This window comes from Lacerta agilis, chromosome Z (assembly GCF_009819535.1).
Source record: "Lacerta agilis isolate rLacAgi1 chromosome Z, rLacAgi1.pri, whole genome shotgun sequence".
Lineage (NCBI taxonomy): Eukaryota > Metazoa > Chordata > Lepidosauria > Squamata > Lacertidae > Lacerta > Lacerta agilis.
This window is the reverse complement of record NC_046331.1, coordinates 35546477-35690655: the sequence shown is the minus strand read 5'-3', so window position 1 is coordinate 35690655 and position 144179 is coordinate 35546477. Positions and strand designations below refer to the sequence as shown.

General features: G+C 42.6%; 1 non-coding gene across 1 annotated transcript; it reads left to right on the top strand.

Moving 5' to 3' along the window:
• Window positions 1-90914: 90914 nt before the first annotated feature.
• Window positions 90915-90988, top strand: TRNAN-GUU. The gene has a single exon. It is a non-coding gene; the product is annotated as a tRNA-Asn (tRNA).
• The last annotated feature ends 53191 nt before the right edge of the window (window positions 90989-144179 follow it).

Here is a 144179-nt window from a genome sequence, read left to right as displayed (position 1 = left end):
ATTAGAGGCTCTTCTCCATGTACCTCACCCAAGGGAGAGACAGAGTGTTGTCACATGAAAATGGGCCTTTTCAGTGGTGGCCCCTGATCAGTGAATGTTCATTTCAGTTTGCACATGGTTTCCAAAAGTACAGATTTAGTAAATGTGAAGTGAATAAAACTTAGTAAGAGCTGTTTGATAGTGGAACGGTCTCCCTCAGGAGGCTGTGGACTCTTCTTCCTTGGAAGCTTTTAAGCAGAGGTTGGATTGCCACCTGTCATGGATGCTTTAGCTGAGATTCCTGCATTGCAGGGGGTTGAATTTGAGGTCTCTTCCAACTCTACAGTTCTGTGATTCTCCCCATGGCAAATATCACTGATACAGACAGTACTGTGTTAAATAGACCAATAGTCAGACTATGGACAAGACAGCTCTGTGTTGTTGTTTTTTACAGTTCACCAATGAGGCTCCAAAACACATGAAGGGCTAGAAGCACAGGTAAACAGAAGTAAATTAAAACAAAACAAAAAATAAAAAAATCCTTCCAGTAGCACCTTAGAGACCAACTAAGTTTGTTCTTGGTACGAGCTTTCGTGTGCATGCACACTTCTTCAGTAAATTAAATTATGCTGTACTGACAAACTGCCAGTCAAATGACACAACCAGTTTCAGTTTTAAATAGATTTTAAATTAATGTCTACAGTATGCAGCAGGGGTAGTCAACAACTCTCATCCTGCTTGGCCATTGGCCATGCAGGCTAGGGCCAATAGGAGGTTTAATCCATAACATCTGGAGGGCATCACACTGGCTACCCCTGATATATGAAATAACCCCATAACCCCATAGCTTCCCTATATAGGAAGGTTTATTTCAAGGGATAAAGTGATAACTCTCTGGAATAAACCTTTCTTATGTGGAAATCTTTTTATGTCCTGCTGTTTTCTTTCAGAGGCCTCCGTCCTCTCTGTAACTTTCTGAGAGAGAAAGGAAAACACACACACACACACACACACACACAATGGCTTGGGTGTCTTTCCAAGTAGTTTGGTGATAATATACACTAGCAAGTGGACTTTATTTTATGCTCAATTAAAATTTAATTGCTCACTGACACTGCTCATATTCCTCAAACTAAATCACTATTTCTAAATGAGGAGAGCGGCTCTGCTGTTTATGAGAACTTACCAAGGCAATCACCAGTTTGACAAAAATTGCCTGCCCTGCTGTTCTGAAGAGCTTCAGGTGGAATTAATGTGCATCAGAGTTGACAGCTAGTTTGACGTCTTTAAGATGATGTTGATCTATTTATTATATATCAAGCCAGTCCTTCCTGTATAGAAAATATGGAGCTCTCAGAGGTCTCCTATGCAGGCAACTGATTAGGTCTGGACCTGCTTACTTCTCCAGCAGTGCTATGAACTGGATGCTCCCAGCCTTTTGCTATTTTTTTACTCCACTTTTGCACAGAATAATGGCCAAATCTAAAAGGAGCCATGAAAGGCAGAAAGTATAATGAAGCTATTATAAAGTACAGTGAAATAGTTAATGTAGCTACATGTATTTTATTTCTAAAGAGACAACTATGTTAGGATTGAGGTGGTTCCATGGTATGCATACATACTTAAAGCTCACTAGAGCCATATTCTCTTAAAATAACTGTACCCTCATTCTCATACTCCGAGAGGAATTCAAGCTAGCAGACTTTTACTTTTCCTGGACTGTGGAGGGAAATGATATGACCTAGCTTCCAAAACAGATCTGCCCTACTGCTCAGTAGTGATGAGTGTGGTGGTGGGAAGACAAGAGGCCACCCTTATAAGACTAGATCTCTGCTTGCCTGGACCAGGCTGGGGAAGTGAGGTGAGGAGGTCAGGGCCATTTGGGTGCACCAGCTGGAGCACAAGATTGGTAGTTGGGGTCCCACTGGTATGCCCATGCAACCTCAATCTCGCCTCCACCTCAGTCCAGGCCCATCCAAGCAAGGAACAATGATGTCGGTGTTTGGAGGGTGCGTCGACACCACCATGTGATATAACACATATCAGTTCCCTAACTGTACTTTATCACCACAACACTACTTTCAGCAGTCATGGTTTTCCTCAAAGAACCATGAGAGTTGTTGTTTGTTAAGGGTGCTGAGAGCTGTTAGGAAGTGCCCCCCTCCATTTCTCTCACAGAGCTCTCTGGGAAGAGGAATTAATTGTTAAACCACTTTGAGAACTGTAACTCTAACAATTCTCAGCATCCTTAGCAAACTACAACTCTCGGTATTCTCTGGCGGGACCACAATTTTTTTTAAGTGCCACGATACTGCTTTAAATATATAGTGCAGATGGGCCCTAAGTTGCAAACTAGAGTTTCCATCAAGTATTCTGGTAATGACAGAAGGGAACTTGGTATATTGTGCATCCCACCTGTTTAAACTCCTGAGTGTGTTTGCACAGGAGTAAAAACACCTCTGCCCAAACCAATTCCATCATTTAGAGCACACTCCTAGGCATGTCTGCCCAGAAGTAAGTTCCACTGAGTTCAAAGGGATTACTTCTAGGTATGTGTGCACAGGATTGCAACCACAAACTCTTAGGATTCTCTGCTAACAACCTTCAAAACCAAAGGCTTACTGGCATTCCGGGTGGCCCCAAATAAGCAAAGGTTTAGCAAAATGCCTACTTGTGAGACCAGATAATTTTGTCTCTGTCCCAGCCAAAGGCCTGAACACCTAAAGGCTAGCCATGCTGTTTGCTCTGAAGTTAACTCAGCAGTGACTCTCTTGTTTGCTTACCTTTCTAAAGTCGACACTGATGTAGTTCTCTTTTTGTTATTTGAATCCATTTGCCTGACATCAATCTGTTATTGTTTCTTCTCCTTTTTTGTCTTTTTTTAAATCCAGTATGGAAACAATAATAAAAAAAAAATCAATAGGAGATAATGTTAAAAAGCGTGGATGAAAACTGATATGCTTTAGAGCGCACTCTTACCAGATGGAAATATTTTATTATAGAGTAAAGAACCACATCAAAAATAACATCAAAAGTTGCAAAACAAGGATCATTTCATATGACGAATTCCTTCACTTCTTGGCTTGGGTGAAATTAACAAGCAGGGCTAAAAAAACAACAACACAACAACCTTGCAATCTCCAATAATTCTTTGGTCCCAGGCACCTTGAAGAATAAAAAATGATGAATGCTGCATCTTCTTTTGAATTGCCAATAAATCCTGCAGTAGGCCATCTCTCTCCTAAGCAACCCTCAAAGGTCAGAAAGGGAAGGATACCACATTTAAAAACCTAAAACATCCCACCCTGGTAATTAGATCAGACTTGCAGGACCTTTGGCCAGTTAGATGTGGATAAATGGTGAATGGCTGAATGGCATCATGTGCTAGAGATGATGATGCACATCTCTGCCAATTGGAAAACTCATTAGAACTGAGGACCCCAGCAGAGACAGGCTTGGAAACCTCCTTAGGAGAGAATACACAACTCACTTGGGGGAGGGAGTGTAACTCCGTGGTAGAGCATGTGCTTAGCATGTGAAAGTTTCCATGTTCAATCCTTGGCATCGCCAAGTAAGGTTGGACAAGATCCCTTTCAGAAACCTTAAAGACCCACTACAAGTAGACCAGGGATGAAAATCAGAACTGGGAAGTGGTGACCCTACAGGTCTTGTTGGCCAGTGTCCAGGCTTCATGGGAGTTGTCCAACAAGTGGAAGGTCATTGCTTACTCATTCCTGCTGTACATAATATGGAGCTAGTTTGGTTAGACTGGTATGGGGCAGCTTTCTATGCTAGTTTTGTCAGGGAAAAGTATGACAAGCCATTCACTACAATGATAGACTGTATGTACATGACTACCGTGGTGCACTGAGTACTGTGCTGGTGCCCAGTGACAAATTCATAGAGAACAAGGCTATCAGTGGCTACTAGCAATGAAGACTATGTTCTGTCTGCACTATCAGAGGCATTATGCATCAGAATACCAGTTGTTGGAAATTGCAGGTGAGCAGAGTGCTGTTGTGCTTGTGACCTGCTTGCAGGTTACCTACAGTACACACATCAAATTGGCCAGTGTGAGAAAAGGAAGCTGGATGTGATGGGCCATCATCCTGATTCAGTAGGCTCTTATGTACTGTTTTACACACTTTTAAGACAAACATGAGCAATGCCAAGCAAACTCAGGTAAGCAAGTGCATGTTCTTGTATATCAAGTACACCAGGAGTCAGTGTAGCAAGCATGTTGGGAAAAATACATATCATGTTGGTTACAGGAAGCTTTCGTGCAGTACTAGGGAATTCAATAAATTGCTCTCTGGTGAGGCAAGACATATCTGGGGACGGGTGGCAACTATTTAAAATTCCCTACAGATTCCTCATGGCATTGTCGGAAACTTAAAATGGAGGTTCATACTCTCAACTGCTCCAAGGGTCCATGGGCAAGTATCTGTGCTGTGCTGGGGAACTGGCAATAGTTTAAAGATAGTGAGTGTTGATGCCAAGGCCCAAACAGAGCAGCTGAGCTGGCCTTTACTTTGCTTATGCAAGAATAAATCTCTGAAAGCTCAGCACCTAAGGACCTTACTTCAGAAGTGTGATAAATAAGTGCAATTGCTTCCAAAATTCCCAGCTTATTAATTTCTCCTTGAGCTTTTGAGGTCAAAATTATAAGTATTCATTATATGTCTTTTCATGAGTGTGCGGCTTGTGTGCTTTACTCGTGAAAAGACATATAATGAATCCTAATGCACAGCACCTAAGGTTCCACGATGGAAGAAGGGCTTGAGATAAATGCTACAAAATAAGTAAGATAAATACAACGATTTCTGAATTTTGTACAGAGTGCAATGCATACCCAGTTTACCGAAGCCTTTGCTTCAGCTGATATATGTCTTCCCACCGTGCCTTACTGACACACATATGCAGATTGATAAAACACAGCTCATCCACAATTACAATGGAATGTATGCATGGCTCTGCTTCATCCATGGAAGGTGTTTTATGCATGAACAGGAGCGCACATCAATACTGAAACTGCAGCGAAAGCCTCTGGCAAAATTAATGACAACAAGACAGACAAATAGGTCAGATAGCAACATTTGCATATGCTATGCAAATGGTAGGTCAACACTTTGCATACAGGTCTGGAGATGTTCTGGGAAATGTCACTGTGCAAATTTTTAAAGTTTGAAATAAACATGCCCCAAATATGACTATGTATTAGTGCACGTCCATGGTCCCCTTAGTTGTTGCTGGATTCCAGGTGCCATCAACCCCAGGCATCTATGCTCAATGGTCAGGGATGATGAAAGTTGTAGTCCAAACCCACTTAGGGTCACAGGTTTCCCATTCCTGTCATAGTGGCAAACATATTTTCTTGCAATTGTGTTCATGTAGGTAAGAGTACTTCTCAAGAACAGTGAACCAATACAGACACAACTGCCTAGCTCAGAACTTGACAAACAACTTTCCCCCCTTTTCCCTTTAGCAGCATGTAGAATGATAACCCTTAGGTGGCGCTGCTGTTCTTCCAAAAACACTCTGCAAATTCTAGAAGCCCAAGTGAAAAACAAGACTCCTTGCAAAATATATCCAGGAGACATTGTGGGTATTTCATAGAATGCATTAGAACCTGAACTTTTTATTGCTATTTTGCTTAATTAGAAAGAAATACATTTGGAATAAACTTTTTTTTAAAGCATTGGGTATGTCTATGCCCATCCAACAACATGCAGCTTTAAAAAGCTAATCAATATAAGCTACACAGTATATCGCTTGCACATGTCCAGACACAAAATGATCGCTGGCCATCTGAATGTCAAGGGCAATATTATTTACTCTTTCCAATGGATTTAGATGCTGCAAAAGGCCACACTCTTGTTCAATGTGTTGCTAAATCTAAGTACTTTAATTAAGCTGCATTGGTTTTCATTATACAGGTTTGGTGATGCCAAAGCATAGCAACAGACATTCACTACAGTTTCACGTTAATGTCTTTCTAAGCACTTCTGTGGATGGAGCAAGGAAAAGCCATGTCCTACATTCACTTTGATCACCTCTTGGGCTCTGCCGAGGTTGTTTCATAGAATGGAGCCAGAAGCTGCTTGTTTCCTTTCAGCACATTTGGGGCCATCATTAGATCCATAATTTAACTCAATGCTAGTGATCTTTTCCAAAGGCACAAGAGTAAGGGAGGGGGGGAGAACCTTTTGCAGCCCGAATGCCACACTCCTTTCTTCAAAACCTTTGGGGGGGCATGTTGGAACCAGAGGAAAGCATGGGCAGAGCAATGAATGCAAAGTGTGTGTGTGTGTGTGTGTGCGTGTGCGCGCACACACACACACAATAGGCTAGTTTCCAAACACCCACACCCACACCCACACCCACACCCACACCTCTGTTTCTGCCCTCTGTAGAGACAAAAGGCAATATCCAAGTTCAAGGACACATTCCATTCAGTCAAAAATGCTCATGGAGGGTGCAAGGCAGGGCCAGTAGGGGACACAGCTGGTGAAGCTGTGAAGCCCAGGTCCGAGTTCCCCCCACCCTGCTCAATAGCTTCAAAGCACAAGCCCACTGACAACCCTTGGGATCTCCCTTTTTTAAAAAAAACAACAACAACATAACACAACGTACAAACAAAACACACAAAAAAAATTCATAATCCACATCATTGCTATTTTCCATTGTATGGGGACTTCCCTCAGTCCCCCTCTCTGAGCTGCATTGTCCAATTATCTCCTATAGCGGGTTCCTCTTCTCTAATCTTAAATTTTAATAAAAAGAAAAATCCATCAATTCTGTCCAAAAATTAATTCATATATGTTACCGGAAACCCATCTGCACTTCCATAAGCATACATTATATATTACAATACTTCTTCAAATACTCTCTATATTTCTTCCAGTCTTCTTTCACCTTCTCCTCTTTCTGGTCGCAGATCCTTCCAGTCATCTCAGCAAGTTCCATGTATTCAAACATCTTTATCCGCCAGTCATTTACCGTAGGCATCTCTTGCGTTTTCCAGTGTTTGGCTATTAATAACCTAGCTGCTGTTGTGGCAAGGGGTCTCCTGGTCCTCCTTCCCCTTCTTGCTTTTCTCCTCCTCCTCCCCTCCTCCTTTCATTTCACTCGCCCCTTCTAAGCAAGCAACAGGAGTGAAGATGAGGAGCAGCAGTTCCTGTTTACCTTTCACTCTCCATATGGGTAGTCTTGCAGTTTGGGACCAAATGAAAGGGCAGTGAATAGGTAGTGGTGACAGCAGCAAGAGAGAGCTAGATCCACTAGAGGAGGGGTTCACTAAGGGCTTTTAGCTCAAGACCCATTCTGGGCTGTTTTAAGCATATGTGGCACTGGGGTGCAAAGATCCGCCCAGCCCCCCTCCCCCCAGGTTGTCCAGTCCCAGGCACACAGGAGGGCTGGCTGGCTGGCTGGCTGCCTCAGTGTCTCACTGGCTCAGTTGCCCCCGAACTTGCAGCGCAGAGCCACCCACAGCAGAAGAGCCTGCGGCGGTACTCTGACCAACGGACGACCTCTTCCTCAGACTCAAATCTCAGGCCCCGGATTCTCAGCCTAGTGCCCCTGAGAGCCCAGAGCCTGGGTGCCCCGCACCCCTAGTGCCTATCTTTTAAAAATATATCTTTAATTCATATTTTGAAATACAATCAATCAAACACAATCAATCCAAACACAAACATACAAAAAAGGAAAAATACAAATACAATCGTATCTCCCCAATAAAGAAAAAAAAAACTTAAAAATGACTTCCCATCATTTATATATCGTTTCCCTATCCTTATAAACAAACCTTACTCCTCCTCACAAAGAATACGACCAACATAAAAAGTAGATCACTCTATAATATACCTCTATGTATTCCCTTGTATATCTCAATCCAAACATATCACCAACACAGTTTTCATACCTTCTTTAATCAAATAATCTTCCACATATTTCCACTCCATTTTGGTTTTTTGTTTTGGGGTATTTCTATTAGAAATACCCCTCGTGCCTATCTTTGGGTAAGACAGCCCTGGCCCCATTCCCCTCTCCCCTAATGAAGCTTGGAGCTGATACTGTCAGTGTTCCTGTGTATGCATGGAGGGAGTGGAGCTACACGTGCATTCCCTTGCATGGATCAGGTCCCTCCGTTGAACTCAATGGGGCCACTCACATGCATAAGTGCACATGAAACCCCAGATCCAAGCAAACAAGGGCAGCCCTCAGATGTTTTGCCACTCTGGGCAAAACTGAAAATGCCACCCCCTCCTGCCAGTTCCTTCTCCTTTTCCATCACTTGGAGGCAGCCCTGGGAGCAAAAGGAGGCCAGAAAGGAGTGGGTGGCAGTGCATGCATGCAAGCATATGGAGGTGGGAAGTGAGTGGCAAGCATGTGGTGGCAGCGGGCGGGCATGCAGTGGAGGCACATGGCAGTCATGTAGCAGTGGTGCCCCTCCCAGCTGTCTGGAGTCTGCTGTCCTGAAGTGACTGTCTCATCGGACCTCATGCCTTCAGGCAAGGGACTTATTTTACCAGATAGAACTGAATGGCTCGTCCCTAAAAAGATAAGCCATCATTTATGATTTATATCTGAACAAGTACAAAATATCCTTTTAGCAGAAAAGTTTTACCACATGCCTGGGAGCTGATGGCACCAAGGGAGGGAGGGACATCCAGTTTCTCCAAGACAGACAGAGTCTGGATACTGTCAATTGCTATGTTGGAGACCATGTCCTCCCACGAGTTTGGTTCTTGATAGTGTTCTGCCCATCACTTCATCTGCTTGCTGTGGTCTGTGATGATCTCTCCAGATAATGTTTTCAGTGGTGTAGTCTTCCTGACTGTTAGTTGAATGTCTTTCTTCATGCAAGTGTTGCCACTGTCAGCAGCAAGTTGGATACTCTGGCACAACTTTAGCCAGTAGTCATTGGTGCATTGTCTGGCAATCTGCTGGGCACCATTCCTTGCCTTTCTCAATGTAGCAAATGTCTTTTTGCAGGGCACACACTTGTAGTTCACGGGAGCCTCACACTTTGCAATAATAACAGGACCCATGTCCTTAATGCCAACCTCAAACCAGTTTGGTATCTGCTGCTCTCTTTTGCCAAAAGAGGACATAGCTGTGTTGTAGGTTGCCTCTATGATGTAGTTCCACCTTGCTTTGCTGCTGTCTCAATAGTTCAATAGTGCTTGCTTGATGGAATCGGAGAAGCATTCACAAAATTCAGGTATGGCTATTGTTCTGATAGTGTTGATTTGAGGTTGCACTTTCTGCTTTGTGCTACGGGCCCTCTTTGGCTGGAGAAGGATATTGCTTACCATCAGGGAGTGTCACAGTTAGCACTGTGGTAGTTCCATGTGACATGAACACAGTTGAGTACTCATCCCATGGTGACAATAAAGTTCCAGCTGGTGCCAGTGACCTGACTATGGATGTCTCCAGAACACTCGCTCTTTTGCCTTGGCAGAGAAGAATGCATGTTCTCGTTCATGCTGCCAATACCATAGTGGTGTATGCAGTTGCCCCATGTGTGATGATCGTCCCCGACTCTGGCATTGACATCTCCCAGCAGTATTAGGGACCCTCATGGCAGCCTGGTCTAGTGCCTTACACTGAATAGGTCCTTCTGTATGTCAGTGGGAGTTTAAACACTCAAGATGTTAACTGGTCTGGAGATGGCAGAGGAAAAGCAAGAAGAGAGTTCCTCACTGCCAAGTCTATACTGTGAATACAAATGGTGACCATTTTGTGTGAGGGTTCCTTTCCTGCCCCCCCACATGTTGGCAGTGTGCGCATAAACCTTCACCCCATTACATCCCTGTTCTGCTCCAACCTTCCCCCGTGCCACCCTGTTCCACCACTGTTCTGCCCTCTTCTGGGTACAAAAGGACTCGCACATCTGTGGTCCTGTGACAATTGGAAGCACACAAAATTGTTTCCACGTGTATGTGGTTCTTCTGGACCACTTCTTTACCAGAAAAAGGTGTAGTTCTTCCCTTGGAGGCTGCCATTTGAAGTAAGTCCCATCTCCCGTAGAGCAGCAATGTGAACATTACCATACTGTACAAAGGGATATTCTGCATTCTTTGACTCAGATACTCTTGTCTCTGGCCCCACCCACTACCGATATCTGAAAATTTGCATTCAAAGAACTAAATTTGCACAATAATAAAAACTGAAACTAAGAAAAGGAAAGGCAAGATAGAAATGTGATCACTATTTCCTACCTTTCTCCATTTAGCTCAAGGTGGCAGACACAGCCCTTTCCCTCAATTTATCCCCACCCCTGTGAAGTAGGCTATGCTGCAAGAGAACGACTGGCCCATGATCACCCAGTGAGCTTTGTTCCCTGGGTTGACACCATCATGAAGCTGAATGAAGCAGATGCTGGGTGGTGCAGAGGGGGAAAACTGGGTGGGTGGGTGTCATGCATTAAAGCATAAGAAGAGCCCTGCCCATCTAGTCCAGCATACTGTTCTCACAGTGGCCAACCAGATGTTCATGGGGAGCCCAGAAACAGGTTCTGAGGGCAATGGCACTCTCCCCACTTGTGATTCCCAGCAAACAGTGCCTCCACTAGTAGAGCATGTCTCATAGCTACTGATAGACTTGTCCTCCATTAATTTGTCTAGCCCTCACTTAAAGCCATCCAAACTGGTGCCCAACTTCCCCTCCTATGGGAGTGAATTCCATTGTTTAGCTACCCACTGTATGAAGAAGCAATTCCTTTTGTTGTTCCTGAACCTTCCATAATTCAGCTTCATTGGATGTCAATTCTCTACATTCTGTCACAGTGCAATGTGTCCAGCAAACAGGGCTAAATGCAGGCACTGGCTAACCCTGCTTCTAAGGAAGCTGAGTTTGATGGGACAAAGGATCCATGTGAGAGATGGATGGGAAATCATTGGGACTGCTTTGTTTTTAATTTTTGAAGGATTCTGCTACTATGAGAGGGAAGGAAATGTTTCCCTATCCACTATCTCCACACTAGGCGTCATTTATACTCTACTATCATGGCAACTTTTATTGCCCTTACTCACCTGTCCTGTACCAAGTTAGCCTGCTGGCCTCAGCTTAAGTGGAAGACGTTGAAGAAAAATTCAGCTGCCAGTCTGGTCAATTTTGTACATGAAATGGCCTCAGGCAGCAAGCCAGTCGTTTACGGCTGAATGAGCATTTGAAACTGCCTGTCCCCAGTACCTTTCTGACACTCTTAACTATTCACACCACACTACTTAGAAAAGCGAGGTAAGATTTTTTTTTTAAAAAGAATCCTGAGCTTCTTCATGCAAAGTAAACGTGCTTGTAAAGTCAAGAAGAAAAAAGTTTACACAGCTTGCTTGTGGTCCCAAGTGTGGTATGGTCGTGGCCAGGCAAGGTCAACACCAGGAAATAAAGACACAGGTTGCTGGTGTTAGGTGAAAATAGGCCACAACTTTTATTGATTACAGATGTAAGTAGGCTTTGGTGAGGGCACTGGGTGTAATCTGGGATCAACCAGCCTGCCTGCTGATTGATATGCTGGCTGAGTCAGTTCTGTGTTGACAGTTCCCCTATGACATACATCAAATCAAGCAAAGGACCAGAACTGCTGTGTGGAGGGGTTCTATGACCCATCAGTTCCTGTGTGGGCTCTCTCTCTTGGTACCCTTTAGCAGGGTACCAAATAGTCTAAGGAGAACCCAACCCAATGCCTAATCTGCCCAAAGCTGTGATGATTGCTATGAGGTATGTGAGAACCCACAGATCAGCCAATTTTCGGCAGGAAAAATAATTCCTGGCCCTGAATATGGTGGCCATGTATTCCATAGCAAGGTTCACAGGGTCCCATCTGCTCACTTCCAGGCAAGACCAGACAGCATAGGGCAGGTGGGAAGGGAAATCCCATATTGGTCTGAGCTGGAAGGCCCTGATATAGCTTCTCTATATTGCTAATTGACAAACCCAAGTGGAAACTGTGTCCATCTGCCAGGGCTGTGCCTCCCAGCCCATCCTCCATTGGTCTGTTTTGAATGAACAGTTCCTGATGCTCTGCATGGCTGCAGGGAAGGCATTAGTGTTCTCACCTGGCTGTGCAGGACACCTGAGAAGTCCACAGCTGTGCCTCAAACTGCTGTTCCCCAGCCTAAAACTGGTAAGCAGCCATTGCAGTCCTAAGCACAGTTAAAGACACAGGTTGCTGGTGTTGGGTGAAGAGAGGCCACAACTTTTATTGATTACAGATTTAAGTAGGCTTTGGAGAGAGTGCTGGGTGTAATCTAGGATCAACCAGCCTGCCCACAGATTGATACTCTGGCTGGGTCGGTGCTGGGTTGAGGGTTCCCCTATGCCATTCATCCAATTAGGGTAACCCACCAGAACAGCTGTTTGGAGGGGTGCTATGGCCCATTGGCCCCTGCATGAGCATCCAAACAGAGATACACCTTCCTGGAGCCATTTAACAGGGTACCAAATAGTCTAAGGTTCCAAACCAATGCCTAATCCACTACCGGAGCCGGCCTCCTGCATGGCCAACTCGTGAAGCAAAGTAAAAGTGCTTGTAAAGTCAAGAAGAAAAAAGTTTACACAGCTGTTCAGGACAGGGGGCTTGCTTATCAAATTAAATAAGTGTTTCTGTAGTCCAAGCTCATTGTTCGGACTTGTTTTCAAGCTTCAAATGAAGATTAATTTGTCTATCTGCTGATCATGAATCAACCCTTTTTTATATATAGCTCAATTAACTAAATAGCTTTAGAGGCAATCTTGGTGCATTTATATGGATGAAAATCTTCATTGCTAATTGTCCCTAATATCTTTCCCCACTCATCCCTCCCAAATGAAATTAATAACCTACGTGCTTCTTGGAGTTTGTTGCTTCCCAGTGGCTCATAGGACTCTCTGCCCCCACAGTTTGTTAACAGAAGAAAAGATGAGTTTAAGATCAACACTGATAGACCTTGGCTGCCTGCCTCACCTCTCTTCAGTTCAATTTTATTGAACTTATACAAATTATTTTGAATGAAATTATCAGAAAACTGTGAAATCACCGAAACCTGACAAGTGATATTTATACATAGACATGGGTTACTGCAGAGGTGGGGAACACTCCCACCACCACCACTCTGAGGGTTACTGCCTAAGGTGGCAGATGCTGGGGACAGCAACAACATTACCCAGATATTGCTCACCATCTATCCACCCATTCCCTTCTGGCACTCCTGACTCTTCTAATCTGGTTTGCTGCCTCAGGAGCAGTGGACGCTATCCCATCACCAGTGTTGAAGTAAGATTCATTTCCTAGTTCAGTTGACATGAAATAGAGAAGGGGCACCATCTTGTCTTTCACCTCAGGCAGCCAAATGCCTTGTGCCAAACCTAAAGCAAAGGATAGATGATAGCAGTGTGGATTTGAGAAAGACTGAGAAAAGCTCAGCAACAAATTAAAAATAAACTGGACTTCTAAGTTTGAGTGCCTTTCACTTTACAAATTTTAAGGAATATGCTTAGTCCTGTCTCAGCATAAGAAGCTGGTTTAGTCAGATGACTTGTCCATTCAGTTCTGTATCATTTACACAAGTGTGAATGTGTGTGTGCATGGTGTGTGTGTGTTTTGTTTTCATCCAGAAGTTTTTGGACACCCATCAGCCCTATGCAGGGATTGAGGGAGCTGCACTCAACAACATCTGGAGGGCTACTCCCACACTTGTTTCGACAGTGTAGAATGGGATGGACAAACAGTTTGACACAAACCCTGGTCTGCACTGACAGCCAGCTACTCTCCAGGGTTTTAGACATGGACCTTTATCACCCTTAGCTAAAGATGGCAGGAATTAAACCTGGAGCTTTCTATATGGAACTTATGTGCTCTGCCACAGAGTTAAAGGTAAAGGGACCCCTGACCATTAGGTCCAGTCGTGTCCGACTCTGGGGTTGCGGCGCTCATCTCGCGTTACTGGCCGAGGGAGCCAGCGTACAGCTTCCAGGTCATGTGGCCAGCATGACAAAGCTGCTTCTGGCGAAACAGAGCAGCGCATGGAAACGCCATTTACCTTCCTGCTGGAGCGGTACCTATTTATCTACTTGCACTTTGACGTGCTTTTGAACTGCTAGGTGGGCAGGAGCAGGGACTGAGCAACGGGAGCTCACCCCATCGCGGGGATTTGAACCGCCGACCTTCTGATCTGCAAGCCCTAGGCTCTGTGGTTTAACCCACAGCGCCACCCGCGTCCCTGCCACAGAGTTATGGCCTCTCTATTTACCAGAGCCTATGTAGCCTATAAAGCCTTAGCTTCAGAGCTTTGTCTGAACACCTTATACCTTCCAGATACCTGAAGAAGTGTGCATGCACACGAAAGCTCATACCAAGAACAAACTCAGTTGGTCTCTAAGGTGCTACTGGAAAGAATTTTCTATTTTGTTTCGACTATGGCAGACCAACACGGCTACCCGCCTGTAACTGAACCTTATACCTTGTGTAAGGAGGATGCCTAAATGTCACCACCCATTAATTGTTCATCTGGAACTTATCCTCTGTTTTCATGAGAGGGGGGTGGATCTTCCACATGCAACCCTTGTGTGCTACCACTGAGTGATGGTCCACACCAGAATTAAACTGAATTAACACTCATTTCCTCTGGGAACTACAGGAATGTAGAGAGAGACAGTGGTCTCCAGCACAGCACACACATCAACTCAAAATCCCTATGTTCCTGCAGCAGATCAAAATAGGTTATTTGAAAGAAGCCACGATGCTGGAAGTGTTATCATACCAATGAATGTTTGTAGTGTAGATATGTTGTGAGACTCTGAGACAGACTTCCTAATTTCTCAAAGCTGTTCTTTATTTCAGCATCCTTGAAGTGTGGCTCAAAAACAAACCAAATCAGAAAAATAGAGGGGCTAGATTGCCATCACTATTTTATCTTCACAGTAGTGCAGCCCAGCATACAACATCCATCAATCTTAATATACTAGTCAAGGTCAGTTATTATTACTGCAGTAATATATACTGATAAGACGGGTTGCATTTTAAAACAGTCCATCATTTCTGCTTCTTATTCCAAACATAGAAGAACAATGGTTGGCCAGGGAGGGGGAGGGGGTGATATTGGCAAAGGGATTATTCACGGTCTGATTAAAGAATAAATACAGTAAGAAATATCAAATGCAGGCATGATGGCCTTCAAAAGGATTAACACAGATTGGAAAGTTCAACAGCATTCTGTAAACTTTTAAAAGATGGCTCTGGGGCAAAACTGTCAAAAGGAAGATAAAAGAATAGCTATGGCTATAGTCTCCTCAGAAGGATACAGGACCTGCAAGATGTCAGACAGCTTATGTCCATGCTTAGGATCTTGCAGCTTAGACGCTTACCAGTATTGGTTAAAGAATACTTATCAGTTTGTTTTAGATATTGCCTTTTGCCTTATCTGTGGTGCACTGACACCTGAACCCATTTTGATCTTCAGCTTTGATATGGCTTCATTTTATCACAGCTCCCTCAGGGAGGGCTTCATTGGAAGCCAGCTATACAGTAAGATTGTGCCCAATGGACATGCTGGGGCCTAGTGAGCACCATGGAGTTCTGTGGGATGTGGAACTTTCCCTATGACCAAAATGATCAGATGGCCCAAGCAGCAGGTGCTTTAAAAGACTTTGGCCTTCAGGTTTCACTTCTAGGATGCGGGTGGTGTTGTGGTTTAAACCACTGAGCCTCTTGGGCTTGCCGATCAGAAGGTTGGTGGTTCGAATCCAATCAACAGTGGTGAGCTCCTGTTGCTGTGTCTCAACTCCTGCTAACCTAACAGTTTGAAAGTACGCCAGTGCAAGTAGATAAATAGGTACCACTGCGGCGGGAAGGTAAACGGCGTTTCCGTGCGCTCTGGTTTCCGTCATGGTGTTCCATTGTGCCAGAAGTGGTTTAGTCATGCTGGCCACATGACCCGGAAAGCTGTCTGTGGAAGGCTCCCTTGGCCTGAAAGCCAGATAAGCACCACAACCCCATAGTCGCCTTTGACTGGACTTAATCATCCAGGGGTCCTTTACCTTTTTCTTACCTTCTGCACACTCACACATCTTTGATAGTTCTGATTCTCTTTTCTCTGTCTTTTCACTATCCTTATCCCCCCCCCCCCCGGAGGGGTGGAATGCTACAGATTATTCAGGGTTCAGTTCCTTCCACCAAGAGTTTGTAGAACAAGAATGTGAAAGCAGCAATTCCCCCATGAGGAAAGGTTGATGCATTTGGAACATTTTATCTGTGTCTTATTGACAGTTACCTTATGTACAAATGTATTTTAATCTTATGTATAATTGTTTATTAGCTGTGTTCTATCACTAATTTTGTTATGTGCGCTTCTTAGAGCAAGGGCAGGGAACCTTAAAAGGAGGGTCAAATCCTTTTAACTGGCCCTTGGGACTCTTCCCTAGGCCATACCCCTTCCTCAGACCACACCCAAGTACTTTTTACTGGCTGGAATGTGTCTTTGAGCCATGAAAATGCATCATGTTTGCATGATGGAGGATGAGCTGGGTGAGGGTAGGGCACCATTGTGCTCAGATCCTACTTGCAGGTTTCCCATCAGCATCTGGCTTTCTCCTGTGAGAACAGGATGTTCTTCTTCTGAGTGCACTTGCCACTACATCACTGTCCTGGTCATCCTTTCCAAACTGAAGGGAAACCATCTGTGGCAGTGAAGCCTGCTCTACTTAAGAACTTAACAAGGTCAATGGCCCATCTAGTCAAAGGCCTATATCAGGGGTTGTCAACCTGGTCCCTACTGCCCACTAGTGGGTGTTTCAGGATTCTAGGTGGGCGGTAGGGGGTTCTATGGCACAATCTGAATCCTCCTTCCATCGAGCACTGGTGGGCAGTAAGGAAATTTTACCATCAAGAAAGATGCATTAGTGGGTGGTAGGTATAAAAAGGTTGACTACCCCTGGTTAAACCACAGAGCCTAGGGCTTGCTGATCAGAAGGTTGGTGGTTCAAATCACCACGACGGGGTGAGCTCCCGCTGCTTGGTCCCAGCTCCTGCCCACCTAGCAGTTCGAAAGCACGTCAAAGTGCAAATAGATAAATAGGTACCGCTCCGGCAGGAAGGTAAACGGTGTTTCCATGCGCTGCTCTGTTTTGCCAGAAGCGGCTTTGTCGTGCTGGCCACATGACCCGGAAGCTGTACCCCAGCTCCCTCGGCCATTAACACGAGATGAGCACCGCAACCCAAGAGTCGGACACAACTGGACCTAATGGTCAGGGGTCCCTTTACCTTTTACCCCTGGCCTATATAGAGAAGCTTCCAGCACCCTCACAGTGGCCAACTAGATGCCTATGGAAAGCCCACATGCAAGACTTGAGTGCAAAAGCACTCTCCCCACTTCTGAATCCCAGTAGGTGGTATTTAGAGATGAATTTCTTCTGACAGTGGAGGTGGAACCTAGTTATCATGACCTTATCCTCCATGAATTTGTATAATGCTCTTTTAAACCCATCCAACTTGGTGGCCATTACTACCTCTTGTGGGAGCAAATCCCATATTTTAACTATGTGCTGTGTGAACAAATGCTTGTGTAGGACCACACGTGCACCATGCATTTATGCAGTTATGGCTTTTGACAAAGAATCATGGGAACTGTAGTTTGTTATGGATGATGAGAGTTGTTTTGTTGTTGTTGTTCAGTCATGTCTGACTCTTCGTGACCCCATGGACCACAGCACGCCAGGCACCCCTATCTTTCACTGCCTCCCGCAGTTTGGCCAAACTCATGTTAGTAGCTTCGAGAACACTGTCCAACCATTTCATCCTCTGTCGTCCCCTTCTCCTTGTGCCATCCATCTTTCCCAACATCAGGGTCTTTTCCAGGGAGTCTTCTCTTCTCGTGAGGTGGCCAAAGTCTCAACTTCAGGATCTGCCCTTCCAGTGAGCACTCGGGGCTGATTTCTTTAAGGATGGATAAGTTTGATCTTTTTGCAGTCCATGGGATGACATGAGAGTTGTTAGGAGACCCCAATTTTGCTTGCAGAGTTACAATTCCCAGAGTGGTTTAAAAATCAATCTTTCTTGACATGGAACTCTGGGAATTTTCATCTCTGTTAAGGGAATAGGGGTCTTCTAGCAACTCTCAGCACCCTTAACAAACTACAGTTCCCAGGATTATTTTGGGGGAAGTAATGACTGTTAAAGTTGTATAATAATGCATTAAATGTACAGGTCATATGGGGCTGTGTGAATGAGAGGCTACGGATGGAATTTTCTGAAAATCTGGATGTTCAGCATCTCCACACAAGTTCAAGAGCATACAGCTCAAGTGATGCTTCCAAGCATTTATATTTTAATGTCCCATTAGGGAACAAAGAGCAGGAACATTAGGTAGGCATATGCATCCTCCCTCCCCTCCCTGCCAGAATTAAACAGCTTGTTCAACCACATCAGCAATTACACGATATCAGATAACCTGCAGTTTTATTGTCAGTTACCCACTGTTTTTCCTGCTCTTGGAAGTCTCTCGGCTCTGACACTGATAAATACCACAGAATAAACTGTTTCTATATTTAAATCTATAAACACTACATAGCTAGCAATAACTGTTACAAGTATTGATTTTATCTTCCTTAGTTCAAGACTGTAATTCCAATCATGGAGAGCAACTTTGCCCAAATATTAAATCAGATGCTGCAAAGGTTTGGGGAGCAGTGGCAAGGCAGTCTAGTGTTCAAAAAGTCAACTTGGATAAATATAGAAGTCAGGTGGAAGGCATTTTAAGACAGGGCTCTTGTTCATGGTTTTTCATGGAACCAAATATGCATCACTCTTCCAAACACACTATTGCATATGCTCCCCTTGCCCATCCTCATAATTCCCATGGACCTTTTGAGGTTCAGGAAAGAGTGAGCAAAATGATTGAGGGGGTGGAGCAACTCCCCAATGGGAGTTTTAAGTTTAGATAAAGCGGGTTCTCCTTCATGGAGAGCACGTGTTGCGGTGGGGGCCAGCAAGTCACCCCTCTGTTGCTGGGCGGGTTAGGATAGATGACCACTCCTGTAATTGGGTCCTGGGTGTTATTGGGGAGATTTGTATGTGGCAATTGTTGATGGACAGCCCAGGGACTATATATTGCTTGGCTTGCAGCAACTTTCCTCTTTGCTGCGTGCATCAGATCACCCGCCCTCCCTCCCTATTTTTAGGCCTCTGCGTATGACCTTGCTTTGCCTGTCATGGGGTCATCTGCTTTTGGGGCAGGGGCCTGGTAGGAATTTTCCATTTGGCTGATTGGCAGATGCCATCTGGTTTTCGCCTACTGCGTAGCAATTAGTCACTACTTGTAAGGTTGGCGGTTAGGCATTGGTTATTATTGGTTGGTGGAGGGGTCAGAATTGACGGTGGCTGCCCCTCCAATGCTGCTGCTGCGCGGGGAATTCCGTTAAAGGAATCCTGGGGCTCGCCATGCTTTTGTCCGTATCCCCCAGTCGGGGGCCAGGGCCACACAAGAGCCCCTGGGAACATTTGGGGAGAGGCGAGGGTCAGACCCCCGGCTCCCATTCTCTCCCCAAAGTGTTTTCCCCTTACTGACAAATGTCAGTTCTGTCCCCAGCGGGACAGATAGTCTGAACCAATGCCTAAGCAACCACTCACATAATTTGTATTTCAATAAAGTTGTGGCCAAAATAATGCCAAAAACCTTAAACTTAAATTTATGTCTGGAGTGTGATTTATTTGAGGGGTGGTTTGGGGACCTCGACGCGCAAAAAGTGAGTAAGAAGCAATATGATAGAAGCATGTAAAATTATGCACGACAGGGAGAGAGTGGATTGAGAAATGTTTCCACACACACACACACACATACACAAACACCCCCATCTAGAACTCATGGACATCAAATGAAGCCGAACACTTGAAAACCCAGGACAGATAAAAGGTAAACAAGGGAACTCGCTCCCCAAAGAAGCAGTGAGGGCCACTTACTTGGGTGGATTTAAAAGAGAATCAGACAAGTACACGGAGGAAAGGGCTTTTTGAAGGCTACGACTGATGAAAGCTGTGTTCTGCCTCCATGGTTGGGTCCTGCTTGTGAGTTTCCCATAGGTATCACAGCTCCTTTGGATCTAGCCTATAGTTTGCCACTTTTGGAAATCAATAGGGCAATATCTACTTTCATATCTACTTACTGGTATTCTAAGTCAGACTGGCGGTCCATCTAGTTCAGTGTTGTCTACAGCGAGGGTTCATCCACAGGTCCAGGTTTGCCACTGAATCAGAGCAAGCTGCAACCCACGGAAAACCTGCATTTCCTTTTGCTCCAATTCAGCGACAATGAGTGCATTTTCTTGGGGAAAGTGGCAGGGCAAAAAAACCAAAGAGCGAAAACAAAGCACTTGGACATGGATGAGGAAAATGCAGACCTATGCCCAGAAACCCCTTCATGGATCACTGCCTTGTCGTGGCGAAGGGGCTTGAATTACTCAGGGAAGCTATGGACAGGTCAAGATGGACAGGTCATAGTGGAGAGTTTGGACCAAACGTGATCCACCTGGAGGAGCAACTGGCAAGCCACTCCAGTATCCCTGCCAAGAAAACTCCATGGACAAAGACAACAGGCATATAAAAGATATGACGCTGGAAGATGAGCCCCTCAGGTCGGAAGGCGTCCAACATGCTACTGGGGAAGAGCGGAGGACAAGTACAAGTAGATTCAGAGCTGATGAAGCGGCTGGGCCAAAGCCGAAAGGACGCTCAGTTGTGGATATGCCTGGAAGCAAAAGGAAAGTCAAATGCTGTAAAGAAAAGTAAGCCACTAACATGAGTTTGGCCAAACTGCGAGAGGCAGTGAAGGATAGGCGTGCCTGGCGTGCTCTGGTCCATGGGGTCACGAAGAGACGGACACGACTGAACGACTAAACAACAAGAACATGCCCAGAAAATGCAAGGCAAAATGTATGTATGTGTGGATAATTATTTCAAGCATAGCTCTTTCCCAACCTTACCTGGAATTGCAAAAAAGACACAAATTTTAAGATAAAATGCATACAAAAATGCATATTTGGTGAAAAAAGTTCAAAAGCAATGCAAAAGTTTTTTATTTTATTTTAATGAATGAATGAATCAGAGATGGATGCAGAAACAGTTCTATGAATGAACACATGCAAATCTGCCAGATCAGGAAACACTAAGCCACCCATTCCTGGTCCATATCTTGCTTTATCTATATATATGAGCCCCATTTTATTGTCTGTGCTGTATAGTTGTTTTTTTTTGTACATATACTCTAATTCTGTTAATCTGTCACTGTGTGACCATGTTTTTTGTTTGTTTTTGAAAAAACCCCAAAACCAAAACAAATCCTTTACAGATCTATATCTTTCTGTGGTAATCAGGCACACCCTTGCTAAAGGAGAAGTAATTAGGGAAAGGTATATGGCGTAGCGCCGGTCTTATATGTAAAGTCATATTCAAATCATCCTCTGGCAGCAACTCTGCCTCAGGTTTGCCTAGAGCACAACTACAGTGAGGCCTTTTAAACCTCAATTTCATTTTGACACGGCTGACCTTATAAATAATATTGATGTTGGTGTGATTTTCAATATTATTGAATGTCACACTGCTAATGGGAAGCTAATAGGAAGTCCTGCAGAATTTATATGCGAAAATAGCTCTGCTTTATTGCAAGCTCCCCCTTCCCATTTCTTTCTCTCTCTCTCTCTCTCTCTCTCTCTCTCTCTCTCTCTCTTTTTTAAAAAAAGAACAACCAAGTGATCAGAGCAGAAGGCTGAGGACCTGGCTTTCATGATGGAAACCAAAACAATCCATCACATCTTTATTGTTGAAACTATAGCTCATAAGAAAGAAAAAAAAGACACCCAGACACCATCCATTCAGAAAGGTTGCAGAAATATCTGGGAAAGCACCAGTAAAAACAGCTCCAACTTCACACCAAACCCATTGAACTGGTCTGGAGATTGACAGAAATTTCAAACCATTATCATGCATATTCACTCAGAAATAGATCTGGTTGTGTTTCACAGAGCCAGTGTGAGAGCCAGTGTGGTGTAGTGGTTAAGAGTGGTAGACTCGTAATCTGGGGAACCGGGTTCGTGTCTCCGCTCCTCCACATGCAGCTGCTGGGTGACCTTGGGCTAGTCACACTTCTCTGAAGTCTCTCAGCCCCACTCACCTCACAGTGTGTTGTGGGGGAGGAAGGGAAAGGAGAATGTTAGCCGCTTTGAGACTCCTTCGGGTAGTGAAAAGCGGGATATCAAATCCAAACTCTTCTTCTTCATCATCATACCTGCAGGACTCTCAGTTGAGGCAAAAGCATTCGCTTATGACTAGAGATGGGGAAAATAGTGTTGTGAGTTTGGGAGTCAGTCCGTTGTAATTCCTGGGGTCCTGGATCCAGTGAGGGCTAAAATTTAAAGGAGGATTCAATTGTTGAACTGGCTAGGCTAACTTCTTGATGAGCTAACGGGCCTAAGCATGGTCCTTAGTATAACAAAGGAAGTGGCTTTGTGCCAGAGAGCAATTGGATGGGTCCCACTCTCTCACCTGGCTGGAATGTGCATAGAGGGTGACAAATATGATCAACGATCTGGAAACCAAGCCTTATGAGGAACAGTTGGGTATGTTTAACCTAGGAAAGAGGAGACTGAGAGGAGATATGATAGGCATCTTCAAATATCTCAAGGGCTGTCTACATGGAAGTTGGAGCAAGCTTGTTTTCTCTTGCTCTGGAGTATAGGAGCCAAACCAATGGCTTCAAGTTACAAGAAAGGAGATTTTAACTAAACACCAGGAAGAACTTTCTGATTGTAAGAGTTGTTCAACAGAAGGTGGTGGACTCTCTTTCCTTGGAGGTTTTTAAGCAGAGGTTGGATGGCCATCTGTCATGGATGCTTTAGCTGAGATTCCTGCATTGCAAAGTGTTGGACTAGATGACCCTCTGGACCCCTTCCAACTTTACAATTCTATGATTCTACAATTCTATGGAAAACCTGAACACTTGTTTTCTTTCAGTTTTGCTTCTCCCAATATTGCCCTGATGTGATCTGTCTCCCCCAGAATTGGGTATCACGACTGCTCTTCTTTTTTTATATATAACCTCAGAACGTCCCTGTTTTCATTTGTGAAACATTAAAGGAAGTTGTGTCCATATACGTCACGGAACACAGCCGATGCAAAGACTGTCCCATTTTCAGAAGTTTTGCCTTTGAAACTCGAAACAGGTGGATCTGAATATTAAAAACCATGCCGTAAGATTTCCACTTCCCCCACGAGCATTTGACTAACTCCAGGGGATTCCTTGGTGAAGTCATGCGGATTTTATGGAGAGACTTTGAAAGACTCAGCTGTGGGCTGAAAACACAAGCTCCCTGATCTAAATGCAGCACTTTCCAAAGACTTAGACGGAAGAGAAGGCCTGGATTTATTCTCTTTCTGATAGAAGATTCTCACTGTGTTCAGGCTAACTGGGGGAAAAAGCCCTTTACAGCCCCGTGATAACCATAGTAAGTGGGGAGGGGGAGGGAAATGAAAGAACTCCTTCCTTTGATCTTGTTAACAATCACACAGTCACATAGAATAAGAAACAGGCACAGTCTAAATGGTTTAAAGTATTTATCTGATTTTTTAAAAAAAGTCTTCACAGTGATACAAAAAAATGAAGAAATTTTATGCATCCCTCAAGCAACGACAAGCTGCTTTACATTCACTTGCTTGTAGCAACAAACAATAATCTAACAATCAGTGTGCATTTGTCTATTTTATAACCCTATTAGGGAGGCTACAATGCTGTTTGGCTTGCTTTACGAATTAAGACTGCCATGCTATACACATAGGGGTTAACTTGCATTGAAGTCAAAGGAGCTTGCTTCTGAGTAGACATGTATATCATTGATATAGAAATGTCAGAATTTCCTAGTTCAACCCAAATCTCCCTACATATGACGGGGAAATGGTTACCCCCAACAGGGCAAAGTGCACTTGCGTTAGGAAACCAAAAATAAAGAGGCAAGACACTTCATAAACCAGTTTATTAATCAATCAACGCAATTATTTGGCTCCCACCACTATCTGGCACTGTAGTATGGTGTGGGTGGAAAAAAATCCACATTATCAGCCAATCACAAAGAGAGGACAAAATATTCCTACATAACCCCAGGTGTGCTGACCAGTTTAGTCACACTCAGCCATTGGTTGCAGCACTATGACAACCTTTGGGGCCACACCAGCAAGGAGTCCTGGCATGGCTTCAACCATGTATCATGCTATTGCACATTATGTCAGCACCTGGAGCACAGAGCTAAGCAAGGGGACATTTAAGCCCTCTCTGCCCCACTGCTGGCCTTCAGTTCTTCACAGCATCTGTGGGGGGACACTTCAGAGAAGAGCCCATAGATGCAACAATGGTGATAATAGAGGCAGGGCAGGAGGAGGGCAGTTAATGGCAGAGGAGTAGGAACTCCAGTAGTGGTAGCAGCCTAGCTCCTCTTCAGGGCCTTTGAGGGTTTGGACTCAATTGCACGATGTGTTGCTGGCAAGCATTTTCCTCACAAGAGCATGTGCACATGGGGCTTAACAGTGGCTGGACAGCCTTCCTGTTGACCTGCCAACCATATTTTCACATAATTTTTTTCTTCTCACTTCTTCCATCCTTGGTATCTGTTGCTTTATCATGCCCTGTGAGAGCAGCCAAGCCTATTTTCCTTCCCACAACGAGCAATGCCTCAATGCTTTCCACATGTGCTGCATCAGGAAGATTTTGGGCACCACATGGCAGGACAGAGTCTCAAACAGGCCCACACTCCCGGCATGTTCGCACTCCCCTCTCAGCGACATCTACACTGGCTTGGTCATGTCTACAGAATGGAAGATGGCAGGATCCCCAAGGATGTGCTCTATAGGGAGCTGCCTTCAAATTGGCGATTTGCGGTTCAATACCTTACTCACCTGATCTAAGGTTAAACACTAACGTGTTAGAGTAGAGAACAGTAACAGTTAATTATCAATGCATCTAGGTGCTTAGAGAGCTCTTATTGCTGTTCTTTATCTTCAGTGGAATCTTCCATTTAAACCCTTTCAGCAATACAAAACAGGCATTCTCCATTTCAGTGTGAATTTAAACCATTATGCTTAGCTGGCTACACTCCTCACCATGCTGCTTCAGATATTCCATGAGTATTTCAGCCTGGTTGCAAAGTGTCCTTGTACTGTTACTGCTTCTTGCTTGCCTCGATGGACGGTAGAGAGCAGTGCGTGTAGAAACTAACCTACAATACAACATGAAAAATTATATTGAACATTCCATCCACTTTTGCCTCTGGCCGCACCCACCACTGGCATATGGTGCTTCAGAAGGCTGCCCAGAAGGGATCATGGCCCCTGAGATGAAGAACTTTCCCCATTTCTGGGATATAGGTTTTCAGTCTTAAGAATATCTGAAGACAACCAATTTACAACTGCTATAAAATTGATTGTGAAAAAAAAATCCCTTCAAAGAGCAGTGTTCCAAATAAATTTCCAGGAGATGTTGGGGGCAATGGCATCCATTCTACACATTGGATGTGTGGGAGAAATCCTTCTATTTCAGTTGTATTGGGCACATTTTGAGTTATTATGCAGACAGACATTTTGTTTTCACAACGCCCCAGGATGTTCCAGTTGGAAATTATTAGCACTGACACCATTGTCATGTTAATTGAAAAGTCACATTTTCAGCCTGACTTGCTTAGGGGAACCTTTGGCACAATTTTGATGTAATTATTTGCACGGCGCTTTCCTTCAGAAAGCTTGCAAAGTTTTAGGGCTGTCTCTCCACTATCTTGATTATATTGACTGGAATGAGTCCTCACATGCTAAGTAAAGTAGAAGGCATTCCCTCCGGGAATGGGGCCGTGGCATTTCTGTCACTGACATACCACCTAAAACAGTACCTTTTATAAAACAGTTTATAAAAAGTGGGAATGGAAATGGGCAGGAAGAGATAATTGGAGGTTGCTACCTTCTTCCCTGGAAGGGCTCTTCTGCTATCACCTTTTTTCCTTTTTTATTTTAAAAAAGGTATTTTATTGATTTTTAAATTAACAATAAAAGGGGAAAACAATACAACACTTTGAGCACAGATTACCTTTTCTCAAAGTGTCTTTTACCTTGACCTAGACCCATTAATTAATTACACAAATAGATTTCGCAGGTGTTTTTCTACCCTGAGCTGCATCCCAGTGTATCTCAGACTAGTTAGACCACCTAAAACAAATGGTGTGGAGTTAGAAGAAATCTGCTTCTGTGGATCAGTTTTGTTTGAAAAATGTAACAGTACAGGTTTTATCCCAATATGCTAACTTTGGCTGGGTATTTTTTATTTTTAAGAAGCATTCCCATGGCCAAAATCAATATATTTCTTGGAATACTTTTTGTTGCAGACACTTCTTGGTTTTTAAAGAGAAAACTCCATGTGGACATTTAAATCTGTATCATTGGAAAAGTTGTATTTGGATTTTTTAAAATCCAAAAAGTTACATTGGCTGGGACAAAAGAAATGAACAAACCAATGACAAAAATAAATATAGTGGGTTTTTTCATTCATTTTTTTCAAAAACAGGAAGAGGGAGCATGCTTAACCCCCTCCCCTCCCCCTGTCCCACTTACAACTTCGTACCAAATACAGCATGTATACGTATACCATATGACTTCCCTTCCACACTTTTCCTGGTTCCTTTGCTTTTCTACTACTCCGCGTAATCCACATCTTTTTAATCATCCAATTTGTTATCTATTAAAAACTCTATTTCAACTCTACTGGATTTACTCAAGACCTGCTAAGCTATGTATTTGTTTATACTAGTTCTTAATATATTCAATAAACACTATCCATTCCTCCTTGTATTCCTTATCTTCATTTTCTCTTATCCGGTTTGTCAGACCAACCAGTTCAGCATATTCGAACATTTTATATTGCCATTCTTCTTTAATAATAAATAATACATTTTTATTTATACTCCACCCTTCCCAGTTCAGAAACCCGGGCTCAGGGTGGCTAGCAACAAATTGAAAACAATTGTAATACAACATAAAAGCAGCATAAAACACAGTATAAAAGCATGAATAACAATAAAATTCAAAAATCAAAAATCAATTTGGGGAAAATCCATCCAATAAACATTATATAGTCACCAGGGCTAGCTGGCTAAATTAGTCCTACTTGGGCCAGTGAGGAGGCCAGGGGAGAATTTGCTGTGGGGTCCCAGAGTGGGTAATCCTGTGAGGAGCCTCGCTGCAGCATTCTGCACCCACTGGAGTTTCTGGGACAGTTTCAAGGGCCTCCCCGCGTAGAGCGAATTACAGTAGTCAAGCCTGGAGGTGACCGTCGCATGGATCACTGTGGCCAGATCGGGGCAGGAGAGGTAAGGGACCAACTGCTTAATGTGGCAAAGATGGAAAATTGTTGCTTTAGCTGTTGCTGTAACCTGCGCCTCCATGTAAAGGGAACTGTCAAGGATTACATCAAAACTCTTAATGGAAGGCACTAGAACTAATTGGGCCCCCGCAAGAGAAGGGAGTTGGTTCCTCATCCCCATGCCATCCCGACCCAGGCAGAGGACCTATGTCTTCGAAGCATTTAGTTTCAATCGGCTCTCATGAAACCATCCAGCCACAGCATCCAAGCATCTGGTCAGTGTGTCCAGGGCCGAGTTGGTGTGGCCGTCCATCAGCAGATAGAGCTAAGTGTCACCAGCATATTGGTGACAACCCAGCCCAAAACTCTGGACAATCTGGGCAAGGAAGCGCATAAAGATGTTAAAAAGCATCGGGGAGAGGATTGCGCCCTGCAGCACTCCACACACCAAGGAGTAGCATGACGACATCTCCTTCTCTAGCGCCACCCTCTGTCCCCGACCAGAGATAAAAGAGCACAGCCATTGTCGAGCTGTGCCCTGTATCTCCACGTCAGAGAAGCGGTGGTCCAGAAGATAATGATCAACCATATCAAAAGCTGCTGACAAATCTAAGAGAATCAGTAGTCCCGACCCGCTTCGATCCAGTTGTCCACGGAGATAATCCGTTAGAGTGACCAGAGCTGTCTCGGTCCTAAAACCAGGGCAGAAACCGGACTGAAATGGATCTAAAGCTGATGTTTCCTCCAGAAACCTGCCAAGCTGTTCAGCAACCGCTCTCTCAATAACCTTACTCAGATATGGAAGATTCAAAACTGGGTGGTAATTGGATAGATCTAAAGGATCTAATGAAGTTTTCTTTAAGAACGGATGCATCACTGCTTCCTTCAGCTCCCCTGGGAATGTACCCCGTGGGTACTAGACTTGTTCTCCACCTTTGTGCCAATAAGATTCTAGCTGTGGGGGTGGTGTATAGTAATGAACTCTTTTGGGTTTTTTTTTTAACCTCTGTTGTACCACCCCCAAGAGGAAAATCTCAGGTGTTTTTTTTTTTGGGGGGGGGAAGCTTTTTAAGGTATCTTGTTTAATTCATTACACATAGTTTCCCAATATTCTTTAATTATTTTATAGGACCACCACATGTGAATTCCCCCCCCCCCCATTTTCATTTCTCTCTTTTAGACATTTTTGCCAATCTGGTGGGTGTTAAATACCAAAAATAAATATAGTTTTGTGATACGTATCTATCTATCTACACCTGCTTTTCATATGCGGGAAAAATACTGTAAATACAGAGTAGCTGAAATTTGGGGAAATTGTTAACTTCTGTGCAGATGATTCCTAATTTATGTTGTGCACACTCTTTCTCTCTCCTCTCAGATGCAAAAGAACGTACAGCATCTATGGAGAAAGGCTATAGCTCAGTGACAGAGCATCTGCCCTGTGCTTGGAAGGTCCTAGGTTCAATCCCTGAAATCTCCAGGTAGGGAGATTTTCAGACTCCTGTCTGAAAACCTGAACAGCCACTGCCAATCAATGTACACAATAATGAGCTATATGAACCAACAGCCTGTCTAACAATGACAATCTTTCTTTGTATAATGGAAGAATGACCTGAAAAAGCTTTTGTTTCTTTCCCTTCTTCTTTTACATGATGATTTATTCAAGAAGTAAATATTCAGTGGCATTTACAAATGACATGCTTGACTTGAATTCATAATATTGGCTTCCTAGCTTGACTTAAGATATTTGGACCTTATATAAACTTTAATTCAATGATCAATAGTTTCATTTCCGGTCACAAATGTCAACCTGCCTTGGGGGTGTACCAGTGAAATTCATTCACCCATGAAACGAAAGCACAGGAAGGGGGGGGGAATCTATTTTTTGCCTTCCATATTTTCCCTGCGACTCTTCCAGTGGTGCTAATTAGGTTAACAGTTCCATTGTCAGGTCAGCTCATTGCAAAGCCAATGTGCTAATGGCACATGCAATGCTGAAGATGAACTTATTCCTATTAAAACATTCTTACTTTATGTCATTCAGCTATTCAGTCAGTGCTTACATGGTAAACATCATATGGATTGTTTCACCTGAGTTCTTAGGGCACAATCCTATGGTCCTGGAATGAGTGTTTTGGGGATCACAGTATATTGTGGACTCCCACTCTACACATGTGCATTGGAAAGATTTCCAAGGCACCATAGGGCATATAAATCTTCCTCTCTGCATATGGACTTGGAAAGGTGTCCCAAGGATCATTGGATATTGCAGACTCCCATTCCATAGCCCACACATGGGCCAAATGTGATCCACATGTAGACCACAAAGATTTTTCCTGTGACATCAGCAAAAGCAGGTTTCCCAGCCATGCAGAGAAAGCAATAGACCCCTTCAGGCATTTGGCCTAAGCATATGGGCAAAACATGAGAAGGGAGCTGCAAGTGAACCCTGCCCAAATGTGCTTGTGCAAGCTGCCTTACCCTATCCATTTCTGAACTTCATATCTTTACCATGAGGGTCTGTATGAGCTTAGAAGTCTCCCCACACTCGGGAATGGGGAGCCTTGCATGTGTATTCATCTGAATGCACTTAGAAGTCCCCTTTCAGATTTCCTCACTCAATGTAAAGGTAAAGGTAAAGGTAAAGGACCCCTGGACGGTTAAGTTCAATCAAAGGTGATTATAGGGTGTGGCGCTCATCTCATTTCAGACCAAAGGAGCCAGTGTTTGTCCACAGGAGTGCCCAATGTCCATCAGCTGGTACACACACATTCTGCCCTCTACATACTGTGGCACACAAGCAGAAAGCCTGAAGAGTGCTAATATGTAAGGGTTTCTCCACACAGGGGTAGCCAACCTGGTGTACTCCACATGGAATGGTATGCCAACTTCCATCATTCCTGGCCAATGTCTGTTTCTATGCCCCTCCTTTTTTACTTTAAATTTCCAGTTCACACCATCTCAAACCTGCGTGCCTTACAACTGCTGTTGGACTCTAACTCCCATGAACCCCAGTCAGTGTCGTCAAATGTTAGTGATCATGGAAGTTGGAGAACAACATTATTTATAGGGCACCATGTTGGTTACCCTTGCTCACAAACTGTCAAATGAGCTTACGGAGCCACTCCTTCCTGCTATATTTGTTTGACATATCCAGTTAAAAGTTTTTGAGGGGATGGCCTGCTAAGAAAAAAGACACAGCTAACGAAAACAGTTTGCTTGCACAACCTGGGGTGGGGGAGGAGAAAGAAAGAAGATATATCTATAGATGGATATATTTGCTACTGTAGACCATCAAGGTTAGGCGATCTGAATTTAAAATCCTTTCCATTCAGGTCTGAAATCTATGAGGCTGGAGGTGTCATAACATACCTGAATTACAAGTCACATCTTGCTGTTCCAAGGCTTTCCAAAAGTAATGTGCCTTTTTTGTTTCATTTTGTTAACTTAATGGCATTTTTACGACTGAATGCAGAAAACAGTAGCTCTTCCTCCCTTGAAATTGGTACTGTACCCCCAACAGTGATATCATGTCCTCACAGTATGCTTGCTTCTTTGCTCTTTCCAAACAAAAACAACCTGAAGGCTTTGGGGAAACTCCCTCTTCAATAAGCAGTACAGTCAACTAGGTCTACTTCATTTAAAAGGGAAAGGGGAAATGATCTCATTTAATTATTCTCAGCTCCCTACAGGTGTCTGATAAAGAGATGGAGTTCATTGAGAGTGCTATGAGGGGAGCTTTCATACTCCAAAAGGACATCTGCAAAATTGTCTTTCCTGAATCTGGAGTTTAAAGTCAGGAAGGCTGTAGCTGGCTGCATTTAGGATACTGTGCTCACCATGTTGGTTGCTCCATTCATAAACACATTAAATAGAGTGGAAACAAAATTCTGGAAGAAAACTTAAATTTTGCATCACTTGCTTTTTAAATTAAAAAAACAAGGTAGCAAAAAGAACAATTTAAAATTCAGGATGTGAATTTTGTGGATGGCATTTTAATTCCAATGCTTTACACTTGTTGGTTATTTTGATTTTTCTAGGTAACAAATATGAAACTCTGTAAGCTGTTTACTGAAACTGTTATGAAGAAATGCCATCACTGTGCCTTTATAAAATGGAAAGAGGACAGGTCTCTGTTTCAAGGACCTTGCAGTCTAAAATACCATGATGTGTCATGATTGAATGCAACCAAATACGAATGCCATTGAATGCCACTTACCGGTAATACAATATACTACTGCATGCCAGTCCTTGTATCGCCACACTAAATGCTGCTGTACAACTAACTCTAAAAAATGGCCAGTTGTCAAAACAACAACACAAAAAACGGAAACAATTACCACTGGCTGTCAAATACTGATTTCTTGGGAAATATTCAGAGAGTATCTGGGTGTCTATTTGACATCGATATTTGTGGATGAGATGTTTTGTAGGTAAGGGATTTTTGTTTCCATTATTGCCAGAGCGTACTTCAGCCTTCTCATCCCCAGTAGTTTCCTACCTCACGACCCTTGACGCCACATTGACACATTCACACTGGACTCTTCAAGCCTTATACCCTAAACTGTAAGATGGAACTGTACATATTTATCTAACTCCAAAGCAGTTTCCTCACAGTTATGCTCTTCTCTATGAATTTTTCATAGCTACCCTGCTCTGCTGAAAAATCAAACCCCCACCCCTATGCACACAGCAGCTCAAACACAGAGATAGTTCAATATTTCAGAAACATATTGTGCTATTTGGGCATTCAAGGGGAAATTCCAAACAGCAATCCACACTATTCCCTACTGCATTGCTGAACCCATATGCAAGACTTTACATGAAGCTGAATGGAGTTGTTGTTGGTGTGTTATTATTATTTTGTATCCCTGTATGGAAAGTCTGGTACTATATATGTATATGCCTCTTCCTTTTAACACCTTCCAAACTCTACAAATTTGATGAGGGCAGTCAGTTCTGTGGGCCTTATGGGCAGCTAACAATGGCAGCCAGCGGCAATGAGGTAGTAGGGGAGCACCAATGAGCTTTGCCCACTCTCCAAACTGCCCAATATAGTGAAGCAAACTTCCCTTCATCACCCATTGTAGGACTAAGGATTTGAGAAGAGTAAGGGAGACAGGTGAAGAGGGGAACAGAATATATGGCAAGGCCAGCCTCTTCACCATAGGGCCTCAACATGCCCCAGTGGAAAGGTTTATGTTTTGTTTATTTATCATATTATTTTATTTACTACATTTCAATCCTACCTTTCCTACATGGAATACCAGGTGGCACACACAGCTGCCCCTTTCCTCATTTTATTTCCAAAGCAACCCTGCAAGGTACATTATACTGATCATAGCTGGACCATGGCCATCCTGAGGAAGGATTTAAATCCTGCTCTCCCAGGCTCAAGTCTTACACTCTAACCTCTAAGCCATACTGGCTGATGAATTGCCATGTTTGCATTACTTAGCGTGGTTTTCAAGAGTACATTTTAGTGTTACATGTACATGTCATTTGATGAGCTGGTCTTTTACATAGCAGGATATGAAAAAAGAAATGGAAGGGGAGATGTCAGTTCAACATGCAGCTTAACATGAAGCTCTGTTTCCTTTCTCTGACATAGGGGTTTCCCCCTCCATATTTCTTTTGCTGTACAGCACGCTTGGTGACAAATGTAACCTGTCACTTTTAGGAATGATAGCCGTACCCTTAAGCCAATGGCAACCTGACGAGTTGTGGGTCACTGTGGTTTGCTGTGACCATGCAATGAATCCATGATGTTTGTCAAGTTGTACGTCTAGGAATGTGTATTACTTGTCAAAAGGGTAGTAGTAGTAGCAGCAGCAGCAGTAGCAGTAATAATAATAATAACAACAACAATAATAAAAAAGACAACAACAACAATAATAAAGACCTTTCGGTCTGATCTAGTTCTCCCAAGCTAAGGGAGCTTCTCATTCACTTCAGAAATGGAGCAGGAGCAGGAACTTTGTGAGAGCACTGAAGCTAACAGGAAGTTCTCTGTTCTGGAGTGTGAACTTTTTCAAAGTACTTTAAAAACAGAACTAACAGTGCAAATCCAAGATCTGTCAGGATGAGTAAGTTTGGAATATGTGGGTCTTGGGCCATCCTGGCTCAGCTGGCGCTATGCCAGGACTACACTGGTGTAACTCTCTCAACCTGGCTGAGCTAGAGATATGCAGGCACAAGTCCGTTACCCCATCTCAGCCAGGTTCAGCTGGTAGAACTTAAGATGACTTAATTTATGGGGTGTTCAGGGCATGTGGTGTGGTCAGGATGGAGACTTACACTTATTCCAAACGTCTTTCTGCTCAGTCATGTGACCTGGTAACCTGGGAAAATGTATGCTGGTCTTAAATCAAACTCTATTTTAAAGCTTTGTCTTCATTCAAGCCGGGCTCAGGCCAGCTCAGCTGGCAGTAGCTCCATTCCTGAACAGAGTTTGGAATAAGGGTAATTTAACCATTTTAATTTAAGATGATGTAATTTCCACTGGATTCCTATTCTGAAGCTTGCTCTGAAAATAAATAAAAACATACAGCCAATTCATAGGTTGCGTCAACCATGCAATCAGACGGTTGTGCCAAACATTTGTGGGTGAATGTTTAAAGGGGCAGGGTAGTTTTACATTATTATATGACAATTCAAAAGTCTGATATACAAACAATTCCAGCAGTCAACCAGAAGGTAGTAATGTACACTTAATTTTTCTTTTCCCAATGTAAACATGGTGCAGCCATTTTGTTTCATTTTTTTTTAAAGAAGGTGTTCTTCATGTTTCTGTCATCAAATTTCTACCCCAGTGCCTTTCAGCATCATAGAACAATCTTGTCATAATTCTGATTACTACATCTGTTCACAGTGGCTATAATCCAGGGCAGCAATGCTGCCAAGTCTTATTGGTTTCAATGGCCCTCAAACAGGCTTACCTGTACATTGGACAGCAGCCAGGGTTGATACAACTGGGGATATTGTTAACAATGCATTCAAGGGATTTTCAAAAATGCAACAGTATCAACAGTAAACCTTATATAATCACCAGGAAGGCTGATCAAACAGCTACCCTGAACATTGCCTATTATGTACTCCTGTCACTATTTGAGAATGTGGCAATGCACAAGACATATCTTCGCCTTACACAAACACACAAACTCAAACATAGATGCACCTTTCTCTTACCTGGAACAAATGAGATACTTTTGACTCTTACTAGAAGAGTTCTAGCATTTTATCCGCCCCCTCTTGACTTTGGAATATTCCCTTAAATACCTATTATTTTCTTCAGTCTCCAGACATACATGACAGCTAACGATGCAAAGTATCCACTATTCTAAACTATAGGGTTATAAGAATGGCTTTGTTAAATGATTAGTTTAAAGTTGTTTCTTTTAATATATATATATATATATATATATATATATATATATATATATATGTGTGTGTGTGTGTGTGTGTATATATATATATATATATATATATATATATATATATATGCACTTTAATGCCCTTTAAGAACAATTAGAATCAGTATTAACATTAGCCCTGGCAGAAGGAATTTCAGAATTATTTCTCATCCACATTAATGAGGCTTATTATAGAAAACCCTGAGGTATTTTATATCTCACACGGAAGAATATAATTAGACTCAAATTGATGGGCTCGTGCCTGATGCAAAATTAGGAGTTTATGGTGGATGATTCAGAACCCAGAGTATATTGTCCCGAGAAAAGCATCTCCAGAAGGTGTAACTAATCCTGCGAAATAATCTGTAACCAATCTGCCTAACACTTCCCATTTTCTGATACACAAACCATTATGGAAGCAGCCAGGTGCATTCTTTCTTTCTTTCTTTCTTCTTATTTTTACAGCTTTTTACTCAACATGACTGAACATGTAATGATGACCTTGAGAAAAAAGTTATCTCAATTAGAGCTTTGAGTGCTAATGGCTTGGTGGGTGGCGGAGGTGTAGCCGTGAGAGGTTAGGAAGAAGATCTGCCACACTGGCACCTCCTCTGTGCATTGGAGGACACAGAAAAGAAGGAAAAGAAGGAACATGGAACATGTTCATGAGAGTGTTTTCGATGCTGCTGGGCCAAGGACCTCACAATTGGGAGATAATCCAATTAAAGTGAGAGTAGAGATCTGTGGATAGCTACTACAGCCTCTGAAAACAATGCTGAGGGAGAGTGGGGCATATGTTGTTGTTTTTTCCTCCAGGCAGAAATCATAGATAGATTGGGAAAGGGGAACGAGAGTACAGGCAAATCAACATGGCCAGGGAAAGCTCCAAGTGAAACTGAGCAGGAGTCAGACTTGATTCATGTATCTGAGAGCTGGAGGCATGGGAACCTGCAATTGGACCTAATGGAGGACTTAAACAGGGTTTCTTGCTATAATTTAACTCAGGAGGTTATTGGTCATTCCTGCAGATGTTGGAATAATGTTTTACACATAAGACTACCTTATCGTTGACTCATAATTATACCTGGACTCATTGGATTCAAATTTGATTTTATTCTTCAGCAAGAAATTGCTGAAAGATTTTTCATTTCTTGCTCCCATAGAAAGAGTGTGAACTGAATTTCTCTTTCTTTCTTTCTTTCTTTCTTTCTTTCTTTCTTTCTTTCTTTCTTTCAGTTCAGACAGGCAATGTTTATCCATGCACTGTTTAGGACAAGAGCTGACAATCTGGTCGCAGATCTGATATACAGAATTCATGACCTGAAGCCAGAACAAAGAATTAAAATGGAAACTTTAGATTCAGATCATGAATTTGGTGTATCAAAACTGATTGCTAAATTGTCAGCCCCTAATGCGGCTCTAGTATTTAATCTTCCCTGAAGCTTAATTGTGAAATTACCTTTTGGACAGTTTTGGATTCTAGTCAGGACCCAATATGTGTGTGAGAGGGAAAAAATGGAATAGTTTTTAAAGTGAGAAGAAAAATGGAAGGGGGGGATGGTTAGACTTGAGTAAATAATGTCCCCCTGAAAAGAAGTGGGACAACAACTCATATTGAAAGCTGCCTTATACAAAATCAGACCATTGGTCCATCAAGCTCAGCAATGTCTACACTGATTGGCAGTGGCTCTCCAAGGTTTTCAGGAAAAGGACATTCCTAGCCCTTCCTGGAGATGCCAGGGATTGCACCTGAGACCTGTATACAATGCAGATGCTCAACCTCTAACCTACAGCCCTTTTATCTGCTAATAAACATGCAGTTTCACTGCAATCTTCAGGCCTATTATTTACTTCTAATGTTATGACTTGTTGCTGACCTTATTGACATCAATCATAGGAACTCAGGAAGCTGCCTTATACTATTGGTCCATCCTGCTCTGTACTGTCTATAATAACTAGAAGCAGAAATCCAGGGTTTGAGACAGGGGACATTTCCAGCTAGACTGGGAGATGCTGGGAATCGAACCTGGGAAAACACATGCTCGACCAGTGAGTGCACCACCCTTCCCAACCCCACTTTGAGCACAAATTCTAGATTTATTGCCTCCCTATTAAGAAAAACGTGTCCTGTTCTTACACATTCTAATCATGACAATAGAAATGCTTCCTCTGATTTCACTGAGTTCTAACCAAGAGGGGAAAGGTGCAGAAACTAAGCAATGTGTAGCTAAGCAACATATCCTAACTTATTTATTATTCCAGACAGAATCACGAAATGCAAAATGTGCTGCTGAGTGAATCTGTAGTGAGGATCAGGACTGCATAATTTGTTACTCCTATGTCTTTGAATGTCACCTGATAGGTACTTGATAACCTTTAGGACAGGGGTGAAAAATGCCTAAAAGCACAGAGTGTTGGAGCCTCTCTAAGGATAGCATTCAAGATGGTTGGTGCCAGTACTGAGAAGACCCTGCTTCTTGTACTCATCTGCCACACATAAGTTGGCAGGGGCACACAGAGCATGGCCTCTGATACTGAATGGAATGCACGGGAGGACACATATGGCTGGGTACCAAAATGCCACATTTCTTTGTTCTTATCTGCATTCCTAAATCTCTTATTTAGTTCCGCCTGCACGGTGGTATGGACCACAGTTTTGCCTAGCAACTTGGTTAAATGCCTAAGCTCACCTTTGTGGAGGGCTTGCCTGTCTCCCCAGGACATTAGGCTACATCACTTAGGTCCTTGAGTATAAATGCCCTATTAGATTTATCACAGGCAACTTTTGACCTTGAAGCCAGGTGAATTGGCTACTCCCTCCAAGGTGTTTGTATGTCTCTGTGGGTTTCTTCAGTGACATAATACATTGGTTATATCCCTGTTATGACTTTCTTGCTTTTTAGATCCAAGAATTCTGAAGAGCACCAAAACTTTTTATCCCCTGCCCCCAGATTGTCAAAAAGGACAGAGGAAATGCTACAAGCTTAATAATTATAATTTGGATGTCTGATTGCCATAGATTTTTGCTGTTCTCTTTGGTTGTTATTTTTGTTGTTGCAACATAGACAAATTGTAATTTTACACAGCAAGCCAAACTGGGAGCAACAGCTGAGAATGGGAGGAAAGCCTCAAATTAACCAGGAAGGGTGCCTGGCAACACGTAGAGATACTGAGATAGCTGGTGTGACAAGACCTGTCTATCAGCTGCATGTGGAAATGTCATATGGAGATCTTTGCTGGGGCTTTGCTTAAAATGGATACAATCTCCATCCTTCCCCAGCATGCAACTGTCTATCTTTTTTTACACATGGAAAAATTCAAATGACTGTTCTTGGCAAAACACACACGTGGGTGGCTACTGCCCCATGCTCTCAGATAAGGAAGGCTTTAAAGGGAGGAGCTAAACACAGAATTGTTTTAGCTTTGTTTGTCCACTATTGCATTATGGAAGCAAAACTAGCATTGATTAGCCAAAAAAAAAAAGGGGGGGGAGCTGAACAACACAAAGAGAAACACACTCATCTGTTACAAGACCAGCATTTTCCAACATGGCTTTTCTTTTCCATCCTGCCCTTTACCCATCAGCTCATACACAGATCCATCATGGTGTGGTTGGCTTTCCTTCCACAGTATTGTCTCAGAATTCCTGAAAACATGGTGAGCTTCCCCATTCATTTGGAGGAAATGGAAGGAGAAGCTGGTCACACTCATGCAAATACTCAATGGACGCTTTCGGCCCATTAGGGGGAATGGGGCACTGCCCTACCAACCTCAATAGACCATAAGTCAGCTCCCATCTGCCTGCCTGTCTTCTCAATTCAATTGAGCGTGGCTCTACCTGCCTCTGGTGCCTCCTAATATTGCCCTTTCCCTGCTTTCTACCCTACCATTACCAATGGGCCACCAGCCACCACAGGCACTGGCCGTTTTCCGATCTACCATCATTTGTCATTGTTTTTCCTTGGTGCTCTCCTTATCTCTCCGGGATGTGGCGAGATATTAGCTAAGGCCATCACATGACAGCCAGCAGACAAGGGAAGGCAGATTGTGTCCTTTTCAGGAGATTGAAAAGGATTTACTCAGTTGTACATCAATGACAACAACAAAGGTATTTGCCCACCCCCTGCAAAGTCAGGCTGATAAAATGGTGAAAGCTTGTAAGGGTGTGGTGGGGGGGAAGGAGTAGATTTTTGTGGGAAATAACTGTGAAGCAGGGAAGAGCAATCTTGGGTTTCTCATTTTTCTAGCCTTTAAGTTCTGTTCTCCACATTTCTACATCACTTCTTTAAAAAGTCCTCATGAAAATTCAACAGCTGTTTAGCGTGAATTTCTCTCAAGATACACATTCAGTATGCAATTTCATGTAGCGCACATGTCTGCAAACACCTTTTCCCTAACATAATGCATTTTTGTATGTTATTTTCACTAGCACATGTTATTTTTATGCACATTTTAGCTGAGTATATGTACATTGCTTGACTAAAGAATTGCACTGCAAAAGTGGATGGCTGTGTTTTTGAGTTGTGCATTGTTTCAGAGACTGCAGATTAGGTAGATGGACCATGATGAATCAACTCGAAACACCCCCCCCCTTCAGTTTTGTTCCTGAAAACATTAGAAACCCTGATCATTATTAAATCAGATGTTGATTGGTTTATCTCAGGTTATCCAGACTCATGGAGTATAGTTAGTAATTGGCCCCACCCCCTGACATACCATTTTGCATCTGGCTTTACTCCTAAGACACTTTATTGCTCCTGGCTCCAGCTGGTGAAGTCAGGGGATCTATTAAGAAACAAACAAACAAACAAACAAACAAACAAACAAATAAGATCTCAGTAGCTGGAAATCTGCCCACAGTTGCAGGAAAGGCACCTAAGTGTGCTGTCTGGACTAAATGCAGGCTATAGAGCAATTGCAGATGTCACAACACTTTCCTCTCTTTGCTACTACATACTAACTTACCCACCCTGCTGGAATTAAATTGTGCAATCAATGAAGTAACATTTGCTATTGTGAGTCTAATCACACAGCCACTTAAGTCTGTGTTCTGCAGACAGAACACACACTCGCTGTATCTGATTTGCAGCTCATGTTTAAGCTTAACAAAGATTGTGGTCTCATTCATTCACTTCCTCCTTATACCATCCAACCGTGGTTTTGCTCCTTGACCCTGAAACATCTCCCCTCTCTCAGCTAATCTGGCTGCCTTCATCTCCTCTTTTAGTACAGTACTTCTTTTTTAGTCTGTTGTTTTCTGAACCACCTAAGGATGCTTCTCTGGTTCTCCTCATTCCTCCTTAGTGATATCTTGTCTCAACATTCTCCCACTTTGTTTTTCCCCAGTTCCTTCAAACAATAGTTCCCATCAGTCCAAGGCAGCATGACCAGTAGTCAGGGATGATAAGAGTTGTAATCCAACAACATCTGGTGACAGCAAGATGACACAAGTACTCACTGTCCTTGGTACTCATAGCCAGTCCTTGTCCCATCTCCTAATATTGGTTGTTGTTGTTCAGTCGTGTCCGACTCTTCATGACCCCATGGACCAGAGCACGCCAGGCACACCTATCCTTCACTGCCTCCCGCAGTTTGGCCAAACTCATGCTGGTTGCTTCAAGAGATGGTCCAACCATCTCATCCTGTGTTGTCCCCTTCTCCTTGTGCCCTCCATCTTTCCCAACATCTAGGGAGTCTTCTCTTCTCATGAGGTGGCCAGAGTACTGGAGCCTCAACTTCAGGATCTGTCCTTCCAGTGAACACTCAGGGCTGATTTCCTTCAGAATGGATCTTCTTGCAGTCCATGGGATTCTCAAGAGTCTCCTCCAGCACCATAATTCAAAAGCATCAATTATTTGGTGATCAACCTTCTCTTCTCATGAGGGACCAGCAGCAAATAAGGGCTGCTTTCGAGCTGCTCATCCCTCCGCTGCTGCCGCCCTCTGCCGCTCGCAAGCACAGGCATGAGTTGAGGTTGGCAGAGCCGAGGGTAGCACCTCTCCGAAGCCAGCCACCCCTTTCTCACTGCTGGTCCCACTGCCGCCTCTGCTGCTTGCACCATAGGTAGGCTGGGGGGGAGGGGGAGAGAGAAGCCTCCTCCGGTGCATGTGTGTGTGCACACACATGGTCCGGCCCACCACATGGTCTGGGATATGGTCAACTGGCCCCCTCCCCCAAAAATTTGCTGACCCCTGTACCAGCAGGTCAGATTGCATGCCAATCCAGACTGACAGCCTTGTTAGAAGTCTTCCCCATCACATGTGACCTGTTCATTTTAACATACAATGTTGTGGATTGATTGCAAAGGATGGAAAACCTTTGTTGTTGTTTAGTCATTTAGTCGTGTCCGACTCTTCGTGACCCCATGAACCAGAGCACGCCAGGCACTCCTGTCTTCCACTGCCTCCCACAGTTTGGTCAAACTCATGTTGGTAGCTTTGAGAACACTGTCCAGCCATCTCGTCCTCTGTCGTCCCCTTCTCCTTGTGCCCTCCATCTTTCCCAACATCAGGGTCTTTTCCAGGGAGTCTTCTCTTCTCATGAGGTGGCCAAAGTACTGGAGCCTCAACTTCAGGATCTGTCCTTCCAGTGAACACTCAGGGCTGATTTCCTTCAGAATGGATAGGTTTGATCTTCTTGCAGTCCATGGGACTCTCACAAGTCTCCTCCAGCACCATAATTCAAAAGCATCAATTATTTGGCGATCAACCTTCTTTATGGTCCAGCTCTCACTTCCATACATCATTACTGGTGAAACCATAGCTTTAACTATACGAACCTTTGTTGGCGAGGTGATGTCTCTGCTTTTTAAGATGCTGTCTAGGTTTGTCATTGCTTTTCTCCCAAGAAGCAGGCGTTTTTTAATTTTGTGACTGCAGTCACCATCTGCAGTGATCATGGAACCCAAGAAAGTAAAATCTCTCACTGCCTCCATTTCTTCCCCTTCTATTTGCCAGGAGGGGAAAACCTTTAGGAGTTTGTAAATATTGTGAGGCCAGCCTGAGCATGAAACCCATAGACTTGGTGGTGAAAATAGCATCACATTCTGACCAGAAGAGCTAGCCTGACAGTGCCAACTAGGGAGAAGGATTATAGCTCAGTTGACAACACTGAGCTATAGATAAATAATCTAATGGAGTAAAAGGCATCTTCAAAAGGATCTTCAGAAATGCTGTGGGAACAATTACTAGGATTTTTATTTTTCAGGACACACATTTACACACAAACATTTTGTACAAGAGCGATCATGAATTTAGTGTCTTTCTCATGCATATAGATTCTTATTTTGATTCCAGTTCCCACCATATAGAAACCATTGCAAGACAGATATGCAAAGGAAAGGGATTAGATTGGGGTATCAGAAACATGTAAGTGCCAGTGATAGGATGTTGCTTTTTAACATGCATGGGCTTGCTCAAAAATAAACTCAGAGACAGGAAGTTAAACAAAAAAGTCATTGTATGCATACACCCCAGTCTTGAACTCTGTATGTACTAAGTTTAGCACATGCATCCATGCATGTGTTGTTTTTCCTGTTCATTTCAGTGGAGAACGCAGCTATGTGCAATTGTGCATACATCCCTAGGCACACAGAGAGCTGCCCCTTTCATTATTAAAAAACCCACAATACCAGGATTACACTGGGAATTCTGCATAGAAGCAAACACACGAAGATATGCATTGCCATTGAGCAAACAGATGTTTCTGCTTTCTGCCTGCTTCCTTAAGTGAGTTGTCTGATTGGCAAGAATGATATATGCCTTGAAATCTTCCAAAGAGTGGAAACAAATTAATCACATTTATGCCTTGAAGTTGTTCTAACAATGATGAATGACAAGATTACTTGAGGAGTGTTGCTGAATCATACAATAAAATGTTTACTATTAACTCCCAGTCTTAGCCACAGATCTGCTGACCTTCAGTATGTTCCTGACAGGCTCAGTTATCAAACTCCAGCATTCTGGCACATAGTGTACAACTCAGATACCACACAACTCTTAATCTGCAATGCTGATAATTGTGGCTATCAATGATGGTGTCTTTATTTATTTATTTATTTATTTCAATTGCCCATCACAGGAAGAAAGAGGGGTGTTGGATATCCTGAAGATCATTAGCCCATTTTTCCGTGATAGAAATGCATCAGTTTCTATTTAAAAACAACAACTTCTGGCTCCATAAAAGTCATTCACATGTTATACAATGCTGTTTTGCATCTACATATACCTATAAGAGGCAAAGAAGCTGTCTGTCACTTGACCCCTGTGCCACCTTTCTCACTAAGTTGCCCTCTGAGCTGCAGTGATGGCATAGAATGTCCACAGGCATTTTCACTGCTAACTGCAGAAAGTGTGAGCACTAGAATATTGACACAGTGTAGTTTCCACTGCCATTGCAGGAATCCTGAGATTGGAGAGGGAGAGCACTGTTTAAACAGTGCTGCCATTCTAATTTTGCGTACAAGAAGGACAGAGGGGGTGAAATTTCTGCCTTTTATGGGCGCTCACAGAGACATCTTCACTGAGAAATGATGCATTGTTGGCACAAAGGGAATGAGTAAGAAAATGAACATTGAGAGCTAGAAATTGGAGGACTGCAATGTGAGTTGTTGTTGTTTTTAATGCAATCAGCTGATTTTTACATGAATGTCAGGAGCCACTGCAAAAATGAATGGGCCTCTTCCATCCCAGGGATGGGGAAACCTGTGGCCTTCTAGACATTGTTGGACTATAACTCTGACCATTGGCTCTGCTGGCTGAGGCTGATGGGAGTAGAACTTCAACAATGCCTGGAGAGTCACAAGTTCCTCACCACCTGCCATGGACTGTCACAATCACATGGCACATCGTGAATGTTTTATCCACAATATCTCATGTTATGGTTGGATGGCATGTGGGAGGTGAATATTGTCTTAAAACAAACACATTGAAAATTGCTTTGTTTTTACATTTCTGCTTCTGGTCGAGAGATAATTTGACCTCCTTTGGTACCACTTTGCATTTCTATAAAACAGAGACGGGGAACCTGTCCCAGCCCCAGCCAGGATAACCAATGGTCAGGAATTATGGAATCTGGAATCCAACAACCTCTGAAAAGCTCAAAGGTTCCCCATCCATACTCTACTCTACCCTCCTACATGTTTCCAGACAGAGAAGTCTATCTTGGCTGCAAAGGCAACCATTTAAACTGACCATAATTACAGGAATCATAGGCATGCAGGCACAGGACACCAGTTCAATCAGTCTAGTTTTCACAAGGTCACTGTACCAAAGTATGAATAGGAGGGTTTGCACATAGATGTCTGGATTATGTGAACCATCTCTGAATTTATATTAATTTCCAAGTTAAAGATAAACTAGGTAAAAATGACTATGCTAAAATTACAGTCTTTTGAGTACAACTGTGGTAAATACTACTTTGGTAAGAATACTAAAATTACTGTATTTATCTTAGAAGTCATCCATTACAGTAATTTACAGTGGTGTAACAATAAACTTTCTTATTACTTAATACCAGAGTGGTAACAACTAAATTTACAGCTGCATATAAAAATCACACCGTTTCAAAGATCATGCTGTAGACAACATTTGACTCAGAGTAATGCATTATGTAGCTCATGCTTTTCAGTCACTGGAATATTTGCTAAGAAAAAGAGAAACATGCTCCACTCCTGCATTTTCCCACGATAAAGTCTTTAAGCTTATTTATAAATGACAGGGTCAATAAAATCCTGAGTGCTGTAGATATACGTAGCAGCCATGTAAACATTCTTTATTGTAGGGGTGAAGCTGTTGGACTCCATCTCCCATCAGTCACATCTGGCATGACCAATGGTTAGAGATAATGGACACTGAAGTCCTGCAACATCTGGAGAAGACTCCCCATCTCTGTTCTGTTGCTTCTGGGTTAGGCAGGTATCATAGGATGAGTTTGTATGGTTGCTTGAAGTCTTTATTTTCCATTTGGATGGATTTTTCACATGATCCTCCCACAAAACCATCAGGTTTATGGTCTGCCAACCACACAAATAAGACCTAATGAGTCTTGTTTCCCTGAGTGGCTGTTGGAGAAAGGCCCATTTCCACGGTGAAATTCCAGGTTTGAGATATGTGATCCAAGAGATGTTGCATTGTTGCCAACTAAGATTTCCAGTGATCTAGGAGAAAGCCCCATTGAAATCAATAGGACTTAGTTCTAAGTAACCATGGTTAGGTTTTCACAGACTAATTTAAATCAGTGGACCTCAGTAAGTAATGATTAAGTCAATTAATGTTAATGGGACCAGTCTGAGTATGACCTGGTAGTAGTTCCATTTTCATTTAGGGTCCAGGCTAAGTGTGACTTTTGCATGAGCTTTTAATTAACGACAATGGCTTTTATGTACTTTTATGGTTTATTATGTGCTGCTTCTTTGTTATTGTTTCAGTCTGTCCTCTTGCTGCTTATTGGCAATTATTTTTCTCAACTTATTGTAAGCCACCTTGCATCCATGTTTATATAAATGTAGAGGAAGGATAGAAACACTCCCCATTCACCTATCACTTTAAGCTAACTAAATAGAAATTATTGTTGCCTCTACTTGCATTCTCTTCACATTTTGCACCAGTGAACCATCAACATTCATTTACAATGTATTTTGCTTTGGTTGATATTTGGTGGTGACTCAAGCCATTCACATACACTGTATATATATATATTTCTACTGCTTTAATAGATCTGATACCTGAAACATTATCTAGTTCTCCCTATCAAGTGTAGCACAAATTCATGCTATGCTACAGTTTTGGTGAACTATGATTTTCAATGCAAATAATTTCTTCTTTTGTGTGTGTGGGGGGGGGTGTAAGAAAGGATCTGTCAAAAATCCTTATTTGCACTCTTTTCTGCAGTTAGTTCACCCACCATTAGATTCCATAATCTAATGCTGCTTCAGTGAGGTTTTCCCCCTTCAAAAGACTCATTAGGCATTCACTTTATAAACTTGATGACGTCACAGGCACTGTCACGGAGCCAATCATATTTGGCTCCATGACAACATGGCTGAAATCAAACACAGCTCTCCCATTGCTCTCACCAAGGCAGAGAGGGAAGAGAAACTGCATCCCAATCACTCAAGCAACTGTGTCACTGCTTCTTGTTTTGCCAGGCTCATTGTCAGCTTCATTGCCCACTACGATTGCGCAGCAAGACTTTCACCTCAATCTAGCTGTGACTAGTTGGGATGCGCATCATTAAGGACCATTGATCTCTTTTTCTTAGGCTATTAGTGGCTAGGTGGGCAAGACCACAGTAATAGAGCCCTTTCGCTGGTGCTCATCTTTAGTGAGGCGAGGAAAGATTTGTCATTTTTATTCTCGTTGTTAGATGAACACCTTAGAGAATATTTGTTGTGTTTCATGTTTCTTTCCTATGCCTTTGGTTTTAAATGGTTTAAATGAATGACAAGCTGTTTGGTACTTTATATATTTGTAAGTCACTTTGAGACATTTTTATGTAGGAAGCAATGAAGAAATATCAATATTATTTATGAACAATAATTTATTAATCACTTCTTACATGAGACCCAAGGTGATTCACAAACATACCATAAAAATAGTTTCAGGGATAGCATAACCACTGCCCTACCATCAACTAAGAACTTTTGGCCCTTCGGATGTTATTGAATTACAATACATGACCATGCTTGCTGGGGTTGATGGGAGTTGTAGTTCACCAGCATCTGAAGGACCAAACATTCTCCACCCTTGTGATATAGTAACTCATATGTGTAGCTTATAGAAGTGCCTCCCAAATCATTACATGTCCTAGATCTCACACCTCAGAGGAAACAAGCCTCTCCAAAACCTGGGTTGACAAAATAAGGCACTGAGCTTTCTAAAAGACTTGCGTGTCTGCATCTGCCAACATTGCATCATCTTGTTCACTTCAAAGGTGACAAAAACAGTAAATGTGATAATGGTATTTTACAACTGAAAGATTTATGATAAAGCTAACAGAGCACACTGGGTAAAAAAAAATTCCTCAGGAGACTGTCTGATGAACACACATTTTATCTGCATTGAATGAAAAATGGAACACATCCTTTAGGAGTGAGCATTGATTTCTGAAACAGCTGTCATTAACGGATTCATTAAGAATGCATGCTTCTTAATTACAGCTGACTCAAATGCATAGTGGCTTTTCTTGATGGCAAAAATCAATCAATCAAAACAAATGAACAATGATCAGGCTTGGAAATCAGATAGACAGCTTTCCCTCATTGATGCTGCTTTGGTTCCTTAGATAATCTACAGATGGGACAAAGAGGAACTGATTTAGCAGCGATGCCACATGCTTGTAACCCTTACAGTTGACACAAGAAAGGGTCTCCCCCCCTTCCGTACAGGGGGTTTTCTCCCAATGCAAACAGCGGCTTCAGAAGAGGCATTTTCATCAGAACTCAAGCAGAAGAGAAAGGGGTTAAGGCTCCCCTCCCCATTAACTGCAGTCCTGTTAATTATAACACAATCTGAATGCCGAAGAGCCCGATAGGTATTAATCACCATCACTATCAATGGAACCCACCATGAGCACCAATCCCACCGTACCTCTGTCATTTTCTGTCTTACTCCAGTCTTTCAGATCATTGTACTATCTCAGCCTTAGGTCCAGAGCAGCAGGGGTAAATTCTCAAAGCAACATTGCATGTAATGTTTAAGCAGGGAAACACTAGCATTTGTGCATCATTGTAGCTTTAGAAGAGAATAGATTATCAAAATCAATTGTCAGCTGGCATATTGCAAAATCTTGCAGCAAGTCAAGATGAATCATAAGAACCAGCTGGGTTCACAGATTCACTTCTTTCAGAAACAAATGAAAAAATGTGCTTGCAGCTTCCGATTTATTTATTTTTAAGCAACATATCTTGTCAGGGTCTAAAAATCCCACAGTGTACTCCAGGCCTGAACACATTAAAACACCCCTAGAAATGTTAAAAGATAATTCAGGAGATTTAATATGTTGATCTTATTCTTTGGGAGGGAGGCACTATATATGCTCTCATGAAACCCAATGATAAATTTAACAGAGGAGAAAAGGCTCACAAATGGGGGGAAATGTGACCATCATGGACAAAGTAAGAAATGGGATAAATTAGCATTAGCAACCATACGCACAATAAAGAAGACAAAGAACTACAATAAACAGGAACTGTTGGTATTCATATTCTAGATATGTGTTGTCCAGTGGCTTTTACTGTATAGCATTTTTCTTGGATAACATACTTTGTGATACTTCCCCTTCCATTATCAGGGGTCTGTTGAATTTGAAATCAGTGGTGCCACTATGCAAGGACTTTGGGGCAGATGACCAGGACCCTAATCAGTGGAACTAGCAGGTTGACCCCTGAACAGAGCAGGGCTGACTCGCCACATTTTGAAATCTGTATACATTTCCTAAAGAACATGAGAAGAGCCTGCTGGATCAGGCCAATGATTCCTCTAGTCCAGCATCCTGTTCTCACAGAGGCTGGCCAGATGTGTGCAGGAAACCTTGAAGCAGGACCCAAGCACAAGAGCATCCTCCCCACTCCATGGTTTCCAGCAACTATTATTCAGAAGCATTACTGCCTCTGACTATGGAGTCAGAGCACAGCCATCATGGCTAGAAGACCAGGGGCCAGCAAGCTTTTTCTGTGGGGGGCTGGTTCACTGTCCCACAGAACATGTGGTGGGCTGGACCGCACGTGTGCATACGCCTTCCCTCCCTCCTTCCCTTGGAGACAGAGCGGCTGAGATACCTGCACTCACTGTGTTCAGATGGAGGGGGCTGGGCTGGGGAGGGGGGTGGCGTGGAGGGGCCACAGCCACCCCACCGGAAAGGGCCCCTACCCCAGGGTGCCCATGACCATGCTGCTAATGTGCCACTGCCAAGCAGCACAGAAGAGTCCTCCTCTTCCTCTTCCTCCTCTTACCTCCTCGCAGGCTCTCTGCTCCCGCTTCTTCCCACCCCTTCGCTTCTCCTCTTCCCTTCTCGGAGCTAGATGTCAACAAGGCACCCTTCCCTGCGCCTTGCCCCAATTGGAGCAGCAAGTCTCGGGAAGGGTTGCCATTGGCTGCCAGCTCGCGTTAAACTAGCCAATGGAGGGGAGGCCTGAGGTTGCCAAGGCTTCGGATTGGCCAGCATTGCAGAAGTCTGAGCAACATCAGAGCATGCTGGGAAATGTAATCCGGGGGGGGGGGGGGAATCGCAAAAAATGGCACCCAAAAAACACTTAAAAAAACACACGGTGATCATGCCGATTGCAGAACCGTTCGCAGGCCGGATCCAGAGGGCAATGGGGCCGGATCCAGCCCATGGGCCGTAGTTTCCCAACCCCTGTAGTAGACACTGATAGTTCTCTCCTCCGTCCAATCCTCTTTTAAGCCACCAGCTTGTTGTCCATCACTGCCTCATGGAGAGTGAGTCCCATAGTTTGTGTTCAACATCAATTATTTATTTAGAATATTTATATCCTGCTTTGTAACCCTAAGAGGTGCTCAAAGCAATGGACAAAAAATTTCTTGCAATAAATACAAGAGCAAAGAAATGCCTCTATAGGGACAGGGTTATTCGTGCTGCATGCTCGGCCGTCCCACTTGGTCTTCCATTTTGTTCTTATTTAGGTATTGAAGGAGGACTCATTCCACCCATAATGGAGATCAGTCTTTCCGCCAGGACAAAGCTTCCACTATAGTCCTCTGAAGCAAAGCAGAAGGGCTGCTCAGCATGTAAGTCGCTCAACCCATAATACTAAACTTCTTGTATTTAGAAAAGCAACCAGTTGTTCACTTACCACAAACCAGTTGTGAGTCGCCACAGCATTTCTGCAGCTACAAAAAATAGTATCCCTTGTCTCCCAGTATGAAATTAAAATGATATAGAATCCCAGAGACACTAAAACAAAATCTACCCATAGATGGCGGTGTTGCCACAGGAAAGGCACCCTCAAGTGAGATTAAGTGCCATCGCTTAAAAACATTTATGATTAACAATGAATTAATAAAGCCAATTATTACAATGGAAATTTTTAAAATGGCATACAGTGCTCAGATTAGATCAGATGCCAGCACTTTTTAAAAATGTGTTTCAGTCAATTTAATCATCTCAATGGCCACCCTTATGATGCTAATATCATATGGGATGTAAGATTTCAGGCGAATAAACTTCTTTCCCCTCCAAAAAGAGAGACCTTCTTAGTCTCAGAAGCACTTCTTGAAAAATAAAAATAAAATCTTATATTTCTGCAGCAAGCAGATTTTTCCACTGAGGTAAATCTGATCTTACTTCAGCAAATGCAGAAGAGATCGATAGCTAGAGCAGCAGCAACAGAAGTTCTAAATAATGGGAAGGTTTGTAGCTGAGGAGATTGAGTGGACTGAATTCTAAACTACCTGCTTTTTTGACACTGTCTGTCCCTGTGTGGAAGCTTCTAGAATATTCACTGCTATCTTGTTAGCTGGCGCTGTGCGGCAATTACTTAAGATATTGAAAGTTGAAGGCCCTTACGATAGTTTAGTTAGATTCTAATATTCTGTTTCCAGAGACACAAGCCACGACACAATGTTTGCATTGCTGTTGTTTTCGTTTATAAAGAAATTTAAAACATCTGGGAGATTTGATTTGATTTAAAAAAAAAACACAAAAAAACCCAACCCATATGGACAACCCAAACTGTTTTTACTGCCAAAGGGAGAAGACAAGATGGTACCCACAGATTCAAACTGGTGAAGGGGCAGCATCCTTCATCATGCCCAAGTACAGCAGGACAGCATGGTTGCTTAGGAGAATCAAGGAGAACAGTGGTGACTGGAGCCCATTGGGACTAGCAGAATAGAAGACAGGGGGCCCAACGGTAGGAGACAGTCTCAGGGGCACCAGGCCCTACAACCTGGAAGTAGGGTTGTCCCAAGTCATGTTGCTGTTTGACTGTCATGTTGCAAGTGTGTTATGTATTGGGTTTAACACATTTTATGTTGCCAGGTGCATTCTAACCAATCGTACAAGCGTTGGTAGACGAATGTTCTAATGGCAAGTAAGCGCAGGCACTGTCAACTGTCAGTTCTTGCTGGGGTTTTTAGTGTGTGCGTCCTGTGAGTTCTGTTCTTGTTTTTCTAAGAGTGAGCTGTTGTCACTGGACAAATGCTGAATAAACGTAGTTGAGGAACTTATGCTGCCTTGGGCTTCTGACTTTTCTGAACATTTAACATTGGTGACGAAGGTGTGATACATGAGCTCCCACTGGCTACCAGAGGCCCGAGACCACACCACAGCACTGCCGCCTGCTGCCTCGCAGTAAATGCGACCTCACCACCACGCTGGATCCAGCAAGAAGCCCCGGAAATGAAACTGCGCCTGCCACGTCTTCGCAACCACCCATAATCGCACAAGCGACTTTCTCAGGTCAGAGGATGGCCACCAGTCATAGTCGGCCGCCACCGGACTTCGATATGAGCCACCCTGCAGAATGGCCACAGTGGCTCCACCGAATAAGGAGCTATGTCCAACTACAAGGCTTCACTAGGGAGGCAGACAAGGTGGATGTGCTACTGGTGGTGCTGGGAAGTTCCGCCATCATCCTACTGGAATGTCTGATGGCACCCAGGGATGTAGAAGCCTGCACTTTCAATGAGCTGACGCAGGCTATGACAAGACAACTCACGCTTCAGCCATCTAAAAACCACCACCACTACGACTTTCCTCACAGAGAGCAACAAGCGCAAGAGTCAGTGAGTGAATACGTCACAGCGCTCCGGGCAATTGCGATGTATTGCCAATTCGCTGACATTGAGGAACGATTTCTCGAAAGGTTCATCATTGGCATGCAAGACAGCCATCTCCACCACAAGCTGCTGGCAAAAGTTGACATCACAATGATGGAAGCAATGAATATGGCCCCAGCCTTTGAGAAGGATAAGGCCCACGAGGCGGCCCACAGACCACATACCGAAAGAACTCACCGCATCCAGTGAGACTGGTTGTCTTCTGTAGATTCCCACAATGAGGATGTCCACCGAGCTTCAGACTGTTCCAACTGACACCACCACTCCCAAACTACAAGCGCATTGTCGAACCAGAGATCGTCTGACACACCTTGAAGGACCTGCACCATCTGCGGAGAAAACCACAAGCGTCAGCCATGCAGGTTTCGGGACGCCACATGTCGTCGCTGTGGGAAGATTGGACACATTGGGTGAGTCTGCCGCTCCAAGACCTCCGGAGTACGACCCAAGCAACATGTCCACGAGGCCTACGAAGAGGAGGAGTTACAGTCTACCTCTTCAGCCAGGGTACTTTAACATCCACCCCCCAGGGTCCAATAAGCTTATGGTGCAACTCAGGATAGAGGAAACCCCATGTACTATGGAGTTGGATACCGGCTCATCCTACTCCATAATATCTGCTAAGACTCTGAAAGAGCTTTGTCCTGAAGGCGGTCCTCCTCTCTGCCCAGCCCCCATAGTGTTGCAGGACTTCCAGAGAAAGAGAATCCAGCTAAAGGGTATGGGCACCTTCAAGGTCCAGTTTAAGAAGTACACCAAGAATTTGAACCTCATCATAACTGAAGGCCCATTCACTAGCCATCTAGGCAGAGGCGTAGGAAGGTCAGTTGGTACCCGGTGCGGAAAATTTCTTGTCACCCCCCCATTGATCCCCCCCCCTGCAAAAATGGTTTTACGTTATTTCATAATTTCTTACAAAGGAATAATAACTAATAATAATAATAATAATAATAATAATAATAATAATAATAAACTTTTATTTATATTCCGCCCTCCCCGGCCGATGTCATCAGATACATAACATTTGGTATAAAATCAAACAATAGTTAAATTACCTCCTAAAAAACATCTCAAAATCAAATTAAAGTCTAATTAGATGGCTTTCTACAGGGTTAGGATTGGGAACAGTAAGTGCTCAAATGAACTGAAATTTCAGCCTTCATGACATAGGAAAACAGCCAAGTAAACAGCTATTTTGGTGGAGGAGGGTCAAGATATTAACCAATACGCATGAAATTTCATATATAGCTATATAATCTCTAGTATAGTAAGATAAGACCTTTGGAGCAGGCATTTTTTTTAAAAAAACCAAAACAAACTTTTTTAATGAACCGCACTAGTAGGGCAGTAATTGTTCCTTGATAATTTGTCACCCCTCCATTATGGAATGTGGGGCTTGATCGCTTAGTCGCCTAAGGGGTCTTAGAGCTGGTATCTTCGGGGACCTGGGAAACCCCAATCGTCACACCGGTTAAGCTGAACGGCTCAGTCCGTACCTGTGGCGATTACAAATGCACCCTAAACTGGGCCTTACAGGACCACATATACCCGGTTCCTGTAGTGAGCCACGTGTTAGTGACCCTGGCTTGGGCTAAGATCTTCAGAAAGCTGGATTTAGCACAAGCTTATCAGCAGCTAACTGTTGACGAAGCCACCACAGATGCCCAGACAATAATGACTCATAGGGGTGCTTCCAGGGTCAAACACCTACAGTTTAGAGTTAGCATGGCCCCAGGGTTATTTCAGAGCCTAATGGACCATCTCCTTAAAGGCATCCCCAGAGTCATGCCATTCTTCGACGATGTGCTGATTGTCATATCATCGAGAGAGGACTTTGCTACCAGATTATGAACAGTGCTCCAACGCTTCCAGATGGCAGGACTTAAGGTAAAACAGAAAAAGTACCTGTTGGGAGTGAGCAGTGTGGATTTCCTGGGGTTCCGGGTTGATGCGGATGGCATCCATCCAGCAGAGGACAAAGTGTGCGCCATTTGCGATGCCCCAGACCCAAAAAGCAAGGCAGAGTTACAAGCCTTCTTGGGACTTCTTAATTTTTACCATGTGTTCCTGCCACACAAGGCAGCCATAGCCGAGCCTTTGCACAGGCTCCTGGAAAAAAAGTGCCATGTGTCTGGGGCCCTCGACAGGCCAAGGCTTTCTGAGGGGTCAAAGACTTGCTTGTGTCCAACTCAGTGTTGGCACACTTCGATGAAAAGCTCCCGGTGGTGCTGGCTTACAACGCTTCCCCTTATGGAGTGCGTGCAGTACTGGGCCACCAGCTCCAGGATGGGAGGGAAGTCCCAGTGGATTACTTCTCCCAAACTCTCACATCGGCGGAGCGCAACTACTCCCAGATCGACAAGGAGGGTTTGGCAATAGTTAAGGGAGTCAAAAAGTTTCATGACTTCCTTTATGGTTGGCCTTTCACTATCGTTACTGACCACAAACCACTTCTGGGACTCCTTGTACCCAACTGCCAGAGACCCCAGATGTTTTCGCCATGAGTATTGCGCTGGTCCATTTTCCTGGCCGGTTACAATACTCGCTACAGCACTGACCTGGGAAAGCCATGGGTCACACAGATGCGCTCCGCTGCTTGCCACTGTTGGAGAGCGGCCCTGTGGTGGCCAGGCATAGATGCAGAGATAGATGGCTGGGTGAAACGTTGCAACCCCTGCCAGGTCTCCTGGTTGGATCCACCCAAGGCACCAGTACAGTTCTCTGGGAGTTCACACAGTCCCCATGGTCCTAGGTGCACATGGACTTTGCTGGGCCTTTTCAGGGCCAACACTTCTTAATAGTGGTCGACTCTCAGTCCAAGTGGCTCGAAGTGGTGCTGACCTCAACCGTGTCCACTAGAATGACTATAAACACACTCAGGAAGCTATTCGTGACACACGGCTTGCCAGACACACTGGTGAGTGATAATGGTACCACTTTTACTTCAGTGGAATTCAAAGAATTTGTAAGCAAGAATGGAATCCACCACATTCATTCCGCTCCTTTTTACCCAGCCACTAATGGCCAAGCTGAAAGCATGGTCCGCACTACCAAAGATGCTCTTCGGCGCACAGTGCATGGAGACTGGACTCTCTGGTTAGCGGAGTTCTTATTGGCCCAACAAATCACCCCAAGCGCAGTGACCAGCAGCAGCCCAGCACAGTTGCTTATGGGAAGGAGGCTCACTACCCTCCCTGATCGTATGCACCCCGACCGGGCTCTTGAGCAACAGCCATCCACTGTGGTGCAGGGGGCTCCAAGAGGGTTCTCCCCGGGAGACCCTATGTATGTCCGGAAATATGGGACTAGACAGGGTTGGGTCCCAGGTACCATTGCCCGCTGTACAGGTCCGGTTTCCTACGAGGTAGGGTTGGAGGGGGGACTGGTTTGGAAGAGACACTTTGACCAGATCAGAACCAGGACACCTCCGAACACGGAACTTCCAGCAGAACCATGGGAACTTTGGGAGATTCTGTGCCCAGGCCAGGGTGGGAACCAGATGGGTTGCCGGTGACCGAATTACCCCAGCAGGGCGACCTCAGGCTGGAGTCCTCAGTGGCTCCATCGGCCGTGACCCCTTTGGAGCCGGCCTCGCTGGCCTCCCCACTCAGACCGCGGGTACTGGAGGAACTTCCTGGGTCACCCACTCGGGCACAGGAACCGCGGCGGTCCTAGCGGGAGTGAAAAAGGCCGGCACACCTTGATGACTATGTTTGTTCCTTTTGTTAGGAAGTTGGGGGGAGGAGTGCTATGTATTGGGTTTAACACATTTTATGTTGCCAGGCACATTCTAGCCATTCGTACAAGTGTTGGTAGACGAACGTTCTAATGGCAAGTAAGCGCAGGCACTGTCAACTGTCAACTAGCATTTCTTGCTGGGGTTTTTAGTGTGTGCGTCCTGCGAGTTCTGTTCTTGTTTTTCTAAGAGTGAGCTGTTGTCACTGGACAAATGTTGAATAAACGTAGTTGAGGAACTTATACAGCCTTGGGCTTCTGACTTTTTCTGAACATTTAACAAAGTGGTTCCTCCACCTCTCTGAGTTAAGGTTCAAACATTTGTTGACCACCATGTCCAATCCTACAAGCACCTTGCCCTCCCACAGGCAATAACACCCCCCCAATACATTAGATGAATTTGTTGCCTTATCATGCTGGTCATATTCATCTGATAGAGGCAGCCTTACTCTTCCTAATGATGGAGATAGGAGAGGAATTCAATTACCGGTAACTTTGCTTTTAAAGGTGATTTTACCTAATCCACACTTTCCAGAATAATGCACAATCTGAAAAACAGGTATCCTTCACTGCATGTTTTTCCCTATCCTTAACCAGCAAGGTTATTTATTTATTTATTTACAGACAAAACCAGCTCTCCTTTGCTTTCCCTTCAAGGTTAGAGTGGGCTGGGCTGGGGAGAAGGCAACCCCCTTCCCCCCCTTACTTCCCCTTAGTGCCAGACATAATCTGATTTTTGTCTTGGAATTGGGAGAAAATGATGAAAACTTCTTAAAATGGTAATAGCAGCTTAAAGGAGAAAATAATATGTAATAATAGGGTTGAGAAAAGAAGAACACAGCTGGAGCGTAAGCGCTTTAGAAATATAATCTATAGACTCACAAAGCATAAGCAGATCTTAATTAAAATAGTGGCCATTGTAAAGGCTTTCCTCCACCACACACACACACAAACAAACACACAATACAACACCTGCTGAAGAATGCAAATATGCTGCTTCTGAGTTTTTATGCAATGATGCAAGTCGCTTCTTAAGGACAGGCCTTTTTTAAAATTCTCAGTCTAGTAAGTTTTAGTAATGGGGTTCTCAAAGCTTATCTTAACTAAACCTGCTACAGTTCATACTGGGCAGAGCTTTTCCAATGGATACTGAGAATAGATTTGCATGTGCTTCAGATATAAATTACCTCCCCAGCTACCTGAATTTAAAAAAATAAAAGGAAGAAATCTGAACGTTGAAGTTTCCCATTTCACAAAACACAAGTTTCCTCTCTCCAGAGAATAATGGATGAAATGGCCCTCATAATTTGACCATCCATGAATTTTGGAAACAACTGTTGATCCAGCTTTAGTGTTGTTGAATCTTATTTTAAGTTTGTTGCGGGAAGCCATGCATTGGCCCCTTCCAGTAGGATTGTTGCCTTTGGTAGGGCAAAATAAAGGACAGGTTGGACAAAATATGGGACAAGTCAAGGGAGGAATTGGGGGGCTAAAATTACTTTCCTTGGTGCAGAAATGACATTAAAGCAATCCAGTACAAAGGCACACAGGGTTTACAGTGGTTTATTTAACGAAAATGACAGCACAAGCACTAAGACCCACCCACCTTTGCCCATGCAAAGTCCAGCTCTCTCACTTTCTGACTCTAAGTCTCTTTCTCCAACCCACTGACCTCTATTTGCCCCGCTCTCCACCAGGACTGTGCAAACCCTTTCTCTTGCTCTCCATTTCTGACCCCGCTGCCAGTGCAAAACCCGAGACTCCACTCTAGCAGACCCGTACACTGCAAATCCCCTCTCTTGCATTATGCAACCCATCACCTGCCCACACAAAAACTCTTTCTCAAACTCCTCCTTCTGGCACCCCCCCCCCATCCTCTGCCTGTGTCCCGCGATAACTCTTGCTCTCACTGAAGTTAGCTGAACCAAGACTGATGTAAGTCTCCCAAAAGGGGGCTTGCATAGGCAGGACCAGAGAGGGTTGACATAGGTTGTATATTAAGCTCAGTTATGTAACCTTGAAACCCAGCACAGAACAACATTTTCTAAGATGTTTTCTCTCTGCAAAATTTAGGGCTTATCTAGACTTCCATCTGTGCCACAATTTGTAGGTACAGGTCCGACCAGATTTTCTTTTTTGTGGGGGAGAACCTATTACCATTTAATTGGAACAAATGGCAATAGGGCTTTCTGCAGATCACTGTTCGTTCTGATTCAGTGGTAAACAGTGAGTTTTCCCTGGGAAAGTGGCAGGTCAAAAACAAAATGAAACTAAACGAAAAAACACTCAAACCAGTGTTTGCAAATCATGGACCTCTGCCTACAAATCACAGCGCAGATATAATAATGGAGTGTCATTCTAATGAACTTTCAGTCTGAGAAAAGCACATAGGCTCGGGGAAATGGCTTAAGTGGTAAACTTAATGTATATTTTTGAATTGACACCTACTGGCATAAGTTAAACAAGAAACAGAAGAACTGGAAGGATGGAAGGGCCTTCTATCACCCCCCACACCGCAAGCCTCCCCTTTCCATAGATAAGAACATAGAAGACTGATATAACAGTGCTAACAAAACAAAACAAAAACAGCACCAGGCAAATTAGATGCATCAAAATGAAAATATTTTTTTTCTGACTCAAAGCTAATGCTAAATGCCACCCAGATGCTTTATCTTCCTTGCAGAAAAGGATAGTTTTGCAGCATCCATTGCTGCCACAGAGTGAACAAAACAAGAATAAAATGAATGTGTTAACTATTTGGTATGGTCTTACTTTCTAAGGTCTAGCTCAAACATGCATTCATTTCTAACCATGTGCAGGACATAGTTATGTGGAATAAAGAGGTTTATGCTACACCCTCTTTACTGCTGCTCCTTCTGGTGGCACCTCAAGTCAACATGCTTGTTGAGGTGGATTGCTGTGGTTACTGAAACACATTGGGTCAGTTTTAATTTCCCTAGAAATATTCTCCATCAGAAGTAGCCATTGCAGTGTCCTTCATATGTTATTTGACTACAGTTCCAATCACTCCTAGCTATAGGCCATGCACAAGGCTACCCCTGCTCTGAACAGAAGCAGATGTAAACATTTGAATCAACTGCAGCATCAGAAAGTGTGTTTGTCCAAGTGTTCAATGAGTTACAGGTCACCTCTTGACAAATAAATCTTCAGCATGAAATTCAGGGCTCAACCACTTGCACTTTCTAGGCACAAGTATGGGATTTCCAGGTTTGCATCAGAGCTGTTTTTGTTTTGCCTGGGAAAACCCACATTCTATCAATGAATTGGAGCAAATGGTAATCCATGAAAAACATGACTGCTGCTTGTTCTGATTTCCCAGGGAAAGCAGCATAATGAAACAACAACAGCACCCAGACACAGACCTGGAAATTCCAGACCTGAGCCTAGAAACATGGCACAAAAGGATGAGCCCACAATCACTATTGTTGGAATTCATTCCCTATTGTTCTGTGGAACTATGGCCTCAGAGATGAAAGGTAAAGTAGGATCACTTGGTTACAATTGCTGGCCAGAGAATGAAAGACAAATAGAAGGTTACCCCTCTCACTCTCAGCAATTCTCAGCGTGAGAAAGATCAGCATGGTCTCAACTATTGGCCATTCTCCCTCCCCAGCCTGAAAGTAAACACAGCTGGTCATCTCAATTGACAACATGACTCTGGTGTTCCTGTAATTACCAAAGGAACTGTCTGCAGACATATTGTAAAACAGTCATCTCAATCCAGCTGGTTTAGGATGTGACCGTAGAATTTAGCACAACAGCAACCTCTATGCTTATGAAACAACAACAAACAGAAAAACCCTTGGAGGGCTATCAGTGCAACAACAAAGAATATCAAACAGGCAACAGTTACAATTATTTATTATTTAGATTTTATATCCCAAATTTCTTCACAGGAGCTCAAGATTCACGGAGGATAAGTCTATCAACGGCTACCAGTCGTGATGGCTGTGTTCTACTTCCACTATTGAATAGCAGTTGCTTGGATCCACATGTGGGGAGGCTGCCGTTGCACTCAGGACCTTTTTCCAGGCTTGTTATGGACATACTGGCTGCCCCCTGTGAGAACAGCGTGCTGGACTAGATGGGCCATTGGCATGATCCAGCAAGGATTCTTGAGATGTCATACGTGCTACTCTCCTCCTTCAGTTTATCCACACAGCCATCTATCCTATATGGTGGGTTAGGCCGAGAGATCGTTATTGTATGGTCACCCCAATGAGCTTCATGGCTGAGAGGAGATTTGAACCTGGTCTCCATGGTCTGACTTCATGCAGGAAAACTTCCTCTGCTAGTAGAATACCCCCTGAAAGTTAACTGTGCAGATATCTCAGTTGCACGATCGCTCCTCAATTATTTTGCGTAGGAGTTGCAGCATGTAAGGGACACAGAGCTAAACTACTTAACTTTATTGCTACAAATAGCCAATCCAAATGTGCATGATTAGTCTGCTTCTGCTAACTCTCGGAATTCCTGTTTGATTCCCTCCATCCATAATAGCCAGGTAAACGTCTGCCAAATTAAATGTAACTGCCAGTTCTTTATGATGTGGGAAAAATCAAAGCAAATAAGCCAGTCTCTGCTTTCTTTTATCAGTTTGTCAATAATTACATTCCATGCTTAGCCATTTAATCACTCATCGCCTAGTCTGAAAAGGAAGAGGGATATTTAGAATTTTCTTTCCACCCCACCTCCCAGTACTTTGTCTTATTTATCATCTGGATAAAATACCCCTGAGCTGAAGTGAATGTGTGGTGTGAATAAATGCCAGGAAATAGACCTTTTAAAAGACCTTTAAAAAGACCTATACTGGCAAAGCATGGTGAGTGTTTAAAATCATTTTACTGGGGGAGGAGGAGGAGGGAAATGAGCACTTTCTGGAAGTTCTAATTGACAGGGGCTACAACAGGGGTGGGACCTTCAAGTCCAGGGGCCAAATGTGGCCCTCCGGTTCACTCTATCTGGCCCCTGAAACTCTCCAAAGGCCATGTCCCTCTCTCCAGGCCACACCTCTTGCTGAATTTGCATCATTTCCTAAGTGTTTTGGCCTGGCTGGAATATGTTATTGAACACTGATAATACCTCTTGCTTATTTGGATAGAAGATGGGGAGACACCACATCTTGCCACCCTCCAAAGTTCTTGGGGATGGGGGACATAAGAGATATTACAATAACTGCATAGCATTAATTAACAAGGCCAGTCCAAGACATTTCAGCACCTGAGGTGGACCCCCAAAAAGGCACCCCCACTAGGGAAGAAGGAGTGAGGGAAGATCTACATCAAGAACAAGGGGACAAGAAAGATTGACATTGGGATATGCTGTCCTGGTGGATCCTGCTGCCTGAGGTGGTCATCTCCCCTGGACTCATAGGTGAGGCAACCCTGGCCAATAATTCATCCATGATGTTCTGTATTTCTCACCACCACCACTGTTGGCATCTAATATGGAAAATCAGGGCATAGGGCACATTCCATTAGCCATTATAGTGGGGAAGGGGAAGAGACATGGTGCCCATTTTGAAAGAGGGACATATATTTACTGTAATGTCTAGTTTGAGCTTCATTTGAGGGTGTGAGGGAAATCCAGATTATGTATTTTGCAAGGTTGCTGAATTCCCCTAGAAAGGAGTATATCTTCTTGTTGTTGAATCTGCCGTGTTGTAGAATGGGAGTTCATACACTTTGGGAATGCTGGGTTGGAAGCCAAGGAGACCAATAGGAGGAGCCAGAGCCAACAGCAGGTAGAACCCACTCATTATAGTGTTGTCCCTGTCCTCCCCCTTGCTGAGGTGTAGAAAGGCAACACTGAGAATAAGCAGGACGCTCACAGGCTTGTCTAGCTGTACGAAAGAAGGTGTGCATTTGAAGACTGGCTGAGTTGGGGGGCAGCACCCCATTTGCCAGATCTTGGCTGGAAGATGTGGCCACCACATGATCCCAGTAAGTGATGCTTCTGCAGGGATGGAATGGTGGCAGGGGGGGGCACCTTTCCATTTTGCTTCAGGCAGTGAAATGGGATGAGCCGCCCCTGCCATTGGCTGTAATGGGCCAGTGTAGCTTTATCTGCAAAGGTTGTTGGGCACTCAGTTCCAACTTAGAAAATCTCCTATGACCAGGGTGTAAGAGTCAAATCCATACTGCGGGCCTGGCCAGTTATCCGCAGAGATTGTGTCCTCCTTAAAAGGGGGCATGTGTTGCGGTGAGAGCTGAAGACTGACCTCCTGGTTGTGGGTGGGTCTATTGGATAGCCACAATACCTGATTGGTAGGTCCCTCGTTGCTGGGTTTAATCTGGCCAATGGGGTGCAGTCTAAACAGATTGAGGGACCTATATAATCCCTTGCACGTGTCCCAGAGCTTCCTCTTTTAGCTCATGCATCGGAACACCCGCCCACCTCTCCCTAATTTTAGGGCATTTTGTGATTGACCTTGCTATGCCGTCTTGTGTTGCCTGTAATTGGGACAGGGGTACGGCAGGATTTTTCCCCACTTGGCTGATTGGATTTTGCCATTTGGGTTTCGCCTGCAGCGTAGCAATTCGTCACAACTTGTAAGGTTGCAGATAGGCACTGGTCCATGTGATAGAGATGGGAGAATGATCTCGCCACCCCTATGTGAAGGGTATTCCATTAAAGGAATCCAGGGACTCAACTTGGTTTGGTCAACCCCCAAGAGGGGGTTGTGTCTGTGCCTGAGTCCAGGGGAGCATCTGGGGAGTGAACAGAGTCTGTCCCCAGGCTTTTCACCTGCCTCAGGTGTTCACCCTTGGCTGACCTTTGAAGGAGCTCTGGGTCAGCGCTACCTGCAAGGGTGTAGGGAGCCAGTTGAACCAGAGCCTATGCAGCCACTCACTTTTCTGTAATCAATAAAGTTGTGGCCTAAATTCTGCCAAAAAGCAAAACTAAAATTTGAGTCAAATGTGTATTTTTTTAAGGGGGAGGTCTCTGGGTCTGAACTAACACTGCACTCCTTCACTGCCCATCCAAATTCAAAATACTAACCCATCCTTCAAATGAATGGAGATAACAAGAGATAGATTTCTTCCCAACATACTAGGTTGAATATGTTAGCTTTCTATATGTCTAGAGAGCCCTCCCCCACAATAAAGCATAAAGGAGAGCCTTGCTGATTCAGACAGAAAACATTTCTGTTTCCATTGTGGCCAACCATGTATCACAGGGAAGCCCACGAGCAGGACCTGAGCATGTTAGTACCTTCCTGCTCACCTTCTCCAGCAACTGTGGTTCTGTCTGCACTAAAGCAGCATCATTGAACAGTCATGGTTTCTAACAAAGAACCCTGGGAGCTGTAGTTTTCTAAGGGTGCTGAGAGTTGTTAGGAGACACATATTCACCCGGGGAAAGTTCCCAGAGTTCCTTGTTAAACCACTTTGGGAATTGTAGCTCTGTGATACATTTTCCTCTCAATATGCAAGTTTTTAAACACATCTTAGTACACATTTCAACCAAGATCAACATTGGAACATGTTGTAAAGTTTGAAGAGAGTTGGTGGACTGAATCACAATCTGCACATTCCCCCAAGAGGCATGCGAGTGTGTAGCAATGGAATCCCCATAGGTAAAATTCCCACATCGTCCCTGCATGCAATCGTCACTTGCAGGAAAGACAAACCTCAGGAAACTCCCATCCTAGGGAAACATGACCTCATCATTGCTGGTCTTTAAGAGGACCTGTAAGATATTTGTATTCCAGTCTGCATTGCATTAATAACATGCTAAGCTTTAATGTGCTCTGCTCTGCTGTAATATGTTTATCCTAGTTAATATCTGTATTGGAATTGAACTGATGATATATATATATATAATATTTATGTTGCTGGCTCTATTTCTGTTTTAAATTGTTTTTATATATGGATTTTTTTAAAAAAAACTGTTATATATTTAAAACTGTTATATATATATGCAATTGTTGTCTCTATATTTTTATGGTACTGTGTAAATGACTTTAGGGGGCTTAGTGGGAAGCTGTCAATTAATTAATTGATTTATTGTTTAACAAAAATTCTGCTACTTGAATGATGGTGGAGTTGATTCGTTGTGTTTTGTGTGTTTTAGAATGTTGTAAACCACCATGTGAGGGCAGTGCACTTCGAAAGGCATGTTGGTAATCTTTAAATAAACAAATATACTGTGCAGTTCTTATGAATGAATAAACTGCTTCCCGGATTGTGGAAGAAAATACAGGTACATCTCACCTGCGTGTGTGTGTGGTGGGAATTACCTTACTACCTACTGCATGTATAAGCAAAATTGTGCAAAGCTGGAATGCCCCCAGAGCAGCATTGCATGGCCATCTCTACCTATCCAGAGCTGGCAATGAGTGGGGTCATGCCGCTGCACACAAGGCAAACAGCTTTTAAAACCCCGCACCTTGTTTACTAGGCTCTGGGAAAGTCACATGAGGGCTCCCAAGAAATCTTGCAAGATCTCAGATGGTCCTTCCAGGTGTAATTTCCCCACTCTCTCACCCTTTAGTTATTTTTAGTTTTTTGGGGGGAGATTCTATGCAACCACATAGAATTTAATCACCTAAGTTAATTCAGAGCAAGATGTGATCTACCTGTAGTTACTTTCAGAGAGGCACATACAAGTTACCATCCCATCACTTAGGTAAGATTTGGTCCAATTTTTATCAAGGTTTTGACACGGCTGGCCCTTTCAATGTACTATTTTGCCGAGTTAAATCACTCCAGCCCAAAGTTGTTGGTACTGTCACATGCTGTCCCCATCTCCACAGCAGTGCGAGGTTCCAGGAGTTCCAGGAGTGCTTTACCCACCAGGGTCTGTATTTCTTTGGGAAGAGGGGGCAAATCAGAAACTGTGGTGTCCTTATGATATATGGTTTATTTACACATATATACAATCTGAGGAGGGGTCCACAGCATTCATACCCCATTCTTTCAGAGCCATTTTTTAAGATTTAAGTGGACTCCAACCATTGTTCTCAAATGTTGCTCTTTGCCTTTCCCTCTCTGGCCCACTGCTTCCTAACTCTGTTGATTCACTCCTAACGCTCTGCACTGAGCTTCTGCCCTCCTCCCCTTCTCTAAGCTATTGGGGCCTGACTTCTTTGCCCTCCATGGCAAGTTTCTTTGATTCCTGGTACCAGATAGTTCAACTCTATGATCCTATGATACTGCTAACAACCCATTACCCCAGGCTAACACCTCATGCAGCAGGCCAGTCCTGACTTAATTAGCTGTGACACTTGGCTTAATTAAAGGATTAGCAGGGTCTACCACAGCTCAAATACACACTTGGGTCTATCTTAAATACACATGAGTCTGGCTTTAATACTCCAAACCAAAATTAAATTCTACCACTAGTTTAATCTGGAATTTAGGGTGTCTTGACTCCAAGATTCATAACAATACATTCCTAGGAGAGGGGGCACCTGTCTGTTCTTCCTTTTTAAAAACTACAACAAAACAAAACCATCTTTTTGGAGAGGAGTACTTTCAATCGGGAAATAGCACTGCACTGTGGCTGGTGTCTTATTTCCCAAATGTTATGGCCTCTAGCTCTCACAACTGCTCTAAGCAAAGAAGAAACAGATAAATAAATTTAATGGGGGGTATCCCATCTCATGTCTAGTCTGACCCCAATTTACACATATAGAATTCCATATGTGTTTGTTGCATTCCGAAAGGAATCAACATGCATTTATGAATCCATCATTGGATATCTCAATTTCTTTGAACTGTTACTCATTAGAGGGGGAAAAAAGAAGTAGCCAGTTTTGTTTTCTTCTTACAAAATACATGGGGCTTGTTACCCATCTCTTGCAAAGATCAATAGCAAAACTCCCACTGATCTGGAGTCTTGGAAATACTAACTCCAGAGTAGTCTCATTAACTTCAAATGAATTGCCTTGGAATTTGAGCCTATATTTCTTTAATAAATGTTTTGGAGATGAGAATCCTTGAAAAGTCTATTGATTTTGTTACCTTGTTTAGTTTGGAGTTATTTGAAATGCTTCATCCTAAGCTCATTAGAGTAGAAATGGATCAAGAGAACTCACTTAAAACTCTCATATCAAAGGAAAAGGACGTGGGAATTTCCAAATACTCCCAGCATTTGCTTCATTACCTTTCCTGTTCAGGTCAGCGGAAACTGAAACATTTTAACTGGTACTAAGCCCCAGAAGTCCCCAAGCCCAGCTTCAGAAATGTATATAGGAATTCCAGTGCAAATGATTTCCAAGTGGAGAATAATTCAGGCCTTTTTAAAAACAACAACACAACAAATAGATGTTTGTTCAAATGGACACCCAATTAATACCATTTGGACACATAACCTTCATGTAATTAAATGGAGGTTAAAGGGAGGAATGAATCATTTAAGATGTTGCAAATTATTGGTTTTTCATTTTCATTTTGAATACACAAAATGAAATAATAACAACAAAGAAGAAAAAGACCAAAGATCAAAGCAAGAATGGAAAAGCAAAGAAATAAAATATATGAGGAGACTGGAGGAAGCAGTAGTATTTCAAAAGCAGCAATATAATTCAAGGCAATTATTGCAATATACAATAGAAACATACCACTTTTAGGGTAATGCGGGTGGCGCTGTGGGTTAAACCACAGAGCTTAGGGCTTGTCGATCAGAAGGTCGGCAGTTTGAATCCCCGTGACGGGGTGAGCTCCCGTTGCTTGGTCCCAGCTCCTGCCAACCTAGCAGTTCGAAAGCACATCAAGTGCAAGTAGATAAATAGGTACCACTCTGGCGGGAAGGTAAACAGTGTTTCTGTGCACTGCTCTGGTTCACCAGAAGCGGCTTAGTCATGCTGGCCACATGACCCGGAAGCTGTATGCCAGCTCTCTCTGCCAGTAAAGCGAGATGAGCGCCGCAACCCCAAAGTCGTCCGCGACTGGACCTTTAAAACATTTACAATGAAACCTGATTTCAAACAATAATAGTAGTCGCTTACTAGGTACATCATCAGTTACAGTGGAAGCTTGGTTTTTGAACGTAATCAGTTCCGGAAGACTGTTCAACTTCTGAAACATCCAAAAACTGAGGATCAAAGGGCTGGCTGCAAAGTCAATGGGGGGGGGAATGAAAAATGCACTTTGAAAGCCGTTCGACGTGGACATTTAAAAATAAACCACTGAGAGCATTGTGACTGCTAAAAGCAAAACTATGTCTCCATGCTTACCTTCTAAGGAAACAGCAGGGTGGGGAAAGGGTAGGTTGAGATATTTTTGGTGACTTGTGATGTTACCAGGACACTCCAGCCACAGTGTTTTGCGGGGGGTGGGGTGTTAACAAAATAAATAGCTGCACTTTCTAGTGTTTTTTGCTCTTTTTTGCTCCTCTCTAAGAAGTAGTACATTTTAAAAGATCCGATGAAGTTATACAGAGGATTATTTCATGTTCCGTCTACAAAGTACCACATTATAGCCCATGCACCCAGGCCCTACGACCATAAAGCTTCTGATCTCCAACACCTCTCGTTTACACGTCAAGATCTGCAACTGCTTGCAAGTTTCCCACAGGCATCTGTGTTGCCACTCTGATAACAGGATGTTGGACTACATGGGCAATTGTCCTGATATTCTCAAGTCCTAGTAGACATCTCAAAGACTGCTGTGAATAAATGACATATTAATGGCAGCACTTAGGTGTTCGAATTGGATTATCTACACTAGTACTTAATTTGTTTAAATTTGTTTTTAAAGTGGCACAACAGTGTCCCTCTAGTTAGTCTGAGCTAATAACTTGAATCCTGGCATATATTCTCTTCCCGGTAAGGATAAAAATGTGCCGAATTTCAAATTTCCAGTAAAAATTGCCACAGGCACAGCAAGTTAAATAGTGCTGAAAATTGGCGCATTGAAACCTTTTAATGTGTTTTTTTTTTTTTTTAAAAAAAAAGGCATATCATATATTACTTTCCGATTTTGGGAGGAAACTACTGATGCACATTATTCAGACTTGTCAAGGGAAAAACATGGCTCATTGGTTTGGTGAAGTTCTGAACAGTGCTTCAAAAGTTATTAAGGTTTTCCCACCCCATCACACCCTATGGCAGCAATCACTGGGAAAAGAACTATGGTGCGTGCACATTTCAATTTTGGATGTGAAAATTTGCTGGGACCTCAGTGTTTGCAGAAGGAGCCACCTGCTGGGTGCTATGCGCAATATTCATTCCTTTAGTTAAGGAATATGACAGTGCAATAAAGTGATTTGACCTTCTTGGGGCCTATGGCCACATCTGGAAACCTGAGAAACTGCGTTGTATGACCAAACACTGCAACTATTCAGAGAGCCACCTTCAACCCAACACGCACCCTGCCCTCACTGAGGCAACATCACTAATGCAATGCAGTAAGGCTGAGATACTACATTAGGGAATGTGTGTTGTGCATTAGCCTTACCTCCCAGTTTCCTGGAGTTTGTGAAGCTTGAACCAACTGGGAATAACCTAACCCTGATTTCAAACCAGCAGATATAATTTTTTTAAACACTTATGTTTATCTGGACATCTGAGAACGATATTTTCTGTTCATGATTTTAAGCAAGTTAGGCCTAGCTTAATCAAGAAAAATACCAGGGTACCTGAGTTTCAGCTTAGCTCTCAAAGACATTTACAGCATCCAGTTACTTTCAACAGAGGATCCACAAATGTCAAACCCCTTTTCAGTTCATTCTTGCAAAACCCAAAGATATGCTAGAATTCCCCAATGCCTTATGCACAGTGTTGATAGATAAAAGGCTCTGCTTTGTCATCTATATTTTCTTTTACAGAGACCCTTAAATGTTTCAGACCAGAAGGCAGAAATATTGTGCTCATTGACCTTTTCTATACTATATTGCTTCGTTTTCTTGCGGAGAATATAAACTCCTTTCAATGCCTGAAATCAAAACCTTGCCTTCAGAAGCAGAATCTGCAGCAACTGATTCCACAACAAATAAAAGACAGTCTCAGTTCTGCGAAAGAATATAGAAAATATGAAGGACCCTTTTTCAAAGGGGTACAGTTCTAAAATGTGAAATGTGAAGAGCAATTAAGACTAGCACTTTTGAAATCATTGTGTGCAATGTGGTGGTACAATACTTGGAAACACACCTGTGTGCGCCACATCCCAAGTGATTAGCAGCAGTTCTAGTCTTGCCCCTCTTGCATTAGAAGAGGCACCCCCACACCCCACTGTTTAACCCATCCTGTCAGCTACTTCTGTAAACAGCAAACAGGCACCAACTTAACTCACAGAAGGAATAGAATAAGGCTCAGGTGCTTCATAAGGCAGTACAGTAGAGAACTAGAAAAATGGGGGCCGTCTTCATCCTCTCCATTTAGTGTAGGCAGTGCTTTTTTTCTAATTAAAAGTGTGGCACTTATTGTAACAACTTCATGGTGAGTACCGGCACCTTTTTTTCCAGAAGAAAAAGTGCTGAGTGTAGGTACATGGAAGAGGGTAAGTTGTAAATGAGCACATTTTGTGATGTTGCAAAATGTCAATCCTGTTTAGGAATGGATGAACCTGCTGCTTTTCAGTCTCCTTTTTTCCTCCTTTTCCCACTCTTAAATTCAATCATTCACATTTCTGCAGCAATTTACAATTTTTAAAAAGCCCTATGATTCCCCCCCCCCAGTACAGTCAAACCTTGGTTGCCGAATGGCTCCGTTTCAGAACATTTCAGCTCCCAACTGCCAAAAACCCGGAAGTAAATGCTCCGGTTTTCAAACTTTTTTTGGAAGCCGAACGTCCGACACGGCTTCTGCTTGAGTGCAGGAAGCTCTTGCAACCAACTGGAAGCCATGCCTCGGTTGTCGAACGTTTCGGAAGCCGAACGGTATTCCGGAACGGATTACATTCAACAACCAATGTTTGACTGTATTCTGGTGTGACTTACTCCAAACAAAGCCATCTTTGCATGCAGTTTTCACAAATATAAACATTTTTGCAATCAATTTCCCATAATATCTCCTAAAAGCATCTTTGTATGTTATTTTCAGTAATCTTATCTAAGCATATACATGCATTTTTGCAGGCATTGTTTGGCCGGAGGTTTGCTAAATTATGAAAAGCATGAATTTGAACGGATCCATTTTGTTGCTTCTGTTGTTTCAAGAAGTGTGAGTTTGCTTAAGTTCACCTTTAAATATGATCTGAATTTAATTGCACCCTCCATCTCTATTTCTGATTATGGAGTGTTAAGACATTAGCCTTAGCTTCTAACCTCCTGACTGTGGAATGTTCTCCACAGAGAGACAGTATTCTTTAGGTGCCAGGCAAAAACATTCCTCTTTACCCAGGCCATTAACTAGTATATGGTCTGTTAAACCTGGGCAGGGGTGGGTGGGGTTCTTATAACGATTATTATTTTATTATTCTGTCTGTTATTTTGCTTTATTATGTTGTACACCAGCATCTTTTGATATACAGTGGTACTTCAGGTTAAGAACTTAATTCGTTCTGGAGATCCATTCTTAACCTGAAACTGTTCTTAACCTGAGGTACCACTTTAGCTAATGGGGCCTCCCACTGCCGCTGCACGATTTCTGTTCTCATCCTGAAGCAAAGTTCTTAACCCAAGGTACTATTTCTGGGTTAGCAGAGTCTGTAACCTGAAGCGTCTGTAACCTGAAGTGTCTGTAACCCAAGGTACCACTGTAAATTGAAAACAACAACAACCTGAACCAATTTGAGGAAGCCTTTTTGTTGGTCTTCAGCCAGCAGATTTTTAAAACTAATTGTGTGTGAGAGAGAGGGAGGGAGAGAGGGGGGAGGAATTTCCTGGGGGAATAGGAAGGCTTCTAATATACTTCATGGATGCTGAGAATCTTGTCCTGCCTGCTAAGTCCCCACCACCACATCCAAAAGTAAACACTGAAATGTTCTCCTTCGGAATTTCACAGGCAGCACTGTGGGCTGTTTTCTCACATCTAATTGGGCTAAGCTACATATTTCAAACACAGCTGTTGGATGGGCCAAAATTTGTTTTTGAGCATCAGGGGTCTTCCATCATTGTGGATGAGACAAAAATCACATGTATGGCAGCACAAAGATTTGTTTTAATCCAACTAAGACATTCATCTTGTTATCTCAGCATGCCCTGCATGAGCCCATATATCGTTCCTTGAACCATCTGTGCATCTTGCAGTTAGTATAGTCAGAAAATCATAATTACTCAAGCTTTAATATAATTTTAGGTGTCCTCATAATTAGGGACCCTGCATTATGCTGGTAAGGATCAGAGACATATTGAATGTCTATGTAGGTGTCACTTAAGTTCCTGTGGGCGTTCTATTAAATAAATTAACTGGTGTTGCTGCTGAAATTAGCAACCCCACCCACCTACACATATAGAAATTGGATTGCACATTGAATACTGATGCATGTTCTTAGTCCTTAATAAATCACTAGGTTGGGCTAGGTGGGTTTAGACTGCCCCTTATGGCCTGGACATTTTAGTTCAAAGGGAGTTGATTCATTACACTTTTCTGGGTGGTAGGAAGATCTGAGGCTGGTTAATTTACATTGTTTGTTTCCTCATAGTGAGATAATGCACTGAAAAGAACAACAACAACATTTTATTTGCAATACACAAGTAGAGCCTATTTCGAGAAGGTAGATCCTGTTGCAGGCAGGACAAACAACCAATCCTGCAAAAGGCAGTGCTTGTGTGAAAACATAATAAACACAGGTGTGATTTTGTTTAGCACACATTCTTGTTGCGGCATAGCGGCCACATTCTACACTAGCTGTAGTCTTAGGCAGCCCAATGGACTATTACAAAACTCCTATATCTGCTCTGATTCAATTTTGTTCTGCATAGTACATTATCAATTTTTTAAAACAATACCATTAGCATTATAACTTGTTGATTAACTGATTAGAAAACTAGAGGCCCAGGAAACAGTTGTGGCCTGTGTTGTGTCTTGGGTTCGTGGAACAATAATTCCATTGACACTTCTTCATGAACAGCTCTTTTATTGTAAGGTAACCGACAAGACAAGACAAGACTGGGGAACGGGGGCAGGGGAACCTCTATTTAAGGCACACTGGTACAGAGAGGATAGATACATTTAAGCGGGAACCAATAATATTCTAACTTTCCGGCGGGACCCAATCAGGCTGTGGATTGTGCTTGTACCCTTAAACTGACAAATGACATTACTCCACCTGGCTGACAGAATGTCTTAATTAATACACAACAGCCGGTAGTTCAGGAAGAGAAGTGAGGCAGGGCTTCTGAGCTTGCCAATATCACTATATCATTGTTGACACCTCTATTTCCTCCCCAGAGGGTAGACCTGCCTTTGTGTGGAGAGGAGGAGTAAAAGTAAAGCATTGTGTAGCCTTCTTTGTTGATATCCCATACTATGCCGATAGAGTCAAACTGGATAGAGTTAAATATGAGCTGAAAGTCTGCTTTACCTTTCTTGAATGCGTGTGGTGTTTTAGTTCAAAACAGTTTGCAAAATTCCTATGTACACCTAATTCCTTTCTCTTTTGAACAGTTCCTTCTATTGTTCTCTATGAATATTTGATAAGCTGAAATATCAAGCCAACTTGCAAATAATATGCCATGTTTATGGCGCAGATATAGCTGGTCACACTCGGGCGTAGCAAGGGGGGGCGTAGGGGGCGGTCCGCCCCATGTTCCATAATGGAGGGGGTGACAAATTATCAAGGAACAATTACCGCCCTACTAGGGCGGTTCATAAAAAAAAACTTTTTTAAAAAAATGCCTGCTCCAAAGGTCTTATATTACTATACTAGGGATTATATAGCTATATATGAAATTTCATGCATATCGGTTAATGTCTTGACCCTCCTCCACCAAAATAGCTGTTTATTTGGCTGTTTTCCTATGTCGTGAAGGCTGAAATTTCAGTTCAGTGGAGCACTTACTGTTCCCAACCCTATCCCTGTGGAAAGCCATCTAATTAGACTTTAATTTGATTTTGAGATGTTTTTAGGAGGTAATTTAATTATTGTTTGATTTTATACCAATGTTATGTATCTGATGTTAGCCACCCTGAGCCCGACTTCGGCCGGGGAAGGCGGGATATAAATAAAAGTTTTTTATTATTATTACATGTTATTATTCCTTTGTAAGAAAATATGAAATAACATAAAACCATTTTTGCAGGGGGGAAGGGAATCAATGGGGGAGGTGACAAGAAATTTTCCGGGTACCACCTGACCTTCCTACGCCTCCGGTCACACTGTCACTTCATCATAGCTGATGACTCAAGGAAAAAGTGATCTGAGATCTAGGGTTAGCCTTGTGCAGCACAATCTTACAGTGATAGGACTTAACATTAAGTTTACATAAACTTGCAGCCTTGGCCTCACTGTGTAGTAGGCCTAGGCGATATATATCACCCAGGACTTGTATGAGGAGCAGACAGTGATGTTGGTTTCACTCAGCAGTATATCGCTGGTGAAACCGCCACCGTTCTAGAGTCCCTATGCTAGCAGCATCCGCTGGAGGGAGTCAAGAGTTCCCTCCCCCAGTGGGTGCTGCTAGCAGAGGGATTCAGGAGCAATGGCAATTTCACCAGCGATATATCGCTGAGTGAAACTGCCATCCCACTCTGCCCTCATATGACCGAGAGGGAGAAACAAGCTATATCGGCAAGTTGCCTATACAACTTGCTTCTCCCTCTGCATCTTTGAATTGCCTGACTGAGGAGTGTGCAGCTGCCCTTGCCTCAGTCGAGCAGATAAAGGGGCCCCCGGCCCGGCCCTGGCTCCCGCAAGCCGGCAGGGAGATGGGGGCTCTGTGAAACTGCTCAGCCAAGGAGAGCGTGGCTGCCGCTCCCTGCAGCGAGCAATTAAAGGAGCCCTGATGCTCCACCTACTCACACGAGAGCACAGTGACTGTCTCAGCGAGGGGGTGGGGGAACCTTCCCGCCCCGCCCCCAGCTGAGTGGCACAAACAAGCTGCATTGTCCCAGCCTGTGAGTCTGGGTGAAACTGCCTCAGTTCTCGAGGTGAGAGCTGGGACAGTTCCACCTGTGTGGTGTTGTGGAGCCAGTGTGGTGTAGTGGTTAAGAGCGGTAGACTCGTAATCTGGGGAACCGGGTTCGTGTCTCCACTCCTCCACATGCAGCTGCTGGGTGACCTTGGGCTAGTCACACTTCTTTGAAGTCTCTCAGCCCCACTCACCTCACAAGTGTTTGTTGTGGGGGAGGAAGGGAAAGGAGAATGTTAGCCGCTTTGAGACTCCTTAGGGTAGTGATAAAATGGGGTATCAAATCCAAACTCCTCCTCCTCCTCCTCCTCCTCCTCCTCCTCCTCCTCCTCTTCTTCTTCTTCTTCTTCTTCTTCTTCCTCTTCCTCTTCCTCTTCCTCTTCCTCTTCCTCTTCTTCTTCACCTAGTGTCTCATGGGCAGAGGCCAATGCATCTTGTTTTTTCAACATCACAGTATATCACCAAACAGAGATATTTGGCTGGTGATACACCACAATGTTGAAAAGCTGATATCGCCCAGCTCTACTGTGTAGTGGAGAAATGTACAGGTACTTGGTTTTACTATGGTTTCATTATGGTTATGGTTATAATACCCATGGGACCGGTCAGTATATTGGGGGCTTTGTTGGGGGCACAAAACCATTTTGTCCTCTTGAAATCACAGCTAGAAATCCACAGAAGGATGATAATGATGACAATTATTATAATTTTAGATTGGCACTAATTAAAGTTTGTGGTCTTGGAGGTAAAAAAACACCTTTTGGGACTCCTGATCCCAACCTTCCCCCCATAGAAGTTTGCTGTTCCTCTCCTTTTCTGGCATTTCAATGAAGTGTTTCAAAGACCTTTGGGGACTTTCTTCCTCCTGGCTATTTTGCTGAGTTCTGCAGGGATTGGCTTTTGTTTGGCTGAGTTTTCTTCTGCTACATTTATTTCCTAGTCTCGTTTGGATTTCTGTACTGCTGCTGTTTTATTAATTCCATTGCAACCCCTTGCTTATTTACTCAGAAGTAAGTACCACTGCATTTTGTGTGGCTCATTCCAAGATAAATCTGTATAAGATCATGCTATTAATTTTGGTTGGCTGTTTTATATATAAGGCTCCTCTGTTGTTCTCAGTATCCTGTTTTGTTAACTGCCTCATTGAGCATGTTGGCCCCAGAAGCCAGTATTTAAATATTTTACCAACAAACTCACTTCTCTCTCTGCCTGGCCAAATACAAACTGCAAAAGTTTTTTGGGTCACCTGCACACCTTAGTCTCTGAAACCATGTTCAGATGACCCTTTAAGGAAATATCTCCACTCAGGAGCAAGCAATCAGAACAGGCAAAACTCTTCTTTGATGCAGCAGGAGGTTCACATTTATGTTGCAATTATTTTGCTTATATAAGAAAGCTGTACTGCCAAGTACTTGAAAGCGGGAACACCATTTAGGTTTCCCCACTGTGTTGCAGGCCACAAAGTCCCTGGGTGAATTGAGGTATCTGGCTAGAAACTGCAGAAGTACAAAGAAGAAAAAGAGCAAAACATCAATGCAGAAACTGCATTCATTCGCCCGCCCTCCCCTCCGCCAAGCACTGCTGTGGGAAGGAAGGGTGATTTCTGAACCCGGCCCACAATCCCAAATATAACCTCTTTGGGCTGCTTGCAGCCCTTTTTTTTTTGTTTGATTTGGATAACCTAAGCTGGTTCTATCGCCTCCCTCCTTTCAGTAGTATTCTGTGCATACGAAGCAGGCATAAAGCAAGAAGGCACAAGTTAAGATAGCATAAAATTACACAAGATCCAAATTTCATTCAGCAATGAAGTTGCTGCTGTTTACAATGGTAAATGTAAATGAAGTTGCTGCATTTACAATGGTAAATGCAGGGTTGTCAGATCATGTGACTGAGCTGTATAGGCTTAGGATCGAGCTTTTGTCCCCCTCACTTTGGTCACGCCCCTTGAGTACTCTTTTGGGGAATTAGACCCACCTCTGCTCAGACAGCTTCATCTCAGCCAGCTGAGGCCCAACTGAGATTAGGATGAGCAAAGCGGGTTCTCCTTCATGGAGAGCACGTGTTGCGGTGGGGGCCTGCAAACTACCCCCTAGTTGCTGGCCGGGTTAGTTTGGATGGCCACTGTTATGATTGGACCCGGGGTGTTGTTGGGGAGATTTATATGTTGCCATTTTGTGATGGACAGCCCAGCTTGTTATAAAAGGTTAGCTCGCAGAGTGTTCCACCTCTTTGACTGCGAGCTTCGGATCACCCGCCCTTCCCTCCCTGTTATTAGGCCTCTGTGTTGACCTTGCTATGCCTGTCATGGGGTCGTCTGCTTTTGAGGCAGGGGCCTGGTAGGAATTTTTCCATTTGGCTGATTGGCTGGTGCCATCTGGTTTTCGCCTACTGCGTAGCAAATAGTCACAACTTGTAAGGTTGGCGGTTAGGCATTGGTTCTTATCTTGCTGGGTTGGTGAAGGGGACTGTTGACTTGGTTTGCCCCTTCACATTGATGATGGTTGGTGGAGGGGACAGCTGACTTGTTTGGCCCTCCAAGTTCATCATGGTGTGGGGATTTCTGTTAAAGGAACCCAGGGGCTCAATATGCTTTTGTCCATAACCCCTGGTCGGGGGCCAGGGCCACGCAAGAGCCCCTGGGAGCCTGTGGGAAGAGGGGAGAGGTGATTCCCACTCACTTTCTCTACACGGAAGGTTTTCCTCTTTACTGACAAATGTCAGTTCTGTCCTTAGGGACAGATAGTCTGAACCACTCACGTCTCTTGTAAGTCAATAAAATTGTGGCCAAAATTATGCCCAAAACCAAAACCAAAAATTATGTCAGTGGTGTGAATTTATTTGAGGGGTGGTTTGGGGACCTCGACATGCAAATTACTCCAGTGTGTATTTGCCTTCCATGGGCAACTTCAAGGTCTCTTATTACCATTCCTTATATGTACACCTGAAAAAATTGCAAGAGTAATTTTAATCTCCTGTTGGAAGCTGCCCAGACTGGCTGAAGAAACCCAGCCAGATGGGCGGGGTATAAGTAATAAATTATTATTATTATTATTAAACTGATGGAATTTGCGGCAGTATACTGACATACAGTTCTTTTGTGCCATTTCCATGGGGGAATAGATGCACACGTGTGGAAAGAGTGTGGGAGTAGCAGTGTTGTCCAGTGATGTTAGCTGTTGTGTCACACCACACCCACTAATGTGAATGAAATTGGTCATGACATGCCAGTATGTTGGTCAGAAAGCCATAGTTCCATAATGCAGCTGGTACTGCAGTTAGAAAATGGTCTGGGAGTGCTAGCATTATAATCAGGAAAGCTAATGCAATATTCCCCACACGCGAGAGCACACTTAGATGGTACATCTATTCAAATAGAAGATTCCTTCAAATAGAAGTCTGTCTACTGACAACCCTTGGAATAGAGGGCTGTTCTCTGAGGAGCAGAACACAATGTCACCCTGAAAAATAAGGATGCTTGGTGTGGTGAATCCAAGTTGCATCAACATTGTGAGAAAGGATATGTGGAAGGAAGAGAGAGGAAGCAAGTAGCTTTAATGGTATTAGTTTATCCACCTAAAGCAGCAGATGCCAACACGTAAATTAACTTATTTATACTGACATGAATTCATTACTGTTAATGCTCAGTGGCTTCTGGTTACTACATAAATCTCCTATCAGAAGATAGTATTTAATGGATGATCAAATTTATTAACTCAATTGAGAATATCGGTCTGTGCCTTTCTTTTCATATTGTTAACTCTCAGCCAGAAGTCAGTGGCAAGGCTATCTCAGTAGCTCAGCTGATGCTGCTACAGGTGTGAGAAATATCCCAAAACTTAGGTTGTGCACTGGATTTGGCCGAGACCTGAGTCCTGAGCAAAACTGGGCATGTTCAGAGGGATTCAGGCACCAGACAAGTTGGGTACAGCCAGCCACAGATTTTGATGGGTCAGGACTGGATGGCCTAAAGCAATCCATGGCTGTGTCAGGTACACACCATCAGGCAATGAAAGAGAGGCATCAGGCAGGAACACCCCACAAAAGGTTGAGACCTACCCTGACCACTGGCTTCAACTTTTGGAGAAGGGCAAGAGCCCATTGTATGACTCTCCTTCCTTGCAAATTGCTTTCCTTCAGAGAAATCACTTGCAAAGGAACATGCAGAATTGGTGCATGTATGGAACAAGTGTTCAGTAGAAGCAAGGATTGAGCCCGGTGAAAGGTGTTCTCTTTCCAAGCAGCTGTCAGAGATGCCTCTTGAAAAGCATGGACCACCCTGTTCTCAGTCAGGAGCAGGGGTAGGGGAAATGAAAGCAGCTCCTTTCCCTGCTCTTCTCACAGTTGTATGTGTAATTAAGCTTTTAAAAAACTCTAGTTAAATTTGGGACCACATCTAGGGCAGAGTTGGTGGCCCCCAGGTTGGCCCAGGGTAGGCTTAACTGATTCAAGATTCCCTATTTTCCAGAGAAGTCCCTGATTTAGAAAAGCTATCCTTGTTTGAGATTTGACCCCAGAATGCCCTGCTTTTCATTAGGGTATATCTATTTTCATTAAAGAAACGAGGAAGGGTATAGAACTGACAAGAAATAGATCAAGATCCTACAATGTGGATGAGAGGAAGAAAGCCACATTAGGATGAGCAGAGCATTACATACAGGTGAAACTCGAAAAATTTGAATATCGTGGAAAGGTTCATTTCTTTCAGTGATTCAACTTAAAAGGTGAAACTAATATATGAGATAGACTCATGACATGCGAATCGAGATATGTCAAGCCTTTATTTGTTATAACTATGATGATTATGGCTTACAGCTGATGAGAACCCCAAATTAACAATCTCAACTTTTGGGTTTTCATCAGCTGTACGCCATAATCATCACAATTATAACAAACAAAGGCTTGACATATCTCGCTTCGCATATCATGCGTCTATCTCATATATTAAACTCCAGTAGCTACTGAGAACAATTGCTTACATAAATGGACTTTTCCACGATATTCTAATTTTTCAAGTTTCACCTGTGTATGCCGTGATTTTTATCTAAAGCATCACCGAGGCCAATGCGCATCTAATAAGAACAACATTTAAAGAGATCAGTTTACCAACCCTGCTAAAAAAAAAAAAAAACCTTCAGTCTTTGTCTTTATAGTCAATAGGGAAGAGAGTTAATAGCATTAGGGATGGTTAAATGTGTCAATTCTAATTTTTCAAAACTTCCATTCATTTCATCCCATTTTCCATGCCAAATTGTGATTTCTCCCCTTTAAAAATCTTCATGAAAATTCATTCATTCATTCATAATTGTATTTGTATGCCACCTTTCCATAGTTCAAATCATGTTCAAAGCACCTTACAACATTTTTAAAAATACCTAATTGCTAACACAAAAAGTAATAATAAACAATAAATAAGTCAGCAAAAAGTACACAGATTGAACAATTTCTACATAAATCATAAGATTGAGAATAAAGACCAAAAAAATTAATTTCAATAACAGCAACAACCACCATTCATCAACCCTCCACCCCAGCCCAAGAGTTTGTTCAACAGCCTTAGCTTTTGTAGTTGGAGTCAGTCTGGTCCCTGCCCTTCCATGCCAGAAAAAGCCCTGCAAGACAAGTCTTTCTCATAATATGTGCATTTTTGTATGCCGTTATGCTGAGTATACACATTTTTGCAAGTGATTTTCCTTCATATTCAATGAAGCAGAATACATCCATTTTAAATTCATGAGCATGACTAGGTTAGGCCCATTAATCTCAGTGGGTCTACCCTGAGTAAAACTTAGTTGATTACCACTCATAATGTATTTATGTATGTGTGCATTATTTTTAGTAATACATACACATTTGGGGGTTGGATAATTACATTGCAAAAATAAATAAATGGCTCTTTACTTCTCCCCACCACATCATGCTGATTAACATCAGGAATAAGAAGCAGATAGTGCCTCTCTCCCCCTCCCCAAACTACTGTAATTGTCTTCACTCCTTCAGTTTTAGAAATTCATATGCACCTTATAAGGAAGTCTTTGACTAAAAGAAACTCAAACAAACTGAGAAATAAACACTTTCCCAGCTGTTTTCACTAATATAACCCTCTAAAAAATAAATCTGCCTCAGAGAGGATTTTGTCAACCTAGTAGAGTATTTTTAGAAGCACCCAGTTTGGTTGCACAGCTCAGTATGCTTTCAAATGGGCACAGACAGCTAGCCAGGGAAAGGGAAGAGATTGCTTAATTCAGGGCTCACACGTCAAAGTAATGAAGGGTTTAACTTGCACTGCCTGCTCATAGCATATGTGCCAGCCGAACAAAGAAAATGTCATCTTAGGAAGTGTTTGATCATGTTTACTGCCATTAAAGCTATACATAATTTAATGTTTTAGCCAAATGCAATGAAATTTTAGGAGGTTAAAATGTTGTCATAATTTAAGCAGCCTGTATCATGTGTGAAAAGGACAAACACATCAAGCGAGCTTACTGGCTTGTGATTACACTGTCTTATTTTCTGGTAAAAATGTCAGCATTGGCATGCTGAATGCTGTAAATGACAGAGCATCCTCAGCCAAGGGTCTGTGTCATATGAACCTGCCAACTATCAGTATTTCAGTCTCAATGGGATTTGTTTTCGCTTCATACACCCACATTCATTCACTTGTTGTGGCCAGACAACGAGGCTCCATTTACGCTTTTCTCATTCAAGGTCCGGGAATTTCTGCATTCACGCAGGCCCCATATGTACCATACATTTAAAGCAGTATGACACTTGTTTAAACTCTTATGCCTTTCCCCCAAATAATCCTGGGATGTGCAGTTTGTTATGGTTGCTGAGATGTGATAGTATACTCCTATTCTCCCACAGAGATACAATTTCAGTGTACCCTGGGAAGAGGGTACATTGTTAAAGAACTCTGGTAAAGAGTTAAAACACTCATTTATTATTTTTTTAAAAATTAATTTTGTATCCCACCCTTGCTCCCAATTTGGAGCACAGGGTAGCAAAAGGCAAAGCAATACAAAGGTTTTTTTTAAGCATTTGAAAAGAATCGAATACCCTCACAGCTAAATGATTTCAAGGTTGCCAGGAGATTGTATGCATGAGTGCAAGGAATGTTTTTAAATGCTGGTTAATTATTATTTTTTAAGCAATAAGGGGATGGATTTCAACAGGAAGCACATTTCGTAAGTGGGGGGCCTCTACCAAAAAGACCCTGGAATTGGTCTGCACCAGCCAGGTGGCACACAGCTGTGGCATCACCAAGATGACAGGGGTCCCTGATTGAAAGCCCACCTTTCCCAAGTGACTTTGGGCATGCCACTCTATTTGAACCTAGGTAATGTGTTCTGTTAGTACCCTTGCAAAATGAAACTCCTCCCTCATTTAGTTCCCCACCCCTCCAAATCTGCTTTTGTATATTCGGCCAGCCTTTCAGACCAGATTTGAGAAGGGTGCAGAGTGTGCACAAGATGAACAAAGGGTGGAAAACCTGTTGATGACTGTTAACGACTGCAATTGGTCTTACAGGAAAAGGCAAGGGGTGAGATGGCTAAAGATAGCTTTGTCATGTATAATGAGATAAGAATCCAATGTCTTTGTTCAGACCAGGTCTCTTCATGGTTTTAAGTTTGGTAATTAGTTGCAATTCAGCAACTTCTCTTTCCAGTCTATTTTTGAAATTCCTTTGTAGTAAGTAAGACAGCTACTTTGAGATCTTGTATAGAATGTCCTGGGAGACTGAAGTGTTCTCCTACTGGTTTCTCTGTCTTGTGATTCCTATATCAGATTTATGTCCATTTATCCTTTGTTGTAGGGTTTTATCCTGTTTGTCCAATATAGAGAGCTGAAGGGCACTGTTGGCATTTGATGGCATACACAATGTTAGAAGATGAGCAATTAAATAGTCCTGAGATGGTATGTTTGATGTTGTTGGGGCCAGTAATGGTGTTGTCCGGGTGTATGTGGCAGCAGAGTTGGATTTATTAGACACCCCCATGGGGTCCTTAGAATCAAACAGGAAACCACTTCATAAGGGGTATGCTATGGGTTCTCAGCCCCCTTGATAACAATCCACAGTAAAATAACACATGATAAAATGTTTCTCTCAACATCTACACTTGAACAGAACTTTGGCAAGTCTTCCATCAAGGATCTGCGAACATGGCCCATTAGTTGATACATGTCACGTATGCATGATTCATCACTTTTATTCTCTTATTAACCATGGGATTTGGATCCAAAGATGGAAGCTAAGGAGACAAACTAGCCACACTATATTTTCCCTGTAAATTCACATTTCCACGTAGAAACCAAAGAATCAAGCAATACCCAGATAATGCCAGAGAGACATCAGAGAGGCAGAAAAGAGGGTCCAGAGCCTGCAATGACTGTAACTGTAATGATCAGCTGGAATAGAAAGTATTCAAGAAGAGGATGAACTGAACATTGCTGGTTTCTAAACAGAGTAGATATAGGGGCCCTATACTTCCATCTCTCTCTCTCTCTCTCTCTCTCTCTCTCTCTCTCTCTCTCTCTCTCTCTTATAGCCTGATGGCATGGCTGTTGCTAAGATGAAAGTGCAACACGTTATTACCCCATTATTATTATTATTATTATTAGTAGTAGTAGTAGTAGTAGTAGTAATATTAGTAGTAGTAGTAGTAGTAGCAGCAACTACCTTTTATCCAGCAAAGTTGTCCCATTTGTGCACAGCTTGGAGCTTCCCTTCGCTTTCTCTTTTCTCTGCACACCCATGTCCCTTCCCCAAAAGAACTATGTTCCAGAGAGTTGGGTAGGATCCCAGAACACACTTGGTGGGGGAGGGGGTTTCCAATGCACAAGCAGAAGTCCTTGCATCAATGGGATGACTTCGTTGGATACAAACGATTATTGCTATCATCTGTGGCAGAGTGACTTTAGCTTCATAGACACATTTTACAGTAGTTGATTTTTTTTTTAAAACGAGACTAAACAAATTCTTCATCATTCTATTGTACCAGTTTCTGAACCTTTATGAGCCATATATTGCTTTTATGAGATTGCTAGCAGCTTTAGGTAGGTTGAGGGTCTTAACAGCTCTCATTCGGCATCTCACTAGAGGCAGGAAATGAAGAAAATGTTTAAGTCTAACATGAGTTATGAGTTTGAGCTTCTTTCAAAAGTGTGTGCATGCGTATGTGTATATATATGACACTCTAATGTTAATGTCAGAGGGTTCCATAATATTGGCACTCTGGTGTTAGCATCACAGGGCTTCTGTAATATTCTGTTTTATTGCTATTTAATGTGCAAATGGGCACCTGAGGAACATGTTCTGAAATCATGTTTATCCAAATTTACATATCACTTCGCATTTAATAATGCAGGAACACTTGCTTAACATTAGTAAAATAATTTAAGTATGTGTTATGCAATGTCCCATGAAGTGCATTAAAGCAATAACACATTCTAAGTACTTTAAAAAAAAATGAGCCTAAGCAATAATGCACCGATGCAGCTAAAAAGCTCCATTAAATGAACACAGAGGGAGAAAAAAACAGCATAAAGAGTTTTGCCTGCTTGGTTTAATGTTTTGAAATTAATGTAGCATTCACTGTTTTTGTTAGGTCTTTGAACTGTCATAGCTTAAGAAGGAGAAAAATCAGAGGGGGGCGACATTGGTGCATGTTTCTATGAGTGAAAATGGTGTGTGTGTGTGTGTGTGTGTGTGTGGTGTGGTATTTGTACTGGTCCTTTAAAAATAGGTTGCAGGATCACTATTATTATTATTATTATTATTTTCTAGGCTGACTTTCATTCAAAGATCACAGGGTGGTTTACAATATAAAGACAAATTATATGTACCATTATAATAAGCAAAAACAATCCTCCCTGCCTGTTTAAAAGGCCATAGATGATTTAATTAGCCAGAGGTCTGGGAGAAGAGTGACGTGGGTGGCGCTGTGGTCTAAACCACTGAACCTCTTGGGCTTGCTGATCAGAAGGTCGGCGGTTCGAATCCCCGCAACGGGGTGAGCTCCCGTTGCTTGGTCCCTGCTCCTGCCAACCTAGCAGTATGAAAGCACGCAAAAAAAGTGCAAGTAGATAAATAGCTACTGCTCCGGCGGGAAGGTATACGGTGTTTCAATATATCATTTCCTACTATCCTTAACATTCACACACATTGTGCCCCTAGAGCATCCCTCATTGCTCCTTTCATAGCTCCAGTGAGCTTGGGTTCAAAGCAGTAGCCAGTCATGCCCCCTGGTCTCTCAATGCAGCCTCCTCCAGCCAGTGCCACATGAAGTTCTTGCTTCCTTCTCCTTGTTCCCATAACACCTTGTCAAAAAGAAAGAAAGAAAGAGAAAGCTCTGTGTAAAATGGCAAGTTTTTTCCCCTGTGTCCCATCACACCCATGTTGCCCTAACAAACTCTGCTTTGGTTACCTCCAGCATCATTTGCCTTGTAGATGGCTTAATGGCATTGCCATCATCTCCCTCTGCCCCCTACCAGGCAAGTATTTGCATAGTCTTCTGTCCTGGGACTTCCAGGGCTCTTCATCCTGAGTGAATCACACGGCTACACAGAGTTCCTTATAGCAGCAGCTTAAGAAGTTTAGTCTCTGGGTTTTTCCTCTTTTGCACAGTTTTCATTTCCAGTACATCAAACGGTCACTTTGTGGCACAAAACCACAGGCTCAGTCTTTCTGGGGCTCTGTTATTCCACCTTGATCTTCATTCTGGTCCTCCATGTCTCTTCTCATGTTTCTTCCCTGGGCAAATCTACCTCATCTCCTTTTTCATACGGCTTGCCCCCAGGGCACTTTCTGCAGGACCCTCTGACACTCCTCCCCCTCCCAACCAGAAGAGGTAAGAATGTGTCTCCTTTCAGTTTTGCACTTGCAGGTCAACTGGCAGTTGAAGCCAAATGGCCTATTTGGATGGGAGAACAGAATCAAAGGCCCCCTTAGCTGATCTTTATCTGGCTGATGGAGGGGGCCTTGGTGGAGGGGGTGTGCGGGGATTCTTTGCTGGAGCTTCCCGTGTGTAGGTCTAGGCCACCTACACACGGGATTCCAGTTGCCGGGGATCTGCGGCCAGCACCTCACATGTGTTTCCGCACGGGCGCTGGCCAAGCCTGCAAACGGAACGGCCGATAATTCCGGAGCATAAACTCGCACCGTGCCGCTGTCCGCCAGGCTAAATCTGAAGGTGCGTGAGTAGTTTGGATGAAAAATGCCTCGTGAAAGTATCTACAAACACTTGCGACCTCCTGAGTTACTCTCTAAAGTTACATACCCAAGCAAATAATGGCTAAAGTTACGACCAAGCATAAAGGCTAAACAGACCCCCAAAAAGTTTAAATTAAGACGAAATAAAGACAGACGACATTACTTCTTTGAATGGCTTTGGCTGACCCGCATAGGCTTTTACACTTCCCTATACCTATCACTATTCTAAGCTTTTCCTAAGCTAACAGACCCTGCACCGCCAAATCTTCCGCAATGCTAAGGCTAACTAAATCTGTACCGCCAAATCTTCCGCAATCTAAGCCTATGCTAAAACTAAAGCTATCTAAACCTTTACCGCCAAATCTTCCGCAAGCTAAGACCTAACTACCTCCTGCACGCGCTTCCAACCCAACCAACCCATCCAACCCGCTCCCCAAAAACCCCGCTAGCTAAGCGACTGATAAATTCTGACTATCTACATATCTACATCTGAATCTGAATCTAAAGCGGGGAGCCGCAGCCTTTTATTGACAACCAAGTGCAACGTCATGATCGATATATTTACCAATAGGAACGCTGTTGCTGCCCCCCCAAAAGGCAGGAAGCAGAATAAACGATCATTGACAAATTCAAACCTCTGGAACTAAAAATTTAGGCAGAGGGATCTCAGTGGCAAGATGCCTACTGAGCCCTGCTTTCGCTTTCAGTTTTGCATGGAAGAATACATAAAATAGTGCATAAATAACATTAACTTAAACAAATAATCGCGGGTTCAAAGGAACCCACGAAGTGTATTCCCACAGGGGTGGGGTCCTAATGGTCTTCTGTCTGGTGGGAGAGGTGACAATGATAAGCTGGAAAGGGAGAGAGAGAGAAACACTTACAGCTAGGAATTCCCAACAACATACTGTGAAACTCTACAGTTTTCAGAAAGTTGGAAGAAGCCCGCTCTACAAAATGTCAATTTCTGAGTCTTTCTTTCCTCCTCCCTCCCTCCCTCCCTCCCTCCCTCCCTTCCTTCCTTCCTTCCTTCCTTCCTTCCTTCCTTCCTTCCTTCCTTCCCAGTTTCAGAAAATAGGAGCTCCTAAGCAGACTGCTCCTTTTCCTTCTGCTGATTAACTTTTTAATTTATTTATCATTCAAAGGTTATCAAAGGTTACCCAACACTTTTTTGTCATCTGCCAGATTTGTCTAACCACTCAACATCATAATTGGAATGATTTCATTATTTCTTATAACTTGGCTTCGCTATGTAATCACCGGGTTAGTTGTGCTTGCCAATTACCCTTAATGCACTGAAGCCATCAAATTTAGGCATTCTCAACAGGTCAGTGCTGCATCCCAACATTGTTTATTAGGCTATTGCTATAGGCAGGTCTCTGTTCCAATGGAACTTACAGCCTAACTAACTGGTTGTGGATAAGCAGCGGTGTGTTTTATTTCAGAGTTAATCTGCATGTTCACAATAAGCATATGTATAGTCCTTTGGAACCATGACACATAGACTGCCTGTAGACTTCATTTCTAATAAAATTATTTATATGCCACCTTTTCATCCCTAGAAAAGAATCCCAATGTGGTTAAAAATAAATAAAGTACAGTACAGTAAAATCAAGTGCAGACTTAAACAGCCACAACTTGACAAAAAGTTCAAACCAAACTAGAAGCTAAGTGAAACCATGATATTTGCTTTCCCTTAGAAATACTGACAGAAGCATTTAAGTTTAGTTGACTCAAATCTCTGCAAGGGAGACATGTTTTTATTTGGCCACCTAAGAGCAGCTGTCAGCATTACAACCAATTTAAAAAGCAGATAATGTTCAGCGCAGAGCTACAAGTTATTTAATAGGCTCATTATTTTTGCCATGTAGTGTCAATTATTAACCACAGTAAGAATGCTGGCTTCCTGGAATTCCAGTTCTTGTGTGTTAAAAACAGACAGATAGGCTTCTGATCTCCACAGCTGCAGAGGAAAATTTACAACAAACATACAGCTGCCAGCATATTGAGGAAGCAAGTTGCTTATTAGAATCTTTCTCTAGGGCCAGAGAGAGAGAAAAGTTCTTGGACTATATTAACAACTCCAGAATTTAACTTGGAGCCAGAAGCTTTGATGTACCAGAGTGGGCTGTCTTGGAATAGAGATGAACGTGGGGTGCCCCTAAGGAGGAGGAAGATCGTGCAATGCAGGAGACATCCCCTGGTGGAATGTGACACAAAAAAGCAGGACACTGATTCTCAGCCAGAAGAGCAGTTGCAGATCTCAGAACACACCAAGGTGGTAGTGAAAGGTACAATGTACAGAACAATCCTTGCCAAACCCCCACCCCCAGGAAAGGAAGAGATGTATGGTGGGTGGCAGGTGACTCCCTACGGAGGGGGACAGAGGCAGCAGTGTGTGGAGGAATGAGTCATGGTTTCAGTTGCGTATCGAGGACCTCAAGCCACCCCCCATTGACTTGACACAGGAGACATAATTTTTGTTTGGGTTTTTGGCAATAATTTAGGGCCACAACTTTATTTAAATACAAATTCGGTGAGTGGTTGCGTAGGCATTGGTTCAGACTACTGTCCAACCGGGACAGAGGCTGGCCTAAAACCAGCGATTGGGAGAATGCCGCTGAGGAGAGTTAAGGAACGGGGGGCAACACGCTTCCCTCTCCCCATGGTCCCGGGGACTCGGCCACGGCCCTAACCCCTACCGGGGGCTTTGGACAAAGCATAAGAGTCGCCGGATTCCTTTAACGGAATTCCCAGCATCATCATGACTCTGGACGGGTACCGCCCAATCCAGCAATCCACACAGGAACCAATGCCTAACCGCCAACCTTACAAGTTGTGACAAGTTGCTACTGCAGTAGGCGAAACCAAATGGCAACAGCCAATCAGCCAGATGGACAAATTCCTACTGGGCCTCTGCTCCAAAGCAGACGACCCCATGACAGGCAGTTGCAAGGTCAAGCACAGAGGCCTAAGAAAAAGAGGGGGGGGCGGGATGGGTGATCAGAAGCCGAAGCCAAGAGAAGGATCACCCTGCGTGCAGAGGAATATATAGGACGCTAAGCTGTCCATCACAAGTTGCAACATTTACTTTTGCCCAGTAACTCTTAACTGCCCTATAACTGCTAAGGCCGGCTACCGGCCCCACCCCCACAGGAAGGGATGTGTCTTGCCAGGTCCCGATCGCAACACATGCTCTTACTCATGGTAGAACCGATTTGTCTCTACACAAATGCACATTGTATGGGAAACAAGCTAGCAGAACCTGAACTCTTACTACTGAAACTACTGAAATGTGGTGGGATGGGATGAGACTCATGACCCGAATGTAGAAATTGGGGTGTATAGCCTGTTCAAAAGAAAGGAAGGAAGGAAGGAAGGAAGGAAGGAAGGAAGGAAGGAAGGAGTAGCGTGTGTACACCTGGAGCATGGAAGGCAGATTGAGAGCATTTGGGCAAAATTGCAGGAACTGTGGGTGCTAAGCCTGACTGAAGATTTGGATGATGCTTTCATAGAGCCGATTATCAAACACTAAAATGAGAGATATAATAGGGAATACTTCAGCTACCCCAATATCTGTTGAAACTCAAACTCTGCCAAGACTGTAAAGTCCAATAAATTCCCCCATTGCCTTGTTTACAATGGAAAAAGCAACAAGTGGGGTTATCTCTCTTGAACCTGGTCCTCACCAACAGGGAGGAACGGACTGAGAGAACCCACCACCTCCTTGGGGAGTCTGTTTAGGGCCAGTGCTATCATTATGCCAACTAGGGGCGTAGTTTTATAAAGATTAATTTTTGTTATACATTTCTGATGATATTTTTCTTTTCTTTTATATTTTGAAGGCTTTTATAATTTTTGAAGTAATTCATAATTATATATATATATATATTTTACGTATCTATGAAATAGACCATAGAGTTGATTGGAGGTTATTACACAACCTCCAATCAACTCTACCGTCTCTCTCACTCTCCATAAAAAAATAATAATGAAAATGCACTGGATTTTAAATTTTACAATCACATCTTAATCTTATTTAGAAAATGTATTCACTTTTATAGTGAGCTATGGCTGATAAAAAAATAACCATCACAATTCACAAAATCATTCGAAATGATTTGTGTGCTGAAATAGTTTATTTTGTTATTTGAGAAAGTTAATAAAAGATTATTTTATTACTTGTTCTTGCAATTTAAAATAAATTTAGCAGTTTCAAGTTTTGTGCTTTTCATTTTTTTCTTCCTACGGGAAATCTGGTTTCATAAATTGAAGTTAGCAAATGTTGTGTGTGCGTGTGTGTGTGCACACAAGTAGTTAGCCTTGCCTAGTGTGCAAAATAGCCTGGCACTCCATTCCATGTCTCTGCGACTTTTACCCTCAGAATGCTCTTCTTAACATTTAGTCAGAATCTCCTTTCTTGTAATTTGAATCTATTGGTCTGGATGCTACCCTCTAGGGCAGCAGAAAACAAGCTTGCTCCAATCTCCATATGACAGCTCTTTAGATATTTGAAAGTGGTTATCATATCACCTCTCAGTCTTCGCTTCTCCAGGCTAAACATACCCAATTCCCTCAACCATTGCTCATTAGGCTTGGTTTCCAGACCCTTGTTCATCTTGCTTGCTCTTCTTTGCACCCGTTCCAGCTTGTCAATATCCTTTTATACTGTGGCGCCCAGAACCTGACAGAGTACTCTAGCCACTCCATAGGGTTGACGGTGTAGAACTCAGTAGAAAAGGGGATGCGGGAAAAACCAGGATTAGTTGGCTCAGCCTGTTATTGGCTCTAGCTCAACCTACTCTTGAGCTTCCTGCAGGCAGCTTCGCTAGTCCTAATGGACACCAATCACCACTAATAAGAACATAAGTTCTTATAAGTGAACAGAAAACTACACATGGAGAACTTTATTCTAAATAAAGCAATTCTAAAATAAACTTGAATGACAACTAATTAAAAGCTAGTTGTAGAACCAGTTGAAAATAATGTTGCAAAAAGCTATATAAAAAAAAGAAATTACTGCGTTAAATCTAAGTATGTGGTCTCAGAATTGGACCCTGCCATAGCTTCTGCTTTGACATTGTGCCATTTAGAATTATTTTCCTCCCTGGAGGAAACAAATGCCCCGTTTCTGAAATATGCATTTTTATCCCCACTAAAGCTTTGAAAGATGTTTGCCTTATAGCATCATTTGTTATGCAAAAAAACCTAGAGATGTGGTTATAATCACAGAAATGCATGACACATACATACACTTGTCAAACTCTAGAGTAATTTAGCAGAATCCACACATGCAAATATGACAAAAGACTTCAAAAGGTGATACTGCTCCAGGGAATTGATATAAAAGCTTTATAAATTTGAAATTCAATGACATATGTAATAAAGATTATGGGACAGCTGGTCTTAAGTATTTGGCTCTGGAATCATTATGTACCAAGAATTGGTACATATTACTGCAGCTTCAATTTTTTATCTTGACAAATGCATGCATTTCATCTCCCATGCTCATGGCAATGCTCTTTTAAGATTCTGCACGAGAGAATATATCTCCCCATATACATGCACACATTTCCTTCCCCCATCACCCCAAAGTGAGGTATTGGAGATTGTTCCCCTTTTTATAATGCAATCACAATTATATTCTCTTACATAAATATAAGAAGAGCATTGCACTTAAGCATCTGCTTGGCAGTTGCTGTTGCAACAACAACTTTGTGGAATTGGCTCCCTTGCTGAGCCTTGTAAACTCAGCTCCTGCTTGGCAACTCCCCAGTTGGTCCTGACTTCATTGCTCAAATATGTGCTCCTCCTGCTCAGACCTGACCGAGACACAAACACAAACATGACTAATTGCCATTGATAAACATCCCCATGAATTCATTCCACTGCCCTGTTCTTTCTCATATAATATACATAGAATAGATGAGGAATACAATATGGGAGACCGTTACCCCATTAGGAAACATTATGTGTCTAGGAATCTTGAGCAGCATAGTGGGAAATCACTATAAATTTAGCACAGAACTGCACAAAGATATATTTGTGGATGTAACTTCAAGTAAGGTAAAGGTAAAAAGGACCCCTGGATGGTTAAGTCCAGTCAAAGGTGACTATGGGGTTGTGGTGCTCATCTTGGCTTTCAGGCCAATGGAGCTGGTGTTTGTCCACAGACAGATTTCCAGGTCATGTGGCCAGCATGACTAAACCGCTTCTGGTGCAACGGGACACTGTGATGGAAACCAGAGCGCACAGAAACACCATTTACCTTCCTGCCGCAGTGGTACCTATTTATCTACTTGCACTGGTGTGCTTTCAAACTGCTAGGCTTGCAGGAGCTGGGACAGAGCAACGGGAGCTCACCCTGTCATGGGGGTTTGAACCGCCGACCTTCTGATCAGCAAACCCAAGAGGCTCAGTGGTTTAGACCACACCGCCACCCATCTCTGTGGCGCAATTGGTTAGCACGTCCGGCTGTTAACCAGAAGGTTGGTGGTTCGAGCCCACCCAGACATCTGCCTGCAATGAGGCGCCAGAGTGGGTAACTTCAAGTATACCAGTTAGGTCCCCACATTATTGATAATCTTTAGGAAGCAGAAAATGCAAGCTGGGGAGCAGAACTTTCCCACATTTGTATGCTATGGGGCCACTTTATTCTCCAAGCAGTAGTCTGGGGTTGGTAACAAATGTTTCACCCTTTTTCGGTCCTCATTACGCAGTGAGGCTTTCCTGTTTCTGGAGCATATGCACTCGGATGCTTAGAAGTCACAATCTGGTGAAGCTGAGCAATTAATCTGTCTTTTGAATGGTATGCTCCTGCCTTTGCTCCTCTCTCTCTCCATTGTTTCCCTTGTTAGTGCCTTCTATGCATACTGCTGGCATTATGAAAAAAACAGTAAATGTCCCCAGGAAGCAGAAGGTGACTCCTCACTGAGGGGAACAGAGGCAGTAGTGTGTGAAGGAAACAGGATGCCATGGGAGGTGTGCTGACTTCCGGGTGCAAAGATTCACGGTGTGGCAGAGAAGTTGCCAAGTCTTATAAAGCCCACTGACCACTACCCCTTCTTTCTCATTCATGTGGGTACAAATGATAGCAACACATAGCAAGGGACTATGAGACATTGGGCAGGGAGCCGAAAAGACTTGGGACACAGGTAGTCTTTTCATTACTCCTTTCTGTTGAAAGTCACGGCCCAAGAAGAGAGAGTAAAATACCTGAGGTATTTTATATTTGTGGGGGCTGCCCCCCCAAGTCAACGGGCAAAGTTGAAGCCCATCATTGCGGGCACCCACAATCTTCGGCGCCAGATGGCACCTGTGATATGGATGTCTTTGAAACATTTTACCCAGCTTTAGGTGGCCCTGTCAGTTTTTAATCAAGGTGGAGTTAAATTTGCTTTGGGGGTTGGCTCAAGCCCACAAATTTCATTTTAAAAATAAATACCGGTAAATTAAAAAAACACAACCTTTTAGGGCCAAACCCTCACAAGGTGACGAACAAAATAATAAATTTGTATAAAACATTTATACAAGGAATATCAAAACTATCCATACCTTGACATAAGATAGAAGTGTAGTGAGTCAATAATAAAGTCTTGATGAAATTATAAAAGAAGAAAATGTTTTACGGATCCATTTGAAAGTTCTCAGTTCTCAGCAAAGAAAGTGTCAAAGACGTAGGGAGTTGCCACTGAAAAGTCTTTGCCCCTAGTATCTGATAATCTGATTTTTCTTAGTGGTGGACCAGAGATAAGGATCAGGGAATGATCTTAGTGCATGGAAAGGTTTATATGTTTGTGGATGGGGAACCTCTTGTATGGATAGAGAGCCTGTGGCCTTTCAGACAGGAGGCCTTTCAGAACTCCCATCATTCCCGATCACTGAGCATGCTGACTGGGGCCCATCAGAACTTGGATCTCCAAATCAGCATGGAGACCCACAGGTTCCCTATGTATGCTTTAAAGTCTAATAAACAATTTCAGAGGGTTTTAAGCAAACCTAGTACATTTTTTTTTACATGTTTTGCTAGGTTCTGGGGGATGGAGATGGGGAATGGGTCTATGCCTTGGAGGTTCATTTGTATTGTTTTAAAACCTATTTTTTACTTGTTTTAATTGTATGCAAACAACTTGAGACTTATGGGAAACACATCATGATCATCAACATCACCATTATAATTTGGGTGTAATATTAGCAAATCCGTATCCCCCTAGTAGCATTCCGGTGGCTGCATTTTGTACTATCTGAAGATTCCAAGCAGTCTTTGATGGCAGCCTCATAGAGAGAGCATGGCAGTAATCTAGCTTGGATGTGACCAGTTTGTGTATGCGTTGGTGTGTGTTGACCAACGACCACCTCTGCTATGGATAACTCATGGTTTTGCTGAACTAGCCTGTAAGAAAACCATTTTTAGTAATGAGGTTGTCAGCTGGGGAAACTGTTAAGAGATCAGTGCACTCTTTACCTGCTTTATGAAGCATGACACGGGGAACCATCTGCTTCACTTATTTTCCCAACTGAGTGTCTATGAGGAAACTTTGGTACACTTTCAGAGTTTCACACAAGATTATCTCATTCACAACGAGGAACAGAAAGAAGGTGAAGAATGGCTGGGGATGATGCTCATTTGCACTACTTATGGTAAGATGGCACAGAGATATTTGCATTTTAGAAGCTGGTGATAATTTCTCAAGTCAGTGATTATTCCTGGTTTCCTTTCAACAGAGAAGTCGTAGATTACTTGACTCCTGACCAAGCAAGAAAAGAACCCACCATAAACACCAGTTAGGGTTAAGCATAGGAATTGCTATACAGTTTTATTACATAGTTCTGAGGCTGGAATAAATCAATATGTTGCAATAGGTTATCTCTCTCTTCTTTGCATGCTGCAACCCCCCTGCGTGGCAATTAGCCTTTTAAAAAGCCTCCATTGACAATACTGGATGTTTTTAAAAAGAGTAACTGCTGCACGGGGTGTGTGTGAATATGGGGAGGTGGGTCACAGTACGTGAAGAGAGGGGAGTTGAGTTTATCCTACCTACTTGTGCTCTCCCCACCCAAATAAAACTCCCCATGAAGGGCAATTAGGCTTTAGGAAAGCTTCCATTGGCACCAAGGAGGCTTTTTAGAAAGTCCTACTGGCTGCACAGGTCTGGGGCTGGGAGGGAAGCACTAAAGGCCATGCACAGTCTGCAGGCAAGAGTTTCTCCATCCCTGACAGTAGGCTATCACATTCATACCATAGGAGGACTGGCATTAGTGAGTGCCTCATGAGGAGAAATAAAATAGCCTAATCTAGGGGAAGCCTTTTAGGGCCTTGGCAACTCCTTCCCTACCTAAATTGATGGCAGAATTGGTGGTGACTGGTGCCCATTGGGACAGAAAGGGCAAAGGGCATTCAGACTAATAGTAGGTGGAGCCAGAGCCAATGAGAAGCAGAGCCACACCTCTGTCTGGTTGTTGTGAGTAAGGCAGGCAGGAGAGGACAGTGACGTGTTCACCCTAATGAGCCACCTTCCACTTATAAATAGAGGACATGTCTTCCAGCAACATGGTAGTCAAATGGAGCTGCCATGTCATACCATCTACCGACTTGGGAACCAAAATTGGGATGATTCTTTTTTGTTCACACATGCTTTTTTCAGGCTTTCAGTCCAGTGCTCTGGTGTGAGCCTTCTTGGGTACTAGATGATGTTGATTTGAACCTTTGATTGGATGCACATTCATATGGTAATGCAATAGCCCTTGGGTTTCTGTGCATGTATAGAATGCGTGTGTGCTGCTATTACTCCCAATGAATGAAGGGGCTGGCTGCCCTTGTAGATGATGAAGGTACTGCTCTTATTGGTTGGCATGAAGGTCTGCCCTTGTATATTGGATTATGTATGGCTGCTGCAAATTTCAGCATTGGTGTGTACATGTAATTATTATTTAAATACTATTTTCTGGGTATTATGATTTTGATAAATTATTAAAGGAGAATATAAAGGATAATAAATTAATAGTATAAAATATGAAAATGAACTGATGTTTAAATTAGGAAACTGCTAAAAGTAGATTTGTAATGAAACCCCGGAAGGGGAGGTCAGAGGAAGTCCCCTCAAGATATTAAAGGGAAAATGTGAAGTTGATATAAGAGCTGTTTGTGTTTTGTATGTCTTTTTAGATGTGTGTTTATGTTCCTTATCTTATAAAATGAAATATATAAATACTATATATATAAATACTATTTTCTGTGTCTGCCTTTTTAGGGCTAGGGGCAAAATCCATTCTAGAGCATGGCTCATATTATGAGCTGAAGTGGAAAAGGAGTGCTAATGTTAATTAAACCCCCATAGGAAAGCATTTTAATTTTGGTTCCTCACAATAAATAATATTAAATGTTTCATTAACACTAATTTCTTCCTAATTATAAAGCTGTGGAAAGTGTCACAGTGCATATATTTGAAGCCTGTTTCAAATAACAATGCAACTTTTTATAAAAAAGCATTTAAAATATTTAATGATGAAATTAAGTCCCATTAAAGTAGTGCTCTTTATTTTCCAGAATAACAATTTCAGAGGTTGTTATCCCTTTTATCTTAATTAGGTCATGTATTTTCCTAAACAAAATTGCCAAGGGGAAGAAAATCTTTGCACACAGTTTCACTTCTACATCACTATCAGTAAATATTATTAATGCACCCAACAGGCATTTGAGGAAGCTATTCTAGCTCTTTGCCATATTACACATTTTTAAAGCCTATGTTTTCTGAAAGCATGGTACTTTAAACATAAAAATCATTTCTATCTTAACACCATTTACAATCCCCATCCACGCGGGTGGCCCAGTTGGTTAAACCACAGAGCCTAGGGCTCGCCAATTGGAAGGTTGGCGGTTCGAATCCCCGCGACGGAGTGAGCTCCCATTGCTTGGTCCCAGCTCCTGCCAACCTAGCAGTTCGAAAGCACATCAAACTGCAAGCTGATAAATAGGTACCGCTCCGGTGGGAAAGTAAACGGTGTTTCCGTGCGCTGTTCTGGTTCGCCATAAGCAGCTTAGTCATTCTGGCCACATGACCTGGAAGCTGTACGCCGGCTCCCTCGGCCAGTAAAGCGAGATGAGCGCCGCAACCCCAGAGTCGTCCACGACTGGACCTTTACCTTTACCTATCCAAGTAATATGTTAATCAAGCAGAATGTTGAAAGATTCAGGACAAGCAAAAGAAAATGCTTATTCACGCCATACATAGCTAAATTATGGAGTGCACTCTGACAAGAAGTAGGCATGACCACCAACTTGGATGGCCTAAGAAGTGGATTCGATAAAATAATGGAAGCTAAGACTAGCAATATTTGCAAGTCATGGCTATGTTCTACCTTTACTATTAGAGTCAGTATACCTTCAAACAGCATTAGCTGGGAATCACAGGTGGAGAAAGTGATGTTGTGCCAAGGTGCTGTTTGTGGACTCCTTGTGGGCCTCTGGCTGGCTGCTGTGAGAAGAGAGTGCTGGATGAGATGTGACCGATCCATCAGGGCTCTTATATTCAAAAGGCATACCAATACCACAGGTATAAACTGGTTTTATGGCCATTCCTACTCATTAGAGAATTCTGAGAACTGTAGTCTTTGAAGGAACGGATGCTTCAGAATTTTAGCACACCTAACTGAAATACAATTGCCAGGATTCTTTGGGGAGGCCATGAGTGGTTTGTAGTGCAAAGAGTTGGAAGGGACAAAATGTCACCTTGTAAAAAATTCTGCTGAATGCAGGACCTGCAGCTCAAAATATCTACACATACAGAAGTGACCCTTGAGATGTTGGATGGTCGTTAAGAATTATAGGAGTTGGAATTCAGTAACATCTGGAGGGCCACAGATTCCTTACAGAATCATTGACAGTTGGTCAGCCAGCCTCTCCTTTAAACACCTCCAGCAAAGGAGAGCCTGTCACCATTGGGAAGTTTCTCTTGGAAGTTTAGTTCAGTAGAGTAATACATTCAGAAGAGTTCCTGTGTCTGTACCTCAGATAAGTCTGTGTCCATAACAGTCTTGGCCTCTTTAGAGAATCCTGAAAATTGCTGATATGTCTCTGCTGGTAGAACATCTGCCCTGCAGGCAGAAGTTTCCATGTTCAATCCCCAGCATCTCCAGATAGGGCTGTAGGGGGCTCTGGTCAGAAGCCCCCAGAGAGCTACCACCAGTGTAGACAGGACTGAGCTAGGTGGACCAATGGTTTGACTCAGTATTAGGCAGCTTTGCATGGTGGCTATTAAAAAAAACCGCACACACACGGCAGGGGTGTTCTCCATGGTTGCCTAGAATTACTTGGGGAATTTCATTCTTTGCAAATTCCAGTGCTAACGACAAGTCTCGTCCTAATGTATGGGCTGGAAAATCTACTGGATTTCCCCAAATTTTGCAAGACAAGCTTTCAGACTTTGAATCTGAATGTGTCTTTTGAGAGAAAAATAAATTATCTTCTACCATGCTACGTGCGTTCTGTGTAGGATCTTCAACTCTGGGTGGTTAGCGTTCTAAATTGCACAGGTAACTTCAATGTGCAGACCAGGTTCTCTTCTTCAAAAGTTATGGCCCAACACAGAGCGGGAAGGAACATCCCAATTTTGGGGCAGGGCTAAGTGTGTGCAGTTCTTGTGCCCCATTCACCATACTTGCCCTCTTCTTGTAAGCAATGCCTGAAGAGGGTTTATATGATATAAAGGGTTTCACAAAAGGTTATATGAAAACCATCTGAAACAGATGAATGCTTATTTTTATTTTATCTTGCTTTTAGCACCAATAATATAATTTTAAGAGTGAGGTTTGGGTGAAAAAAGTATGATATATGTTACAAGTTGAGTGTGAAATTTAGTTAATTTGCATGCTAAAGCGTGATCTTTAACTTCTATATTACAGTTAAGCGTGAAATGAAGTAAAACTAGTTACTTGTACAATATAACGGGATACATCCATTCATGCGTAACGAGGAACATCAGACGTGTAGCTTTTGTGAATAAAAGACTTAGGCTGCAATCCTCACACCACTAACCTGGGAGTGAGCCTCAACTGAATTCAGTGAGACTTACTTCTGAATAGACATAGTTAGGACTGAGCTTCACGTAGGCAAATAACCAGTAATTATGAAGAGTAACTGATAGAACCAAATTAGTGTGTGAAAAAGAAAAGGAGGGTACTCAGATACTGTGCTTGTTAATGTTCCAGTTCTTCACTGTAAATAGCCCATCAAATAAAAGTGGCTTTCTAAAAAAACACAAGCCCTATATCAGTTTATAGCACAAAAGAATAATTTTCCAGTGCCAAGCAAGTCAAGACGATCTTATTTGTGGACAGAGAAACTGGGGGAACTTTTTTTTCTGAATTTCTCCAGGAGGAGGAGAAATTATCCCAATAGTTTCTTGGGGGGAGGGGTTCACTATTAGCAGTGGTAGCTCCACAGGCCATCCCTTTATGCCCCTGCAAGTGGTGCCCACAGCCAGGAGTCAGATTCTCCCTCAGGTGATGGAGCAGAGAACTGCAAAAGAGAGGATGCAGAGCTGACCCCAGAAAGTGTTGTTATCTGATGAGCTCGTGGGGCCACTGATAGCCACCCCCAAAAACCAGAGAACATGACACTGCGAAACTTAAGACTTGGATGACATCATGGGAGATCCAGTGCAACCAGACCCCGTCCCTCCCCACCACTGCTTCATTACAGTAAGACACAAATGGAGTGGGCCAAGCCCCTCCAAGAAAAAGACAGCAGCTTGCAGTGCAGGTGGGGCTCAAAGTTTGAAGGCAGCTGTGTTGTTGCTGCTACACAGGCCTAAGGTACACTTTGTTCCCTACTGAAACAACATTTGTACTTATACAGTGCAGTCTGAGCCTCTGCATTCAACTAGATCTTGTCACTGTTTAATAGTGGAAGCTGGTCCATTGAGGGTGAATGGAACAGTGCCCCAGTGACGACAGTCTGCCCTCAGCCGCCACCACCACCTTACTTACAGCCTGTTCAGGGGATGCCCCTGCTTGTCAGCTTCATCCTCAGTGTCATTGTTGCCCTTATAGAACTCCTCAGGGAAGAGGGCACTGGCAGATCAATAATTAGTCAGCTCTGTCTATCATTGTCCATGGCCCCACCTATCATTCCCCCCTTCCCACTTTCCACCCTACCATCCGCACCAGCCCCCTGCTCCTACTCCCACCTACTTTTGCTTCAGTCTACACAGTATCCAGCCCAAATCTCGTCCTTCACCCAGTCTGAGTTCTGCCTTGCTTCCCACACAGTCCCCTATCTTTTCTGTTGTTCTGCTGGTGCAAAATATTTAGAGAAAATTCTTCAGGATGCATTCTTTTTCTAGGGAAAAAGAATAATCCCAGAAAGAATATACTACTTGCCCTGACGGAAGCAGGAAGCTACCTTATAGTGAGTCAGAATATCGGTCCATCTAGCTCAGCATTATCTAGCTAGCAGCTGTCATGTAGGGTTTGAGACCAGAGATTATCAGCCCTACTTGGAGATGCCAGCTTTACTTTTTAATCATTTTTCCAGGGGAAAACTACTGAAGATTTTGGGAGAGTTCACAAAATAACTAGTTACTGTATTCCATATATTAGTGCTGTGCTGGAAATCATCAAAGGTTTTTTTGTGAAATTCCAATGCCACAGAGTTTTTGTTGTGCTTACCTTACTTGCAATGTGGCCAGAGCTTTTTTTCTTAAAAAAAAAAAAAATGTTTAGGGGTACTCTCATTTTCCTACTCATATTGAAATACTGCCCCTCAATGAGGCCAAACTTAGTTTCACAAAACATTTAGGGGTATGCGTCCCCCTGCGCACCCCCCAAAAAAAACAACAATGAGTGTGGCAAAGGGGCTTTGAGACTGCCCTTTCCTTCATTTTTTCCTTTCCTTCATCACATCTCCCTAGTGGTCTGCCTTCTTCAGCCTTCCTGAGTGCTCACATTTCCTGAAAGCCCCATGGTGTCCTCAGCTGGGCAACCCTTTAAGCATGGGAGGTTGGGAAGTTGTCTGCTATGTTCCTTACAGATTTTCAGTTTACTTTAATGGGAAGCATTTACTTTTCAAGAAATGAAGGAAGGACATCTCTTAAAAACAAAACCAGTGAGCTGGCCAATCTCAGGTGCTTGTTTGTTAACCTTTTGGCTTGCCCTAATTTAATTAAAACCCAGGAGAAGACACAATGAAGTCACTCGTCCTAATGGGGCGTTTCTGATCATGAAAGCCAGGAGAAATAATTCATGGAAAGTAAAACAGGACTACCTTGTGCTGTACCCTCCAAAAATATGAAGTGCCTTGCAAGTTGGGGGGGGAGGTATATGGATATAAAGAAACCTCTTTTGTGTGGGAAGAAAACTTCCAAGAAATTGGCAGTGTTGGCATAATTCAGTATATTGATGAATTTCAAAAATTTAGCACTCCCCTTTCTTTCACATACCTGAAATAATTGTAATTAAACTAAAATGAAGATTAAAGGCATAAGACATATTTAGCAAAAAAGAAAAAAAAGAAAAAGTGATTAATGACTGGTGAACATATGAAGTAGGAGTAGCTGATTTATATTGCTTCATGTCTGAAAAAACGCAGCAATTTCAGTCTGGATCACAACAGAACTGTTATTAAAAGATTTACATCCTGAGTACTATCTAACCAATTAATCCAATGGGAATTATTTATAATTGCTTAATTAGTCTGAAGAATACAAATGGTGTGCAACTGAATAATCTACCAACTCCTATAAAATCAAGGAGGGTAATGAAATTGCAATCTATTACCATAAATCCCCAATGCAACCATAGCACAGGGCGTCTTAGTGCAGAGGCATATGCCAATCAAGAAGTCAACTTCACAACTCACTGCTAGGTCAACAGGTATCCAGGTGCAGGTATATTTTTAGCTGCTTGCTATTTCCTCTATTATTCATTGCTCGCTTAAGGCCAAATGCCATCCTTGTTCTCATACATTTTTGCCGCCTCCTTGTTCAACTCTTCTGTGACTTTCTGAACAATAACAGTCCCTTGTTCCTAATCTTTGTCTCTCCTGCTCTGATTATTGGCAAGGCACCAGAGAGCCGATTGAGCAGAAGCCACCTGAAAGAAACACGGTCCCTCTTCAGTAACCTGACAATTGACATTTGGAACACAGCATGAATTCATGCCGGGAACTGTCAGCATTGACCCATTCGGCTGAATCATCCTAACCCCCCACCCCCTGCTTTGCAAAGTTACTTAAATAAGGACAAAGAAACTACAATGATGACAAGTTTGCAGATAGGAATGTAAGGACTGCCCTGCTGGATCAGGCCATATGCACCATCCAGTCTAGAACCTGTCCTCACAACAGGGATGGACAGATCTGTCAATTTCAGTTCCATCCCATTTTCTCTCTCCATTTTTCCAATTCTTAATTAAGTCTTCCATAGTTCTGCAACTATTTGCATTAAAAAAAGCAATCCACATGAAAATTCACCAGCATTTTAGTGTGAATTTCTTGAAATTAACACTTTTTTGTATGCTATTGTATTTCCACTACCATAATGCATTTCATGTTATTTTTTTTATGAATATATCCATTTTTATGCACACTTTCCTCCAATATATGCATTCCAATGACCATTGTTTGGCTGGAGAACTATATTACAAATTTCAGAGAAGAGAGAATTTCAAGGGATGTCTGTGTTTTGGTTCTCTTATTATTTTGGAAAGTGCGAATTGCATAGGTTTGCCATTATATTGCATTTCTCCTCCATCCACTCCTCAATGTGGCCAACCACATGCCTATGAGGAGCCCTGAAGTAGGATTGGGGCACCACAGCAGTTTCCGCACTTTGATTCCCAGCAAGGTCCAGTCTGATTACCAGTTTGGCAGCAGCCAACTGACTTTCCCGCCATTATTGTGAACCCTTCCTGCAACTAGGTTTGAGCATATTTCTGGTAAAAATTAAATAAAAATGATTTCCTCAACTGACCACTCAATAATTGGTCGTGTTGTTCAATAATGGCCAAACATTTTACAGTGTTCACTTAAGGAGAACAAAAACTACTACATCAGGACACTTTCAACCCACAGAGCTGCAATTTGTAGAGCAGGGGTCCTCAAACATTTTCAGCAGGGAGCCGGTCCACTGTCTCTCAGACCTTGTGGGGGCCCAGAGTATATTTTGAAAAAATAATAATGATGATGCAAGAGCACCAGTCAGGTCCCACAAATAACCCAGAGATGCATTTTAAATAAAAGAACACATTCTACTTAGGTAAGCCACCTCCCCCCCACGACTCTCCCCTCCTTTCTCCAGAGCACTGGACGAGCCCCAGTGGCTGCTTACCCACGGACCTTAGTTTGCCGACCCATGTTCTAGAGTGATTTAATGACCAGTTCCTCTTCCTAGGGAACTCTGGGAACTCTAGGTATGTGAGGTGAATAGAAGTCTCCTGACAACTCTGAGAGACCCTTAACAAGCTAAAGTTCCCATGCAGTGTTGCAGCTACATGCTCTGGCACTGGAGGGTGGAGAGCAGGCAGAGCGGGGCCGGCGCACATCCTGGGGGTGTGGCATGCTGCCTGTGGGGTGTGGCACCCAGCATGGGCAGGGGCACAGCCAAGATGGCACCCCACTGGGATTGTGCTGCTGGGGGCGGTGTGCTCCCCCCGCACTCCTCTTCCTCCGCCAGTGTTCCCATGATTCATTGGGGGAAACAATGATGGTTTAAAGTGATATGATACTGCTTCAAATGTATCGTGCTGATGGGGGCTTAATTATCAACAGGTTTGAGACACAAACATTATAAAAAGAAATTGGTTAAGTGTCATTGTCAACTAATTTAGCATAACAATTCATTTATTATTTCCTCACATTTACGAATTGCTTGCCAGAAAACATCCAGAAGCTATTAGCAATGAAAGCATCAGCAATAAAAAAAACTTACATATAAACAATTTCTATCCAATACAGATATATTATTTAATTAAGTTGCTGTAAATTTGAGTTCTTCTCTTTAGGTTACACCTTGAAATACCAGGACTGGCCATCAGTAACATTTCTTTTTACAAAAAAGAAAGAAAGAAAGAAAGAAAGAAAGAAAGAAAGAAAGAAAGAAAGAAAGAAAGAAAGAAAGAAATGGAAGTACAAATAGAAATAAAGCAAAGTAACAACAATTTTAAGATGCTGATGATACTACCTTGATGGCAGAAAGTGAGGAGGAATTAAAGAACCTTTTTTGCACATTGCTGCAGAGATTTGAAGAACCGAATAAAAGAATTAGGATGCTAACATGGGGCAGCTTTACAGAACTACTAATAAAGTGGTGTGGTGTGTGGACAATCTAGTATAAATCCACAACTAATGTGCTATTATTTCATCAATGATATGTTTCAAAATACACCTACAAAAAACCCCCATCATTCTGGAGGGCCCCTCACTTAGTCTGCATATATTTTGAAAGCAATGCCACACCTGTTAGACAAGCTGAATCATGGTAGATAAGACCTGCCTTTGAAAGTACTTTGCTGACCTTAAATACTTAATTGTTTGAAATCTGCTGCAAAGTACTTTCAAAGCAAAGCAACGTGTAAAGCAGACTACTGTGAAAGCTACAATTCTGCAATGATATTAACAAATTAAGAAGTCTGAATTATCACAAACGGCCTGTGTGTATTCACACATTACAAATTGCATACACTTTTTTCACATTAAGCCTTGCAAAGATCTGGATGTTTACTTTTCCTGTTGCAAAGTGAGCCCTCAAAATTTCTCAGCCACTTTCTACCCAGCAGCTAAACAAAATTTGCAATTAGGAAGTTAAAAGTATTTGCAACTATTCTTTCTCAATTTAGCTAACATAAATGATTGTGTAGCCTTGCTGCTTTTAACACTTTTTTGCAAAAAAATAAACATGATTGCAAATGATTAGTACATGCTTTAGTAGTTTATACAATAAACATGCTTTCTGCAGATGGTTCCCAATTAAACTCTTTCACTGTCAGCCCACAGCATCTTCAAGCAGATGTCCTATGATTTCGTTCCATTTAAGTCCCACTGGCTCCAGTAGGGTTGATGGTAGATTTCTAGGGTTACCGTGACACATGCAGAACTTTCTACAGCTGCTTCAGGTGGAAAGCCACCCATATAGGCAGCATCTGTACATTTGTCATATATTCATTCTTCAGTTTTAGTTTTCTGTGCATTTAATTAACATGCGAACCCTTCCCGTCATATTTTCCCAAGCTTTCATAAACATGAGAATTGATTTTAAATGGATAGGGAGGTTGCCTCCTCTTGATGGACTTACACTCCCCCTGAAAGAATTTGGGAGTACTTCTGGATCCTTTGCTGTCGCTTGATGCTCAGGTGGCCTCAGTGGCACAGAGTGCTTTCCATCAGCTTTGGCTCACAGCCCAGCTGCACCCCTATCTGTATAGAGATAGCCTAATTTCTGTTACCTATACTCTGATAACCTCTAAATTAGATTACAGTACATAGGGCTGCCTGTGAAGATGGCTCAGAAACATCACCAGGGCAAGACGGTTTGAGCATATTACACTGATCCTGGCCTGACAGCATTGGTTGCCAATTAGTGTCTGAGCCCAATTCAAAATGATGATTTTGACCTATAAAGCCTTAAAAGGCTCAGGACCACAATACCTCAAAGAATGCCTTCCCCCGTGTTAACTGCTCCAGACCCTGCAATAATCATCTGAGTCCCTTCTTTGTGTGCCCCCTCTGTGAGAGGTCCAGAGGGCAGCAATATGAAAACAGGCTTTTCTGCAGTGGCTCATCATTTGTGGAATGCTCTCAACTGGGAGGCTCACCTGGTGCCTTCATTGCATATCTTTAGACACCAGGCAGATAGGTTTCTCTAGAACCAGGCCTTTGGCTGATAAATAATCTATGGCCTTTTAAAAGTGTGTGTGGGGGGGTTGTGGGGGAATTTATGAGTTTGTTTTGTTTAGCTTCTAGTTTTTATTATGTATTTTGTGTTTTTATTTTGTATTTTTTTATGTTGTGAACCTCCCTGAAATATTTGGCTAGATGTTGCTATGCAATTGTAATTAATTAATTTTAATAGTTTCTCATTAGGTCTTCTAAAAAATCTATTACAATTGATTTTGACCCAAATCTACAAAATTATGGCAGAAAAGATAAGGGGCCCCATAATGAAATCTAGGAGCCCCAATGCCTAACTCACCCAGTTTTATCTAAGGCTGGACCAAAGGCTGGCCAGGTGCCTCTGAGAAGGCCACAAGGACTCCCCCTTCCGCGGTTTTTTAAAGGGGAAGTTGGGTGGGTTTCATTTTGTCCCCACGAAACAAATGTTTGTGGAGGATCCATTTTGCTTTTGCACCGCTCTGATTTCAACCAAATCATTCCTCCTCTAATAGTAGTTGGTGGAAGCAATTTAAAAGATACCAGGTATGTGTCTTCCCCCACACATCTTATGTAATCTGAGTGTTGGAATTTGGTTCCTTTTGGAATCGCTGATTTCTAAATCAAGTACTTGAAGGATAACAAGAGTAAATAACAAAACAAATAAACCAGTGTCTAGAAGTGTCTAGAAAGTGTCTAGAAGTGTCTAGAAGTGTCTAGAAATAAACCAAACTGCATTAAACACCAGAGATGAACTCAAAAGGAACGGGTGATGGAATCCCCAAATGACAACATTCTTTCAAAGCAAGGAATGTTCAGCTTTGACTCACAAATTAAGAGTTTCACTTTCTTTTATGCATGGGTGAATCGGTTTATTTCCAGTCCATCTCACTTTCATATGTTCACTCACCAGTCAGCCCCATTCCATTTCTAAAACTATCGGCTTTTTTTTAAGGGGGGGTGGGGGTGGGGGACCAGCACAAAAATGTGCATTTATAAACATTTCTAAGATTATTTAGATACCATTGGAGAGATTGGAAAGTGCTGAAGTCAGTTTTTTCCTATGTTCTGATCTGTGCCTTAGGCCAGGATTAGGCCAGTTTGTATTGGGATTCAGAAATAACAAGTTATTCTGACATCCCCCCCCACTACAAAATTCATAGCATGTAGAATTGCATCAGTTCCCACCTCCCCATATTTTTAAAGAAATAAACCTGTTCTACAATGCTCATAACACATGGTTAATAATTTACACATTGTTCCTCCCACAAGGACAAGACACTTTTGAGGTGAAGAACAAGATTTGAAAGATGACACATTCTTTGGAGGAGGGGGAAATGGACAGACCCCCCCCACCTCACTGATACTGAACAAAGTTGAACATTTGCTGAAATATTTTACAGCAGCTTTGCACATTCTCTCAATTTATGGATGAAGATCAGCTGCAGATTTGATGCTGCCTGTTTTGTGATTTATTTGTGCTCTGCAATGTACAACCTAACAAATATTTGCCAGTGTGATTCACCATACAGAGATCTGAATTCTGACTATGAAGTGTTGTTTTCTTTTCCCCCCTACCCAAGCCTTAAACAGCAAAGAAAACTAAACCCCCCCCACCATTTTTCACTTTGTCCATATAAATTCTCTACTAATGCCATCTTCCTGGCTGATCTCTATTATAAGACTTCCTATACCCTGTTTCCTCCCACGTCTATAAGATCAGCTGGGGGGGGAGCACACCTTGATTTTTCACTTACAGGGTTGGGGAGGATTCAAGATTGCTCTTCATTTTAGAGTGAACTGTTCCATTTTGCCTAGGTGGTCCAAGGATGCCTCACCTAAAAAGCTTTTTAAATTTAGAGCATCTCCGTGGACATGTGGTTTGACATTGTATTTAATTGTGCAGTCCTTTCCTTGGGAACTCTACTGCTGTCTATCCCCATGTACCATATGAGCACTTCGCAAGTACTTGTTTCTTTAAAAAAAAAAATTAAGAAGTGGGTGGAACAGAATTGAGCCAGTTTGGCAGCCCCGGGAGAGAACCAGCATGAAACGGAACTATGGTGATTGTACTTCCTTACTCATTTTTGTACCTATATACAAAGGACCATCACCTTTCACTCTCAAGCCGTCCTGGCTTGTATTTGCTAATATAGCAGGAACGTGGGAAATGTGACTAGTTCCTGAACTGAATCAGGCTGATTTGGGTCAACACGGGATTCAGGTGGGTTGAGGCTGCTGGCTGCAAGGATAAAATAGCTATAGAAGCTGAATTTCCAGATGCCAAGATCAGGGGTTTAATGAGGCTTTTTTCTATCTAAGTATATACAGAACTACCAACGTAACCAACAAAAAATTAGAGGAAGCCGGGATAACAATTTCCCTATACAGTGGTACCTTGACTTATGAGTGACTCAACTTCCGCATTTTTCGACTTCCGAATGACCTCCGGAAGCGAAAAAATGGCCACTGCTTCCGAAATTTTCGACTTCCGAAGTGAAAGCGGCAGCACGATACCTCGACTTACGAGGTTTTCAATGCGGTTTTTTTTTTACTTGCGAAGTTTTTTCCCGTTCGACTTGCGAAGATTTCGACTTACGAGCGCGCCTTCAGAACGGATTAACTTCGTAAGTCGAGGTACCACTGTAAATGGATAATTTATTTCAGGGGCAGGGAACCTGCAGCCCATAGCCCTAATTTGGCCATGCATTTTCCTGAACCATGCCCACGTGCCTCACCACCAACTTCAGATGTAGCTACAAATGAGCAAACAGTGGCTTAAAGTATGCTCCCAAATGTTGCTTTGCACCAAGGTGTTTCCCATTGGGAATTTCCTTGTTGTTGTTCAGTCGTTCAGTCGTGTCCGACTCTTCGTGACCCCATGGACCAGAGCATGCCAGGCACGCCTATCCTTCACTGCCTCCCGCAGTTTGGCCAAACTCATGTTGGTAGCCTCAAGAACACCGTCCAACCATCTTGTCCTCTGTCGTCCTCTTCTCCTTGTGCCCTCCATCTTTCCCAGCATCAGGGTCTTTTCCAGGGAGTCTTCTCTTCTCATGAGGTGGCCAAAGTACTGGAGCCTAGTGTGCAGCAAAAAGGGCTCACTAACAGCACGTAGCAGCTGGCTGGCGCGGAGCACAAGCCCCACTTTGTCTGTCTGCAGGGGCAACTTGGAGTTTTAAAAATGTGCAAACACACTATTGGTGGTTACAGCAAGACCCTTTGAACTTTGACAGGAGGGTGACCCCACCCAGCAGTTCAGAGGAGTCTTGGAGAATAAAGGATGGATCTAGTTATTTGTTAAAAGTACAAGCTGGTACTAATGGAGACTTCAAAAGGATAGCAACTTTTTATTGACCAAAATAACAGTTCCACTCTGTGGGGGAAGATGATATGCATTTCATATTCCCAACAGAGTGAATTTAAGTGTGCATTACATACATCCAGCTCATTTTCAACTGAAAACAAAATAACAACCTGGCACTTAAAGTTATCTCTGAAATAAAATATTCTTGTAATTCTTTTTTTATTTCTATCATGTATTCCAGAAATTGTTCTCATACATTATTTAAATATGCTCAATTCATCCTCAAATGATTGTAATTTCATTATGTAAAAGTACTGTGTTTTATGCCTAATGTTTATTGAAATGTTGCATCGTTCATAATACCAATTTTAAATAGGAAAAAAAACTATATATAATTAGATACGTGCCACATATTTCCTGCTAAGTATTGTTTGTTCACTTAAGAACTAGAGAGAGAGATTTGGATGCCAATCAAAACACTTAACTTGTTTGCTTTGTATAATTACATGCCATTCAGACACAGGGTTTTTTTAATTGATCATTTATGCAATCAACTCCAATAAAACACTTTTATTCTTGCCCTACTTAAAATCATGCAGCAAAAAAAACTAGGGGACATAATTAGCGATGGGGATTTTTTTAAAATTTAGTTTGGAATCTAAAGGCGACTTCCCTTAATTCGCACTTTCTGAAGCAATATGTACACCAAAATACAGCCAGCCTTTGAAATTCAAATTTCTCTGAATGTTGCACTGCAGTTGTCCAGACAAGTAATGTGTACAGAAATAAATATGCTATACTAAAGTGTGGATAAAAATGTCTGTATTAGTGAAACTAGCATTTAGAAATTATTATTATTATTCCTTTCATTTCAATGAGAAATAAGAAGATTGCTTTGAAATCCATACCAAAATGATGATATGTTTCCATGGGGGTGTCTTTTTTAAAAAAACCGCAAACTGATGTTGAATTATCCAGAAATGAATTTAAGAGGGGGGAAATGGGCAACAGAGAAACTGAAACTGACATATGTCATATATCAGTAAGGAATGAATATATTCAGTAGCCCCAAAGTTTGAGTTAGAAAAGGAAAAGCAGGAACCAGGGTCGTGGGGATGGATTGAAGCAGCTGTAGCAGAGGAGAGGACATGGCTGGCTGGCTGGCTGGCTGAAACCATGAACAGGAGCACACTCCACACTACTGCAAGTCCCACTTGCATTCTTTAAAATTTCATTCCTGACAGGCGACAGAGCGTGGCAGCTGCTCAAAATAAATGCTGCATTATAATTCCAGCAGGGGAGCCAACACTTTTTAAGTTGCACTGAAGGTTTATTTCCCCATTGCTTTGGATTCTTGATGGACTGGGAACCAAGTTTATGAGCTCTGTTCCGTTAATGAGGTTCTTTTTTTGACCTCAGGAAAACATCACTGCTTTACATGTTGCCTACTTGTAAATGAAAGTATTTTCAATCTCTCTCCCCTCCCCCTAGTGCACAGTCCCACTAATTTATACCGCTCCAACCTGAATTGTAAAACATAAATGGAGGAGGGGAAATGCAGCTATAAAAGTCCAGGAACCCAATGCTTTTGATATAAAAGCCCTCATAGTTTATACATCTTGTAAAAAGAAGGGGGAGAATTTAAAACCAACAGAAACTGCTGTGCCACAGCTCCAGAATGTTGCCTTATACATCAGCTCTAACACGGCCAGCTGTCTTCATAAAAGAAATGAAAAACTAGAAGACACATGCCGAGTTCTTAGACTGCTTTCCGAAAATCAAGATGGATTGCAGAGGACTAGCTCCCTGCCAAGGCTGTCTCTAATTTTAAACACAGTGGGCCCACTTCTTCCCTTGCTTTGGTATTCATCAAGCCATTTTTGTGTGGCCCATGTGTGGGGACTAAAGCTCCTAGTATCTAGTTGAGCATTGCATTCCAATGCACGGCCAGAATCACCCAAGCCTGATGATTCGCTCAGGGAACACAATGATGGGGTTGTGAAATAACCCAGTTGAACTTGAGCTAAAAACAGTAGGAACAGATAAAATGGCCAGACATGTGCAATAGTGCAGATTTTCTGTGTAAAATCAGTTGCGTGTGGAGGTCCCCAACGCCACCCCCAAATAATTCAGACATGAGACATCATATTTTGTTTGGGTTTTTGGCAGAATTTAGGCCACTACTTTATTAAATTACAAATCAATGTGAGTGGTTGCGTAGGCATTGGTCCAGACTAGCTGCCCGACAGGACAGAGCTGACCACGTGTCACCAGTGGGAAATCCCATCTGGGGAGAGATCTGGGGGTTGGTACGCAGAACCCTCCCCCTCCCCAGTGGGTCCCAGGGGCTCTCGCGTGGGCCCTGACCCCTACTGAGCCCCTCGATTCCTTTAACGGAATTCACAGCACACCATCACCATTTGGACAGACTACCGCCCCTTCAATCACATATGTCCAATGCCTAACCGCCAGCCTTACAAGTTGTGACTAGTTGCTACGCAGTAGGCAAAAACCAGATGGCAACAGCCATTCAGCTAACTGGCAAAATTCCTACCAGGCCCCTGCCCCAAAAGCAGACGACCCCATGACAGGCATAGCAAGGTCAACACAGAGGCGCAGGTGGGGGAGGGCGGGTGATCTGCAGCATGCAGCCAAGAGGGCGGTCAGTCACGAGGCTGACCCATATATAGGCTGCTGGCTGTCCATCACCAACCGATACATGTGAATCTCCCTAACACCCCCAAGACCAATCAGAGCTGTGGCCATCTATACTATTCCGCCCACAGCAATGGAGGTGGCTTGCTGGCCCCCACCGCAACACGTGCTCTCTATGAGGGAGAACCTGCTATCTGTAGAACAACAAAAACAAAAACAAGCTTAAATCACAGAAAAGGGAGTGTGATAGTCATTAGAATTCTGTTCAGACTAATCAGGAAATATTTACCCCTCCAATGAGGTATAATCTTTCGTACAAGAACAGGGAGAAGGCAAAGAATGTGATTGATCTTGGGATATTATCACATGTATACTTTTTGGAGTGTGTGTGTGTGTGTGTGTGTGTGTGTCCTATTGTGTAAAACATATCAAGGCAACGTACAAAAATAACAACAGTAAGACTAAAACAATAAACCAAAAACAGGAATATAATGCAATCAATAGCCAAAAGCTTAAAATAATTATGCCTGGAAAGTATTTCGACATGCATCTAAGAAATCATGCAATAGTAAGAAATCAATATTTTATTGTTGTGGTGCCTACACTTTGGAATTCCCTGCCTGTTGGCACCAGGAAGGCACTTTCACTGTACAATTTCTAGTGCCTGCTTAAAATATTTTTGTTTAAGGGTGCCTTTCCAGAAGCTTTATGCCAGCTCCCTCGGCCAGTAACGCGAGATGAGCGCCGCAACCCCAGAGTTGGACATGACTGGACCTAATGGTCAGGGGTCCCTTTACCTTTACTGTTGGTTATTTTTTAATGTTTTAAACTGTTCTTAACTGTTTTTATTGATAATTTTATTATCTTGTGTAAGCTGCTTAGCACTTTTATTGCAACCAAGTGGCATTCACATTTTGTTAAATAAAACAAATGAATCTAAACTGCAACTGAGTCAGCACATGTTTTGCTTTGTGTCCAATGTTAGTCATACTGAGAGTAGATCAACAGAAATCAGCGGGTGTGTCTAATTTAGGGTTGCCATATTTCAGAAAGTGAACATTTGGACATAAAAGTTTTTGAGCTATTTTTAAGAAAATTCACCAAAATTTACACTTCTGACATGGGTTGCCATACATCTGGATTTCCCTGGACATTTCAGCGATTCCCACTCGGACACTGGTTCCGATGGCCGAATTCTAGGAAATTCCGGATGTATAGGACCCAACTCCTAGTAGCAGAGGGTCCCTTCAGCCTCCCAATAAAAATTTTCCCCTTCCCAAAAGTTGATGGCCATTCTCATTCAAATGGTGTGCATGAGCTGTGTCATGTGAACAATTATGCTCTGGTGGCTACAGTGTGCATAGAACTTCATTCGATGCAATCCTTTATTTCTGGAATCATCTGATAAAAATTGTCATCCTTGACATATCCTAAATTTGATTGAAACACTCATGAGTGATCTTTGAAGAGAGGGAATGGCAAGTCAGGCCATTGATTGGGAGCCTGGGGTCTCTGTGTTACAACACAGCTTCACCAATTAAGCATAGCTGGAGGTGAGCAGTATCACACTCCTAGCAGAGAGCAGATATGGTACCTTATGGGAAATTCCAAGAGGGAGGAACTTGCCCCCAAGATGCTTCTAGGGTCTGATGTGTCTATCTGCTCTGTCTTCTCCAAGATGACTTCTATTACCCCACTCCTCACCATTCTCTCTCCCTCCTCCTTCCAATGAGCTTTTCATAAAGCAGTCACCCTGATTTGCTTTGTTTTTTAAAGTGGATTTGTTGACCTAGGGTTGCAGAACAATTTAATCCACTTTAACTGTGCAAAACTAAGTTCCCAGCATGCACTTGAATCACTGCCTCAAAATATGGCTAGCCTGGAGGCACTCACACTCACTCTTACACACACATACACACCTGTGATCAGCAGCTGTCCTAACCTGTGGCTGGGTGTGTGTGAGTGAGGTTGAGTCAGCTTCTTAGCTTCAATTCAAGAGGAATTGCCAACTGCTTCCCTAACCATTAGCTTCCACTGAGGACTCATCAAGCACCCATCCTAAGCTATTAACATTCCCCAACAGTCCCCAAACTGTGATCCAGCATTTGTTAACAAATAGTCTTTTTCGGGCAGAAACCCCACAACAGAACATTATTTTTTAATATTTTATTTGTTGAATATAAGAACAACATATAATCAAATACAGTGTTCCCCTACCCCCCCCCCAAAAAAAACAGCCCCAACTACGTCCAGGTAATTACATTAGTACTATAATCAATAAAAAAATTATTTCTATAGTTGCTGGTTTAAAAAAAAATATCATTCCACATGTTCCCATGTGCAAGAATGTCAGGAAAATCCATCTTACGGTGGCATTTCCCTCTTCTAAACAGTCATCGTCCTAACCTTTGCAACTCCTTTATGAGGGAAAGCAATAATTATACACCTTGAATTTGGAGGAAAGAAGTGAAATTGACGTTGGCTTAGTTGTAGTGAGGTTACATAAATTTACATGCTTAAGAGTCCTGACTCTTTGGTGCTTTCTCAACCAAAGATTTCTGAAATTAATCAGCTTTGTAGTTCTTTTCTGGATCATCTTTGATAGTTAATCTGTTTAGCGAATTTCACTGACTTTCATTTCACACTGCCCGAGTGTTAACCTTCATTTCATTAAGAAGAACAGGTTTTATGGCTTCCCAGTGAAGAATCTGAAGCAACAAGATGCTCACTACTTTCTTGTCTTTCTTTTTTTAAAAAAGGCCTTTAAGAAAGCCTGTAAGATCAAACATCTTTGAAGTAGGTGAAAATGGTGTCACTAACAAAGAGGAGGAAAATGACTTAATAAGACAAAATGTACAAAATAGCAGAAAGCAAGACACTTCCATATTGCAAACAGCTCCCCCCTTTTATTTTGCACCTGGGCCCTTGCAAAAAGCAAGCCACTGCACAGTTCTTTGGAATTTAAATGAGCAACAAAGTGTACTGCATACCAATTTAAAAGGTTCTGCAACAGGTAGCAAGTGCTCTGTGCAAACTAATTTCCAGCTGTGTGGGTTCCCATAGACCTGAGTTGTAGGAGCTTTATACCCACATATGAAATTTCAGGGTACGCTTCTATGACTGTTTCTATTTTAAAATGCTCTGAATTCATGTTTGTTGTAGAAGCTTTATGTTTTAATATTGTAATTTTTAAAACATTGTTTTGATAATTTTTTGTTTAAATTATTTCCACTCTGTGACCTTTGGGTGAAGGGCAAACTATAAATAGGGCAAATACCTGTGTGCCTCTTCCATGAGAGGTCAGGAGGGTGGCAACATGGGCCTTTTCAGCAGCATCTCCCTCTCTCCCCAGGGAGGTTCACCTGACACCTTCATTATACATATTTAGGTGCTAAGCAGAATACATACATACATGCCTAGTTGCTCCCAGTCCACACTGAAGCAGAGAAACATTCAGATAGTTTACAGTTGCAGAAGATAAGGCTCAGTGAAACAGTTTTGGGCATAGATATATACAGCCTGTAGGATTTTACAGATGTACACAGATGAATACAAGTACAAAAGTATTTCCATTGCTCTAAATAAGTTTAGCAATTCAAGATACAACACTGGACATTAACAGACTCTACTACTGAGCTGACATGCATTAATCACAGATATAGTCGGTGCACTGGGCTATTACCATGGCAACTGGCTTGACAGACCCTGAACCTGTGATTAGCTCATCCATGAGTGATATACACTCATGAAGGAAATTAACTGCTTTCCATGTCCAGTAACTCCAATATCTTGTTGACCACTGCCAGAGGCAGAATAACAGGCAAGAAAGACCACTATTATACAGTGGCTAAGAACATGAAGAAACAGACAGACAGTGGTGCTTAAAAACCTTCCTCATCAACGTTCTCAAGGTGGTCTTCAGGAAGATGCAGTAATTCATCTATGGCTCTTTCTCCTGCAATAAAGGAACAAAAATGGCACTTTCACTCTCAAGTTGGGGGTGAATTTGCAACGTCCTGCCTCACCTGCAAAGAAGCAGTGCTTTGCCTCAGGGGAAGGTTTGTGTATTAACACATGGGCTGTCTGGTCCAATAAGGACCAGGCTTTTTAAAGTGATCCCACCACACATTCTTCCCACTTCTTTGTTACATTGCCTTCTCCCTACCTTTAGAGTATGAGCTGTGCTTTTCAGGGGAGCTGAGTAGGAATTTTGGGGGAAGCCCCTGCTTAGTCTTCAGGGTCCCTCTTTTTTGCTTAGTGTTGCAGTGACATTTTTTTTATTTTTTATTTTGGATTTGGCTCAATTGGCATTTAGTCCCAGCAGGTGAGAGAATTTAAATATTTATGCACACTTAACAGAGATGGTTTACATACTGCAAACTGTTTTGGATCTTCAAAAAGTGGTGCATGGATGCTATTTACAGTATTAGTATAATCAAAGCAAGACTATTCAGACTGAACAGTCCTAGGTTGGACTGACATATGCAGCTAATTCAGGTGGAACAGTCCTAATTGTGGTAGAATGGCATGGACTTTGCAGAAGGCGTGTATCCCTTTGTTGAATGCTCTCCCAGGTAAATAATAACTTCTCTATGTAAGAGGAAAATGAGATCAGGAAGGGAAAGGCTACTTAACTGTTTGGTCTGGTACAATAAACCTAATCTTGTAAGCATCTATTTTTAGATGGGAAAGCTTTCAAAACCTCCTCTCCTCAATTCTGAAGTGGTACAGTTCACTCTGTGTTCCTCTGCATATGGAGGCCTGTCCATACATGCACAGTTATCAAGATTCCCTTGGATATTCAAATGCCACATGAATGTCAAGAGTTTCAAAGGTTTGGAATGAGGAATGAGGCTGAATGGGTGGATGGATGAACAGATGGTATTGCAGTGTATAACCAGAGGTGGCCCTACAATTATTATTATTTTATGGAATTTATATACCACTCTGTACCTGGAAGTCTCAGGGTGGTTCACAGAATAAAATCAAAATATAGAACCATAAAATACATAATCAAGATGACAACAACAATACCCACCCCACTCAAACACCCACATTTTACTTCTCAGGCAGCAGGTGCTGGAGGCAGTGGTGGCAGCCCCCAGCTGTTCACCCTGACTATACCTTTCTGTTAGAGGGCATGTGACCTCCAAACTACCCTGCTGTAGGAGGGCTCCATTCTGTTGATACTATTGAAGGAAGAGTCCACTGTCAGTCCAGTTGGCTTCTGTTTGTGGGCACCATCTTGTCCTTTGACCTCAGGCAGCAAAAGCTCTGGGGGTGCCCCTGTGTTGATTTAAGGGTTGACATCATACAGCTTGTTGAAAATGACTGCTAACCCCTGCACTTCTCAGAATGGGTCCATTGCAAGCATCAATCCTTTTTTAAAAAGTATATCGAGTTGGAGAGATGCTAATGCCGTTGGCGGTGGAATGCTTGAAAAGTTTTAAGTGGCATGTACAGCACAGACACAAATAGACAGGCCTGACATTTGCTCAGCTTTTTCTTTAATCAATTTTGTGACAGTAAGACATATATCTGTTTAAGACAAGGACCATAACCAAACACATCAAAGCACATCTCTTTTTCTCCTTCCCTCCTACTTTTGGGGTGGGTGGTAGAGAGACTAATCCCGACTCAACGGAACTCAGCACACATAAGAACCCAGCCACTTTTTTTTTTTTTTTACTTTAAAGAAATGCATATTTTCTCTCCCAGAGTAGTATGGAATCACACTGCAATATTCATAAGCTTTAGTGTAGAAAGAAATACAGCTAAGGAAGTAACATCAGAAGAGCCCTGCTGGATCAGACCAAAGGCCCATCTGGTTCCCCATCCTCTTCTCACACAGGACAGCCAGATGCCCATGGGAAGCCTGCAACACTGGGACCTGAGTGCAACACTCTCCCAAGTTGTGCTTTGCAGCAGTGGACATGAAAGTGGTTTATGAAATTCCATCTGCTGCGCAGAGTTGATAGACAGAATTTTGCTTGCTTTTCTAGAACTTCAGTTCAGCCAATGGAACTGATTTGCAGGAGATTCTTGATAGGAAGAATAAATACTCCTGCTCCACCATGCACAACAGTGTCCATAGAAGCTCACAGACGCAAGAGGTGGTGATGTCCTCTCCCTAATGCTAATGCTGAACATGGGAGTATATCTGTGCCTTCCGTGTGTCTCCTCCCCACCCCAATGTTCTAATGAATGCTTCAAGGTCAGGGGCTTGAGCCTGCTGCTGTGATGTCACCTTCATGTATGTTCATTATTTTAAAACTGAATGCCTTAAAAAGCTTTCAGATGACATATGGGAGCTATGTTTCTCAACAGCTAACTACTGCAGTGGTTGTATTGAAGCTTTGCATTCAGAAGAAGTGTGAGCCAAATGCTCAGTGGTCTGGGGTTCTATTTTCGACATCTCAAGATAAGGCTGAGTGGGGCACCGGTGTGAAATCATGGGAGTTAGGCAATGATATGTTGAGAGGGAGATAGAAAATGGGTGAAGTCACACCAAAATGATGTTTTGGTCTGCCATCTTGATTCAAAAAGGCACCCAGTCTCCAAACAGTGATGGTGTCTGCTGCCCCACCTTTGGAACCTTCGTGCCACCTTTGGAACCTTCGTTTGGTAATGATAATATCTCTGGAGGTGGCAGAATCTATGCCAAAAATCGGGTGAATTCACATTTTGGTCTGGCATCCTGATTCAAAATGGCAGCCAAAGGTTGACAAAGCCTGCAAACCCCCCCCCCACCTTCGGAAGTCTCATGCAGAGTTTGACGATGATATCTTGAAAGGCATCTGAATGCATAGAGAAATAATGGACAGAAAAGGGGCAAGCTGTTTTCTACACTGTATACCAGAAGTATACGAGTGTGCATTTGGTTTGCAAGCTGCTCTTATGAAAAGTGAAGAGGAAATATGAAAATGAAGGTATATGTATGCATGTGTCTACATAAAACATCAGATCCATTTCAGAACATACCTGGATTTTTAGAACTTCCCATAAAATCATTCAATTTGATTCAGTTTTTGTATCTATATCAAGCTGTGCGCTCTACACAGGAAAACTGGACAAGCTATAAAGATCTCTGCCCCCCCCCCAGCAATGCTGGAAGAAAATAGATCAGCTTCTGATGCTCCACATACACATTTTCAGCAGGTGTTTTTTTATATAATAGGGAACTCTCCTTCCTTCATATGTGTGAAAGGCAATGCAGAATGTGTCAAATTAAGGCGTTAGTTTAACTCACTATAATTTGAGAGGACCTTGAAGGCAACATTTTTTATTTATTTTTTTGCTATTTTTAAATAAAATGTTTACAAGTACACTAGGAACACTTAAGAATGTAAGTGTTATAGCCTTCAATGTATTGTTCCAACTCAAGGAGCCTGTTATTCCTTTCTTAAATGAAAATATAAACATGCTTAATTTCAGGGAAGCTAATTCAATGCATGGCTTCAATTATGTCTTAATTCCAAGGAATCTCAAGTTTCTGGTTCTCCGTGATGGAAAGAACATATTTTATGAAGCACATTCATCCTAAAAAATGTTAGTGTAAGTCAGAGCTATAGTGGCACCTTAGGAAATCCCAATGAGCTCAGTAGACATATTTGCAGGCAAGTGAGTATGGGAGCTGAAGTTACCTGTGTTCCAGGACTTCTAAGAACCCAGTTCTCATTGAAGCCCCTTGTGCTCTCTGAAAACCCATGTGACAGAAAATATTTTCACCCAGCCTGCATTTTTAAGTGCACTTCCCTTTCTGCCAGACTAATACACAAATTAGAAAATAATTATATTACAGAAAGTGCAGTTCTCTGAATTTTATGATAGAGCTCTTGACTGAAAACAAAGCAAAACAAATCAGCACCCCAAAACGCATTAAATAATATATATTATGTGGGAATATTTATTTATGTTTATTTATGTTTACTTTGTGATATCCTTCCGCCCTTGGAAGGAAGGGTAAAAGGATCCGACAGGCAATTCGCTGCATGGATCCTTCCACGGTTAAAAAAGGCGCTCTAGTTTTAAATAAGGCAACGGTCGTTAGTCTGTTTCCCGCTTAAACTTAGCACAGTAACGGGATTGCAATTGGTTGATATGTATGTTGTGGCATTGTTTGACCCTTCAATAAATAGCCGCCATTCCCTGTTGTGGTGTGGAGAAAGCACGAGGCAAGCCGAGTAAGACCATCGTTGCGTGACAAGCGTAGAGAGAAAGAGAAACTGAAACCAACCACGCAGGGTAGCGGAAGGCTTCTTCACCAGACTGCAGTCTCCTTTGTGTTTATTTCATTTTGTTTTAAAGTCTTTTATTTGGCTGTCTATTTTTTGGCCATAGCTTAGTTTAGTTTTTCTTCTTCTTCGGAACCTTTAGAACTCACAGACGCTAGCAGAGAACTTCAGAGGCAACCAACATTCGAACTCACAAGCTAAACCTTCAGATCGTGGCCAGCGGACCCTTTTTCACGGCGCAGTGGGAGCGGGAACTCCAGCATTACTGGCCGTCCCATCTGCTGGCTGCCCCCACAATATATATATTGTGATAATTTAAATATACACAATTTAAATACACATTTAAATACGGAATATTATTATTTAACTCCTGCTTACTCTGCCTCATTTTCCTTCCTAGGATTTCCCAGAGTTTCCCTCTCCGGGATAACATCATCTCCCTGCCTCTGTTTATCAAGACCACAACTTATCCCGCCTCAGTTTCTCAGAACTCAGAACTTCCCTCTCCATGACCCAACATGACCCTCTCCAAGACAATGTGTTATTTCCTTCCGAGCTTCCAAACCAACAAAAGGGTCACAATATCTCACCCCCAATCAACACCATAGCACCCACCCACAGCTTTCCATCAAATTGACAATAATCTCTCTCTTGTTTTCTTGCTAGAAAAAAAAGACTTCCTTGGTGCAGAGAGAGAAGGAGAGGAGCCCACCCTGGCAGGTCTTGGAGTCAACTTGCCCCCCACCATCACCACACAAACACCGTCCTTTTCACATTGTTGTGAACATAAGATAGAATGGACTTCTGCACACATCCAAAATAGACATCCAAAGTGGACGTTGACCACTCATGGCTCAAGCTAATAGCCCACATTGGTAAATTAGAACCAAAGAAATAATAGAAAAGCAGGGGAATTTATTGTTGGCCAAGCAGGGGCATAATCTAAATAGGAAAGCTGTGGCGCTGTGGTCTAAACCACAGAGCCTAGGGCTTGCCGATCAGAAGGACAGCGGTTCGAATCCTTGCGACGGGGTGAGCTCCCATTGCTCGGTCCCTGCTCCTGCCAACCTATCAGTTCGAAAGCACGTCAAAGTGCAAGTAGATAAATAGGTACTACTCCGGCGGGAAGGTAAACGGCGTTTCTGTGCGCTGCTCTGGTTTGCCAGAAGTGGCTTAGTCATGCTAGCCACATGACCCGGAAGCTGTATGCCGGCTCCCTTGGCTAGTAAAGCAAGATGAGTGCCGCAACCCCAGAGTCATCTGCGACTGGACCTAATGGTCAGGGGTCCCTTTACCTTTACCTATAGTTCTTACAGCTGAGGATAGCCAGTATCCAGCTTGGGCTTCAGAAATGTTTATGGCAATAACATTGCTTTGGCGCTCTGCTCCAGTATTACACACCTTGACTTTCTAACCTTCTTTGCCTGCCATGAATTGTGCTACAGTTCTGCAAACATTTTGACTTGGGTAGCTGTAGTTTAAACAGGGGCGAGAATGTGCTGTTATGTCACTATGGCTGGCATAATGATAATGTTGGCCCTGGTGGAAGATACAAAGGTGCAGTGTTTAAAAACCAGCAAACCTGTCCTGGCATGTAAGTTAAAGATGGCTTTTTATGTTAGCCCTCACCATAAATATTGTGCAAATGGAATCTAGCAGCGACACTTTTATGAAACGCATCCTGTTTTATGGCCCAAGGCAGCTCTTATTAACACAGATGGAAGCTTCCCATTAATTTTTATTGAAGTTAGACATCAGCTGATAAAGTAATATCTTCCTTGAAAGAGCATTAAAGAAGAAACTTTGCCCCTGGTTTAGTTACCTGTTTGGAAAGTTGATCACAGTTTGGGTGATGTCACTAGATATATGTCAGCTGACATTTCAGAGACCTGGATTGATCCCAGTGCTTAACAACAACAACAACAACAACAACAACAACAACAACAACAACAACAGGGTTCTAGGAATTTCTAATAAATATTCTGTTATATATATATATATATATATATATATATATATATATATATATATATATATATATCTTATAAGGACTTGATTAGATAATACATATTGTCTTTAAAATTGTTCATAAACAGATACATACGTTAAGGAAGGGGGAGAGATTTAATTTGATTCACATTTAAAGGCAAAACTACATAATTTACCCTTTCTGAAACACAGCCATCCTTCAGAATTTGCACTTCTCTGAATTTTGCAATGCAGTTCTCCAGTCTTGTAATGTGTACAAAAATGTATATACCAGGGTTAAGTGTGCATAGAAATGCATATATTAGTTAAACTAACATACAGTGGTACCTCGTGTATAACTTAAGAGAAATTTGCACTGAAATGCAGGTGAATTTTCATGAGGATGTCTCTTATGCACCCATACACCCTCCCTGTCCTAATTCAGATCAGGGGTAAGGGTGTCCAGTTTTCACTGAAAACAACAACACCCACTCACAAATGCTGTTAGTAGTGGCATGCCTAGTTTGGCCCTTAGACTACAAGTTCATTGTGAGCAGGGACATCTCCTTTTAATCTATGGAAAGAACCATATACACAGATGTATATGTACTATAATTTTTTATGTCAACTGCTTGGATATTTTAATATTAAATTATGGTGTGTAAAACATTTATAAATAAAAAAAGTGCTGCTGCTACTATTACAATAATTGTAATTACCGTATATACCCGAGTATAAGCCGACCCGAATATAAACCGAGGCACCTAATTTTCCTACACAAACCTGGGAAAGCTTATTGACTCGAGTATAAGCCGGTTCACCTTTGCCGCTGTGGAGGAGGAGGAGGAACGAGCAGCCCGAAAGCAGCCCTTTGGGCTGCTCCTTCCTCTTCCTCCTTTGCCAAGTTTGCATTTATGTGAGCAGTTCAGGAATGGAACAAGCTGCCTGGGGAGAGTAAAGAACCACCGTTCTTGTACACTTCTTAAGGAATGGTTAACTGGGGAGAGCGGGTGGCAGCACAAGCGGAGAGAAAGGGCTTCTTTCTCGCTGCCCCCACCGCCCGCCTCACTCAAGTATAAACCGAGGGCAGCTTTTTCAGCACAAAAAATGTGCTGAAAAACTAGGCTTATACTCAAGTATATACAGTATACAGTTTGTACAGTTGGAAGATATTCCGAAGGTCACCAACCCAACCTCCTGCAATGCAGGGATCTCAACCAAACCTCCAATGAAGGACAGTCCACCACCTTCTGAGGGAGTCAGTTCCACTGTAAAACAGCTCTTACCATCAAAAAGTTCTTCCTGGTGTCTAGTCAGATTCTCCTTTCTTGTAACTTGAAACCATCAGTTTGGGTTCTACCCTCCAGAGCAGGAGAAAACAAGGCAGATCCATCCTCCATGTGATAGCCCTTTAGATATTTGAAAATGACAATCATATTTCCTCTTAATCTTTTTTTATCTGGGTCAGATGTACCCACCTCCCTCAACCCTTCCTCATAAGGCCAGGTTTCCAGATCATCTTGGCTGCCCTCCTCTGCACACATTTCCAGCTTGTCAATATCCTTCTTAAATTGTGGTGCCCAGAACTGGACACAGTATTCCAGGTGTGGTCTAACATTCACTTTAGGAAATTGCAGAACAGTTTAATTACATGTACATTTACGGAAACAGCATAATGCGCATGCAGTGGTACCTCGGTTTTCGAACAGCTTAGTACCTGAACAACTCGGAACCCGAACGCTGCAAACCCAGAGGTGTTACGGTTTTTGAACTTTGCCTCGGAAGCCAAACGTGCTCCCGAGCTTCCGTTTTCACTGTTGCACAACAAATTTTAGTCCCCCACAAAGTAATAAAGGCTTTCCCCCTCTCGTTTTACCCTTGTGCAGCAAATTTAATTCCCCCCATTGTAATTATTATTTTTAATCCCGTTTTACCCTTGCGCAGCAATTTTAAGTCCCCCCATTGTAATTAATGTTTTTTTCATCCTGTTTTACTCTTGAGCAGCTAATATAAGCCCCCCCCATGACATAATTAAAGCCTTTTGTTTCTGATTGCAGAGGTGATATTTGGTGCTTTTGTTTTTGCTATTTTTGGCATTTTTGTTTGTGTGGTTTTTTCGTTTTATGATTGAGTGAGTGAGTGATTGAGTGACTGCAGAAATTGATAAAAGCCCCCCATCCAAATAATGACTATCATCAGTGCAGGTAAAATAATAATAATAATAATAATAATAATAATAATAATAATAATAATAATAATAATATTTTTAATATCTACAATATTGTCTTGTTTATTTTATAGTACAGGACATTGATTATTGCTTTCATTTTATGGAACAATGGTCTTGTTAGATAGTAAAATTCATGTTAAATTGCTGTTTTAGGGGTTGTTTTTAAAAGTCTGGAACAGACTGATCCGTTTTGCATTACCTTCTATGGTAAAGTGCGCCTTGGTTTTGGAACGCTTTGGTTTTGGAACAGACTTCTGGAACCAATTAAGTTTGAGAACCAAGGTACCAATGTATTCTGTTTGTTTGCTTCTACAATGTTGCTCAAAAGAAATGGCTTTCAATGAGCTGAGTGAATTTTTTCTTTTACCCAAATATCATCCAAACATCATTTTTGTACCCAAAACTGTTACTGCGCTGCCACTGGCTGTTTCTTCTTGTACTTGGATTTAACTGGTGTCATTTTGTCGCTATTTCCAAGACCATTTGTATTCATATATTAATTTTCCTTTACCGTCTGTAGCAGCATTTTTAAAAAAAGAATGTTAAATCTCAGGAACTGTGGAAATGAAAGGGGGGCGGTTTTTCTTCATAAAAGCTGCGAACCATGCTAGTGTGTAATATAAAATGGAGAGAGTATGCCCTCTCTTGCTTTATCTAGCACTGACATAGCTGGGAAATTGGTGATAAACAATGGACATTAAGGGACAAATTGTCTGCTATGCAACTTTAGAATGTACCTGAAGTCACAGTTCCCTGCAGTGTCTGCAAAAAGAATTCAAGTGCTGCATTGGGCTGCTTTATGCATTCATTACAAGGATCCCCAAGACAGATTCATACTCAAGTATACCCTTATGCAGACCACATAGCTATATAAGGTATTTTAGAAAATCAAATGCAGTGCATGATATCCTATTCATGCTAGTTAAGGAAAACTAGGTAACCTTTCTCTGAATCCTCTCTGATGGCTTGAATAAACCAACTGTTATTAATTAATTAATTAATTAATTAAATTGCTATTCCAATTTTCTTCCCAAAGGAGCCTAGAGCAGCAAATGCATAAGTGATAAAATGATTAAAACATCTCAAAAACAATTTCAATGCAGATGCAGATTTGGAATCTCTCAACTTAAAAAAAAAGGCTTCTTGGTGGCTTCCAAGATCAACTAGGTGCATAAGGGGTTAGAGGACAATTTTAGGTATCCTGGCCCCAAGCTGTATATACCACAACCAGCAACTTCACCTTGGCCTACGTTTGATCAGCCCTCTGTATGAAATCGTGAAAAGAACAAAGGAGGAGTCCTCTTGTAGCAGTTCAGAAACAAGAGCAGGTCTTTCCAGGCCTTCCAAAATCTAAGGAGGAATTCAGTTGACTAGAATTTCAGAAGGATCTTGGTCTGCAAGCTTGATGGGTCGTATGCCAAAGCAGCCCAGAAAGGAGGTCAAGGAAGAGGCAGGAAACATACTGGCCATGTATTGAGGGCTATCGCTCAGTGCTCTGTCAAGCAAGAACACCTGTCTGTCTTTCTTTTCTGCTCCTCTGCTCTCCTCCTCTTGTGTACTTGGCAGGACGGAAGAGCAGGAATGTGTGGGTAGCTATAAGCAAAGGCTTGTTAACAACAATATCCAAAGCTCATTGCATGGAATAACTTTCATGAAAGATGGTCAAAACTGCAAGGATAATATTTAAGTGAACATAGCAGGGAGGTCAGCAGATTAAGTGGGGGGGGGAGAGAAAAGGCCTGTGTAGCAACCCTGTCCTAAGAAATGTTTATAGATTTGACTGTGTTTGCCGCTAGATGCAGCCACAATTAAAAAAGAAGAGGAAAGAGGGGAGGGGAGAGAGAAACAAATTCATCCTAACATAATGCATTTTAATGCACACTTTCCCTTTAAGCAAACATTTTTGTACCCATTTGTGGCGTTTGCCCCTTCTTGGGGAATATATGAATGTGCAAGAGTAAGTAAAGGGTTAAGTGGCTGACCCTAGGTGGAACAATAAACAGAGAGGGGAGGAGCTAGGGGCAGCTGAACAAAGGCAGTTGGAGTTAGTCGGTTGGTGTTAGACAGTTGGTTAAGGGCAGTTGTCTGAAGCAGTTGGTTGGTGGGTGGTTGGTGATTGTGAGGGTTGGTGATTGTGAGGGTTGGTGGTGAGGTAGAGTGGTGAGCGTAGGATTAGTACAGGGTTGAGATAAGAATAAGTATATGCCAATGTAACCAATATCTTAAGTTTGTTGATGTTTTAAATAAACACTTTTTATTTTGTTTAAAATCACACCCTGACTGTGGCAGTGATTACCAGGGAGGGGATCCTGGTTGGTGGCAGCGAAGCGGCGTGGTGGCACAGGGATCAATAGTCCGTTAAAGGACCGGGGACCCTGTGTGATCGCCACACCATTGTTTGGGTGGAAGAGTGCAAGTTTTGAAAGATTTACAGTTTGCAGACTCCTATATTCCCTACAAGCAATTCTTTTAAAGAACAAACTTTTTTTAAAAAGAAAAGAAAAAGAAAGGAACCCACCCCAACCCCCCACAACTTTTCACTTCACTGTTTGCAGTGGAAGACAAGATACCTGGTGGGAAATCCACCATAATTAACATTTGCTCACTCTGGACAGCTGCCTGTTTTGATACGCTCCTTCTTAACTCCACTGAGCATCGGAATGGCAGACTCAGCTCAGTCTCTCCCCCCCCCCCAGTTCTCTTCTCTTTAATTTGTATGTTCTTTAAATGTGAATCATGCTGTGTTTCAGCGTTCAGGCTGGAGCATTAAGCAAGCCACTCTCTTTTCAGTTGGTGTGTGCACGTGGGTGAGTTGGGTGCTTCGCAGAGGACTCAAACAGATGCCTTCTTGGCGTTAATGATATTGCTAATCATCTCACTTATCCTCCAAGGATATTTTCTTATGCTTTATATTCCTGTCATGCTATCCCCTCATTACTGCAGAGTGCTATTTTTGAGCATTTAAACTTCATCTTGCTTTGAGTCCCTTTTCTCTTTAAACAAGCATGCGGGCTCCTTCTATGCACACAGAGGCTCTGGCTCAAGCAGATGGCATGGGGCATACTGACATGGGGAATGGAGCTGTTTTATCCTTGCCCCCAAAGGACTCTTTCTGTTTCTCACTGCAGCACAAGACACTCTTACAAGAGCACTTTCCAATGTGCTGAAGGGAGATTATTCTGTACATAGGATGCATACCTTATATTTGGTCAGAGCAATGCTTCTTCTAGCTCAGGGTCATCTGCATCTGCTTTCCCCAACCCGGTGCCCTCCAGATATTTTGGACCACAGCTTCCATCATCCCTGGCCATTGACAATGCTGCATAGTACTGAGAAGTAGTGGACTCTCCTGCCTTGGAGGTTCTTAAGCAGAGTTTGTATGACCATCTAGCATGTATGATCTAGATGAGATTGCTGCATTGTAGGAGGTCCTCATGGTTTCTTCCAACTCCACAATTCTATGATATCTGGAGTGCAAGGTTGGGGAAGACTGTTCTTCACTATAGGGCGGCAGCACTCCAGGGTTCCTGAGAAAAACTTTTCCCTAGGTCCAGTTATACCAAATCTCGGGACCTTTGTGCAAAGCTCTGTTGCTGAGTTATGCCCTTCCTCTTTCTATTTTCTGTTCCCAACAAATCACTATATTTATTTTGTCCCTATGCCTTTTGGGGATGTCTTATTACAGAGGTCACCAACCTGCTGTCCATGGCTGCCATAGTGTCCTTGAAGGCTTTCGGTGCCGCCTTTGGGAAGTTACCACAGACTTTGAACTTCTTTTTATTTAAAGTAAGTTTTTAGCCAACCACTTGAAACAGCTTAAATGAAACCTACTTTTAGTGGTAGCCTACCGTGCGCTGCTCTGGTTTGCCAGAAGCGGCTTAGTCATGCTGGCCACATGACCCAGAAGCTGTACGCCGGCTCCCTCAGCCAGTAAAGTGAGATGAGCGCCGCAACCCTGGTCGTCCACAACTGGACCTAATGGTCAGGGGTCCCTTTACCTTCACAAGGGGTGGTATTCAGCTAAGTGTTAGAGTAGACCTACTGAAATTAATGGGCCTAATTTAGTCATGTTAATTAATTTCAGTGGGTCTACTCTGAGTAAAATTTAGCTGAATGCCACTCATGGCAAAAAAACATTATTATTATTATTATTATTATTATTATTATTATTATTATTACTACTACAGTTTAATCAGTCAATTTATAATATAAAAAGAATTGATGAGTACTGGAGGATTACTGATAAGTCTTGGGCCAGAAACATTCCAGTTCTACCAGGGCCTTCCCTCCCTTTTTCTTTTGTTGTCCAGAAGATTATTATTTTTTATTAACACCCTGTGTCTCTAATACCTCGAATTTCTAATTAGCTGCTTGGCTAATTGAATTTTAAAGACTAAAATTTGCCATCTGCTAGAAATGGCAGCTGAATTAGATCAGTTCTTAAAATGCAGTCTCCAGTATTTCTGCCATGAAAATTCCATTGGGCATATCATTTTTGTTTTTTGTTAAAAAAAACCTTTTAAATTCTGCTATACTAGCGCGGTAGCTCAGTGTGCATGTGTCTAAGCACCATCATATTTGTAAAAGTTAATATAATTTATCCCATCCTAAAGGGTCATTAAGATTTGTAGGAAACTTTGGCAAGTTTTATTATATTTATTACTGAGATCAAGCATAGTAGAAACTGCTATAAAGTAGGAGAGAGCGGATTCTCCCCATTCTTGCTATTATTCCATGGCATGGCTAAGGATGGATAAATCTGTCAACTTTGGTTTCTTGCAGTTTTTCATTTTTTTAATCTTAAATTCTCTTCACCTGATTTCCTTGTCAGATTACTGTTGGTTTTTTTTTTTTTAAGTATGAAAATTTGTTGGCATTTTTGTATGCATTCTTCCAGTATACACATTTGTGCACATACTTTTTGCCTGATATTCACAGCTTCTGCAAGCCATTTTCCCAATGCAAGGCTTTTGCTTGTGTTATTTTACACAATGCATTAGGTTTTGGACACATTCCACCTAATATATGCTTTGCAAATCCAATTTCTTGGCTTGAAAATTAGGAGAGCTGCATTTTTTTTAAATGATAACTGTGTTCTGGTTCACATATTGTTTCACAAAGTATGGATTGTGTACTGAAGAAATCCCCAACCCCCCACCCCATTCCTAGGAACATATATTTGCAAAATTCTGCTATTTAAAGTTTGCTGCCTTTGTCAGAGGCTGTAATTCTTCTGAATACCACAAGAAGGGAGAGTGCTTTTGTGCTCTTGTGCTTGGGTTCTGTTTGTGTGTTTTCAACAGGCATATGATAGAATAGACAAGACATGTCATTGGCCTGACCCAGCAGACTTGACTTCTGTTCTCCCCAGAATGGGGGTTTCAATTTACCTGACTGGGTTGCCCCATGCCATTCTCTAGTTATCAGGAAGACCACCACTATCTTTCCCCTTTAGTGCTCTCCTACTATTGTTGAGTTAGGGCACTGGCAAACAAAGGGGGGCGGGGGGAGCGGTCTGCCCTGTGGGCCATCCCTGGCGGGGTGCCATTGCAGCCACCCACTGGGACACACACCGTGCACCCCCCAGGATGTGCACCACGCCCCAAGAGTGGTGCAACACGCCCCCAGATGTGCGTAATGCCTTCAGGACACGCCCCTTGTCATGCCCCGTCTGTTCTCTGTTCCCAGTGCCGGAGCATGTAGCTCCGCCACTGAGTTAGGGCTGGCATCAAACCCTCCCTGCCCCCACCCATCCTGATCTTGCCTGCTGCTTTAAATAGAACCCGGGTGGGTAAATCTGAGAGATTAACCCCCTCTACACACACACCTAGTTTTATCGAACCATGTCTCCATAACACAAGGTCAGCATGCCCTTCCAGGATCCATTCCTGGGTAGCTGTTGTTTTGCCATTCACTGACCTGGCATTGATTGACCAGCAACATTTTCAACCAAGGGGGATGGTTGCCAAGACTATCCAGGCTATTTGAAGAGGGGGACAGTGGGGGGGGGAGCAACCAACACCCTGTTGTGGTGCCCCCTTTGGTGATAACAGAACTGTCTCTTACCTCCATATCTCCCTCTGCCTTCTGTAACTCTGAAGGCTGCTCCTTGGGTCTCATCATCTCCTCCCCTTCTTTGGCAACACATCCCACCTATCAGCACCTGCACCAGCAAAAACAAAGCATAAGTTTGAGCCTAAGCACAGGCAGTCCTCCTCCACTCTGTTGCACAGGGGGACAGGTCCTTAACCTCATGCCACCCCAAAGTGGCAATATCCTTCAGTGTGACTCACTTCAGGGGTAACCCCACCCCCACAGAAGCCCGGCTTTCATTCTACTAGCCCAGCTAGATGACTCAGTTCAGCTGGGGTGGAACAGCAGGTGTTGCTGGGGGACTGCTAAGTCAGGACATCAATTTTACAAGGAGGAAGCCCCTTCCTATCTTTTAAATCTGTACTTAGAGTTCCACACTTTCCAACTCTGCTTATCTCAGCAGAGGATTGCTTTCCAAAGGATTGTGTTTGTGTGTCATTGCCATTCCTTCAAATAGGTGGGGAGAGAGAGAGAAGGAAGGCTCAGAACAAGAATCCTGGTTCTTGTCAGTGGAATGATTCCCTTCAGCAGTATGGGGGCAATTTTGTGTGTTATGGGCTTAACCCTTAAGTCAGCGGTTAGGGAAGTGGGTTCAGCTGTATGGATTTTGGATACATGGGATGGTATTCCTTTAGCAGTCTCAAGTGGAAAAATGACTTGCTCCAGATCATCTCACTGAAATATGGAATGTACTTATATTCAGTATCTATGAATAATACACTTAGGGCTTTCATCCGATTAAAGTGTTCTCAGTCAATTAATCAATCCGTCAAGAAAATCCATTAAATCTGCATAAGTCTGCATATAAATAGCAAACTTTGTTTTTTGTTTAAACTTTATTTTAAGATGATGTACTTGGGTTGTGGCAGTTACCACCTTAGAAGACAGTCTGCTTGCATGCAGTTGAGAAGGCATTGTTTAAGATGGTGCTCAACATAATCAGTATTTCATAAATATCTTTACTATAAAAATATATGTAAATTTTGATCTTTGCAGTTCAGCAAGGATTCAAACCCAAGTCTTCCAGTCCTTGTAGCCCAACACTCCACCCACTACACAATGCTAGCTTTCTGAGGTTAGGTGACTGAACTCTGTTGGATTGACTGGAACATCTGTGGAACTAAACTGAATTCAGTGAGGGTTACTTCTGGAGTAGGAATGTACAGGATAGAACTCTTAGCCACTTGGCTACAGAAGAAGAAGAAGAAGAAGAAGAAGAAGAAGAAGAAGAAGAAGAAGAAGAGGAGGAGGAGGAGGAGTTTGGATTTGATATCCCGCTTTATCACTACCCGAAGGAGTCTCAAAGTGGCTAACATTCTCCTTTCCCTTCCTCCCCCACAACAAACACTCTGTGAGGTGAGTGGGGCTGAGAGACTTCAGAGAAGTGTGACTAGCCCAAGGTCACCCAGCAGCTGCATGTGGAGGAGCAGAGACATGAACCCGGTTCACCAGATTACGAGTCTACCACTCTTAACCACTACACCACACTGGCTCTCATAAGCTGTCAAAAGCAATGTATTGCAGTTCAAAGTTCTAGCAGGCAGCATTGCTATATGTATACTCAGGCTTGAGACAAAACTGGGCGCAGAAATAATAGCAAAACCCAAGGGATGGGGCCTAATGGAGAAGTAGAGTTCTTACACATGTCTGGTGTCTCTAAAGAATTATGTCCTGGTGAACTGCAGCCAAGCACTCTGTGACCCATGGATCTACTTTTCTGGGTTTGAAAAGCCAGAAGGATGACTAAGGAAAGGGATGCTGTGTGGATAAAATGGGAGAAACTTGTGCATATGGACTGAACCTGCTTTGAAGGAGGAAAGGAAAGGAAGCAATGTTCACCAAGCAAAAACAAATAATCAACTATGATGGGCCTAAGTCTAATGCAGTTTTCTATTAGCGTTAGGTTCCTTGCATGGACATTTCAAAATGACACAATTTGAGCTTTCGTAGAATCCTGAAATTATATATATAGGGAAAATTTTAAGATAAGGGGAAGAATCTGGGCCATCTGCAGCTCTTCTGTCATAATTATTGTTGCAATTTGCATCTGCTGTCTGTGAAGATTAATAGGCGATTTTAAATAACTATTTAAGCACCCCTAATTAAAATAATTGTTAGATGAGTAAGATCATATAATTGTTAGCAATTAAGTTATTGGATTTTAATACAGGGATGCGTGAGCTTGTATCCAAATCTTTAGACAAGGAGTAATATGGTATTTTACATTTTAAAGCTTTGTTAGACTCGGGTGTGCATGGGGGGGTGGGGAGAGGCTCACTTTAATGGATATTCTGCTTATTCATCCCTTCCATTCATTTGGCACAATGACAGAATAAGCTGCATTATCTTTTTCCAAGTATATATTAGTCACTCAAAATGGGGAGAATGATACTTAAAGCTTTTAGAAAATGACTAGAGGTGGGGAGGAGAGCATGGGGAATCTGAAGTGACATAAAAATTGGTTGTTTTTGGTCATTACATGCACATTTGGGTGCATAATACATCAACATGAATTCTAATGTTTTCTCGCGAATATTATAAAGTCAAGTAGCATTGCTATAAAATATTGTATTAAGTGCAATAAAACAATAGGAAGCTGAAATAAGATGAAGTGGAACTTAAACACCTCTTTGGAGTTTGTTGCCCGTATTAACTGAATAAAGAGGGACACGGAATGTAGAGAAAGGATGAAGGATTTTTTTTTGCTTGTGATATCTTTAGGATGCAGTTGTAAACCAGGGGTAGGAAATCTTTTTCAGCTTGAGGGCCACACTGCCTCCTGGGCTACTTGTCGAGGGCCTCATGCCAGTGGTAGGCAGGCCAGATAGAAAAAATGGGCAGTGCAATAGATATAAGTGTTACCTTTTACAGTAGGTTACACACCCTTATCTGTCTCCCATACAGACAAGCAATATGCATCATCACAGTCTGAGGATGTTTTCCAGCCAAGCTAAATTACTTGGGGTGCAAAGCGAGGCTGGTGAGAGACATGGTCTGGGGAGATGCAATGTTGCTCAGGAAGAGTTCCAAGTGTCAGATAAAGAGTCCTGGAGGGCCACATTGACCTCCCTGCTGGGTCTGAGGTTCACATAAATATTTTCTTTGAAATGTAGAGCATTATTTAATAACTTATCTAAATAAATAATAAGTAGCACACTAGCTGAACCTGCAGGTATTGCAGATTGGATCTGAGGGCTTGTGTGAACAGAAAGTGAAAAGATATTAGTTCTGTCCCATGAACTTTTCCGCAATGTAGCCAAAGATTTTTGGCAGTGTAAGTTACAGTACAGTATGAGAAACATGGTTAATTAGGAAGATACAGGACCAAAGGTCAGTGGAGCAGACTTGCTGCCAGAAGAAGCACAACTTTGGAGTGAAGCGACAGTAACTGATAGGGACTGCAGATGCTACAAAGGACAGGGTTAAAATTCAGAGTGGTTCTGAAACCACAGCTGGGTATTAAGAGCATGAAAAGAGCCATGTTGGATCAGACCAAAGGTCTATCTAGTCCAGCATTTTGTTCCCATGGTGGCCAATTACAGTAGTCAATCAGTGTCCCTTGGGGAGCCCACAAGCAGCACATGAGAAAAACAGCACTCCCCACTTCCCAGCCCTGGAAACTGGTATCCAGAGGCATACAGCTTTGATGCTGGTGACAATATAGCCATCATTGCTAATAGCTACCTTTAGCCTTATCTGACATGAAGTTGTCTAATCTCTTTTTAAAGATGACCAAGTCAGTCGCCTTTACTACACCTTGTAGCAGTGATTTTCATGCTGATCTCCTTTCATTTGCCCTAAAATCTCCCATCATTAGATGACCCTGTTTTCTCATACCATGAGAGGGAGAGAGAAAACGTCTATTGATCGACTTCCTCAACACCATGCATAATGTTATGCCTCTCTATCATGTTTTGCCTTACTTTAGTACCAAGTAAAATGTGGGTAAAGGAGACAAATTTTTGCTCAGTGCTCTTGTCTGAAGAAACTGTACTCTTTCTATTGGATTGGGAACCCTGACTATGAGCATACAATTTATATGTGTGTAGACTCTGTTCAGACATTCAGCTCACATGGGTGGAGGTTAGAGGCATAGGCAATGGGTATGTTCCCACTTCTTGCTTTGGTGAGGGCAAGTTGGGATATCTGGACACAGATCCTTCCCCCTTCGCCCAAAATGTATGCCCTTGTTATATGCAGAAGCCAGGGACTCTGGATTCAGACTATGCTCATTAAGTGAAGAATTTTATTTTGGAATCTCATTTGCTTTGCTAGTCCAGTGTAAGTCCTGGAATGGACTACTCCATCATTCACCAAGGGCATGCTGAAAGGAAGGGATCTGCCATAGATATGATTTCCTTTACACACAACTAGTAGAAAATTGGAGGAAGACCATCTTTTGAAAAATGCAGCAGAAATAGAGGAGCTATACAATTCCCAGAGACTTGATTCTGAATCTGTCAATGAACCTATGAACATGTCAATGAACATATGACTGGAGCTACTTCAGCAGACAATCATTTGTGGAAAGTTAGTTCTTAAAGGTATTCCGGTTCCCACAAAACCTTGAGAAAAGTCTTTTTATGAAAGTAATAGACAAAGAAAACTGGTTTTAAAATAAAAAATAAAATACCACTTTTGTATCTGCTCCTGAAATAATGGCAATACCATGCCAATAAATACTTTCTACCTCAGCAGACATATTAGTGATTGTGACTAAGTCTTCTGGTGTCAACTGAGAAAACCTTAGGAGCTAAATTTCAGAGAGCTGAAGTTGGTTGAACAATGCTTATTAGATTAATAACCCCATAGCAGTGATTAATGTTTCTCTGATATAGAGCATGAGGCCTTTGTAGGTTTTTGCAACAGGGGTGGTTAATAGTGTGTTACATCTCAGGTCAAACACAGTCAGAATTACTTAATTTTGAAGATAAATCTGGGTGCTTCATAGCTGCAAAAGCCAAATTATAATTACAAAATTATTACAGCTCTGATTCTGTGGATTAGAAAGATCTTAACAAGGAGAGCGACAAGCTCTGAGTCTCGGAGTTGCAAAAGGAAGCCATGATTTATTTTTCAGCAAGCTACCTTTTAAAAATTCAGTTTTACTCATTATCTTTTATTCATTATTTCCCATGTCTAGGACAGAGCTAAATCCAATCTATGTTCTGCCTTCTCTGTCAGAAGCAGTAAGCCTCTGAATACTAGTCACTGGGAACCACAAGCGAGGAGAGTGCTGTTGTGCCCGGGTCATGCTTGCCAGCTTCCTACAGGCATCTCATTGGCCAATGTGAGAAAAAGATGAGGAACTAGAAGAGCCTTTGCCCTTATCCAGCAGGGATCTTCTTACAGTATATTCTTAACTTGGATGATAACAGAGCATGAAAGTTTGTATGAAAGAACACTGAGTGATCCACAAGCAATGCCTGGCTGGATGGCCAATGGGAGCTTCTCTGAGAGAGTTCTGACAACTTTTCTACAATCCCTGATTGACAGGCCCACTTCCCACTCCCCATAAAAAAATGATTGAGAAATACTTGTAATCAAGTTTCCATGGGTTGCTGTTTCGATGATGAGGTGACATATTTTCTGTTGGGAAGGGGGCTAGTAGCCACTGGAGTTACATCTTCAAATTCTGCCATAGTTGGACACTGTCTTGAGCAGGAATATGTCCTAAAATCAGTATATTTGAGCCAAATAAGAGAAAAGAAGAGAATCTACACACTTCCTTGATGTCCCCCACCATGAAATTTTAATTATGAGGATATTCCATTCACTTTTATTGCTGGGGAACTGAGGAGCTTCCATTACTTGAAGTTATAGAAGACTTTGACTGGCTTCTTAGGGGAAAGGGAACAGAAAACAATGTCAATAAAATGTACTGGGTTCATTCCTTCCATGTTTTCTCCTCCTTACTCATCAAATAGGTTGGGTGCTATTCTACTGGAAGAGACCAGAGAGCCTGCATGCTGAGAGAGAGAGAGACAGAGAGAGAGAGAGAGAGAGAGAGTGAGTCCTGAAAAATTCCAGATGTACAAAGGGAGAATTCTAGCTGATCAGACTTTAGGGGATATTTTTGTGAGAGCTGGTGTGCTTATCTAGGTTAAAGGGACCCCTGACTTTTAAGTCCAGTTGCAGACGACTCTGTGGTTGCGGCGCTCATCTTGCTTTACTAGCCGAGGGAGCCAGTGCTTGTCCGCAGACAGCTTCCGGGTCATGTGGCCAGCATGACTAAGCCGCTTCTGGTGAACCAGAGCAGCGCATGGAAACGCCGTTTACCTTCCTGCCGGAGTGGTACCTACTTATCTACTTGCACTTTTTGGTGTGCTTTCAAACTGCTAGGTTGGCAGGAGCTGGGACCGAGCAACAGGAGCTCACCCCGTTGTGGGGATTCGAACTTCCCACCTTCTGATTGGCAAACCCTAGGCTCTGTGGTTTAGACGACAGCGCCACCTGCGTCCCTTTAGTCGGTAGCTATCACTAGCTCTTGTGGGAGAAGATCCACAATTTTATTGTGTGGAGATATTCTTTCTTGTGTCTGTCTCAAACCCTCCAACATTTAGCTACACTGGATGCTCCTGAGTTCCAGTATTAAGACAAAGGCTAGGTATTGTGGTGTCTACTACTACCTAACGTTTGTTAGTTGCCTAATGCCTCTAAGTGATGACACAACATTAAAGCTATTCGTTTTAATAATATGGCTAACCACCAGCAAAGGAACACAATATCTGAACATCAGTTTACAAGGAGCAAGGGGATAAAAAGAAGTTTAATTTTTTTAAGGCCTAGGGAAAGAGGAAAACTTTCAAAATTGCATTAATGTTGGCACCAGGTGGATGTCTTTGGGGGATTGTAGAAACATGGGACCACCACTGAAAAGGCCCTCTCTTGTTGCCACCCTTTGTACAATAGAAGGAGGGCCTCTCCCCAAGCATTTATAGTTAGAGCTGGGAAAGATTCCCTGCCTGAGACCCAGGAGAGTTGCTGCCAATCAGTGTAGACAACACTAAGCTCAATAGACCAATGGTCTAATTCCATATAAAGCAATGTGTGCTTTGTTATGCTTTGTAAGACTGTTCCCCCCCCCCCAAAAAAAAGTTTATCACTTATCTTCTGTTCCCCATCTAATTGGTAGAGCATCTGATACAACATGGTCACTTACACATCACAAAAAAATCAAACACAGCTCTGCATAACATTTGCATTTGCCCATTTATGTCTATGGGTTGAAATAGAGAAATAATTACATAGAAATGCAGTCTCACCATAGTTGGGAAGACTGTGACTAGCTCATCTGTGTGCCTGCTCTCAGTGGGTAACTTCAATGGCCCCGATCCCCCCTCAAGTTCCACTTTTCCACACGATAACCCTTCAAACAGAGGACTGTGCCCTGTAAAATAAGACACATGGCCACCCAGCAAGCGTGCCAAGTCAAAGAATCAAGTAAGTAGCTATAGTCCAAAGTAACATGGCCAATCTCCTCCATCACATATGGCTTTTTCTTTTTAACCACCCTTAAAAGTAAGATCAGTAGTTTCCTTCTAAACAGTTTCAAATATCGGTTTAGTGCCCATCAAAACATGCAAATTGTATGGGGTGGGTTCTAAAGAGGACAATGTGCAGATTGTATAGCATGTTGCTGATTTGCCCTTCTGTGTTGAATAGATAGCTTATCCATAGAGCTTCTGCCTAGAACTTTGAGAACTCTTCCAGGACTGCAGATAAGTATAGCAGGAAGGGCTGAAAAGTCCCCATGTGAAAATTATCCTCATTATTCATATTGTTTCTAAAAACAACAACAAAACATTTGAAAATCTTAAAACTTTAAAATGGTGGTAGTGAAAGTTCATTCCCACCTTTCCAGACACCCCCTCCCCAAAAGCAAGTAAGCATACTGTCATTTCAGCAATTCATGAAGCAGTTGACCCTACAGCCCCAATATAATATACGCCTTTGTATGAAATTGTTTTGATGCTCCAGATTATTGGCTTTTGTGATTATTTATGTCACTAATGTAGTATAACCTGGGAAGTAAACCATGAAATGTCACTGCTAATAAATATCTATAGTCTTGATAATTCAGCTAATGATTATTGTGATATTCAAAAACATATGGTACCACCTTAAAGGTCTCCCCACCACCAGAAACACAGACAGCTATGATTTCATAATTGTGTACAGGCAAATGAGCTTCTCAACAATTAAGAATGATAAAATATGCACACACCAATTCATACACCCACACAGGCAATTTAACAGTTATAAAGAATTCACTAACTTTGATCAAATTACATCTCATCAAGTAGTTTCCAAAACAACCCACATATCTATATCTATATGAAATATTGGCTTATAAGTCATATCTTTGAAGTACTTGTGAAAGCAGTGTTACAAGAATTAGTAATTCACTGATCTGTGAATGTTTGTGCTGAAGAAAGGAACTTAATAAACTTAAACCAACTTAAGAAATTTAACCAACTTAAACCATAAGAACAAAATACTTAAAATGAGAAAAATATGGAACTATGAATAGCCAAAAGCAATAACAATTTTACTTATACTGTATTAAATATTCTTCTTGAACTAAATAAGTCAAACAGGCTCAATGGACACCCATAAATCAGAACAGAAGTTGTTCCAAACCTCTGGTGCCCTCTAGATGTTTTGTTTTATATTTATTTATACAAATATTTATATACTGCCACTCATACAAAATCTCAGGGAGCTGTACAAGATTTACAAGATATATAAAATACCATTAAAAGCAATACTACATAATTATCATAAAATGATTGGCTCATATTAAAAGGCATATTGACATAAAGAAGTCTTGAAGTGAGACCTAACCTAAAAGTTTACATTCATATGGCTGCTTATTTCATTTCCTCAATGTTCCACTAATTGTTTATTACCATATTATATTTGAGTTTTCTGAGAACATAAAGTCACTTTTGGAAAACTAGTGGAATCTAGTGAAAGCTTAGAACTCATTTCCATGTTAACTGTCTCCATAATTTTATTTTATTTTTGAAACTTCATTCACCCAGAAAATTGTGGGAACAAAGTGGCAAAATCTGGGGTGACACAGAAGCTTATAGTCCTTTCCTGCCATTTTCGTGGGTGAATGATTGAGAGACAGAAACATGCAAGTGCGGAAACAGAGGGGGAGTAGCGATGATGTCCAGTGATGTTCCCTGTTGTGTCATACCACACCCTCTGGTGAGAATGGAATTTAGCAAAGCATGCTGGTGTATCAGTCAAAAAGCCATAGTTCCATAACACAGCAGGTACTGCAAGGCAAAACAAAAATTAGAAAATGGCACAGGAGTGCTAGCATTATAACCTGGAAAACTAGCACAATATTTCCTATGTCTGAATGCATCCAAAGTCAAAAGTGAGGGTTTCCTGCCAATTCTCTGCTGGAAGTGTAGTTCACATGGGACTGATGGTACTAAATGCCCAACATCTATTCAAAGCCACTTGGCATACCCTTCAACATTTATCCGATGAAAATAGGGACGTCCCATTCCATAATGATTTTTTATTTATTTATACCCCACACATCTTACTGGGTTGCCCCAGCCACTCTGGGCAGCTTCTAACATATACAAAAGCACAATACAACATTAAACATAAAAAACCCTTCGCTATAGAGGATTGCCTTCAGGTGGTTTGGGAGGTAGGATAACTCCACACCCTCCGCTCGGCTCCCTGGGCGGAGCCCTGACATGGAGGCGAGGGGCGGCCAACTGGCCCTGGGGGTGTGTGACACTTGCTGGCTCGCCCCTTGCCTCCATGCTGCATCTCCGAAGGCCAGCTGAGCGGCGGAAAAAGCCGCTGAAAGGTTTCTTTTGCTGTTCAGCTCCCTGGGCGGAGTCAGCGCGGCATGGAGGCAAGTGGCGGGCCAGCAAGTCAGACCGCCCCCACCCCCTTGCTCCACCCCTGGGCTTATGGAAGATATGGGGCAAGTAATAGTGCTCCTTTGGATACTCTCAGCAATTGAACTTGGGTATAAGGCCTCATGGGAGTGCCTGATCACCTCATCCGTCTCCTGAGAAATCTGTATGTGGGACAAGAAGCTACAGTTAGAACTGGATATGGAATAACTGATTGGTTCAAAATTGGGAAAGGAGTACGACAAGGCTGTATATTGTCTCCCTGCTTATTTAACTTATATGCAGAATTCATCATGCGAAAGGCTGGGCTGGATGAATCCCAAACCGGAATTAAGATTGCCGGAAAAAATATCAACAACCTCAGATATGCTGATGATACAACCTTGATGGCAGAAAGTGAGGAGGAATTGAAGAACCTTTTAATGAGGGTGAAAGAGGAAAGCGCAAAATATGGTCTGAAGCTCAACATCAAAAAAACTAAGATCATGGCCACTGGTCCCATCACCTCCTGGCAAATAGAAGGTGAAGAAATGGAGGCAGTGAGAGATTTCACTTTCTTGGGTTCCATGATCACTGCAGATGGTGACAGCAGTCACGAAATTAGAAGATGCCTGCTTCTTGGGAGAAAAGCAATGACAAACCTAGACAGCATCTTAAAAAGCAAAGACATCACCTTGCCGACAAAGGTCCGTATAGTTAAAGCTATGGTTTTCCCAGTAGTAATGTACGGAAGTGAGAGCTGGACCATCAAGAAGGCTGATCGCCGAAGAATTGATGCTTTTGAATTATGGTGCTGGAGGAGACTCTTGAGAGTCCCATGGACTGCAAGAAGATCAAACCTATCCATTCTCAAGGAAATCGGCCCTGAGTGCTCACTAGAAGGACAGATCCTGAAGTTGAGGCTCCAGTACTTTGGCCACCTCATGAGAAGAGAAGACTCCCTGGAAAAGACCCTGATGTTGGGAAAGATGGAGGGCACAAGGAGAAGGGGACGACAGAGGATGAGATGGTTGGACAGTATTCTCGAAGCTACTAACATGAGTTTGGCCAAACTGCGGGAGGCAGTGAAGGATAGGCGTGCCTGGCGTGCTCTGGTCCATGGGGTCACGAAGAGTCGGACACGACTGAACGACTGAACAACAACAACAACATAAGGCCTCAGATATTAAGGTATCCCGGACCCAAGTTGTTGAGGACTTCATATACCACAACTTTGAATCTGACCAGGTAACATGGGCAGCCAGTGGAAAAAGTTTTAGCAAGGGTGTTACTAGACTTGCTGTTGAACTACAACTCTCATAATCTCTGACCACTGACCATACTGGGAGCTGTAGTCTCTGCTCTGGAGAATACCCAGCATTTATGTAGATTGAGGGTAATAATAGAGAGCTGTATTCTTAAGCTGTATCTATAGAGTGGCAACAGGTTTGCATGCTCCACCTTACCACCTTAACTCCTGACCTTCATGCACTGAGTGGGAAAGGCTGAAATGGGATTATAAACAGTATCAGTCATCCCCATGATCAGGAATCCTCATATATTTATTTATTTATGCATTGGGGAGTTACAGTTGTGATGTTTCTCTGGCTTCTCTGCTATGTAAAAAGAAGAGGGGGGGGAAGTAGCTGTGATTTTATTGTAATGTCCTTTCAATGGCACCCAGCTAAGCTGCATGCTTTCTAATTACAATTGCTATTTTCAGTTGCGAGCCACACAGGAGGCCTTGAAGCTGAAGTGGAAGAAGGACATGCGACTGAAAAGAAATAGAACCTTGGCTTATAGACCTCCTCCTCCTCCTCCCTGTCATGTTTTTGCGCATAACATGAAAATTACAAAGAGTACCCTTCCTGAAATAGCAATGCAACGTTCACTAATGACTGGTACTGATCACAAGTTTAACCAGACATTTGTGGAAGAGCTTGATTCTCCACAATAGAGAAGTGTTACCAGAAGGGGTGTAGCAGTACATTTCAAAGTTCAGGAGCTGATTGCCATACTGTAGCTCTCATAGCCACACACCCTGGAAGAGACGCATGCTTTTAAGGAAAGCCCCAAAAATACAGGGGCCCGTGCTTATCCATTGGCTATAAGGATCCATTTGCAGTAAGCTGGCTTCTTTCTCTGATTTACAGGACTAGGCATTGGTGTGGTGTGATGGGGAGCCATCCCTTCATCTGTAGCACCATTGTTCATGTCAGCCACTCATACGATCACTCGTTGGGCATAAAATAGAAGCACAGGTAAATCACTGCACCAGCCTAGAGCTGGCACAGCAGCAGAGTCCAAATCCAGCAGGGCCAGGATGGCCCAGCCTCTCTCCAGCTTTTGGGACACTTACTGCATTTCTATCCCACTTTTCCTTCAAGGAGCTCAAAGTGGAATACAGTGTTCTTCCCTTCTCCATAATATTATCCACACATCAACCCTGTGAAATAGTAGGCTGAGTCTTGGTGACTGACACAACATGTCATGGCCCATCCAAGATAAGGAAGACACACATCTTTATGGGCAAGAGAAGTACTTACAGCAGGTTCCATAGTGTTCTGGATACACATGCTCACACACTTCTAGCTCCTAGGCTGTTGGGCACTGGCCCCATGGAGTAGTCTAGCAACAGTGGGGCCCCTCCCCTCCTCCAACTTATATGTATACCCTCCTCTGAGAGGTTTCATGGCCACAACCTGAGACTTCTCCTGCACAGAAGTGCCCACCACTCATCCCTTTTGAAGTCCCTCCTTGTTCTAGGAGACAAGGGGCAGGGGGAGGAGGGGCATCTCCTGACCTGTTCCTCACCTGAAAAATCCTTTCTTTCTTGGGCCCATCCTGTGCACCTTCCTCCACCTTGGACTGCCCTGACTTTCCCCTGGCTCCTGCCTTGTGGGTTGAATGTAAGTAAGATAGAGAATGGAGAATTTGGCAGAAGCCAAACTAAATTGATGCAATACAAATTGTGACAATACAGTAGGAACAGAAATTAGTGCCTTCTTGCACTCCATGCATCCAAATAAATCAGGATGACTGCTCAATAAACACGTTGTCTTGAAGCAACCAACATTGAACAAAATGGGCCCCATTCAGTTCAATTTTTCTTGGCTCCAAAATGAATATGCACTTCTAAATGCAATCAGCCATCTTATATTTTAGGAATATGAGAAAATGTTAAGATTGCTGCTTCTGCTAAGATATATTAAGCATCTTTAATCATTTTCATTTGACTAAAGGCAAGCAAGATGTAAGCTTTGAAGATTGACAGCAGATTTGGGGAGAGTTCTTTGACAAAGAAATTAGCTGAACTTAATTTGAGTTGATCAAGCACAAATCAAAAGGATAACTTTGCCCCATCCATGTTTGTTGATCTCCAACATCTTTTTGAGGGGGTGGAGGTGGGAAAGGAAAAGGGGTGGAATCTTTTTTTTTAAACAAGCCGACTATTACTTGTCTTCACTTATTAAGGGAAACTAGCTTAGAAATTATGGAAGCAGAGTGGGATGAATTGGCAGCAGTTCAGAAAACCTAATCAATCCCACCGATGACCTGTCAAGACATGCAGCTTGAATTAAGAGTTAAACTGGAGGTATAGCATGGGTACCTTTACTGAACTACAGCTCCCATCAGCTCCAGGCAAGCCCAGCCAATGACCAGGGATGATGGGAGTTGTAGTTCAGCAAAAATCCAGAGGGCCAAAGGATCCCCTCATATGGTCTAGAAGATGCCTTGTTTCAATAATCTATTCTAGAAGGATCTCTCTCTCCCTCTCTCTCTCTCTCTCTCTCTCTCTCTCTCTCTCTCTCTCACACACACACACACACACACACACAAATGGTTGCTTAATTTTAGCCATTTATCCCCTGGAAGGGACTCAGCTCAGAAGTACAGCACACTTCAGTGTGGACAATAGCAGTAGCAAACCATATTGATAAGCACCTTCAAATGACAGTAATGCAGTATATATCAAAACATGTTTCATTGAATGACATGATCCCCAAAAGTGTGTACCTTAAGTGGTCTAAGGATGGGCTTTGTCAAAGGCCCAGCTAGTGTTCACACTCCAAACTCTATGGAATGCAGTGTACAAACTGAATACTTCCACACAATAACAGTAGACTGTAAACCTTCCATTTTATGACAAGAATAGTCTAACATGCCAGCAGCCTGTAGAATCCCACAACTGAGTCTAATGCAATGCTCATCTGGCACAAAGACTATGCTAATATAATTATCCAAGACCGTGGTGTCTGAGTAATGGGGCAGGTGGGAGAAATATAGATTACAATTCCAGCAAAAGCAGAGCACATGCTCTACAGTAGCCTTCAAATGCTGTCTTTTCAATTAAAGAAGTTATTTTTGTATCTGTCACATCATTAAAGTTCAATTATAGTTTAATAGATATTGTGCCAACATGGAATTATAAAAATTGTCTCCTTGATATATTATGGAATATTTGTAAGTTAATAGCCGCAAAATGATGAAAGAGTCTCATCCCTCATTTGGAGGGCAATTAATCCCCATGTACCCAATATCACCCAGAAGAGACATATCTCAAAGAAACAATTGCTGCACATTGAACATCTGTATAGCCTGGGACAGAAGATCGGAAGTTAGCAGATGCAATTCAATAATAATTATTATGTTGCTTAGCACTCAGAGAGGGCAAGAGCACTGAGGGGTCCAAATCTGAAGCCATAATACGTCTGAGATGATCTCTGGACCTCATTGCAATGTAAGTTTATAAGAACATATGAAGAGCCCCTCTGGATCATTTCTAGTCCAGCTTCTTGCTCTCACAGTGACCAACAGATGCTTTTGGGAAGCCCCTAAGGAGGACAAGAATGCAAGAGCACCTGAACTTGTGATTCCCAGTAACTAGTATTCAGAAGCACACTGCCTCCAACAATGGGGGAAGAACATAGCAATCATGGCTAGTAACCATTGCTGCAGTCTCCATTAATTTAGCTCCTATTCTTTATTCAGAAAAAAAATGTTACACTAATCATTTGGGAGTGTGTGTTTTTTCTATCTCGGTAGTTTTCCGATGGCTGTGATTTTGCACTCCTAACTACAAACAATAAAAGCTATATTTTAAAGTAAATAATGTTACGGAAATATTGTGACATATTTTAAATGTCCAGGCAAAACGTATTACAATAGAAAACTAACGCTAACAGTATTTGGAGTAATTTTTTCTACGCCAGTAAAACACCTGCAAGAAAGCTGTCTTTGGTTAGAGGAACATCCCCCAACAACATCATACGGGTTGTGCCAACCTGCTGACGCTTTCTTGCCTATGAAAAATGATGGGGGGGTGTCCTGATAGTCCAATCCACCAACACTGGCTGAGGTAATGAATACATCCCAATGTCAAAATACAATGCATTTCTGGAGCATTTTGTGTCAAAGGTGTTCTTTTGTTTCCAGAAAGGAAAATGATAAGTGCTAATTGGTTGAAATTTGGAGGCATTATAC